This window comes from Oncorhynchus mykiss, chromosome 9 (genome assembly GCF_013265735.2).
Source record: "Oncorhynchus mykiss isolate Arlee chromosome 9, USDA_OmykA_1.1, whole genome shotgun sequence".
In the NCBI taxonomy this organism is placed as follows: Eukaryota; Metazoa; Chordata; class Actinopteri; order Salmoniformes; family Salmonidae; genus Oncorhynchus; species Oncorhynchus mykiss.
In genome coordinates, this window is record NC_048573.1 from 49,981,081 (window position 1) to 50,125,259 (window position 144,179).

General features: G+C 42.3%; 1 protein-coding gene and 1 long non-coding RNA gene across 2 annotated transcripts; both read right to left on the reverse strand.

Moving 5' to 3' along the window:
• Nucleotides 1-1,316: 1,316 nt before the first annotated feature.
• Nucleotides 1,317-4,482, reverse strand: LOC110532301. The gene is made up of 4 exons (XR_002474818.2): nt 4,253-4,482; nt 3,626-3,791; nt 3,345-3,522; nt 1,317-3,053 (listed from the first exon to the last, which is right to left on the reverse strand). It is a non-coding gene; the product is annotated as an uncharacterized LOC110532301 (long non-coding RNA).
• A 14,547-nt stretch (nt 4,483-19,029) lies between these two features.
• On the reverse strand, nt 19,030-91,157 carry kcnd1 (potassium voltage-gated channel, Shal-related subfamily, member 1). The gene is made up of 7 exons (XM_021616066.2): nt 91,016-91,157; nt 88,026-89,906; nt 27,971-28,133; nt 27,609-27,692; nt 22,615-22,710; nt 21,807-22,054; nt 19,030-21,248 (listed from the first exon to the last, which is right to left on the reverse strand). The coding sequence occupies exons 2-7, from the start codon at nt 89,138-89,140 to the stop codon at nt 21,047-21,049; spliced, it is 1,908 nt and encodes a 635-aa protein (XP_021471741.1). The 5' UTR covers nt 89,141-89,906; nt 91,016-91,157; the 3' UTR covers nt 19,030-21,046.
• Between the last annotated feature and the right edge of the window lie 53,022 nt (nt 91,158-144,179).

A 144,179-nucleotide genomic window follows, 5' to 3' on the forward strand; every position in this document is an offset into this window, starting at 1 on the left:
TGTATGTTTCTCCCGTGAAGGGACATTATATCAGTCTTCTCATAAGAAACAGCATATTTGGAAATATTTTTTTGTTGGTGTCCCATAATTATTTTAGTTTGCCTGAGAGAATGTGATGTGATGGTAAATGGCTTTTATGCTGAATATCAAACTATAGACGTTTAAATACATACAGATTAATACACAACACAAAAGAAATCTCCTGTGTCTCGAGCAACTGATCCTGTTTGCAGTCAGTGTGCACAGTAGAAAACAATATAAATCTAACACAGATTCATTTATTGTTATTTTTCACAGTATTGTTAAATTGTATTTATTTTATTTATTAACCTTTATATAACTAGACAAGTCAGTTAAGAACAAATTCTTATTTACAATTATGACCTACAGTGGCCAAACGGATGACGCTGGGCCAATTGTGCGCAGCCCTATGGAACTCCCAATCACAGCCGGTTGTAACACAGCCTGGATTCAAACCAAGGTGTCTGTAGTGACACCTCTAGCACTGAGATACCGTGCCTTAGACCGCTGTGCCACTTAGGAGCTCTTGGGAGCCCTGATTAAAGGTCCAATGCAGCCGTTTTTATCTCAATATTAAAATAATTTCTGGTTAACAATTAATCACCTTACTGTCATTGTTTTCAATTAAGAGAGTCTAAAAGAAGCAAAAATTGATTCTTAGCAGAGAGCAATTTCTCAAGCAAAATTTTGCTCGGACTGTCTGGGAGTGGTCTGAGTGGGGAGGGGAAAACTGAAACCTAGTTGTTATTGGCAGAGGGGTTGGGAACTCTATGTTATTTAAGTGATAATGATAGAGAAGCCAGTGTTTGGAAGATAGATTGGCACAGGTGTTGTTAGGGCTGAGAAAAAGTCAATTTTTCAATTAAAAACTATATTTTGAAATAGTATGAATATTTTATTCATACTATTTCCTCCTGCCACAAGATATAGTCCCGACACAAATCTAGGGTTGCTACGCAAGCCAGCTGGTCGTTTGTTCTATCGGTTCTGTTGCCATGATGGCTGGCAACGTTCTCATCCCTTCTTTGCTAGCTAGCCAACTTTGGCTAACACCGTCACATCAAAGAGTGCAGCCAGAATAACAGCAAAGTAGCTGCATTTGCGTTTGTTTAAGCTCTTTTATAGTGATTGTTTGGGGACACATCCATAACAATAAGCTGTGTGTGATTTCGCCTGGCATAGAACATTTGCCTTCTCGTCAGGACACTGTTGTTCAGAAGAGATAGCCAACTACACAGCTAACACAATCACTTCAAGCTGAAGTTGGAATGACAGCAAACTAGCTGCATTTAGTGTTTTTCTATTGAAATGTCTTTGTATATATCCATAAAATGATGCTGATTCATGATTTCGACAGGCTGAGAAAAGCTGCCAGCCTGTCTGTCTCATCCTGACTCCTGACACGTTCATTACCACATAGGACAGCTGGAGATTGAATGAGAGACAGCAAAGTTATTGCTGTTATGCTGTTGAAAACCAAATGCTAGTCTAAAAGAAATGGGAGAAAAGGTCTAAATGCTTTTCATAGTGTAGATCAAGTTTATAAATTGCCTGGCTGAGCTGATGAGACAATGGATTGCTCAGTCAGATGGAACAGAGTAAATAGGCATTTCAACATCATAGATTTAGCCGGTGGTAACTTGTGGTATAGACAAAGGCTGGAATGCGGTTTTAACCAATCAGCATCCAGGATTAGACCCACCCGTTGTGTAATGATGTCACCATGCTGGCTATAACTCCATCCCACCAAAACAGGCAGACATTTCAGGCAGCTCTTACACTAAAAGGGCATTATCATAATTTTCACTATTTCACAGTATTGTTCCAAACTCAGTGTGAAAATATATATAAAACACAGGAAAATCACATTTTTGATTGCACTGCACTGCATACTGTATGTGCATAGACAGTTTAACCTTCACTGTTTTTACTTGTCTAAAATGTAATATTATTAGGCATTGTAAACCTTCAAAATATGCAGATCAGTATTATTTTTTTTTTAAATTACCATCATTTGAATAATTTCATAATCTAAAATGTTAAATTAACACGACAGCATCAACAGAGCCAATAATTGAGTCTCCTTAGAAAAAACATTACTGACAGCACAGTACATTATTAAAGCAGAATGACATAATAAAGAAAATCTGACACTGTACATCAAATAATCATCGGAAGTATTCTTCATTGTAATTCATTTTATACCTCTCATCATCATCTCAATTTTGTTTCATTTTTCACATTTAAGTTAGTTTTCTAAATTACACTGATTGTTTTCCCCACTATTGACAATATTCTTCAAATTCCAAACACCAAATCTCAAACATGATTTCATAGAGAAAACAAAACTCTAAACAAACGTGTTTAAACAAATAAAATACATAGCTATGAGATAAACCCTGTGAACTACTACTTTCATATTTTCTAAACCGTAAAATCGAATCAATTCAAAAGGTTAAAAAATCTAACGTTGAAATTATTATTGTGTAAAATCGGAATAAGAACTTTCATGAACACATAAATACTGAGAAGTTGAAGAGGAGAATAAAAACAACATAATTTCAGTGCACAATGTTATTGCATTTACAAATAAAAATGTTTCAAATTTGCATTTAGAAATGGTAAAAGTAGCAACAACAAAAAAACACGATAAAAGTCATTGAAAAACAGCTGTTGGCTATGAGCTTTGACGCATAAAGAGCAATTAAGAATGTTCACATGCTGTTCTTTATGGAAGGAACTACCACATAGCAAGATCATGTTTCACTAATACCTGTTGTAAGACAGACACCATTGATTCTGTTCTGCGTCAATCAGTTCTGCTTTATACAGGCCATGGCACAACAAACATGTCAAATGAATCAAAACATTTGAAACAGTATCAAATGTTAGAGACAGAAAAGGGTCAAGTAATTGTAATAATTGGATCCTCACATATGAAAAAGAACCAGCAATATTATAAGTGAACCGATGAAAAGGGAACGTGAGGTTCTTATGCAGATACCCAGATTTTTGACGCCAACTTTGGGATCCTAAAAAGAGATGTCACAAGACATTTGAAATGGCAAGTTTAATGAATACAAAATATTCAAAATAATTTGATGCGATAACATGTTTTCTCTATTTTGTAAAAACCATACCGTACTAATTTTACATGACATGAAAAAAGTGCCAAATTGCTAGGTAATTACTAGATACGGAAAAACGTGTATTTCTCAAATGCGTGAGAACGGTGCAAAGTGCCAACGTAACAACATCATCAAAACACCCCCTCTCATACTTCTGTTTGACAACAGATCATGTCAAGCCTCCATGTTGCTCACCCCTGTCCATTAGGCTCCAGGTCACCCTCCTCATCATCGTGGACATCCAGGTCCATGGGTTTGGGTCTCTCAATGACTTCTGCAACCTCCTCTCTGGTCTCCTCAGCTGGCGTGGTCATCGACACCACATCATCGCAGCTCTCCTGTGGATCTTCCTCCACCTCGTAGGTAGCATGTCCTGCAAAACATTTAGTTCAGAGCAGCACATAAAGGAACAACACATTAATGCATGTACTGTATATACACTGCATGTTTGGAAATGAGCTGGGACTTTATCTTACCGTGGTTAGCAGCAGCTCCTGCCTCTGGGCTTCAGGCTACTGGTTCCATATCTTTCACTGGTTAAGGGTTGAGCTGGGACGCTCTCCTCCTCAGCAATGTCATCGTAGGACAGAGAAGACACACAACATCGCTGGCAATTTTCCTTGTCTCCACCACTCTCTGATCCTGTTGGAACGACGATACAAAGAACGTTGTGATGGTACAGTACAGCAAGACTGCCCTGCACAGTGGCCGGGCTGGTCTAGCAGTAATGCCGCAGCCTCCAGCACACGTCTATGGTGTCAGCGTGAGTCCAGCCTACTACCCTTTGACACTATTTCTCTTTATCTTTCCCCACTGTCGTCCACTATCTATTCAATTAAGTCTGAAAATACCTTTAAAAAAGTGCACTGCACTGACAATTCTTCTCTTCTTATCATTACTATAGTAATCCTTTCTGTCATCTATCTATCTATCTTTTGACAGGGTACTCTCTCTGCTACACTAAGCAGTGAATATAAATACTTGATCATGTTTAATTGATATATATATATATATATCAAGTTTTCTTAATAAAAATGTTGATCATTTCAATGGGTGACATGCACGTTTGTGGTGTTGTTTTAACAAAAAAGGATTGCACTCACTATGTTTATTCAAGTCTCTCGTTTCCGTTGGTCTGAACATTTCATTTCCATTGGTCTCAACATCCTCAGTCTCCACTCTCAAAAGCAGACTCTTTTCTCACTGAGAATCTTGCTGTATCCAAAATATGACTCTACTCAAAACCTTCTCAGTGTCTCTCGTAATGCACACATATTACGAAAACATGAGTGTTTTTTTTCACATATTACGGAACATTTCATTCAATGCCACAGGATGCTACTATTGCTGTCAAAGTGTTCACTGACTGCCCTCTGGTGGCGGCTCAATTGTACAGACACATTTGCCATGTGTTTAGGATCTCCAGGGTATACCACTTTAGGGTAATTTCATATTTTATTTACAAAAAACGTTGTTGCGACATAGACACAGATAATTGCAAGTGTTTACAAAAGTGTCCTTCGATTTGGCTATTGTACCTTAGTGACTTAAGTCCCTACAGTATTATTTGTAGGTGTTGAAATGACATGCGTGCAGTTACTCTTGACCCTGTTTACAAAGTGTCCTCGCAGTAAGAGAAAGAGAGCAACAACCATGAGCTGAAATGAACAGAGACAACGCGCCAAGGGACAGACAAACAATCAAGTTGATGTGATGGGGATCTGAGCAATGGGCTGTTTGACTAGATAACCGGCAATCATATTCAATTATTGGGGAGAAATACACTATATATACAAAAGTATGTGGATTAGTAGATTTGGCTATTTCAGTCACACCCGTTGCTGACAGGTGTACAAAATTGAGCACACGGCCATGCAATCTCCCTAGACAAACATTGGCAGTAGAATTGCCTTATCAAAGATCTCAGTGACTTTCAACATGGCATAGTTTGTCAAATTTCTGCCCCGGTCAACTGTAAGTGCTGTTATTGTGAAGTGGAAACATCTAGGAGCAACAATGACTAGGTCACACAAGCTCATAGAGCGGGACCGCCTAGTGCTGAAGCGCGTAAAAATAGTCTGTCCTCGGATGCAACCCTCACTATCGAGTTCCAAACTGCCTCTGGAAGCAATGTCAGCACAATAACTATTCCTCAGGAGTTTCATGAAAGGAGTTTCCATGGCCGAGCAGCCGCACACAAGCCTAAGATCACCATGCGTAATGCCAAGCGTTGGCTGAAGTGGTGTAAAGCTCGCCGCCATTGGACTCAGGAGCAGTGGAAATGTGTTCTCTGGAGTGATGAATTATGCTTCACCGTCTGGTAGTCCAACAGACAAATCCGGGTTTGATGGATGCCAGGAGGATGCTACCTGCCTGAATGCATAATGCCAACTGTAAAGTTTGGTGGAGCCGGTATATTGGTCTGGGGCTGTTTTTCATGGTTCAGGCTAGGCCCCTTAGTTCCAGTGAAGGGAAATCTTAACACTCTCTGGACACAAACCTCCAAACAAGCTTCAATGCCATACAACACTCCTTCCATGGCCTCTAACTGCTTAAACGCTAGTAAACCTAAATGCATGCTCTTCCACCGATCGCTGACCGCACCCGCCTGCCCGACTAGCATCACTAATCTGGACGGTTCTGACTTAGAATATGTGGACAACTACAAATACCTAGGTGTCTGGATAGACTGTAAACTCTCCTTCCCGACTCATATTAAGCATCTCCAATCCAAAATTAAATCTAGAATCGGCTTCCTATTTGGCAAAACAAAGCCTCCTTCACTCACGCTGCCAAACACACCCTCGTAAAACTGACTATCCTACCGATCCTCAACTTCGGCAATGTCATTTACAAAATAGCATCCAACACTCTATCACAGTGCCATCCATTTTGTGACCAAGTCCCATATACTACCCACCAATGCGACCTTTATGCTCTCGTCGGCTGATCCTCGCTACATGTTCGTCGCCAGACCCACTGGCTCCAGGTCATCTATAGGTCTTTGCTAGGTAAAGCTCCCCCTTATCTCAGCTCACTGGCCACCATAACAACACCCACCCGTAGCATGCGCTCCAGCAGGTACAGTATATCTCACTGGTCATCCCCAAAGCCAACATCTGCTTTGGCCACCATTCCTTCCAGTTCTCTGCTGCCAATGACTGGAACGAATTGCAAAAATCGCTGAAGTTGGAGACTTATATCTCCCTCACTAACTTTAAGCATCAGATATCTGAGCAGTTTACCGATCGCTGCAGCTGTACACTGTCACGCCCTGACCTTAGATAACTTTTTATGTCTCTATTTTTGTTTGGTCAGGGTGTGATTTGGGTGGGCATTCTATGTTATTTTTTCTATGTTTTTGTATTGCTTTGTTTTGGCCGGGTATGGTTCTCAATCAGGGACAGCTGTCTATCGTTGTCTCTGATTGGGAACCATACTTTCCCACATGGTTTTTGTGGGTAGTTGTTTTCTGTTTAGTGTTTTGCACCTGACAGGACTGTTTCAGATTCGATTATTCACTTTGTTATTTTTGTTTAGTTTTCAGTTTAAATAAAAAGTCATGAACACTTACCACGCTGCGCTTTGGTCCGATTTCTCTTCTTCAGACGACGACACCCGTTATATACACAGCACATCTGTAAATAGCACATTCAACTTTTTTGCTCTTTTGCACACCAGTATTTCTACTTGCACATCATCATCTGCACATCTATCATTCCAATGTTAATTTGCTAAATTGTAATTACTTCACTACTATGGCCTATTTATTACCTTATCTCCTTACTACATTTGCACACACTGTATATAGATTTTTCTATTGTGTTATTGACTGCACTTTTGTTTATCACATGTGTAACTCTGTTGTTTTTTGTCGCACTGCTTTGCTTTATCTTGGCCAGGTCGCAGTTGTAAATGAGAACTTGTTCCCAACTGGCCTACCTAGTTAAATAAAGGTGAAATTAATAATAAAATACAGCATATAATGACATTCTAGACGATTCTGTGCTTCCAACTTTGTGGCAACATTTGGAGAAGGCCATTTCCTGTTTCAGCATGAAAATGCCCCCCCCGCATAAAGGTCCATACAGAAATGGTTTGTCCAGATCAACCCCATCGAACACCTTTGGGATGATTTGGAACGCCGACTGTGGGCCAGGCCTAATTGCCCAACATCAGTGCCCGACTAATGCTTTTGTGGCTGAGTTGGAAGTAAGACCCTGCAGCAATGTTCCAACATCTAGTGTAAAGCCTTCCCAGAAGAGTGGAAGCCGTTATAGCAGAAAAGGGGGCACCAACTCCATATTAATGCCCATGATTTTAGAATAAGATGTTTGACTAGCTGGTGTCCACATACTTTTGGTCATGTAGTGTATTATAAGACATTGACAGTACACTATTTAAAGTCCGTAGAAAGATTTCAGAAAGATGACAAAAGCATTTCTGCCAAGTGAGAGAAATCTTTTGCTTTTCAATAGCTAGATAGAGCCCCGCAGTCAGCAACATATCTGAAAACAAGGTTACCTCACACATCCAGCTATAGCTACTTACAACATGAAACATTGGAAATGAGTACTTTTAACAACTACAGTACCTTCACAATAGATTTCACCAGTTTTGGCCTTCTTATGTAAAATGACGGCCTAGGAACAGTGGATTAAGGGCCTTGTTCAGAGACAGAACAACATATTTTTACCCTGTCAGCTCGGGGATTCGATCTAGCAACCTTTCGGTTACTGGCCCAACGATCTCACCACTTGGCTACCTGCCGCCCCCATATCATATTCACTACTGTATTAACAGAATGAACATCTTCAAAGTTAACATTTAACTCTTACCTGCACAGGACACAGAAACCAATCCTCCACAACACATTCCCTTTTGTTATTTTGCACTGCTGAAGTTTCGACTTGGAGCCTATGCGTCTGGCAAAATGTGTGTCATCAGGACTTATTCTGTTGGTTGCTTTCATTGAGATGCTGTTGCTACACTCCTGCTCTTTACATGCTAAAGAAAGTATTCACACACCTCAACTTTTCCCACACTTTGTTGTGGTATAGCTTGAATTTATACGGATTAAACTGAGATGTTTTTTTCACTGGCCTACACACAACATCCCATAATCTCAAAGTGTAATTACGTTTTTCATTAATTTTGGAAATGAGTCAAAAAGGAAGAGCTGAAACATCCTGAGTCAATAAGTTTTCAACCCCTTTGCTGTGACAAGCCTAAATAAGTTCAGGAGTAAAAATGTGCTTAACAAGTTGCTTAATAAGTTGCATAGACTAATAGTGTTTAACAGTTGTTTTTTTTACTACCTCATCTCTGTACCTCACACAAACAATTATCTGTAACGTAACTCTGTCGAGCAGTGAATTTCAAAAACAGATTCAACCACAAAGACGAGGGAGGTTTTCAATTTCCTCGCAAAGAAGGGCACCTATTGGTAGATGGTAAAAATTATGAAAAGCAGACAATGAATTTCCCTTTGAGCATGGTGCAGTTATTAATTACACTTCGGGTTGGTGTATCAATACACCCAGTCACTACAAAGATACAGGCGTCCTTTCTAACTAAGTTGCTGGAGAGGAAGGAAACCGCTCAGGGACTTCACCATGAGGCCAATGGTGACTTTAAAACAGTTACAGAGTTTAATGGATGTGATAGGAGAAAACTGAGGATGAATTAATAACATTGTAGTTACTCCACAATACTAACTTAACTGACAGAGTGAAAAGAAGGAAGCTTGTACAGAATAAATATTCCAAAACATTCATCCTGTTTGCAACAAGGAACTAAAGTAATACTGAAAAAAATGTGGCAAAGCAATTAACGTTTTGTCCTGAATACAAAGTGTTATGCTTGGGTAAAATCCAATATAACACATTACTGAGTACCACTCTCCATATTTTCAAGCATAGTGGTGGCTGCATCATGTTATCGGTATACTTGTACCATTAAGGACTGGAGGGAGGGTACAGGGTAAATCCTAGACAAAATCCTAGACGATCAGTCTGATTTCCACCAGACACTGGGAGATACATTTTCCTTTCAGCAGGACAATAACCTGAAACACAAGGCCACATCTACACTGGAGTTGTTTACCAAGAAGACAATGAATGTTCCTGACTGGCTGAGTTACAGCTTTGACTTAAATCTACTTTAAAATCTATGGCAAGACATGAAAATGGTTGTCTTGCAATGATCAACAATCAATTTGACAGAGCTTGAAGAATTTTTAAAATAATAATAGGTAAGTGTTCCACAATCGAGGTGTGGAAAACAATTAGAGACTTACCCAGGAAGACTCACAGCTGTAATTGCTTCCAAAGCTGCTTCTACAAAGTATTGACTGAACAAAGTCACGTATATATGATTATAGTCAACTAAATCATGGATTGCTGTTATATCTTGTCCATAGACTGCTTACAAGGCAGGGAAACCAATATGTAATTTTGTAATTTGGCTGAACTATCGTTTTAATGTTGGGGAAATTAACTACAATTTTAGCATGACTTTTTTTAATGTATTGGCATTTTGCTCTAGTTAAGGACAAACTTAATTGTTAAAAGCTTCTAGAAACGGGTTAGGATTAGTCCCCAAAACCAAGCTTTGATAACAAAATCCAATACAATAACTCAAGAACTATTAATAACATAACTTTAGAAAAATAGAATGTATTTACAAATTTAGAACTAGACCCAGAGACATTTGTGATATTTACACAAACACATTGTAGGTCTATGAAGGGATATTTATTGTGTGACAATTTACTTCCAGTAATGACTAAAGTTAAACCATGGTTTTCATATGCTCATAAAATCTGTTTTTCATGACTGTTTCATGACTGCAATGTAAGATGTAGTATAGCAAGGTTAATATATTTACAGTAAAGGCACATGTATTAATGTCACATCGCTTGTAGCTACTAAAAGAAGAATTAGAAGAGTACAGGTTATTATCACATTTCGTAAATACCAAATACAACTAATATTATTCTCAATAACTGTTAACACACACTTGACATATACAGTAACAAATGGCAACCTTCAACATGGTATCATATATACACTAAATTAGTTGTACTTAACAACTATGTTTTCCATGAGCAAGAAGTTGTTCTGAGGCCTGCAGCTAGATGACAGTGTTGGCAGTCTGTGGCTGAGATAGGAGATCTGCCAGCTTAGCGGAAAAGTTGAGAGAGCTGTCTGTGGCTTTGTGGTCTGTACACTTACTGAGAAAGATGCAGCATGTTGTCTTATCTCCCACCATCTCAGGAGAGAGAAGGGTAGGGCCACTTATATAAAGTTAATCTTTGCATAGGCATTTTCAGTAGTACACACTATCTGGATTTCTTGGTATCCGACTGCAAGACTCTTCAGGGGGTAATGTGTATGGCCCAGTACATCACTCCCATCACTCCCACTCCCTGCCATCCAGGAACTCTATACCAGGAGGTGTCAGAGAAAGGCCCTAAACATTTTCAAAGACTACACACTCACAAATACTACACTGACACTCCAACACACACACACACACACACACACACACACACACACACACACACACACACACACACACACACACACACTCACTCTGTCACTCACTTTTACTCCTATCTACATGTACATACACTCTGTGTACAAAACATTTGGAACACCCCTTTTGCCCTCAGAACAGCCTCATTTGGTTGAGGCATTTGACTCTCTATAAGGTGTCGAAAGTGTTCCACAGGGTGCTGGCCCACGTTGACTCCAATGCTTACCATATTTGTGTCACGTTGGCTGGATGTCCTTTGGGTGGTGGACCATTCTTGACACACACCGGAAACTGTTGAGCATCAGCGTTGCAGTTCTTGACACACTCAAACCGGTGCGCCTGGTACCTACTACCATACCCCAAAGGCACTTAAATCTTTTGTCTTGCCCATTCACCCTCTGAATGGCACACATGCACAATCCATGTCTCAATTGTCTCAAGGCTTAAAAGTCCTTCTTTAACCCGTCTCCTCCCCTTCATCTACACTGATAGAAGTGGATTTAACAAGTGATATCAATAAGGGATCATAGCTTTCACCTGGATTCACATTGTCAGTCTATGTCATGGAAAGTGCAGGTGTTCCTAATGTTTTATACACTGTGTATTACCTCAATCACCTCAACTACCTCGTACCCCCATCACATTGACTCAGTACCGGTACTCCTTTTATATAGCCTTGTTATTGTTATTTTACTGTGTTACTATTTCCTTTTTTTGCGTGCAAATGTTCTTATTTTTTAACTCTGCATTGTTGGGAAAGTGCTTATAATTTAGAATTTAATGGTAAAGTCTACACCTGTTATGTTTGGCGCATGTGACAAATACAATTTGATTTGATTTGGAAGGGGAAATTTGACCTTTCTGAAGAGGGGCCCACTGGGCACAGATGCCAATTCAATGTCTATTCCATGTTGGTTCAACGTCATTTCATTGAAATGACGTGGAAACCACGTTGATTCAACCAGTGTGTGCCCAGTGGGAGGACACGTCATCAGATTATGGGTAGGCCTATCAGTCATCAAGTGTACTTTTAAAGAACAGATGTACTCTGCAACTTTCCCCTTTTGCAATCAGGTGATTGATGATTTCAATGAATGCATCATGAGTACGTTAATTCATTATTCACTTTTGATGTAACATAGTGGCCAACGTGTGTAAGAGAAATGCTTGGACGTCTACTTGGATGATTATCTTAGTACTCTTGTGCAATGAACAGTTTGCTTACATTTGATGAGAAAATACAGACCACAGAGGGATATCTTTGCTAACAGAAAGCATAGCTTCCATCTTAGTAAGCCGACGTACTGACAGTTTATTTCACATGCGCTATCGTTCAAAATTTTGTGATCACTTAGGAATGTCCTTGTTTTTTGAAAAAAAAAGCAATTTTTTTGTCCATTAAAATAACATCAAATTGATCAAAAATACAGTGTAGACATTGTTAATGTTGTAAATGACTAGTGTAGCTGGAAACGGCAGATTTTTTATGGAGAGGCACATTATCAACAACCTTCACTCCTGTGTTCCAATGGCACGTTGTGTTAGCTAATTGGGGCGGCAGGGTAGCCTAGTGGTTAGAGCGTTGGATTAGTAACTGGAAGGTTGCAAGTTAAACCCCCGAGCTGACAAGGTACAAATCTGTTGTTCTGCCCCTGAACAGGCAGTTAACCCACTGTTCCTAGGCCGTCATTGAAAATAAGAATTTGTTCTTAACTGATTTGCCTAGTTAAATAAAAATCCAAGTTTGTCATTTTAGAAGGCCGATTGATCATTAGAAAACCCTTTTGCAATTAAGTTAGCACAGCTGAAAACTGTTGTTCTGATTAAAGAAGCAATAAAACTGGCCTTCTTTAGACTAGTTGAGTATCTGGAGCATCAGCTTTTGTGGGTTTGTTTACAGGCTCAAAATGGCCAGAAAGAAAGACCTTCTTCTGAAACTCGTCAGTCTATTCTTGTTCTGAGAAAATGCTATACCATGTGAGAAATTGCCAAGAAACTGAAGATCTCATACAACGCTGTGTACAATTCCCTTCACAGAACAGGGCAAACTGGCCCTAACCAGAATAAAAAGAGGAGTGGGAGGCCCCGGTGCACAACTGAACAAGAGGACAAGTAAATTAGAGTGTCTAGTTTGACAAGTCCTCAACTGGCAGCGTCATTAAATAGTACCTACAAAACACCAGTCTCTTTGTCAACAGCGAAGTGTTATGGTGAGTGAATGAGGACCCAAAAGCGAACTAACTTAAACAGAGCTTCTTTAATAACCAAACATAGGTAGGCTCAGATAGACCGGCAGATTCCGACAGGACAGGACAAGGTTACAGCAAACATGACGATAGTCTGGCTCAGGCATGAAACACAAACAAGAATCCGACAAGGACAGGAACAGAAACAGAGAGAGATATAGGGACCTAATCAGAGGGAAAAAGGGAACAGGTGGGAAACGGGGTGAATGGGTAGTTAGAGGAGACAAGGAACAGCTGGGAGAAAAGGTAACCTAACAACGACCAGCAGAGGGAGACAGGGTGAAGGGAAAGGACAGAGACAAGACACAACATGACAGTACCCCCCCACTCACCGAGCGCCTCCTGGCGCACTCGAGGAGGAAACCTGGCGGCAACGGAGGAAATCCTCGATCAGCGCACGGTCCAGCACGTCCCGAGAGGGAACCCAACTCCTCTCCTCAGGACCGTACCCCTCCCAATCGACAAGGTACTGGTGACCACGGCCCCGAGGACGCATGTCCAAAATCCTGCGGACCCTGTAGATGGGTGCGCCCTCGACAAGGATGGGGGGGGGGGGGGGGGGAAGACGAGCGGGGGCGCGAAGAACGGGCTTAATACAGGAGACATGGAAGACCGGGTGGACGCGACGAAGGTATCGCGGAAGAAGAAGTCGAACTGCGACAGGATTAATGACCCGAGAAATACGGAACGGACCAATGAACCGCGGGGTCAACTTGCGAGAAGCCGTCTTAAGGGGAAGGTTCTGAGTGGAGAGCCAAACTCTCTGACCGCGACAATATCTAGGACTCTTAGTTCTACGCTTATTAGCAGCCCTCACAGTCTGCGCCCTATAACGGCAAAGTGCAGACCTGACCCTCTTCCAGGTGCGCTCGCAACGTTGGACAAAAGCCTGAGCGGAGGGGACGCTGGACTCGGCGAACTGAGATGAGAACAGCGGAGGCTGGTACCCGAGGCTACTCTGAAAAGGAGATAGCCCGGTCGCAGACGAAGGAAGCGAGTTGTGGGCGTATTCTGCCCAGGGGAGCTGTTCTGACCAAGACGCAGGGTTGCGAAAAGAAAGACTGCGTAAGATGCGACCAATAGTCTGATTGGCCCGTTCTGCTTGACCGTTAGACTGGGGGTGAAAGCCGGAAGAGAGACTGACGGAAGCCCCAATCAAACGGCAAAACTCCCTCCAAAATTGAGACGTGAATTGCGGACCTCTGTCCGAAACGACGTCTGACGGAAGGCCATGAATTCTGAAAACGTTCTCGATGATGATTTGTGCCGTCTCTTTAGCAGAAGGAAGCTTAGCAAGGGGAATGAAATGAGCCGCCTTAGAGAACCTATCGACAACCGTAAGAATAACAGTCTTCCCCGCTGACGAAGGCAGTCCGGTGACAAAATCTAAGGCGATGTGAGACCACGGTCGAGAGGGAATAGGAAGCGGCCTGAGACGGCCGGCAGGAGGAGAGTTACCGGACTTAGTCTGCGCGCAGACCGAACAAGCAGCCACGAAACGACGCGTGTCATGCTCCCGGGTGGGCCACCAAAAACGCTGGCGAATGGAAGCAAGCGTACCCCGAACGCCAGGGTGGCCGGCTAACTTGGCAGAGTGAGCCCACTGAAGAACGGCCAGACGAGTAGGAACGGGAACGAAAAGAAGGTTCCTAGGACAAGCGCGCGGCGACGGAGTGTGAGTGAGCGCTTGTTTTACCTGCCTCTCAATTCCCCAGACAGTCAACCCGACAACACGCCCCTCAGGGAGAATCCCCTCGGGGTCAGTGGAGGCTACTGAAGAACTGAAGAGACGAGACAAAGCATCAGGCTTGGTGTTCTTAGAGCCCGGACGATAAGAAATCACGAACTCGAAACGAGCGAAAAACAGCGCCCAACGCGCCTGACGCGCATTAAGTCGTTTGGCAGAACGGATGTACTCAAGGTTCCTATGGTCAGTCCAAACGACAAAAGGAACGGTCGCCCCCTCCAACCACTGTCGCCATTCGCCTAGGGCTAACCGGATGGCGAGCAGTTCGCGGTTACCCACATCATAGTTACGTTCCGACGGCGACAGGCGATGAGAAAAATACGCGCATGGGTGGACCTTGTCGTCAGAGAGGGAGCGCTGAGAAAGAATGGCTCCCACGCCCACCTCTGACGCGTCAACCTCGACAACGAACTGTCTAGAGACGTCAGGTGTAACAAGGATAGGAGCGGATGTAAAACGATTCTTGAGGAGATCAAAAGCTCCCTGGGCGGAAACGGACCACTTAAAGCACGTCTTGACAGAAGTAAGGGCTGTGAGAGGAGCTGCCACCTGACCGAAATTACGGATGAAACGACGATAGAAGTTCGCGAAGCCGAGAAAGCGCTGCAGCTCGACGCGTGACTTAGGGACGGGCCAATCAATGACAGCTTGGACCTTAGCGGGATCCATCTTAATGCCTTCAGCGGAAATAACAGAACCGAGAAATGTGACGGAGGAGGCATGAAAAGTGCACTTCTCAGCCTTCACAAAAAGACAATTCTCTAAAAGGCGCTGGAGGACACGTCGAACGTGCTGAACATGAATCTGGAGTGACGGTGAAAAAATCAGGATATCGTCAAGGTAGACGAAAACAAAGATGTTCAGCATGTCTCTCAGGACATCATTGACTAATGCCTGAAAGACAGCTGGAGCGTTAGCGAGGCCGAAAGGAAGAACCCGGTATTCAAAGTGCCCTAACGGAGTGTTAAACGCCGTCTTCCACTCGTCCCCCTCCCTGATGCGCACGAGATGGTAAGCGTTACGAAGGTCCAACTTAGTGAAAAACCTGGCTCCCTGCAGGATCTCGAAGGCTGAAGACATAAGAGGAAGCGGATAACGATTCTTCACTGTTATGTCATTCAGCCCTCGATAATCTATGCAGGGGCGCAGAGACCCGTCCTTCTTCTTGACAAAAAAAAACCCCGCTCCGGCGGGAGAGGAGGAGGGGACTATGGTACCGGCGTCAAGAGCTACAGACAAATAATCTTCGAGAGCCTTACGTTCGGGAGCCGACAGAGAGTATAGTCTACCCCGGGGGGGGGTGGTTCCCGGAAGGAGATCAATACTACAATCATACGACCGGTGTGGAGGAAGAGAGGTGGCCCTGGACCGACTGAACACCGTGCGCAGATCGTGATATTCCTCCGGCACCCCTGTCAAATCACCAGGCTCCTCCTGTGAAGAAGAGACAGAGGAAACAGGAGGGATAGCAGACATTAAACATTTCACATGACAAGAGACGTTCCAGGAGAGGATAGAATTACTAGACCAATTAATGGAAGGATTATGACAAACTAGCCAGGGATGGCCCAAAACAACAGGTGTAAAAGGTGAACGAAAAATTAAAAAATAAATGGTTTCACTATGATTACCAGAAACAGTGAGGGTTAAAGGTAGCGTCTCACGCTGAATCCTGGGGAGAGGACTACCATCCAGGGCGAACAAGGCCGTGGGCTCCTTTAACTGTCTGAGAGGAATGTCATGTTCCCGAGCCCAGGTCTCGTCCATAAAACAGCCCTCCGCCCCAGAGTCTATTAAGGCACTGCAGGAAGCAGACGAACCGGTCCAGCGTAGATGGACCAACAAGGTAGTGCAGGATCTTGAAGGAGAGACAGGAGTAGTAGCGCTCACCAGTAGCCCTCCGCTTACTGACGAGCTCTGGCCTTTTACTGGACATGAAGTGACAAAATGACCAGCGGAACCGCAATAGAGACAGAGGCGGTTGGTGATTCTCCGTTCCCTCTCCTTAGTCGAGATGCGGATACCTCCCAGCTGCATGGGCTCAGCACCCGAGCCGGCAGAGGAAGATGGTAGTGATGCGGAGAGGGGGGCGACGGAGAGCGCGAGCTCCTTTCCACGAGCTCGGTGACGAAGATCAACCCGTCGCTCAATGCGAATAGCGAGTTCAATCAAGGAATCCACGCTGGAAGGAACCTCCCGGGAGAGAATCTCATCCTTTACCTCTGCGCGGAGACCCTCCAGAAGACGAGCGAGCAAGGCCGGCTCGTTCCAGCCACTGGAGACAGCAAGAGTGCGATACTCAATAGAGTAGTCTGTTATGGATCGATTGCCTTGACATAGGGAAGACAGGGCCCTGGAAGCCTCCTCCCCAAAAACAGATCGATCAAAAACCCGTATCATCTCCTCCTTAAAGTCCTGATACTGGTTAGTACACTCAGCCCTTGCCTCCCAGATTGCCGTGCCCCACTCACGAGCCCGTCCAATAAGGAGAGATATGACGTAGGCGACACGAGCAGTGCTCCTGGAGTAAGTGTTGGGCTGGAGAGAAAACACAATATCACACTGGGTGAGGAACGAGCGGCATTCAGTGGGCTCCCCAGAGTAACACGGCGGGTTATTGATTCTGGGCTCCGGAGATTCGAAAGCCCTGGAAGTGGCCGGTGGATCGAGGCGGAGATGGTGAACCTGTTCTGTGAGGTTGGAGACTTGGGTGGCCAGGGTCTCAACGGCATGTCGAGCAGCAGACACTTCCTGCTCGTGTCTGCCTAGCATCGCTCCCTGGATCCCGACGGCTGAGTGGAGAGGATCCGAAGTCGCTGGGTCCATTCTTGGTCGGATTCTTCTGTTATGGTGAGTGAATGAGGACCCAAAAGCGAACTAACTTAAACAGAGCTTCTTTAATAACCAAACATAGGTAGGCTCAGATAGACCGGCAGATTCCGACAGGACAGGACAAGGTTACAGCAAACATGACGATAGTCTGGCTCAGGCATGAAACACAAACAAGAATCCGACAAGGACAGGAACAGAAACAGAGAGAGATATAGGGACCTAATCAGAGGGAAAAAGGGAACAGGTGGGAAACGGGGTGAATGGGTAGTTAGAGGAGACAAGGAACAGCTGGGAGAAAAGGTAACCTAACAACGACCAGCAGAGGGAGACAGGGTGAAGGGAAAGGACAGAGACAAGACACAACATGACACGAAGAGTCAACTCCGGGATGCTAGCCTTCTAGGCAAAGTTCCTCTGTCCAGTGTTTGTGTTCTTTTGCCCATCTTAATCTCTTATTTTTATTGGCCAGTCTGAGATATGGCTTTTTCTTTGCGACTCTGCCTAGACTCTGCCTTTTCACTGTTGACATTGAGACTGGTGTTTTTCTTTTAAAAACAAGGACATTTCTATGTGACCCCAAACTTTTGAACGTTGATGTAAGTATTGTAAGTCCATAAATTGAACTTGTAGTTTAGATGAACTCTTATAATAAATATGTGATACGTCTCGATCTTTCCATGTCTTTTTTTACTTCATTTAAAAGGTTTAGGTGTAATATGAAATATGAGGATATATAAAATAGGCTATACTGACACCACAGTAAATATGGTGGCACTGAGAGTCTAGTTGTTAAGAGCGTTGGGCCAATAATCCTGATTGCTTCAGTAAATCGCTCTGCATCTGCTAAAATGTTTATGTAACGAGGGCTGACTTTAGGGATAAGAACTTGAGGCTTAGACTCTAGCTATTGTGAGGGCTAATACTGTGGAGCAAGTGCAATATGAGTGAAGCCGTAAATCCCATTCAGCCATTCTCTAGCTAGCTACCCTCTGATGTCAATACCACAAATCAGATGAATGATGTCATTTTACACAGGTTAGTGCCACTACAAAGGTCAGATTCAATGTCAGGAGGATTAAGTCAGACAGACATATTAAACATACAGAGACAGAACGCTGTTCCGGTCCATACACGCAGAGATGGACAGGGTTACTCAACACAGGTCATGTAGTGGTCAGATCACACAGTAGGCTAAAACTAAGCATACCGTACTTGAGATTTTCACCGCAATGTATTTATTCTGCACTATCTATGTAAACAGACTGTTGATAATTGAAATGAATCAATTAGAAATAAAAACATTGAGGTAATGTCATCATTGTCTACCGTCATTTGAGTGTAAAGGTGAAAGGGGATATTTTACGTCATATGTTGTAGCCTCCCCTACTGGTGACTTCTCAAATTAAATCTTACCATGGAGGGGATTATGGATAAAATAGAAAAACACCACCATTATTCAGGGGAAGAAGCACCGGAACAAAGCGTCTATCCCTTCTCTTTTTGGGAGACTGAAAATAAAAGGCGACACAATTGTCTGAATTCTAATTGCTTTATTTGTGGAATAGAATATAGACAACTGTGCTTTTGATCTGTTCTGCTCGTCGTCCTCTAGGGAATCAGTGCATCTCTATCGCTGACTGAGTACCGGCTGGCGCCACCTCTCCTGAGCCTACACATCCGGTCACTTATCATTGGGTCAGGTAAACACTTCATTAGGAGTGGTATGTATAAGCTTCTTATAATTACTATATAATCTTCCCATCAAACGTGTGTTGTATTCATACAGCATACACGTATAAAGCATATGACACGACTTTACTCATCTGTTGTCACTTCCATGAGAAAACGACATTGTGTAAATAATGTGAATCATATCGCTATATATGTTTGGAAATGAATGTCAGCAAGTATGTGTGAGGTCGACATAGTGCTCATTCTACTCCTATCTGCATTATATGAATAAATACTAAAGTAACTTTAGAACAGCTGTAGTGCACAGTTACAGAGAAGTCTTTCATTGCAATATTATGCAAATAATAATCATCCGAGAAAAAAAGTAGGATTTGCCAAAGTTTGCGGTAAAATAATTACAACGGTTATTGCAAACACCAGATCTCATAAACAGAACTGGAGCCATGACAACAGTAAAGTCCAATGAAGTACAGTAGCAGCACCGATATGTTAGCATGTTTAACAAAAAACGTTGTTTGTCAATTACACAGCCATCAACGGGCTTGCATACACTTAACCCTGTAACACAATATTACAATAAGAGAAGTCAACGAAAGGTAACTGTGAACTTTTCTTACTGGTAACCTCTTCTCACGAATTTCTTTCTCATTGACAATGGATGCTGTTGAATCCCTCCTCTACATTTTATTTCCCAAAAGAAACAGGTAAAATACCTACAACGGTATCCATGCATATTTGTGATCAATAAACACAAGTCCTCCCAACCTACCACACACAGACCACACAATCATACGCACCCACTTCGCATTCTGGCGAGGAACATGCCTCAATATTTTTATTTCATTCTTTTTTTTTTTTTTAACCTAATGTACACTTCTGGTGCAGCACGTGACATCATTATTACTCCACAATGTTGTCAGGAGAAAGAAATACAACTAACTGTTCTGCGGGAAAGAATAAGGTACCATGCAAAAAACCTATGAGCTCGTCATATCTGACACCACTAATATCAGCAGTTCTATTCTCCACCATCTATTGTACAGGAACATGCATAGCTGTAGTAAGCTCGTCATTACACTGACATTTTTTGGTAAGGTTTGAAGATGCATGTGATTTAGAGACGTATGATACAAAATATGTTACATATGCACTACCATCTAACAATCACTCCTTTATTTTCATCCGAGTTTGTGTGAAGAAATCTATTGCAGAATGCAGAACTAATATTTCTCTCTCTAAAGGTGTATTTATGTATCAATATAATTTTGTCATTATTCATCATCTGTATAATCTCTCCCTGCAATATTTTTTGACACACATTATGTACTGTATATTCGTTTTTCCTGCTTGTTCTAACGTTGCATATCTTGAAAAGTAAAAAGGCCTTCGATGCCACGGTGGGTATATTATTGTTGAAAAACACTCTTACCAACCACACCATCCATATGTGTCCGTTCTCTGAGTCCAAGAGGCATGTAGATTCCTGTTTCACACGCTGTCATCTGTTCCTGCTCAGCTCACAGTCTCCGTGAGTCTCTGTGATACTCACTCAATTTACTAACTCCCCCACCCCCCCGTAACTCCCTGGACCAAAAGATCAACCAGTAACAGTAACTTCCCCAGCACGTCACATGGATGGTTCAAATCAAATGAATGAATAAATGAAAAAGATTCACGCTAGCCCTACCTCTATTCAGTAGACATTACGTTGGTATTGGAGTGAAGCATTTGCAAAGAGTGTGTGGTATCATCCTTGAATGTCCTTCTTTCCCATGTTCTTCTCTGATGGGCCCCCTTCCTCTTCTTTTGTGCAATGGGTCAAGGTCCTGTGCTTCAGGGGGTTATAAAGAGGAGATCTTGACAGTTTCCTGGGTGTTGAAGGTACTGGAGCGAGAGTTGCGTAGGATGCCAGGGATGGCGGGGGAGTTAGGTAGACTCTCATCAGGAGTGTTGGCTGGGGGAGTGGGGATACTGATGATGGCTGCCGTGTAGTCATCACAGTTCAGCTTCAGGTTTTCAGTCCTGGCATTTAGACTGGAGCGACTGCTCAGACACACACACATAGATCAAGTTAGACAATGCACGCCAATATTCATTTTAATAGCCCAACTTGTTAATTTTGTGTGGACTTATGTGTAATCATTGTAAGTAGATCAGTGTATTCTAGACAGGTAATTTGTTCTTCCACTCTCTGTAAAGTGATACATCCATCTACAACAACTATGTATAAAAATGCAAGTGCAATCTCACCATGATCAACTGTTTCTCTAAACAATAAACTATCATTAGTCATGCTACAGTGACAAATGTAAAATATTTTTTTGCATGGTTTTAGGCTTCTGGTACATTTATCATTAAATGAGGTTGTTTTGACAAACATCAACAGCATCAAAATAGTTAGAGGCAACAGAGCTTGAACAACTTTGCCTCAGCTCGTAATTCAGGATCAGCAGAAGGTTATTTTCAATGAATCAGCCAGAGTAAAATATACTAAAACATCAACAGCCTCTACAGGTGATTTAGTGGTGGGGCAAAGATAGAAAGGGAGGGGTGGGCTCCTTGGATCAGGTGGACAGGTGGATGGTGTGTGCGGTACAGTACCTCTGTGGGTACTGGGTACCAGCAGGAGTCTTGGTGACATGCAGCGTGTCCAGCTCCTGCACACTGCCCCGGCTGACAGAGACAGTGGAGTTGGCAAGGCGGAAGGCCCTCCTCTTGGCCCGGCGGGAGCAGCAGGTTGTGGTGGCCCCCTGCTGGCTGGACAGCGAAGTGCTGCGGCTGGTGCGGAAGCCCAATGAGTCGGTCACACACACCTCGCTGTAGGTGACTTCATCGGTGAACTCGTGATTCTGTCGAAACATACAAGAAATAAAAATGTCTATCATGTCCCTCAGTGAGTTTAAAACTCTGGGGCAAAGATGTTCAGGAGGAGTGTAAATGTTTCCTGCAGGCTGGATTGTGTTACTTTGTTGTACATTTTGATAATGTATTGACTACTGCTGCCTTCTTGGCCAGATCACCCTTGTAAAAGAGACTCTGTGTCTCAATGGGATTCTCCTGGTTAAGTAAAGAAAGAAAGAAAGAAAGAAAAGGCCTCTGATCAGCCTCACAGCTTTGAACTCGCTGTAGGTTTCTGCATGCTATAGCTCCAGGATGATGTTCTCCTGATGGTGTTTAATGTCTGTTTTTAAGTGGTGAAGCCCAAAGACAAATTTCCACATTGCGTGGACAATAAAGTTTTTGTAATTCTGTGATCGCTGCTCATAACTGCTGAAAGTGTGAAACATCATGAGTATAACACTGCTGAGTGTGCATAAAGTACATCAAAGTGAGTGATCACCTTGAACAAAAAGTTATATCAGACAAAATGATCCATGAGATAGTTAACAGGCAAAAAAGGAGCACTCACTGTGGTTTTCTCCAAGCAGTGCAATAGGTGATGATGTTGGTGCTCAAAGGCGGACCTGTTCTTCACACAAAGAGGTGTGCTGTCACCATCACCATCCTGAGGGACAGAGCAAGAGAGCAAATCACTTAGCCCAACATGGCACCACATGAAAATATATTGTAAGTGAAAATACAATGACATTAATAGTTGAATTAGTAGCTGGTAATGCATTGCTGTGATAAGCAAACTTAACATTGTAAACACATGTGAGATTTGATTTTGCCCGACAAACAATGTAGAATGAGTTCTTATTGATACAATAATACCATACACAGTACTACTGAGTAGACCGTATGCCTCCACAGGGCTAAGGAAATACATCTGAGTGACTGTCCTTGACTGTCTGATTGTACAGTAAGTGACCGTTCATGGTCTCTCTCTCCAGTGATGTTCACCCGGACACACAGAACCCCAGAGGACCAGTGCCCCCTCTGATGCTTCCTAAAAAGCATTTTTTTGTGGTTTGTTAAACATATGGCTGTGAAGCTGAGATTTCTAGGTCAAGGTGGTTGATCGCTATCATTATTGCAATAGACGGCGAACAGCCTGTCAAAGTCATCTACATTGAGATGATCTTATCTGTGAGACTGAGAGAGAGTGTGTCAGACTGGGAGGGAGGGAGGGAGGGAGGGAGGGAGGGAGGGAGGGAGGGAGGGAGGGAGGGAGGGAGCAGGGAAACAGCTATGTTAGTCACAAAGCCAGTCTGGAGACCTGCTGCAGTGTCAGCGGGCTAAGGGACATCTGTTTGATTCACTACAGACATGTCCGATAAGATCGTCCCTAAGTAGAAACAAAAACAATTAGCTTTGGCCCTTTGGAAGTCGTGCTCTATTGGGTCACTGAATAACAGAGGAGATGGATTAAGTGAGTAGTGTGTTCTTTAGTTCATGGTTTTGCTGTTCTGCACCAGTCTATATGTTGCCGTGTACAACAGCACAAAACACTGCACTGCGGTGACATTGCATGAGTGGTTGAACATTTCATGTTAGCTATTGGAAATCTGAGAGAATGTTTTGCATTACATTACATTACATCACATCAAGTAGAAAACAGACTGCTAGCTATCCCTCATACAGTAGATTAAAATGAATGTTAATCACGGTCATTTGGAATAGGATTATGCAGTCCTCATGATAGAGTTCAATCCTAGGTTATTTGTTTTGCAATATATGACAGAATTGGCTATATTTGTCCTAATTTATCAAAAGAGGAACATACTGTAAATAAAAATACTGTGGGAGATAGCATTGCAAATCATGATTCATAGATTAAGTTTGGTTATGGCTGGAAGCCATGCATTCTTTATGCTAATGTTTTTTTAAAGATCCATATTACGGGAAACAGTGAGGTGTCAAATTGGGGAGATGGTTCTATAGGTGTTTGTGGGGGGGACTCTGGTATAGAGACTATACTGCAGGCAAGACTAAGAGGACCAGGAAAATATACAACGCTGTGATAGACCTGGGAGAAAAAACAACCCCTCTAGGTTTATAAATAGCTCTGCAGTCCTGTTAGTAATGGGTTTATAGATCCGTGCTGAAAAAAATACCCTCTCACTCTGGGATTGTAAATATTGGATTATAGTAGCTTTCAGCTGCTGAGAAGAAATAAAGACTACTCTGGAATCAACCTGGTGCATAGTAAAGATGAGAATTCAATCCCTCCCCATCTGTGCCTCCTCCTCCTCCTCTCCCACCTCTACTCGTTACATCAGCAGAATGGGCATCTTCTTATATCCCTCTCTCCTCCTTTGGTGAAGCAAGATTAGTATACTGAAATATGTCTGGGAGGGAGCCCTTCTTTAATTCCCTGCACTGGCTATGGCTATTAAGGAATGTTACTGGAGATACTTCCAGTTGCATTGCTGTCTTCAATCATATTTGGCATCATAGAGAGTATGATATAACACACAGTTACTAACTACACTAGTCTGCCATGCACATAGTACTGTATGTCAACCTGGTCACAGAGCATTTAGTATTATTCTGTACGTAAATCTGAGACTCTCCATTTAGTATGATATGTTACGTTTCATATGGTATGTATTCATTTGTGGATATCCATTACCCATGATGTATGATATGTATGATATGTTACGAATTACAATTCATATTATATGTTATGAATTGGCAAAACATACTATACAGTATGTTACAAATTTGCAAAGCGTATATTATATGTTACGAATTCTAGTTAATTGGCTAACATTAGCAAGATGGCTAACGTTAGCTAGGCTAGGGGTTAGGGTGAGGGGTTACGGGTTACGGGTTACGGGTTACGGGTTACGGGTTACGGGTTACGGGTTACGGGTTAAGATTAGGGTTAAGTTTAGGAGTTAGATTAAAGGGTTAAGATTATGGTTAGGGGAAGGTTTAGCTAACATGCTACGTAGTTGCAAAAGTAGCTAAAAAAGTAGTAAGTCTTTGAAAAGTGGCTAATTAGCTAAAATGAAAAAATGTCAGTCCAAGTCAAGCACTGATGATTACATGGAGTAAAACCTCTGTGAGGAGGTTATGCATGTTACGTGCAATGATGATAACATTAGAATAGTTACCTAATGCCTAGATTCCCTATAGGACAGGGCGTTTCAAAATAGGATACGGACAATATATATATATATATATATATATATATATATATATATATATATATATATATATATATATATATATATATGAGTGTACAAAACATTAGCAACACCTTCCTAATATTGAGTTGCACCCCTTTTTGGCTCCAAAACAGCCTCAATTCACCGGGGCATGGACTCTACAAGGTGTCGAAAGCATTCAACAGGGATGCTGGCCCATGTTGACTCCAATGCTTCCCACAGCTGTGTCAAGTTGGCCAGATGTCCTTTGGGTGGTGGACCATTCTTGATACACACGGGAAACTGTTGAGTGTGGAAAAACCCAGCAGTGTTGCAGTTCTTGACACACTCAAATCGGTGTGCCTGGCACCTACTACCATACCCCATTCAAAGGCACTTAAAACCTTACAAGAGATACAAAAGTACAAGAAATTGCCAAAATAAAGGAAACACCAACATAAAGTGTCTTAATAGGGTGTTAGGCCACCACAAGCCAGAACAGTTTAAATACACCTTGGCATAGATTCTACAAGTGTCTGGAAATCTATTGAAAGGATGCAACACCATTCTTCAACAAAAAATTCCATAGTTTGGTGTTTTGTTGATGGTGGTGGAAAATGGTGTCTCAGGCGAAGACCAGAATCTCCCATAAGTATTCACTTGTGTTGAGATCTGGTGACTGAGACGGCCATGGCATATGGTTTACATCATTTTAATGCTCATCAAACCATTCAGTGACCACTCGTGCCCTGCTGATGGCAAAATTGCCATCTTATGGGGGCATAGCTATGGTAGCCAAAATAATGCCCTTCCCAGCATTTTTACCCTAAGCATGATGGGATTTTAATTGCTTAATCAACTCAGGAACCACACCTGTGTGGAACCACCTGCTTTGAATATACTTTGTATCCCATATTTACTGAAGTGTTTCCATTATTTTGGCAGTTACCTGTAGATACGCTATGTTAGAATGTTTATTTAGGTGAAGTCTGAGGTAATACAACTGAGGCAAAAAAAAATTCACTGCTTTAAAGATGAACAGCTCAGGATGGATAGTGAATCAGGAGACTAGTGAATTACCTATGTGTGTCCATAAACCGCCTGTCTACAACCTCTGCTTTCTGTTCTCTGACTCCCTGATCTCTCAATACATTCTTAGAAAAAAGGGTTCCAAATGGGTTCTGCGGCTGTCCCCATAGGATAACCCTTTTTGAATGCAGACAGAACTCTTTTGGGTTCCATGTAGAACCCTCTGGGGAAAGGGTTCTACATGGAACCCAAAAGGGTTATACCTGGAACCAAAAGGGGTTATTCAAAGGTTCTCCTATGGGGACAACCGAAGACCCCTTTTTGTTTTTAGATAGCACCTTTTTTTTCTAAGGGTGTAGGATCATTGGTTGAAACAATTTATTTGCATACTGTGAATGAGATTCATTCTGAGGGGAAAATAATAGATATTTGGTGTAGCAAGTCATCCTTCATTATTACAGGACTATTGGTGCTGACTGATAGATTTAATCAAAGGAAAGTTTGGGATTAAATATGAATGACTGTCAACGTGGCATTCGGTTATTTTAAATGTCATTGAAACTGAAGCTGACTGATTCTTACAATGTGCTTGATGTTCCGGGACAGCAGATTAATTCATCTTTCTTTTAAATGTATATATATGTTTTTCAAATTGGCAATCATAATGACATGAGATTATTATGCAGATAAGGCCAGCAGGCTAGTCTCTTTTTATTGGTTTGTAACTGTTATGAAAGTTGTATTGTCAATTTGTTTTGTAATTAAACACCTCTTTAAACGTGTACATGACACTGCAACAACATTTCCCCATGGGGACAATAAAGTCAGTAAAGTAATGTAAAGATTAGGTAGGTGAAACTACAGCAGAAAATGTTGGTGTCGGGGAGGTGTTCCAGAATTGAGAGAGAGAGAGGGGGGGGGGGGGGGGAGAGAAAGAGAGAACAGCAATCTGTCTGATTCTGAAGTAAATCCAGTTATTATTGGCCAAGAATAAGCTACAGTTAAAGGAACAATTAATGATGCCATGGCAACAAAACTATCTCCAGAAAAGAGAAAAGCTTTAGTGCCATTTTGTTTTGTCACAAAGCTGAACTCCAAATGCTTTATCTTATCAGTCCAGAACCTCTGCTAAAAGCATTAAAGTAGGAATTCACCCTTTTGCCATGGACTCTTCCCTACTTTGCTCAGACCCTGATGAGAGTGTGCTACTATATATATTTAGACATACTTTAGGTGAAATACTGTATGCTGTACATGTGAAATCCAAACATACCCCAGTGAAATAACTATGATTCTCCATATGAGCATAAGGAAACATTTGCTCATGTGTATTGCTTACCTGCAATCCCCCATCCTCTTTGTGCTGCAAGAATGCATTGGTGGCCCCTTTTTTAGCCATTCGAATCCTTGCCTGGCGCACTTTCTGGAGAATGGAAAAGAATTGGATAGAAATGCCTGTGTCAGCATTTGCTCCACATACAACCCAGTGAGCAATATCTGGGGAATAAATACAAAACGGACATTTCACAAGACAGTGTGAATTCTTGTAGCTTTCCAATCGGCATTTGCCTGACAAGCACACCTAGTAAGGATAGAACCCTATCATACATAGGATACATTACAGCAAAGGGTCTGTCGACCTTCACAACAAACTGACATGCAGATGATGAGAATGACATCACGCCTCTCTCTCTCTCTTACCTGCTGTGCCCTCATCTTATCTGCCCTTTGGTTCTGGTGGTAGATCCTTGCGAAGTTGGAGACTATAACAGGCACAGGTAGAGCAATCACCAGCACGCCACTGAGGGAGCAGATGGAGCCAAATATCTTGCCCGCTATGGAGTCTGGAACCATGTCTCCATATCTGCAAACAGCAACAACACGCCAGTGGGGGATTAATGTGAGGAACGCTCCTCTCAGGTCATTACTGTGACTAGTGAGACAGAACAGTTATATCTCAGCATCGCAGTGTATACAGGCAGAGACACAAAATAATGGTTGTGAGTGTAAACGTGTCAATCATCCTGTCTTGGACTTTAGAATGGCTCTGAAATCAAAAAAGAAATGTGCCTGAAATAGATGACAGGTCTGACACTCTAACACCTGTGAAAAAACTCATAGGGTGACAAGAAAATGAAATCAACACAATTACTCTCACTTCACTAGTAAGACTTCAATAAATCCATTGTGACAAGTTTTCATTGTGCTTGTGTGAACATTTGATTACATCATACATTACTTGTCAAAACTCAGAAACTCATCTTTGCAACTGAACACCTCATTTAAGAAAGACTGATTGCCATGACTGAGAGGGATCACGCCAGAGCAATTAAGTAGACCATTTGTGTCTCTCTCCTTCACTCTCACTGAACACACACATACTGTACATGCACACATGCACGTGCACAGTCGCGCACATACACGCACATACGCAAGTTGCTGGTGGTTGCCTCATATAGTGTATTACACCATCTCACCTCTGATTGGCCTAGCTTACTCCATAATTCACTGGTGCTGAGCTGAATGACTGTTACAAAGCAATAATAGGGGAGTGATGTCAGAAGCCAGACAGGTGTGGTGGAGCCAACATTTCCCACTTTCATCATGGCCATTGCTGTGCAGTGGAGGAATATGCCGCCTGCCTCCTGATCAGCAAGCTTTCCCATTACAATAAGGCCTACATAGACATGCTGTGTCCCAACATGGCAGGGGGCTACTGTCAGAGATAAACACCACAAACCTGTTAGCATCATTCACTCATGGAACGTTTGTCTTTCAAATCATGTAAAGACCAAAAGGTTTGTTTTGTTTTGCCCATCTGGCTGTCACTGTCACTGGATAGATTTCTTGAAGGGGCTATTTACATAAATGATAAATGCACAACAAACTTCCCTGCTGTAAGACACATACAGTATGGCAGCTGTGGCACTGTCTGCACTTTGGACCACTAACAATACAAGTGCATAGTGGTACTACTGTATGTACTCTATTCACAACGGGTTGCCTTTTTGACGACATTCTGCAGGTACAAAAACAAGCATGAAGATACTGTGATCCGCATGCATTAATAGTCAGTCACTGTTAGAGTAGAATATTGATCGGAGAAACATTGATACGCATATAACCCATAATGGAAAAATATGAATTTTCTGTCTTAAAAACAGATTTGATTTACTGCTTTAATTTGAAGCTACTGATGGACTCCTCAAGCCATACAGTTGAAATTAGTTCTGGATAATTACAGGGGGAAACTGAGAAAGATTACTGTACAGTTGATGGGAAAGCTAATAGAGTTTCTCTGGACTGGGGACATTTGTAAACCACTCAAGTCATTTAGATCAGCACCATTTTGAGCAATTGTTTGTGCCTCATACTGTAGTTACTGCAGCACACCATCATAGTGCTGAGGGAGCATCAGCTAGTTCCAACCATCCGAGCGGCTGCAATAGCTCTGTTAAAGTAGAGCTGTAGTGAAGATGGTGGAGGTGGTGGTTGTAGTAGTGTTTGGTTTAGTATGTTGATACTGTACTTACATACGGTATATCTTCATTCATGACAGAAATTACATGCTCATAATGAGACTCACGTTTATTATTATACAAGTTAAATTATATATCATAAGCAAATGCCTAAGGGACATTTTTTTCCTACCATATCATTCAAATTCATTCTAGGTCTGATCCTAATACATTTTACAGCCAACTGTTTCCCCTTTGAATTTAAAAATAGATTAATGTTAGCAACGTTTTATCCGATTGCAAGTTAGCTAGGAGGCAAGACGGCTATCTCAAACCCGGCAGAATAAGGAGGGGGAACATCAAAAAAAGCACTCATCGAGACCATAAGACAAAGTGTTTGATAAAATACTACCTGCTGCCTTCTTTTTATGTGAAGATGTTGTCTATTGTTGTGTTCCCTACTTCCCTCCGTTCAATAGCCCATAAGGGGCTCTGTGCTCCCTGGACCAATCTACATCAACTCCAGCCTCTAATCTAGTTTCGCATTGGAAAACGTCCAAATGATTGAATGGCAGGATCTCTGCAGATGGCCCTCGGTTCAAAGATAAGCAAGAGAACAAGTTATATACAGTACCAGTCAAAAGTTTGGACACACCTACTCATTCAAGGGTTTTCTTTATTTTTACTATTACTACATTGTAGAATAATGGTAAAGACATCACAACTATGCAATAACACATATGGAATCATGTAGCAACCAAAAAAGTATTAATCAAATCAAAATATATTTTACATTTGAGATTCTTCAAAGTTTGCCTTTTGCCTTGATGACAGCTTTGCACACTCATGGCATTCTCTCAACCAGCTTCACAAGGTAGTCCTGGAATGAATTTCAATTAACAGGTGTGCATTGTTAAAAGTTAATTTGTGGAATTTCTTTCCTTCTTAATGCATTTGAGCCAATCAGTTGGGTTGTGACAAGGTAGGGGTGGTATACAGAAGATAGCTCTATTTGATAAAATACCAATTATATATTATGGCAAGAACAGCTCAAATAAGCAAAGACAAATGACAGTCCATTGTTACTTTAAGACATGAAGGTCAGTCAATGCAGAAAATGTCAAGAACTTTGAAAGTATCTTCAAGTGTAGTCGCAAAAACCATCAAGCGCTATGATGAAAGTGGCTCTCAAGAGGACAGCCACAGGAAAGGAAGACCCAGAGTGTTAAGGTGCGTGAATGAGGACCCAAAAGCGAACTAACGTAAACAGGGCTTCTTTAATTACCAAACATAGGTAGGCTCAGATGGACCGGCAGATTCCGACAGGACAGGACAAAGTTACAGCAAACATGACGACAGTCTGGTTCAGGCATGAAACACAAACAAGAATCCGACAAAGACAGGAGCAGAAACAGAGAGAGATATAGGGACCTAATCAGAGGGAAAAAGGGAACAGGTGGGAAAAGGGGTGACGAGGTAGTTAGGAGGAGACAAGGCACAGCTGGGGGAAAGAGGAGGAGAAAAGGTAACCTAACAACGACCAGCAGAGGGAGACAGGGTGAAGGGAAAGGACAGAAACAAGACACAACATGACAGTACATGACACAGAGTTACCTCTGCTGCAGAGGATGAGTTCATTAGAGTTAACTGCACCTCAGATTGCTTCACAGAGTTCAAGTAACAGACACAACATCAACTGTTCAGAGGAGACTGCAAAAATCAGGCATTCATGGTCGAATTTCTTCAAAGAAACCAATACTAAAGGACACCAATAAGAAGAAGAAACTTGCTTGGTCCAAGAAACACGATAAATGGACATTAGACCGTTAGAAATCTGTCCTTTGGTCTGATGAGTCCAAATTTGAGATTTTTGGTTCCAACAGCTGTGTCTTTGTGAGACGCAGAGTAGGTGAACGGATGATCTCTGCATATGTGGTTCCCATCATGAAGCATGGAGGAGCAGTTGTGATGGTGTGTGAGGTGACACTGTGAGGGATTTATTTAGAATTCAAGGCACAGTTAACCAGCATGGCTACCACAGCATTCTGCAGCGACACGCCATCCCATCTGGTTTGCACTTAGCAGGACCATCATTTGTTTTACATTAGGACAATGACTCAAACCACACCTCCAGGCTGTGTAAGGTCTATTTGACCAAGAAGGAGAGTGATGGAGTATTGCATCAGATAACCTGGCTTCCACAATCACTCGACCTCCACCCAATTGAGATGGTTTGGGATGAGTTGGACCGCAGAGTGAAGGAAAAGTAGCCAACAAGTGCTCAGCATATGTGGGAACTCCTTCAAGACTGTTGGAAAAGCATTCCTCACGAAGCTGGTTGAGAGAATGCCAAGTGTGTGCAAAGCTGTCATCATTGCAAAGGGTGGCTACTTTGAAGAATCTCAAATATAAAATATATGTAGAAAATAGTAAAAATAAAGAAAAACCCTTGAATGAGTAGGTGTGTCCAAACTTTTGACTGGTACTGTATGTTAATGCTCATTGATATCATGCTATGAAAGCTATACTATATAATTATAATTGTTATATATTTTAACAATAACACATTTACAGTAGATTGAACACAGGAATTAATAGAATACAAAAGAAATATTTGAGACAAAAACAGAATACTACTGTGCACAGGTCAGTTCAGTGTCAGTGTCTCCATGTTTTCTTATGCAGTGATATCCATGCATTTCTCATCAGCATTATGAAGAGCTTCCTAGCTCTTTAATTTGCCCATAATAGAATAATGTCTTAGACAGATGCCCGTGGGGGAGAGCGAGAGAGAGGCAGCCTGGCCTAGATGTGGGTACTGAAAGGGGTCAAGGAGGGTTGTCAGTAGTTCACAGGGATATTGAGTAGAGAGAGAATAGTGAACTGAGAAATCGCAGAAAACTGTTAACTCTTCTTTTTTTCCTTTTTTTTTCACAGCCTTCATGGAAAATGCTTCACATGATTAATCAGCTATTATTTATATGGCTACCTTATATTCTTGGCAGTCATGTGAATGCAGTACAATGCTCTTCATATGAATCACCATCAGCACTACAGGCAATGTACCACTTTATTCCGGCCTCTTCACAATTCTGTCTCTACAATCAAGGCTTGATTTTGGCTGCTCACATTTTTGAAAGAGAGGTTTTGTACATGATCCTTGTATCCAGCCCAAAGGCTATGTTTTTGTGTCTAATAAAAGTGCAATATGTTGCACTTCAAGCTTGAGGAAAATGATCAACTGTGTCCAAAAGGTCTGATTCAAACGAGACAAATCATTCCAATCCAGCATTCTCATACTGGAGGATAATCCTCTCTGAAAAAAATGTTCGGGGAAAAGCCAATGAAAATCTTAACACTGACCACAAACAAGCCCATTGGAGAATGGAGCATTTTTGCCAGAGTCACCGAAGGTGAACCAACCATCTCAGATTGAAACTCATTGTGAGTCTTACCTACTCATAGCTAGCAGATTGTAACGGGCTAAGGCGATGCTCCATTAGCCGTTACAGGTTAGGTACTGTTGGAGTAGCAGATCATTTTCTACCAACTTTATTTCTTTATTTTATCTTATTTAACTAGGCAAGTCAGTTAAGAACACATTTTTACTTACAATGTCAGCCTACCCCGGTCAAACCCTAACCCGGACGACGCTGGGCCAATTGTGCGCCGCCCTTTTGGCCTCCCAATCAAGGCCGGTTGTGATACAGCCTGGAATCGAATCAGGGTCTGTAGTGACGCCTCTAGCACTGAGATGCAGTGCCTTAGGCGTCTGCGCCACTCGGAGAGCCCCCAAATTTTCGACCAACCTTAACTTGGTGACATCCTATTTTCCAGACTTGGAAGACAGCCAATGTCTTCTTATTATCAATGTCTAGTTGGAGAGTTTGCTTGAATATTTTAAACACTCCATTATTAAATGTTTTGCTAACCAAGCAATCCAACAATGTGTACGCCGCCATCTTTTTCAAATTAAAAAATATTCTCTAATTTTATCGAGACAGGTGAGTGTCATCATGACATGCGGCACTTTGGGGTGGACACCCACCTGTCTCAATCAATGAGAGAAGATTTGAAATAGACAAGATGGCGGCGAATACATGGAGCAAAACGTTTAATTTAATAACAGAGCATTTTCTAAATTCAAACAAACCCCCTGCAACTAGACATGAACGTTTCAGGAATTGAGAAAGTATTGTTATGTTTGGTCGAAAATTCTATGTGCTACACCAAACAGTATGTATCTAAACACACCTATTAGCCAGCTGGAACAGAGTAATGGTCTGACTAGGCCATAAATTCAAATTGCTAACCTACTCAATACTGACTATCACATAAGGTGTGTAACTGATATTGACTTGTTGTGAGTGGAGTGGTGATTGTGTCCGGCAGCTCTGATTGGTTAAACACTCATTTGCTGTACATGATAAACAGCTGCTAATGCAAAGTGACAGACCCACAAGCACCACTTGACATGCATCCTATTCAAACCTAATGGGGACAATGAGCTCATCAGTGATTGCATCAGGTAATGACTCATTTGGTAATGAACAGGCAAATGTCAAGTGCCTGGGAATTAAACAGAGGAAGGACTTCCCCTTGGTTAGCTGACAATGTTAATGATTACAGGAGCACACCTGGATACCACTAAGAGAATGCTCTCTGTTTAGTTACGGTATGACCAATGATTTATTGACAGAAAGTGTCAGCAACTAATAGACCTGCGGTATTCATAGACATTGAAATTGCTGGGATGGGACAACCACCCCCCTCACTTTGATTACAATTGTACAAATTCTATTTGGGTAAGAGAAAAAAAAAACTGTTTAATAAACATTTTAAAAATTACTTTGACTTTGAAGTGTGGATCATTGTGGACTTGGATTCCTTCAGTGATGTCCACATGCTGTGTAGTTGAGGTGATTTGCCTCGGACAAAATCTGTTAAAATCATATTAATAATTCCCGGATATTAACAATAAGTCTGTGACTTATGACCGTCACTCTGTTAAACTTCCAACAGGACTGAAACACAGAAGGGTGCCCTGACAACAGCATTCAGAACAGCAGCATAACATAAATGTATGTATGAGTGATTCCATAAAGACATTCCATAAAACATTAACTTTATCACAGCATTAACATGGGCGCTGAAACAGGTAAGGACATTCAATCAGTGTTAGCAGTGAGCAGCACTCTGTGTTGCTGGAGCCTCGAAGGTTGCTGTTGAGATCGGTTGTTTTGTGATGCTGGGTAGAGGGAGAGAGAGAGCAGAGCATGTGTCCCATATAGATAACCAGGCTATTTAATGCTGCCTGTCTACAGCCTGTGCAATTTGCTGGACTGATCATGAAAAGCTGACCTGTCACCTTAATACTAACCACAGCCAAGGGTATTAAAGTGTGTTTAGATGTGAATGAGTACATTTGTATTTGTGTTTTCACTGTCTAAAGAAAATTAAAGATTTTATGGCACATTAAATCCCCATAGTGGTCTGGTGGTTGATTAATGAAAAGATCATGCAATGGAGAATCATTATTCATGGTCTATTTAAAATCGTGATTCACTCAAATAAATTAGAAAGTATTTTCCTCTTTCGATAAACAGCTGTAGTCCTATCTTAGGACAGAGTGGTACATTTAAATTTATCAGCCACCATGGGTACCCTAATCATTCGCAGCACTCTGTAGTAGGAATGACAACATGAGTAACATAGGAATTACAACCCCTACGTGGGAAGTGATACTGTTTGAGAATTGTCTGTTATTGAATCTCTGAACCAATTTTTTTGGGGAACATAATACAGAAAAAATGATGACATACAGTACTGGCCTGTTGAGGAGTGACGGACTCCATCCTAGCTGGAGGGGTGCTCTCATCTTATCTACGAACATATAGAGGGCTCGAACTCCCCTAGCTCCACAATGAGATAGGGTCCAGGCCAGGCAGCAGGCTGTTAGCCAGCCTGCCAGCTTAGTGGAGCCTGCCACTAGCACAGTCAGTGTAGTCAGCTCAGATATCCCCATTGAGACCGTGTCTGTGCCTCGACCTAGGTTGGGCAAAACTAAACATGATGGTGTTCGCCTTAGCAATCTCACTGGAATAAAGACCTCCTCCATTCCTGCCATTATTGAAAGAGAATGTGATACCTGCCATCTCAAAATAGGGCTACTTAATGTTAGATCCCTCACTTCCATGGCAGTTATAGTCAATGAACTAATGACTGATCATAATCTTGATGTGATTGGCCTGACTGAAACTCCACTCCAAAAGGCTTTCAGAGCCATCCTCGACTCAGTGGGTTTTGTCCAACATGTCTCCGGACCTACTCACTGCCACAGTCATACTCTGGACCTAGTTTTGTTCCATGGAATAAATGTTGTGGATCTTAATGTTCTTCCTCATAATCCTGGACTATTGGACCACCATTTTATTACGTTTGCAATCGCAACAAATAATCTGCTCAGACCCCAAACAAGGACCATCAAAAGTCGTGCTATAAATTCTCAGACAACACAAAGATTCCTTGATGCCCTTCCAGACTCCCTCTGCCTACCCAGGGACATCAGAGGACAAAAATCAGTTAACCACCTAACTGAGGAACTCAATTTAACCTTGCCCAATACCCTAGATGCAGTTGCATCCCTAAAAACTAAAAACATTTAAGAAGAAACTAGCTCCCAGGTATACAGAAAATACCCGAGCTCTGAAGCAAGCTTCCAGAAAATTGGAACGGAAATGGCGCCACACCAAACTGGAAGTCTTCCGACTAGCTTGGAAAGACAGTACCGTGCAGTATCGAAGAGCCCTCACTGCTGCTCGATCATCCTATTTTTCCAACTTAATTGAGGAAAATAAGAACAATCCAACATTTATTTTTGATTTTTGATCCCATTCCTCTCAAAAAATTTAGAAAAAGCTGTAGCACAGCAAATCACTGCCTTCCTGAAGACAAACAATGTATATGAAATGCTTCAGTCTGGTTTTAGACCCCATCATAGCACTGAGACTGCACTTGTGAAGGTGGTAAATTACCTTTTAATGGCATCAGACCGAGGCTCTGCATCTGTCCTCGTGCTCCTAGACCTTAGTGTTGCTTTTGATACCATCGATCACCACATTCTTTTGGAGAGATTGGAAACCCAAATTGGTCTACACGGACAAGTTCTGGCCTGGTTTAGATTTTATGTAACGGAAAGATACAGGTTGTCTCTGTGGATGGTTTGTCCTCTGACAAATCAACTGTAAATTTCGGTGTTCCTCAAGATTCTGTTTTAGGACCACTATTGATTTCACTATATATTTTACCTCTTGGGGATGTCGTTCAAAAACATAATGTTAACTTTCACTGCTATGTGGATGACACACAGCTGTACATTTCGATGAAACATGGTGAAGCCCCAAAATTGCCCTCGCTGGAAGCCTGTGTTTCAGACATAAGGAAGTGGATGGCTGCAAACGTTCTACTTTTAAACTCGGACAAAACAGAGATGCTTGTTCTAGGTCCCAAGAAACAGAGAGATCTTCTGTTGAATCTGACAATTAATCTTGATGGTTTTACAGTCGTCTCAAATAAAACTGTGAAGGACCTCGTCGTTACTTTATCTTTGTGGGCTATACTCGGCCTTGTCTCAGGATGGTAAGTTGGTGGTTGAAGATATCCCTCAAGTGGTGTGGGGGCTGTGCTTTGGCAAAGTGGGTGGGATTATATCCTGCCTGTTTGGCCCTGTCCGGGGGTATCATCGGATGGGGCCACAGTGTCTCCTGACCCCTCCTGTCTCAGCCTCCAGTATTTATGCTGCAGTAGTTTATGTGTCGGGGGGCTAGGGTTAGTCTGTTATATCTGGAGTATTTATCCTGTCTTATCCAGTGTCCTGTGTGAATTTAAGTATGCTCTCTCTAATTCTCTCTTTCTTTCTTTCTCTCTTCTTTCTTTCTCTCTCTCTCTCAGAGGACCTGAGCCCTAGGACTACCTGGCATGATGACTCATTGCTGTCCCCAGTCCACCTGGCCATGCTGCTGCTCCAGTTTCAACTGTTCTGCCTGCGGCTGTGGAACCCTGACCTGTTCACTGGACGTGCTACCTGTCCCAGACCTGCTGTTTTCAACTCTCTAGAGACTGCAGGAGCGGTAGAGATACTCTCAATGATCGGCTATGAAAAGCCAACTGACATTTACTCCTGAGGTGCTGACCTGTTGCACCCTCGACAACTACTGTGATTATTATTATTATTTAGAGAAGAGGACTGGCCACACCTCATAGCCTGGTTCTTCTCTAGGTTTCTTCCTAGATTTTGGCCTTTCAAGGGAGTTTTTCCTAGCCACCGTGCTACTACACCTGCATTGTTTGCTGTTTGGGGTTTTATGTACAGCACTTTGAGATATCAGCTGATGTAAGAAGGGCTATATAAATACATTTGATTTGATTTACTTTATTGATTGAGATAAGGTGAAGTAAAACCTCTGTTCTCTCAGTGAGAAAGTTGTGGATGCAGACGCAGTACTCCTTTAGGCTCGGATGGCGCTGGAATGGAGAACTGCTGTTTTACAGGCTCTTGACCAATTCAGCTATTTATTGTGTTGTTTTGTGCTGATTGTTACCTATGACCGAAAAGACCTTCTGGACATTAGAACAGCCATCACTCGATTTTGATGAAGATTTCTACTGCAATGAGTCGGTGGCGCAAGACATAGTGCTCATCACGGACTTGGCCCAAATCCAAAGACTCGGAAGAGAAAGAGACGGCGCAAGAGAGGCCGACAGAGGCCCTATTCTATTGTAGACTATCCTATAAACTGAAGAACTGTAATATCCTATGTTTCTCTGAGTCGTGGCTGAACAAGGACATGGATAATATACAGTGGGGAGAACAAATATTTGATACACTGCCGATTTTACAGGTTTTCCTACATACAAAGCATGTAGAGGTCTGTAATTTTTATCATAGGAACACGTCAACTGTGAGAGATGCAATCTAAAACAAAAATCACATTGTATGATTTTTAAGTAATTAATTTGCATTTTATTGAATTACATAAGTATTTGATCACCTACCAACCAGTAAGAATTCCGGCTCTCACAGACCTGTTATTTTTTCTTTAAGTAGCCCTCCTGTTCTCCACTTATTACCTGTATTAACTGCACTTGTTTGAACTCGTTACCTGTATTAAAGACACCTGTTCACACACTCAATCAAACAGACTCCAACCACTCCACAATGGCCAAGACCAGACAGCTGTGTAAGGACATCAGGGATAAAATTGTAGACCTGCACAAGGCTGGGATGGGGCTACAGGACAATAGGCAAGCAGCTTGGTGAGAAGGCAACAACTGTTGGCGCAATTATTAGAAAATGGAAGAAGTTCAAGATGACGGTCAATCACCCTCGGTCTGGGGCTCCATGCAAGATCTCACCTCGTGGGGCATCAATGATCATGAGGAAGGTGAGGGATCAGCCCAGAACTACACGGCAGGACCTGGTCAATGATCTGAAGAGAGCTGGGACCACAGTCTCAAAGAAAACCATTAGTAACACACTACGCCGTCATGGATTAAGCCAGCGCATGTCCAGGCCCGTCTGAAGTTTGCCAATGACCATCTGGATGATCCAGAGGAGGAATGGGAGAAGATGAAGAGGATGCTAAGCTAAAGGACTGTTTTGCTAGCACAGACAGGAAGGAATATGTTCCATGAATCAACCAATGCCATCCAGGACCTCTATACCAGGCGGTGTCAGAGGAAGGCTCTAAAAATGATTAGACTCCAGCCACCAGTCATAGGCTGTTCTCTGTGATACTGCATGGGAAGCAGTATCGATGCAACAAGTCTGGAACCAACACAACGCTGAACAGTTTCTACTCCCAAGCCATAAGACTGCTAAATAGTTAGTTAAATAGTTAACAAAATAGCTACCCAGACTCTCTGCATTGACCATTTTTGCAACTTTTTTTTAGACTTAAGCTGCTGCTACTGTTGTCTAGTCACTTAGTCCTAGTTGTATGTACAGATCTTCCTCAATTACCTTGTACCCCTGCACAGCGACTTGGTAATGGTACCCTGTGTATTTTGCCAAGTTATCGGTGCTCATTGTGTATTTATTATTGTTTTTATTATTAAGTGTTATTACTTTTCTATGATTTATCTATTTTCTTTCTCTCTGCTTTGTTGGGAAGGGCCCGTAAGTAAGCATATCATTGTTAGTTTCCAGGTTGTTTACGAAGCATGTGACGAATAATACAATTTTAAAAGTATTTATTGCCACTGTGGTAAAATACAATAATTCCACACAGGGAGAATTTGTAATTCCTCCCTTGGTAAAATAAAACAATACAGGGAACACCAATGGTGAAGACAGTAATATAAAAAAGCCTCCATTTGATCATCTTAAAATAGAACTGGTCCTCAATGGGTGTGTTCATGTTCAAACAGAGGCAATAATGCATTCACAAGATCTTATCATCACCACTTATCATCCCCCTCCACTTCCTACATCTACTTATCTTGCAGACTGATTCACCATCTTGTTTCGTCTCAAAATATTATAGCAATATCAGTTTTAGGAACAACTAATGCTTGCCCTTTTTTACGATATGCTAGTCCAGGTGTAAAACAGTCTTTAACCTTTCCAACTCTAGAGGGGAATTTCCCCGACTATTGAATCATATCACATGCACTGAAGCTAATATCTGCTCCACCGTGCTTATGAATCAGTGCCTACACCCCATTATGGTTCCAATGATTTTAGTGTGCAGAGCTCCAATGTTAAATAATGGATGACACAATGCAGGCAGTTGTAATATATTTGTATGGCTTTTAGCCTTACCCTACATGGTACCTCTGTTTTAAAAGACAATTCAACCCAAATTCAACCCAACCCAACCCAGTGCACTCTTTGATAAAAAGGGTTCCTGCCTGTCGCCCTCCTATCCTCTCCAGCAGACGGTGTTCCTGCCTGTCGCCCTCCTATCCTCTCCAGCAGACGGTGTTCCTGCCTGCCGCCCTCCTATCCTCTCCAGCAGACTGTGTACCTGCATGCCACCCTACCCTCCTCTCCAGCCTCCTGTTCTCACTCTGCTCTGTTTATCCTCGGCTTGTCGATAGAAGACATCCAAACAGCAGGATGCAAATGAACATTGAAGTCATTATCTGAGTGTGGTATTGAGCCAGAAAGCCATACCATAGTCTAGAGATGGGAGCAGCAAGGGGCAGGGTAGAGAGAGTGAGACAGAGAGAGAGATAGAGAGAGAGAGTACTGAAGGTGAAAAGGAAAGAGGAGAGAGATGGACACCAGGCAAAATTGGAAGGTGCAGTGATAATAGGGGTTACAGACAAAGGTTGGCAAAAATAAGAAAAGAGCTTTGAGTGCTGGCTTGTCAGGGTGCCAAAAGTGGATGAGTGGATAAGGTGGGGTAAGGACAAATATGAGGGAAAAGAAGTGGAAGGACATGAGAGGTCAAGGAAACAAGTGGAGTATGGGGGAACGGGCTGACGATCAAGAGGGTACTCCAGTGAATTAGCTGATAGGAGCAAGGCCTTGAGATAGAACATAAAACCTGTACACAACCCCAGAGTGTCTGGCTGGCTGGCTGGCTGGGACCATAGAAAAGGGCTCAGATGGAATGTTGTGGTTCACTCATCCACTTTTGACATAATAAATGGTGTCGGGAAGAAATGGCAGCCGTTTTACGGGCGCCTAACCAATTGTGCTATTATGTGGGTTTTTTTGCGTAAATTGTAATTGTAATTTCTATCAGCTTTGTTAATGTGCAGCCATAGGAAAAAAACTCTAGACCACCTTTACACCAAACACAGTGACGCATACAAAGCTCTCCCTCGCCCCCCATTTGGCAAATCTGACCATAATTCCATTCTCCTGATTCCTGCTTACAAGCAAAAACTAAAGCAGGAAGCACCAGTGACTCGGTCCACAATAAAGAAGTGGTTAGATGACGCAGATGTTAAACTACAGGACTGTTTTGCTAGCACAGATATGTTCCGGGATTCCTCCAATGGCATTGAGGAGTACACCACATCAGTCACTGGCTTCATCAATAAGTGCATCTATGACGTCGTCCCCACAGTGACTGTACGTACACACCCCAAACAGAAACAATGGATTACAGAAAACATCCGCACTGAGCTAAAGGGTAGAGCTGCCGCCTTCAAGGAGCGGGACTCTAACCCGGATGCTTAAAATAAATCCCGCTATGCCCTCAGACAAACCATCAAACAGGCAAAGCGTCAATACAGGACTAATTGAATTGAATTGAATCATCCTACACCGGCTCCGATGCTCGTTGGATGTGGCAGGGCCTGAAAACTATTACAGACTACAAAGGGAAGCACAGCCGCGAGCTGCCCAGTGACACGAGCCTACCAGACTAGCTAAATCACTTCTTTGCTTGCTTCGAGGCAATCAACACTGAGGCATGCATGAGAGCATCAGCTGTTCTGGACAACTGTGTGAACACGCTCTCCATAGCTGATGTGAGTAAGACCTTTAAACAGCTCAACATTCACAAGGCCACTGGGCCAGACGGATTACCAGGACAGATGCTCTGGGCATGTGCACACCAACTGGCAAGTGTCTTCACTGACATTTTCAACATTGAGTCTGTAATACCAACATGTTTCAAGCAGACCACCATAGTCCCTGTGCCCAAGAGCACTAAGGTAACCTGCCTTAATGACTACAGACCCATAGTACTCATGTCCATAGCCATGAAGTGCTTTGAAGGGCTGCTCAAGGCTCAAATTAACACCATTATGCCAGAAACCCTAGACCCACTACAATTTGCGTACCACTCAAACGGATCCACAGATGATGCAATCTCTATTGCACTCCACACTGCCCTTTCCTACCTGGACAAAAGGAACACCTATGTGAGAATGCTATTCATTGACTACAGCTCAACGTTCAACACCATAGTGCCCTCAAAGCTCATCACTAAGCTAAGGATCCGGGGACTAAACACCTCCCTCTGCAACTGGAACCTGGACTATCTGACGTGCCGCCCCCAGGTGGTAAGGGTAGTTAACAACACATCTGCCACGCTGATCCTCAACACTGGAGCCCCTCAGAGGTGCGTGCTCAGTCCCCTCCTGTACTCCCTGTTTACTCATGACTGCGTGGCCATGCACGACTCCAACACCATGATTACGTTTGTAGACGACACAACATTCAGATCACCTGATCACCGACAACGACGAGACAGCCTATAGGGAGGAGGTCAGAGACCTGGCAGTGTGGTGCCAGAATAAAAACATATCCCTCAACGTAATCAAAACAAAGGAGATGATTGTGGACTACAGGAAAAGGAGTGTGTGTACGGCCCAGTACATTACTGGGGCTAAGCTGCCAACCATCCAGGACCTCTCTATACCAAGCGGTGTCAGAGGAAGGCCCTAAAAATTGTAAAAGACCCAGCCACCCCAGTCATAGACTGTTTTCTCTGCTACCACATGGCAAGCGGTACAGGAGGGCCAAGTCTAGGACCAACAGGCTTCTCAACAGCTTTTACCCCCAAGCAATAAGACTCCTGAACAGCTAATCAAATGGCTACCCGGACAATGCATTGTGTCCCTTTTACGCTCCTGCTACTCTCTGTTTATCATCTATGCATAGTCACTTTATCTAATCCTACATGTACAGTGGGGCAAAAAAAGTATTTAGTCAGCCACCAATTGTGCAAGTTCTCCCACTTAAAAAGCCTGTAATTTTCATAATAGGTACACTTCAACTATGACAGACAAAATGAGAAGAAAAATCCAGAAAATCACATTGTAGGATTTTTAATGAATGTATTTTCAAATTATGGTGGAAATAAGTATTTGACCACCTACAAACAAGCAAGATTTCTGGCTCTCACAGACCTGTAACTTCTTCTTTAAGAGGCTCCTCTGTCCTCCACTCGTTACCTGTATTAATGGCACCTGTTTGAACTTGTTATCAGTATAAAAGACACCTGTCCACAATCTCAAACAGTCACACTCCGAACTCCAATTTGGCCAAGACCAAAGAGCTGTCAAAGGACACCAGAAAAAAAATTGTAGACTTGCATCAGGCTGGGAAGACTGAATCTGCAATAGGTAAGCAGCTTGGTTTGAAGAAATCAACTGTGGGAGCAATTATTAGGAAATGGAAGACATACAAGACCACTGATGATCTCCCTCGATCTGGGGTTCCACGCAAGATCTCACCCCGTGGGGTCAAAATGATCACGAGAACGGTGAGCAAAAATTCCAGAACCACACGGGGGGACCTAGTGAATGACCTGCAGAGAGCTGGGACCCAAGTAACAAAGCCTACCATCAGTAACACACTACGCCGCCAGGGACTCACATCCTGCAGTGCCAGACGTGTCTCCCTGCTTAAGCCAGTACATGTCCAGGCCCGTCTGAAGTTTGCTAGAGAGCATTTGGATGATCCAGAAGAAGATTGGGAGAATGTCATATGGTCAGATGAAACCAAAGTAAAAACTCAACTCGTCCTGTTTGGAGGACAAAGAATGCTGAGTTGCATCCAAAGAACACCATACCTACTGTGAAGCATGGGGGTGGAAACATCATGCTTTGTGGATGTTTTTCTGCAAAGGGACCAGGACGACTGATCCGTGTAAAGGAAAGAATGAATGGGACCATGTATCGTGAGATTTTGAGTGAAAACCTCCTTCCATCAGCAAGGGCATTGAAGATGAAACATGGCTGGGTCTTTCAGCATGACAATGATCCCAAACACACCGCCGGGCAACGAAGGAGTGGCTTCGTAAGAAGCATTTCAAGGTCCTGGAGTGGCCTAGCCAGTCTCCAGATCTCAACCCCATAGAAAATCTTTGGAGGGAGTTGAAAGTCCGTGTTGCCCAGCAACAGCCCCAAAACATCACTGCTCTAGAGGAGATCTGCATGGAGGAATGGGCCAAAATACCAGCAACAGTGTGTGAAAACCTTGTGAAGACTTACAGAAAACGTTTGACCTCTGTCATTACCAACAAAGGGTATATAACAAAGTATTGAGATAAACTTTTGTTATTGACCAAATACTTATTTTCCACCATAATTTGCAAATAAATTAGTTAAAAATCCTACAATGTGATTTTCTGGATTATTTTCCTCATTTTGTCTGTCATAGTTGAAGTGTACCTATGATGAAAATTACAGGCCTCTCTCATCTTTTTAAGTGGGAGAACTTGCACAATTGGTGGCTGACTAAATACTTTTTTGCCCCACTGTACATATTACCTCTAATATTGTTTACCTGATAACTATTTTTTACTTAAAAACTGCACTGTTGGTTAAGGGCTTGTAAGTAAGCAAGTAAGGTCTACTACACCTGTTGTATTCAGCACACGTGAAAAAATCAACTTTGATTTGATTTGTAAGCAGGAAGCACATTTTACATGCCCCTCTGCTATTTAGAGGAGTCAGTGTGCCATGGGATCTGAATGTCCTGGATGTACACAATGTAGACAATGTGTACAATAATTACTCATAGCGGTTTAAGCTAATATTCTGATGTGGATTACAGAAAGTCATTAGGCAAGAATAATAATAACAATGACTTTTATCTTTGCACGGCACTTAAAGCATTCTCTATAAAATGGAAAACAAGGAAAATCCCCAAATAATGTTCAAGATTGGCACCATTTAATTACTTATAATTAGATGTAGCTAATCTTCCATTTTCATTTTGAGTTTGGGATGAACTGGCCCTTTAAGAAATAACCTTATGAAGAGATATTCTGTTAATTATAGGTAAATTAAACCTGATGGACCAGAGACTCTGGGTTCGAGCCCAGGCTCTGTCGCAGCCGGCCGCGACCGGGAGGTCCATGTGGCGACGCACATTTGGCCTAGCGTCGTCCGGGTTAGGGAGGGTTTGGCCGGTAGGGATATCCTTGTCTCATCGCGCACTAGCGACTCCAGTGGCAGGCCGGCGCAGTGCACCCTGACCAGGTCGCTAGGGGCACGGTGTTTCCTCCGACACATTGGTGCGGCTGGCTTCTGGGTTGGATGCTCGCTGTGTTAAGAAGCAGTGCGGCTTGGTTGGGTTGTGTTTCGGAGGACGCTTGACTCTCGAACTTCGTCTCTGCCGAGCCCGTACGGGAGTTGTAGCGATGAGACAAGATAGTAACTACTAAAAACAATTGGATACTATGAAATTGGGGTGAAAAAAGGGGTAAAAAAATAAATAATAATAAATTAAACCTGATGGACTTGATACTAAACAGAGGTCAGTAGGCTATATTGTAAAAACAATGAACATCACAATCAGAATCACAGAAAGATTGTCTGCGAGTGGCCCATCAAGGAAGATGTCAAAGAGAGAATACAGAGAGGATCCTTGGCTGGTTGTGTAGAGCCAGATTGAGCAGATATGCGTCCATTTGTGATGACTAAGGCAGAGAAAGGCATTAGATCGTTATCAACAGTATCTAATCTAAACTGATTTAAGAAGGAGAGGAAGGGCAATTCAACTCAATGTTCACTGCAAATAGAGTGGCTACACTTGGACTGCTGCTAGTCTTTGTCAACCTTTGCGGTTGTTTAATTTAGACTAAATATTTTAGCTAATGCTCATTTCCTAGTTTTCTACAATCTATTTAAAAATAGACAGAGGATATTGGTCTATCCAAATTTTTCAAGTACCCTTGATTTTTGAAAGTTGCTAATTTTTCTGTTGCTAATTTTTGCTCACATTTCTCTAGCTTTATGGCCTAAATATGGTAGTTGCCTAATATTTGTTTGTACTGTACAGTATATGCAATGAACAAGACATTTCGTACACAAAAGTAATTTTTCTTAAGATGAATGATCACGGTTGGCCCATTCAATTTACTTAGGCTTAGTTGCTGGTGCAGTGAAATCCAATTATCATAACCTCAACCAACAATATACTGTGCAATTTATCTCCTTAAAAAACACTATGTTAATTCTCTCCTCTGGGTGGCCATCGGTTCTGCCCTGTGCCCTACAGTAGCTCAATCTTAAGGGGTAATGATATTAATGTAAGATTCTGTACATGTTTAAACATACATTTGGCCTCTGGTTATGTATGAACTGTCTGAGTGCAGGACTTGGCTGGTTAATGGGATTGGGAGGTAAATATTACCCCAGAGAAGAGGTTTCTCTGCAGCATCTGGTTTCTCTAAGAGTAGAATAAAAATGCTATACTACTAGAAGCTACATTGAAATATGCATCTCCCTACAGCCTGGGGCACGGGGAGAAATAAAGAACACAATTAAAAAACAGAGGTTCACTCTATCTCCCCTCCCTCGCATTACTCCACCATGCAATCTAATACCGAGCCTATAACTTAAATTCAATCCAGTGTACCTCGACAAAGCATGTGCACGATACAAAAGGCAACAGTGACAGATCCACAATGAATTGCAATGAACACATCACTGTGCAGGAATGCACGTCTGCTATACACTTTGAATGGGGGCTTATTTGTTTGTCTAAATATAGCCATGTCCATGCAGAGAGGGTTAATGCAATGAACACAAGGATCACCATCAAATGGGGGGACATTGCAAATAATGTCTCTGGCATTTGTAAATCTACTACAGAAAAATACCTCTTAAAGATACCTCTCGGGCAGATATCTAGAGAGCGTATTGAGTCACCCCATGAACACTCTAGTAATGCTAAAGAATTAAAGAATGACTCGTTCAAAGTAAGTCCACATGAACATTTAGAAAGTCTTATAATAACCATTATACTGTAATTTTACGCATGATCAACTACTAACACAATAAAAACACCATTCTATAGGCCGACTATAGGTTCTGGAAAAAGCCTGTATTATATCAGACTACCAGAACAAGATTTTCCAGTCTTCTGTGAGGGAATTGCATTTAAATCAAGTCTCCCTAACAGCAGATTGCTCAAGTAAAACTAAAAATGACCAACCATAACTCTTATCATCAGGTATTATGCTTATACATTACTGTAAAAATGATGTTAATGCACAATGTTTATGCCATGTAGTAATGATTCAACAAACAGTCACTCAATTCCAAAGGACCTCAGTTTCAGACTATAGAAACAGATCACATTCACAATATAGCTTCTGTACATGATTTCTTTAGCTTTAATTTTGCTAACATCTACAGTTGAAGTCGGAGGTTTACATACACTTAGGTTGGAGTCATTAAAACTCGTTTTTCAACCACTCCACAAATTTCTTATTAACAAACTATAGTTTTGGCAAGTCAGTTAGGACATCTACTTTGTGGAGTAATTTTTCCAACAATTGTTTACAGACAGATTATTTCACTTAAAATTCACTGTATCACAATTCCAGTGGGAATTGAAGTTTACATATACTAACTTGACTGTGCCTTTAAACAGCTTGGAAAAATGACATCATTTGAGTCAATTGGAGGTGTACCTGTGGAAGTATTTCAAGGCCTACCTTCAAACTCAGTGCTTCTTTGCCTGACATCATGGGAAAATCAAAATAAATCAGCCAAGACCTCAGAAAAATAATTCTAGACCTCCACAAGTCTGGTTCATCCTTGGGAGCAATTTCCAAATGCCTGAAGGTACCACGTTCATTAATACAAACAATAGTACGCAAGTATAAACACGATGGGACCACACAGCCGTCATACTGCTCATGAAGGAGACGCGTTGTGTCTCCTAGAGGTGAAAGTACTTTGGTGTGAAAAGTGCAAATCAATCCCAAAACAACAGCAAACGACCTTGTGAAGATGCTGGAGGAAACAGGTACAAATGTATCTATATCCACAGTAAAACAAGTCCTATATTGACATAACCTGAAAGGCCGCTCAGCAAGGAAGAAGCCACTGCTCCAAAAACATCATAAAAAAGCCAGGCTGCGGTTTGCAACTGCACATGGGGACAAAGATCGCACTTTGTGGAGAAATGTCCTCTGGTCTGATGAAACAAAAATAGAACTTTGGCCATAATGACCATCGTTATGTTTGGAGGAAAAAGGGAGAGGCTTGTAAGCCGAACAACACCATCCCAACCGTGAAGCACGGGGTGGCAGCATCATGTTGTGGGGGTGCTTTGCTACAGGAGGGACTGTTGCACTTCACAAAATAGATGGCATCATGAGGCAGGACAATTATGTGGATATATTGAAGCAACATCTCAAGACATCAGTCATGAAGTTAAAGCTTGGTCGCAAATGGGTCTTGCAAATGGACAATGACCCCAAGCATACTTCCAAAGTTGTGGCAAAATGGCTTAAGGACAACAAAGTCAAGGTATTGGAGTGGCCATCACAAAGCCCTGACCTCAATCCTATAGAAAATTTGTGGGCAGAACTGAAAAAGCGTGTGTGAGCAAGGAGGCCTACAAACCTGACTCAGTTACACCAGCTCTGTCAGGAGGAATGGGCCAAAATTCACCCAACGTATTGTGGGAAGCTTGTGGAAGGCTACCCGAAATGTTTGACCCAAGTTAAACAATTTAAAGGCAATGTTACCAAATACTAACTGAGTGTATGTAAACTTCTGACTCACTGGGAATGTGATGAAAGAATTAAAAGGATGAATGAATCATTCTCTCTACTATTATTCTGACATTTCACATTCTTAAATTAAAGTGGTGATCCTAACTGACCTAAAACAGATGATTTTACTAGGATTAAATGTCAGGAATTTTGAAAAACTGAGTTTAAATGTAGTTGGCTAAGGTGTATGTAAACTTCCAACATCAACTGTATGTCATTTTTTTGTACTTTTCAGTACCACATACAGTCGATAAAATAACCTAACAATGCAAGCATAGCTTCTCCCCTTCCAACAATTCATCAAAACAGTGTAATATTCTGCAATTACTTATTGATGAGAAGCATATAAAAGTTGCAGGAGGAAGGATTGGTATTTCGTGTTCCTCTGCTAGTCCCTGATATTTAATTGTTTACACCACCTGCCTTCCCCTTCCTTCAACAATCCTGTAGCATGCAGCTAAAATAGAGCAGCATCCTCATACACACCCTAGTGAGACATGAAGTAGCGAGACATGAGAGCCCTGTGCAACGAAGCTGCTTGTGGATCGTTACTCAACATGTTCACTCCATTCTGCTTCACTGACTTAAATATATATATATTTTTATTACAGTATAAACATCAACTTCGTTCACATGTTTAATGGCTTTGATGTGCTCATCTAGGTGGTCTAAAACTTTAAAATGAAGGAGTAATAAAATGGTAATGGTGTGAAGCAGTTTAACCGTATAGGGGTACGAAACCTGCGAAAGGATTGTTGGTAGTATGTGCATTGATTTATCAGAATCAATCAGTAAAATAAACTGTAAGGGGCTTTGGGCAGCAGAGCCTCCAAAATAATGTTTTTAACATAAATTAGTGTGTACCTGAATGAGACTAGATACAGTGAATGAGACTAGATACAGTGCCAGGGTATTAAGAAGTAAGTATTTCCAGACATGTTGTACTACTATTTCCCCCCTAACCTCTCAGTATGCTCCACCAGTCTCAGTGAAACCACTGCCCTGCCCAGCCTCAGTGCTGAGCCCAGCCCAGCCAAGCCTGGCAGGCTGGGTGTAATGGCAGCAAGCGGAGGTTCATCCCAGCGATCTTCTGTGATTATTGTTAGAAGTGACTGTTGACATACACTGAGTATACAAAACATTAGGAACACCTTCCTAATATTGCGTTGCACCCCCATTTGACCTCAGAACAGCCTCAATTCGTTGGGGCATGGACTACAAGGTGTTGAAAGTGTTCCACAGGCATGCTGGCCCATCTTGACTCCAATGCATCCCACAGTTGTGTAAAGTTGGCTAGATGTCCTTTGGGTGGTGGACCATTCTTGATACACACAGGAAACTCTTGAGTGTGAAAAACCCAGCAGCGTTGCAGTTCTTGACATAAACCAGCGTGCCTGGCACCTACTACCATACCCTTTCAATCTTTTGTCTTGCCCATTCACCCTCTGAATGCAATCCATGTCTCAATTGTCTCAAGGCTTAAAAGTCCATCTTTAACATGTCGCCTCCCCTTCAACTATACTGATTGAATTGGATTTAACAGGTGACATCAATAAGGGATCATAGCTTTCACCTGGATTCACCTGGTCAGTCTGTCATGGAAAGAGCAGGTGTTCTTAATGTTTTGTACACTCAGTGTAAATCCCAAACATGGGACGGATGTGATACGGCTAGCTTAGTTAGCGGTGTGCGCTAAATAGCGTTTCAATCAGTGACGTCACTTGCTCTGAGACCTTGAAGTAGTTGTTCCCCTTGCTCTGCAAGGGCCGCGGCTTTTGTGGAGCGATGGGTAACGATGCTTCGAGGGTGACTGTTGATGTGTGCAGAAGGTCCCTGGTTCGCGCCCTGGTATGGGCGAGGGGACGGTCTAAACTTATACTGTTACACATGTTCAATTACTCATTTTCCAAACAAACCAGCCGCATTTAGTCCCACAGAGTGTGTTTGTTGCCCAGAAATAAAGATCACCTGGGCAACAAACAAATATTGTACAGTAAGTTACATGATTTCATGTACAAGACTACAATAGGCATCTTAAACGACTGTATCTAAGGATTAAAGCAAGTTGAGATTCTGTACGGAGATATAAATAAATGTTATTCAAATACAGTTGCACTGGTTATTAGTTAGTTAATAAGCATACAAAATAGTGGAAATTGCAGATTTTTCTTTAAAATGACAAACGCATATAGCATACATAAAAGCTTCATAAGCACTACATAAATGCTTCACACATCTATAAGCGTATGTTATACTCAATAAATGGTGTATAAACATACATAGTATGTTATGTCACATTTGGCAATTCACCCAACAGTGGGAATGGTTGTCACCCTTTATACTGTACACCATTTATAGAGGATGGCATAGGCTTATAGATGATTTGTGAAGCCTTTATGTATGCTATATAAAGCCTTTATAAGTTGTGCTTCTTTAAAAGTGGGACCGAAAAGGGACTTAAAGGCACGGCAAAACTGAGATTTACGCAAAAAGAAGACATCTGGGAGATTATGAAGAAATGATCAGAAGATAGATAGGAGTTACAGAATACACAAGATCAAGCGCACACATTTTGAAAGTCATATGTCATTGACAAGCTACAGTAAAAGTGATTTATTGATGACTAGAGCTGTAAACACATCAGATGGCTTCCACAACATGTGAACAATATCAGAAAAAAAGGGATTGATAGACCTAACAACCAAAATGGGCAGATGTTTTTGAAAGTGGTGTCATGTGTTGTCACGGGACGTTTCCATGTGTCCCTAAACCTCTCCAAAGTGGCGTAAATTAGATCATTCCAGTGCTTTTACATATTTGCAATCCCTAAATGCTATTTGTTTAGTATAAAAACACAATTTCTACCATATCAACTTCACTCAAACATTGTGGTGGTGTTATGGGTTATCCAACGTACATTCAAGTGTCCTTTCAACCTCTCCAAAGTGTCAGAATGTAGTAATTGCACTGTTTTTACACGCTGGATGTGCCTAAAAGTTATTATTCACTATACAAACAACATTTCTACAACACCAGCCTCTCTCAAACATTGTGGTGGTGTCGGGGGACTTGCAGGGGATATCCAAGTGTGTTCTCAACCTCTCCAAAGTGCCTGAACGTTTAGCCTAGGCATATCCAATGTACTGGTCCCACATACAAATGAACTGTTTACAAAAACAATATTAAAGCAAAAGATATATATAAAAATGTAATATCAAACACAAACTTGGTTACACACCTGTCCTTCACTAAAAAAGGTGCAAAAATAGGAATTAGCTGAACTATTTACAAATGGCATTCATGTTGGTTTTACATCCCAGGTGTAGATGATTAGACTTCACTTTCAGCATAGCGTGTGCATGTCATGAAAGTCTTTGAAGCAGTCCCTCTTTGCCAGGGAACAAAAAGCGAACTTGCATTTTGGACAGAAGATCTGGAATTTCCCCCTTTCTTCCCCCTGTGTTTTGTGCAATGCTTGCAGTTCTTCCTTTTGTCTTTTGGAATATGTGTTAGATAGTGGTGCTCACCTTGAGTGGGGGTCTTGTGATGGTTGTGAGGTTGCTTTGGGCCCCCAATTCAGCCATTTCCAACACCAGCTCTTCTAAGAAGGCCAACTGGGTGAGAGGGGTTTGACTTTTGCTTTGGCCATGAGCTTGTGGAGAATAAAAGCATTTACTGTAGCGATGTCCACAAGGTGGTAAAAAAAGTATTATACCACTTCCTGGTCTTGTGGAGGACTGGTAGTAGCCTATCAGAGCATCAGATCAACATCCCCCATGCTGGCATTGTAGTCCTTCACATAAAAAGGAATGGGGACATTCTTCCTCACCCAATGGCATTTTTCACCCATGGTCGTTATTGAATGCCTTCTGCTGTGTGGTAAGTATGCTGTGTGGTAAGTAAAATTGTCCACAAAGAGCTTGTACATGCTGCCAAGTAAGGGAATGCCATCAGCTGCATTCCTAGTGGGTGTGATCTCCTTGCCTTCATAGATGAAAAAGTTCTACATGTGGGCAGAGGCTGAATTGGCTAGCACAAAGAGCTTGTAGCCCCATTTGGTCGGCCTATTTTTCATATATTGCTTCAAGCCAATTCAAGCCTTTGAGGCAACCATGCGCTCATCTATAGATAGATTTTGAGCAGACTGGAAGAAAGTTTTGCATGCCTCCATCATGTCATGATAATGGGGCTTGACTCTTGCAAGACGATCATACCCTGCAGTCCCCTTCTTCTGGTCATTCACCTGATCCTTTTGTGGATCACTCATGTGAAGAGTATGGTTAATGGCCAATAACCTGTTTTCACTCATGATGTAGGTGGGGAACTCGAACCGACAGAGTGGGGACTTGCTCCAGTTGTCAACTAGTCTTGATACCTTCACCAGTCTGATGTAAATCACCAAGGAAATGTAGTTGATCTTGTCACCCTGCTGCTTCTTGACCCATACATGTTAGTATTACAAATTAGTATTACCAGTACAGAAGTGGTAAAGTAGAGCTGAAACAGCTGTAATGTGGTGTATGTTTCATCACTAACCAACTGTTGGCCTTCAGGTTGATTGAGTTTAAACCTAAATTGTTCTGGCTCCCCATCATCTTCAAGGACTGTATGCCACCAGTCCTTAGTTTCATCTCCCACTGTTGTGCTGCTTCCACTGTCTCTCCCTCTTCTCTGTTGAGGCCGGCTGGCCCTCGCTACATATTCGTCGCCAGACCCACTGGCTCCAGGTCATCTACAAGTCCATGCTAGGTAAAGCTCCGCCTTATCTCAGTTCACTGGTTACGATGGCAACACCCATCCGTAGCACGCGCTCCAGCAGGTGTATCTCACTGATCATCCCTAAAGCCAACACCTCATTTGGCCGCCTTTCGTTCCAGTTCTCTGCTGCCTGTGATTGGAACGAATTGCAAAAATCGCTGAAGTTGGAGACTTTTATCTCCCTCACCAACTTCAAACATCTGCTATCTGAGCAGCTAACCGATCGCTGCAGCTGTACATAGTCTATTGGTAAATAGCCCACCCATTTTCACCTACCTCATCCCCATACTGTTTTTATTTATTTATTTTTCTGCTCTTTTGCACACCAATATCTCTATCTCTACCTTTACATAACCATCTGATCATTTATCACTCCAGTGTTAATCTGCATAATTGTAATTATTTGCCTACCTTCTCATGCCTTTTGCACACAATGTATATATAGACTCCCCTTTTTTCTACTGTGTTATTGACTTGTTAATTGTTTACTCCATGTGTAACTCTGTGTTGTCTGTTCACACTGCTATGCCTTATCTTGGCCAGGTCGCAGTTGCAAATGAGAACTTGTTCTCAACTAGCCTACCTGGTTAAATAAAGGTGAAATAAAAAATAAAAAAAAATAAAAAAGGCCTAGATCTCCTCCCTGCCTCTGCACCTCCAGATGAACTTGCAGAGAGGGGAGTGGTGCCAGGGCCTGCAGTGAGAGTGATTGAAGAGGAGTGGGGCCTTTGTCGAATGGTGGATGTAAAACCATCAGATAGGGTGATTGACATAGCAGTGAGGGGTGAAGATCTTGACCGACTGGGTGCTTGCTGGGGAGGGGTGGCTCCAAAATGTCATCATCCAAATCCTCTGCATCCTCCGCTCTGTGGTGAATAAAATAAAGGGATATACTGTATTGTTGTAAGACACACAGAATTACAGTTTAAAACATTTCAAATTACATTACTGTAAAGTAAAAACACCAAGCCTAAACTTTATCAGTACAGTGACTCACATAGAAGGTGTGAAGCACACACACAATGCAAACACTTTGGAGACAAAGGCAGAGGTGAGAACCACAAATAAACAATGGCCATGAGAGTTTAGTGGCCTCTCCAAAGTTACAAGGATGAAACGTAGAACAGCAAACAGTGAACTAGTATGAAACATAGACAATAACTACTTTGTAATTATATAACATTGAAATGACTTGTTACATAGGCATATGTCAATTAAATCCAAAGCACAAAAAGCAGACAACTGAGAAAAAAACAAAATACATGTAGTAAATTAGCTACACAAAGTCATGAAAATAATTTACTTACAGATCTAAAAGTGGATCCAATCCTTCTAGAATGCAATCTTCGTCGGCCAAGTCGAATTCCTTGTTGTCCAAATCGCTCCCCTGATCTGAGTCGGACTCCAGTATTTTATTCAAAGCTTCTATGTTGGTATAATTATTCATAACTACCTTCTTTTTAGGTTCCTGTTCAATATTCTTAGCTTTTACCTTTCTTTTCCACCTTGAGAAGCCATCTTTTATGCTAAAGTGATGAAATTAAAGCGATGAAATCTGTTTACAATGTCATGTAGCGTGCTCGGTGTGTCTTGTCTCTGAGCCAGGTAACAATAGTTTGCATTACGCATAAAAGGTTCTAGGCCTTTGTCCCACCCAGGTCAACTGCATATCCTGTAACGGTTATCTCATTGGCTACAAGACTGTCAAGGTTACATAGTAGCCAATCCCCTGTGTAATGGATGCGCGTAAGCAGGACACATCATATTTTTGATGCTCATAGATATAGTCACTCAGTGGACATCCAATGTTGCCATTAAGTCATAAATCATCAGATAACATGGCAATAGGCTAGATAGGCTTTGTTCCTACCAACCTAAGGATTAATTTTATACCGCCATGTAGCTATAGCTCAAACACAGACCAAATCGAAGCTTACCATGTGGGCGGTTCAGATGTTTTCAGAAGATGGGCAAGGACTCTGCTGTCCTAGCTTCAGGAGGAAGTTGGTTCCACCATTGGGGTACCAGGACAGAGAAGAGCTTGGACTGGGCTGAGTGGGGGAGGGAGGGCCAAGATACCTTAGGAGGCAAAATGGAGTGCTCAGGTTGGGTGTAGGGTTTGAGCATAGCCTGAAGGTAAGGAGGGGCAGTTCCTCTTGCTGTTCTGTAGGTAAGCACCATGGTCTTGCAGTGGATGCAAGCTTCGATTGGAAGCCAGTGGAGTGTGTGGAGGAGCGGAGTGACATGAACACCAGGCAGGCTGCAGCGTTTTGGATAAGTTGCAGGGGTTTGATGGCACAAGAGGGGAGACTGCCAACCGCAAGATGCAGTAGTCCAGACAGGAGAGGACAACTGCCTGGATTAGGATATGCGCCGCTTCCTGTGTGAGGTAGAGTCGTACTCGACGGATGTTTGCAGAGAACGACAGGGTGTTGTCCATGGTCACGCCAAGGTTCTTTGCCCCCTGGGATGGTGACACTGTGGAGCGGGTAGGCCTTCCCCGGGAGGAAGAGCAGTTCCGTCTTGTTGAGCTTGAGCTTGAGATGGTGGGCCGACATTCAAGTTGAGATATCTGCCAGGCACGCAGAGATGCGTGTTGCCACCTGGGTGTCAGAAGGGGGGAAGGAGAAAAGGAGTTGAGTGTCATCCGCATAGCAATGATTGGAGAGACCATGTGAGGATACGGAGCAGAGTGACTTGGTGTATAGAGAGAAGAGGAGAGGGCCTAGAACTGAGCCCTGTGGGACACCAGTAGTGGGAGTATGTAGTGCAGACACAGATCCTCTCCATGTCACCAGGTAGGAGCGGCCTGCCAGGTAGGATGCAATCCAAGAGTGTGCATAGCCTGAGACGCCCAGCCCTGAGAGGGCGGAGAGGAGGATCTGATGGTTCACGGTGTTGAAGGCAGTGGATAGATCAAGAAGGATAAGAACAGTGGAGAGAGAGTCAGCTTTGGCAGTTCGGAGAGCCTCTGTGACACAGAGAAGTGCAGTCTCGGTTGAATGACCCGTCTTGAAGCCTGACTGGTTAGTGTCAAGAAGATCATTCTGAGAGAAATAACGAGAAAGTTGATCAGAGACAGCAAGCTCAAGTGTTTTGGAATGAAAAGAAAGAAGGGATAGTTTTTGACATCAGATGAGTCGAGTGTTGGTTTCTTGAGGAGGGGAGCAACTCAGGCCATTTTGAAGTCAGAGGGGAAGCAGCCAGTGGCCAGGGATGAGTTGATGAGGGAAGTGAGGAATAGGAGAAGGTCTCCCGAGATGTAGGAGGGGATGGGGTTGAGCGATCAAACCTCACTAGTTGCAGGATTTCATCTGGAGAGAGAGGGGAGAAAGAAGTCAAAGCGCAGGGTATTTCTGTATGAGTGAGACCAGTGGACTCAATAGGCTGAGTGAATGAGTAGCAGATGTCTTCCACTTTTTTTTCAAAGTGGTTGACAAAGTTGTCATCAGAGAGGGAGGAGGAAGGAAGAGGGTTGGAGAATTAAGGAGGGAGTAGAAGGTGGAAAATACCAAAATACCAGTGCTGTAGGCTACCTCACCTGTGAGAGTCAGATGGAGAAACACAGGAAGTAATCAGCACCTACGTCACAATGTTGTCCTTTTCTGCACTACACTGTTGTATGCAAGTAAGTTTGTCAAAGAGGATGCCTACTGTAACTGTTGAGAGATATGTCATAACATTCTCTGTTTCCTGTTTGGTTTGCGTGTAGAGAATTGTAAACAGTGTCTCAGACAGAGTCTGTTTGGTTAAATCAACATTGTCCAATAGCTGCAACGTGGGTTGGCAGTATCAGGCATGGTTTAAGGACTGCCAATGTCTTCATCTTATTTACATGAGCAGCAGCGGAAAATAGAGAGGATGATATATGGTGGATTGATCTTGGAAGAAATGTAAAAACATCATCCAATGTGCATATTTCAACTGCCAATTGAGTTACAACTTGACCAATGCCACTGTACTGGCTGCTACACATACTCTTCAATGTCCAGGTCATGGCATAAGTGTTGTATCTGTGTATGGTACTGTTGTAAATAGATGTGTACTTGCTTACATGTACTTGTTCTCTGTGTAAGTGGATATGTGAGTCTGTGACTGAATGGGAGTGCATGCTGAGCGATGCAGAGCTGATCGATTTTCTTCCAGCATATTTGAGAGGAAGGCATCTTCTCGTTAATATGTTTACTGACTCTGTGGAAAAGGCGGGGGCAGGACAGGGAGGGAAACTTGCTCAGGCTATCAGGAACATATTTTGGGCAGTACAAAATCTGTTTAAAATGTGTTAACTTTTCACTGTCATCACAAGGAAAGGTTTTAAAGCTTTAAAATATAAACATTTTATCAAAACTTTGAATTCAAAATGGAACAAGTGGTATAATTTCCTTTGATAGATGTTTCTCAGAAGATATGCATTATACAGTATGATGTTTCAATGTAATTACTATGTAATGACTCAGAAAATACCTAGTAACGAAAAGGAAATACATATTTAGTCCCAAACGTACTTACTAGGAACCAAGCAAGTGTGTACTACATATTTAACTAGTAAATACAAACAACATGTAATTATTACATAGTATATTTTTTGTCTCAAAGGTTAATATTGAGAACCTTATAGTTAAGTACAAGGTATTTACTATGTAAATACCTAGTCACAACATACACTACTGTTCAAAAGTTTGAAGACACTTAGAAATGTCCTTGTTTTGAAAGAAAATCATATTTTTTTGTCCATTAAAATAACATAAACTTGATCAGAAATAGTGTGGACATTGTTAATGTATTAATGACTATTGTACATGGAAACGGCTGATGTTTTATGGAATATCTACATAGTTAAACAGAGGCCCATTAGAACAGCGCAGAACTGGCTCTAACAAGAATCGAAAGAGGAGTGGGAGGCCCCGGTGCACAACTGAGCAAGAGGACAGGTACATTAGAGTGTCTAGTTTGAGAAACAGACACCTCACAAAAGTTATTTCTGTTTTTCAGTCCTCAACTGGTAGCTTCATTAAATAGTACCCTCGAAACACCAGACTCAACGTCAACAGCGAAGAGGCAACTCTGGGATGCTGGCATTCTAGGCAGAGTTGCAAAGAAAAAGCCATATCTCAGACTGGCCAATAAAAAGAAAGAATGCCATCGACTCGGAATTGCCTCTTCAATGTTGAGACTGGTGTTTTGTGGGTACTATTTTTTTTAAAACTCTGTTTATTAAGTTTTGAACATACACACACAGACAAGACAAAGCAATATAAATAATACACTCAACTAGAAAAAAAAAATACAAATAAAAAAAAAAAATTAAGAAAAATAAAAAAAAAAAAAAAAAAAAAAAAGCTTAAAGAAACCATACTTTAGACAAGTTAAACACACCAGGCAGAAGGCTACAGAGGTTAAAGGGCAATCTATAGTACAGGGACAGAGCAAACACCTCACCATTGTTCCTGTAAGCAGTCAAGGGATAAGGGTGGAGAAATGCAACCACTCACAGAGAGTCATGGCCACAGACCGACCATCCACTGGACAAAAAAAAAGTTTACAATGCTTTAAAATAAAAAATGATTATTCATGTAGGCGTGAACAAAATGTAAAAATAACTGGGAAAAACAAGCTCACACTTCAGTCTCTGCCTGGGCAAGATGAACAAGGCATCTGCGGACCACAATCAATAAGCACATGGACCTTAATACCCCCCCAGCAAAAACACAGAGAGAAGCTCCTCCAACCCTTAAGTCACAGACTTATTTTAGTATTAATTGGGATGCCATCAGAGGATGGACTGTTTAAAGTAAGACCGGAATGGAGCCCAAGCCTCATCAAACAGTTTGGGGTTCCCACGTGAATTGAATTTAATTTTTTCTAGTTTCAGAGAGCACAACACATCCCTCACCCAATATTTATACGATGGGGGAGCTGCCATCTTCCAGTTGTGTAGTATTAGCCGTCTAGCTAAAAGAGTTGTATAAGCAACAGTGTCCGACTGGATTCTTGATAGGGGGGTACCCATGGGCAGTACTCCAAAAAGGGCTGTAAGGGGAGACGGATCTATAACAGTGTCATATATATCAGAGAAATATTTAAATATTAATTCCCAGAAACCTGACAGTTTATGACAGCCCCAAAACATATGCAACAGTGTGGCTGGTTCCACCTTACATCTGACACAGGTAGGATCAAAATCAGAGAATATTCTTCCAAGTTTGGCCCCCGACCAGTGGATACGGTGAACCACCTTGAATTGAATGAGGCTGTGTCAAGTGCTAAAAGAGGACGAGTGTACCCTGCGCAGCACAGATTCCCAGGCGTCTTCCCCAAGTTCCTCCCCCAAATCCTTTTCCCATCGAGTCTTTAAAGGCACCAGAGAAGGGTTCTGTAGGTCATGAATGATTGCATATACATCTGAAATTGCGCCTCTAGGAAGCTTGTTCAGCTCCAAGATGCTCTCAATAGCAGTATTCGCAGGCCTATTGGGAAATCCAGGTGTGTTAGCCCTGACAAAGTTTCTAGTCTGGAGATAGCGGAAAAAGTGGGATTGGGGGAGATTGAACTTTTCCTGCAGCTGAGAAAAAGAGGCAAATGTATCATCAAAGAATAATTGGGCTAGCGAGGAAAGGCCTAGTGAGTGCCAAATGCCAAAAGCCCCATCATTCAAAGATGGAGGAAATAAAATGTTCTGATTGATTGGGCCTGATAGAGAAAAGCCTCGGAGGCTAAAGGCTAAACGGAACTGATTCCAAATTTTAAGAGACTGCTTTACAATTGGGTTGGCACACCTTTTGCCTAGGGACACTGGGAGAGACGAGCACAGCACAGAGGAAAGTGCTGCAGGTTTACACGATTCAGACTCCATCTGGGCCCAGAGTGGTCTAGGGCCAGTAGGATCAGTCTGCAGCCAGTACAGAACGGCTCTGAAATTTGCAGCCCAGTAGTATGTCTGAAAATTTGGTAAAGCTAAACCCCCCAATGACCTAGGCTTCTGTAAATGTTTTCTACCAATCCGTGGTACCTTGCCATTCCAAATAAAATGCATGAATGTTTGATCCAGTGAAATAAAAAAAGATTTTGGAATAAAAATGGGTAAACATTGAAATAAATATAAAAATTTGGGCAACACATTCATTTTAATGACATTAATCCTTCCGATAAGAGAAACGGGTAGCGAATTCCAAAAAGTAAAAGATTGTTTCAATCTGTCTGCTAGAGCAACAAAGTTTTCCTGAAACAAATTTGAATATTTCCTTGTCACTTTTACTCCCAAGTAAGTGAATTGATCCCGGACAATCCTAAACTGAGAACTTGTGAAAGAGCACTTTAAAGCAGCCTTGTTTACCGGAAAGAGCTCACTCTTGCCTAGATTCAGCTTGTACCCTGAGATTGATCCAAACTTTTTAAGAACAGATAGGGCACATGGCAATGAGGTATCGGGGTTGGAGATAAACAAAAGGAGGTCGTCAGCATATAGCGAGACTTTCTGCTCCAAGCCCGCCCTGATTATGCCTTGAATGGCATCATTAGAGCGTAGTGCAATGGCGAGAGGCTCGATTGCCAAAGCAAACAACAAGGGGGAGAGTGGGCAACCCTGTCTGGATCCGCGGTGCAAGGGAAAATAGTCAGAGGACAAGTTATTGGTCCGTACCGAAGCCATGGGGGAAAAATAAAGAATCTTTATCCACGCAATGAATTTGGGGCCAAAGCCAAATCTATAAAGGGCAGCTGTTAGGTAATCCCACTCAACGCGGTCAAACGCTTTTTCGGCATCAAGTGAGACCGCCACCTCCGGGTCCTCCGATGCTGGGGAGTACAGTATATTCATAAGGCGCCTAATATTGAAAAATAAATGCCTATTTCTCACAAAGCCAGTCTGGTCAGAGTGTATTACTTGGTGCAGCAAGCCTTCCATACGGATGGCTAAAAGCTTAGCTAGGATTTTGTAATCACAGTTTAAAAGCGAGATTGGGCGATAGGATCCACATTCCAGGGGGTCTTTGTTTTTCTTTAGTAGTAATGAAATTGAAGCCTGATAAAGACTAGGCGGCAGCTTTGAAGTATTGAGGCACTCTGCAAATAGTCGGGACAAGAATGGGCAAAGCAGACCAGAAAACGTCCTGTAAAATTCGGTTGGAAAACCGTCCGGACCCGGTGATTTACCACTTTTCATTGCGGACACTGCTGTTGCAATCTCCTCAAGCGTAAATTCTTCTTCTAGACAGTCATGGGAGTCTGTATCAATTGAAGGCATATTCAAGCCATTAAAGAAGGAGTCAATCAGCGAAGGGTCTTGAGGGGATTCAGAGGTGTATAGCGCAGAGTAAAATTGTTTAAATTGATCATTGATCTCTTTATGTATAACTGTGGTGGCACCAGACGGGGTCCTTATTTGTGGGATTAAACGTGAGGCCTCGGATTTACGGATCTGATGTGCAAGGAGTTTACTGGCCTTGTCGCCTTGTTCATAGACTTTGTATCGAGCTCGCAAGAGTAACTGTTCAGCTTGCCTGGTAGAAAGCTCATCAAATTCAGATTGGAGTAGTTGGCGCTCTTTATGCAGATCAGAGGAAGGATCCGTAGCATACCTCTCATCCAATGTGGCTATGGACTCGCTCAGGTCCCGAAGTCGCTGGGAGCGAACTCTGTTTTGGTTGGCTGTATTAGAAATAATTTGGCCACGTAGGTATGCTTTGAGAGACTCCCATATGGTAGAGCAGGACATACCTGGTGTTGAATTAGTTTCTAGGAATAAGGTAATTTCAGAAGAAATGAAATTAACAAACTCCTTATCTGTGTTATGGTGCGTGAATGAGGACCCAAAAGCGAATTAACAAACAGAGTACTTTAATGACGAACATACGTGGGCTCAGATGGACAGGTAGATTCCGACAGGACAGGACAAGGTTGCAGCACACACGATGATAGTCTGGTTCAGGCATGAGACACATAAACAAACAAACAAGAATCCGACAAGGACAGGAGCAGAAACAGAGACAGATATAGGGACCTAATCAGAGGGAAAAAGGGAACAGGTGGGGAACGGGGTGAATGGGTAATTAGGAGGAGACAAGGCACAGCTGGGGAAAAGAGGGGGAGAAAAGGTAACATAACAACGACCAGCAGAGGGAGACAGGGTGAAGGGAAAGGACAGAGACAAGACAACATGACAGTACCCCCCCACTCACCGAGCGCCTCCTGGCGCACTCGAGGAGGAAGCCTGGCGGCAACGGAGGAAATCATCGATCAGCGCACGGTCCAGCACGTCCCGAGAGGGAACCCAACTCCTCTCCTCAGGACCGTACCCCTCCCAATCTACTAGGTACTGATGACCACGGCCCCGAGGACGCATGTCCAAAATCCTACGGACCCTGTAGATGGGTGCGCCCTCGACAAGGATGGGGGGGGGGGGGGGGAAGACGAGCGGGGGCGCGAAGAACGGGCTTGACACAGGAGACATGGAAGACCGGGTGGACGCGACGAAGATATCGCGGCAGAAGAAGTCGCACTGCGACAGGGTTAATGATTTGAGAGATACGGAATGGACCAATGAACCGCGGGGTCAACTTGCGAGAAGCCGTCTTAAGGGGAAGGTTCTGAGTGGAGAGCCAAACTCTCTGACCGCGACAATATCTAGGGCTCTTCACTCTACGCTTATTAGCAGCTCTCACAGTCTGCGCCCTATAACGGCAAAGTGCAGACCTGACCCTCTTCCAGGTGCGCTCGCAACGTTGGACAAAAGCCTGAGCGGAGGGGACGCTGGACTCGGCGAACTGAGATGAGAACAACGGAGGCTGGTACCCGAGGCTACTCTGAAAAGGAGATAGCCCGGTCGCAGACGAAGGAAGCGAGTTGTGGGCGTATTCTGCCCAGGGGAGCTGTTCTGACCAAGACGCAGGGTTGCGAAAAGAAAGACTGCGTAAGATGCGACCAATAGTCTGATTGGCCCGTTCTGCTTGACCGTTAGACTGGGGGTGAAAGCCGGAAGAGAGACTGACGGAAGCCCCAATCAAACGGCAAAACTCCCTCCAAAATTGAGACGTGAATTGCGGACCTCTGTCCGAAACGACGTCTGACGGAAGGCCATGAATTCTGAAAACATTCTCGATGATGATTTGTGCCGTCTCTTTAGCAGAAGGAAGCTTAGCAAGGGGAATGAAATGAGCCGCCTTAGAGAACCTATCGACAACCGTAAGAATAACAGTCTTCCCCGCTGACGAAGGCAGTCCGGTGACAAAATCTAAGGCGATGTGAGACCACGGTCGAGAGGGAATAGGAAGCGGCCTGAGACGGCCGGCAGGAGGAGAGTTACCGGACTTAGTCTGCGCGCAGACCGAACAAGCAGCCACGAAACGACGCGTGTCATGCTCCCGGGTGGGCCACCAGAAACGCTGGCGAATGGAAGCAAGCGTACCCCGAACGCCAGGGTGACCGGCTAACTTGGCAGAGTGAGCCCACTGAAGAACGGCCAGACGAGTAGGAACGGGAACGAAAAGAAGGTTCCTAGGACAAGCGCGCGGCGACGGAGTTTGAGTGAGTGCTTGCTTTACCTGCCTCTCAATTCCCCAGACAGTCAACCCGACAACACGCCCCTCAGGGAGAATCCCCTCGGGGTCAGTGGAGGCTACTGAAGAACTGAAGAGACGAGACAAAGCATCAGGCTTGGTGTTCTTAGAGCCCGGACGATAAGAAATCACGAACTCGAAACGAGCGAAAAACAGCGCCCAACGCGCCTGACGCGCATTAAGTCGTTTGGCAGAACGGATGTACTCAAGGTTCCTATGGTCAGTCCAAACGACAAAAGGAACGGTCGCCCCCTCCAACCACTGTCGCCATTCGCCTAGGGCTAACCGGATGGCGAGCAGTTCGCGGTTACCCACATCATAGTTACGTTCCGACGGCGACAGGCGATGAGAAAAATACGCGCATGGGTGGACCTTGTCGTCAGAGAGGGAGCGCTGAGAAAGGATGGCTCCCACTCCCACCTCTGACGCGTCAACCTCGACAACGAACTGTCTAGAGACGTCAGGTGTAACAAGGATAGGAGCGGATGTAAAACGATTCTTGAGGAGATCAAAAGCTCCCTGGGCGGAAACGGACCACTTAAAGCACGTCTTGACAGAAGTAAGGGCTGTGAGAGGAGCTGCCACCTGACCGAAATTACGGATGAAACGACGATAGAAGTTCGCGAAGCCGAGAAAGCGCTGCAGCTCGACGCGTGACTTAGGGACGGGCCAATCAATGACAGCTTGGACCTTAGCGGGATCCATCTTAATGCCTTCAGCGGAAATAACAGAACCGAGAAATGTGACGGAGGAGGCATGAAAAGTGCACTTCTCAGCCTTCACAAAAAGACAATTCTCTAAAAGGCGCTGGAGGACACGTCGAACGTGCTGAACATGAATCTGGAGTGACGGTGAAAAAATCAGGATATCGTCAAGGTAAACGAAAACAAAGATGTTCAGCATGTCTCTCAGGACATCATTGACTAATGCCTGAAAGACAGCTGGAGCGTTAGCGAGGCCGAAAGGAAGAACCCGGTATTCAAAGTGCCCTAACGGAGTGTTAAACGCCGTCTTCCACTCGTCCCCCTCCCTGATGCGCACGAGATGGTAAGCGTTACGAAGGTCCAACTTAGTGAAAAACCTGGCTCCCTGCAGGATCTCGAAGGCTGAAGACATAAGAGGAAGCGGATAACGATTCTTCACTGTTATGTCATTCAGCCCTCGATAATCTATGCAGGGGCGCAGAGACCCGTCCTTCTTCTTGACAAAAAAAAACCCCGCTCCGGCGGGAGAGGAGGAGGGGACTATGGTACCGGCGTCAAGAGCTACAGACAAATAATCTTCGAGAGCCTTACGTTCGGGAGCCGACAGAGAGTATAGTCTACCCCGGGGGGGGGTGGTTCCCGGAAGGAGATCAATACTACAATCATACGACCGGTGTGGAGGAAGAGAGGTGGCCCTGGACCGACTGAACACCGTGCGCAGATCGTGATATTCCTCCGGCACCCCTGTCAAATCACCAGGCTCCTCCTGTGAAGAAGAGACAGAGGAAACAGGAGGGATAGCAGACATTAAACATTTCACATGACAAGAGACGTTCCAGGAGAGGATAGAATTACTAGACCAATTAATGGAAGGATTATGACAAACTAGCCAGGGATGGCCCAAAACAACAGGTGTAAAAGGTGAACGAAAAATTAAAAAAGAAATGGTTTCACTATGATTACCAGAAACAGTGAGGGTTAAAGGTAGCGTCTCACGCTGAATCCTGGGGAGAGGACTACCATCCAGGGCGAACAAGGCCGTGGGCTCCTTTAACTGTCTGAGAGGAATGTCATGTTCCCGAGCCCAGGTCTCGTCCATAAAACAGCCCTCCGCCCCAGAGTCTATTAAGGCACTGCAGGAAGCTGACGAACCGGTCCAGCGTAGATGGACCGACAAGGTAGTGCAGGATCTTGAAGGAGAGACAGGAGTAGTAGCGCTCACCAGTAGCCCTCCGCTTACTGACGAGCTCTGGCCTTTTACTGGACATGAAGTGGCAAAATGACCAGCGGAACCGCAATAGAGACAGAGGCGGTTGGTGATTCTCCGTTCCCTCTCCTTAGTCGAGATGCGGATACCTCCCAGCTGCATGGGCTCAGCACCCGAGCCGGCAGAGGAAGATGGTAGTGATGCGGAGAGGGAGGCGACGGAGAGCGCGAGCTCCTTTCCACGAGCTCGGTGACGAAGATCAACCCGTCGCTCAATGCGAATAGCGAGTTCAATCAAGGAATCCACGCTGGAAGGAACCTCCCGGGAGAGAATCTCATCCTTTACCTCTGCGCGGAAACCCTCCAGAAGACGAGCGAGCAAGGCCGGCTCGTTCCAGCCACTGGAGACAGCAAGAGTGCGAAACTCAATAGAGTAGTCTGTTATGGATCGATTGCCTTGACATAGGGAAGACAGGGCCCTGGAAGCCTCCTCCCCAAAAACAGATCGATCAAAAACCCGTATCATCTCCTCCTTAAAGTCTTGATACTGGTTAATACACTCAGCCCTTGCCTCCCAGATTGCCGTGCCCCACTCACGAGCCCGTCCAATAAGGAGAGATATGACGTAGGCGACACGAGCAGTGCTCCTGGAGTAAGTGTTGGGCTGGAGAGAAAACACAATATCACACTGGGTGAGGAACGAGCGGCATTCAGTGGGCTCCCCAGAGTAACACGGCGGGTTATTGATTCTGGGCTCCGGAGATTCGAAAGCCCTGGAAGTGGCCGGTGGATCGAGGCGGAGATGGTGAACCTGTTCTGTGAGGTTGGAGACTTGGGTGGCCAGGGTCTCAACGGCATGTCGAGCAGCAGACAATTCCTGCTTGTGTCTGCCTAGCATCGCTCCCTGGATCTCGACGGCTGAGTGGAGAGGATCCGAAGTCGCTGGGTCCATTCTTGGGTCGGATTCTTCTGTTATGGTGCGTGAATGAGGACCCAAAAGCGAATTAACAAACAGAGTACTTTAATGACGAACATACGTGGGCTCAGATGGACAGGTAGATTCCGACAGGACAGGACAAGGTTGCAGCACACACGATGATAGTCTGGTTCAGGCATGAGACACATAAACAAACAAACAAGAATCCGACAAGGACAGGAGCAGAAACAGAGACAGATATAGGGACCTAATCAGAGGGAAAAAGGGAACAGGTGGGGAACGGGGTGAATGGGTAATTAGGAGGAGACAAGGCACAGCTGGGGAAAAGAGGGGGAGAAAAGGTAACATAACAACGACCAGCAGAGGGAGACAGGGTGAAGGGAAAGGACAGAGACAAGACAACATGACAATCTGAGAGTAAAATGGGGTTGAGACGCCATTGATAACACCTAGGAGGTCGCTGGGGAAACTCTAGTTCAAGCACTAATGGTGAATGGTCAGAGATAACAATACTCTCGTAAGTACACTGCCGAAGGTTAGGCAGAAGTTTTTTGTCCAAAAAGAAGTAATCAATCCGGGAGTATGTTTGATGAACATGAGAATAAAAGGAATACTGTCTATCTGTAGGATGTAGGAAACGCCAGGCCTCAAACATAGCATATTTCTGAAGAAAGGATTGAATAAGTAGGGCACATTTAGATGGGCCTGTATTTGTTTGTGAGGACTTGTCAAGAACTGGGGACATTTTACAGTTGAAATCCCCCCCTAAAATCAACAAATGAGAATCTAAATTGGGAATAGCAGACAGAAAGGAAGAAATTAAACTTGTGTCATCCCAATTGGGAGCATAAACACTAGCCAAAACAAGAGGGGTAGAAAACAGTTCACCGGTTACTATGACGTATCGTCCCTTAGGATCAGCAATAACCTCAGAAGCTACAAAGGGAGTAGCCTTATCAACCAGAATAGCAGCACCTCTTGATTTACTATGAAAGTTTGAGTGGAACACTTGACTTGGAACACCAGTCCTTACGCATCCTAAAATGCTCACCAGTCCTCAAGTGAGTCTCTTGTAGAAATGCAATATTTGCATTCAAACCCTTTAAGTGTGTCAACACCCTCTTACGCTTCAGCGGGTTGTTAACCCCTTTGGTATTCCAAGAAATGTACTTGATCGTATTATTTCGGCCCCTCTGAGCATTCCCGTTATTCAACCCTGTCATCAGAGCATAGAATGGAAAAGCAATGAGCGCCCAAAACCCCCAGAGTAACTTGTCTCAGAGTAATAATGTACGGTGGTAAATGTTTGGAAAAAGTACAGAAAAAAAAACAGAAAAAAAAACTAAAAAGAAAGAATGACAACATTAGAACTGAACAATTCAACCTGCCCCCCCACCCCCTCCCCCCATCCCAGACAATACCTCCCCAAACGAGGTACAAGCCTAAATAGAACATGTTCTCTTCGCACAGTATGTCTGTGAGAGTGCGGTCTTAAACCTAAACCCACAGTCCCGCTCTTTAAAGTCGCGTTTTGTTAGTGGATCAAGCAGCAAAAAGAAAGATTTGTATGTATTTTTTTTTAATAAAAAAAAAGGTGAATCCCCTGTGCAAACGGAATGACAAAAGCACCACTTGTAGATGTATATAATTGTATTCCCCGTCTTATAACAGGCATTGAGAGAAAATAAATAAAATGTATAAAGGCTCTCAGCCAAAAATCTAATTTGAAGTAAGGAAATCGTAGTAAGACAATCAAAAATAATAGTAATTATAATAGTAGTCTAATTGAAGCTGAGACAGCTTACAACCAATCCCAAAAAACTACGTCTGCGCAACGTTGAACGTTTGCTGGGCTTAAATGACGCTCAAAACTTTTAAAATTAAAGTGAGGCCCCAGAAACCGGGTAGCCTCGGGAGACATTTGCTGTTTACTGGGTCAATGCAAACGGATGCAGTAAACAAATAACCAAAAATATTTTGAGTCACTGAGACAATGTGTAAACAAACTAAATAGGTGAGCGAGATAAGGCATGCACCCTAGATGATCAAAACATTAGATCACATCAAATAAGCCTGAATAGTTTCACCAACTATACAAGACTAGCCTGATATATCTGAACATAATTGTACCACAAGTGGGGTACTTACTATCCACAGTTCGCAAGCAACAGTTGCTAAACTGTGAGCATATTCAAGACTTCTTGATATGACGTTGAATGTGAGCCATAGCCTCCTCCGGAGATTCAAACGTGTGGTCTTTACCCTCATGAGATATCCATAAACGGGCCGGGAATCGCAGTCCATACCTCACACTTGGATGGTTCCGAAGTACTCGTTTGGCCTGTCCGAAAGCTGCGCGCTGCCTGGAAACAGTGGGGGAGTAGTCCTGGTATATGGAAAAGCTCTGTCCTTGAAAGCTCAGAGTGGTATTGCGGGCTCGTCGGAGGATCTCCATCTTCTCATGAAAAAAGTGCACTCGAAGAATTATGTCACGGGGCCTCTCCCCATCCCGGGGCTTTGGGCGCAGCGACCGGTGGGCTCGATCAATCAGGGGCTTTTCATCTAAGGCAAGAACATCCTTCAGCAGCTCTGAAACGAAATCCGTGGCGCGATGCATTTCCGCGGACTCTGGGACTGATACAAGCCTCAGATTATTACGGCGAGAGAATCCCTCTAAACTCACACAGCTCTCCCTCACCTTTTTCAAATCCGCAGCTAGGCGTTTAACTTCAGCCTCCAGGGATGTAGTTAAGTCGGAGACATTAGTAGCGGAGGCCTCCAGTGCTGCAATCGTTGTAGTGTGTGACGCAGTTGTTGTTTTGAGTGATGTAATTGCCGGCACAGTCTCGTTCCGCAGGATGGTTAAATCTGCTTTTAAAGTATCAGAAACCTCCTGTATTCTGGCCTCAATCGTAGCAACCACCTGTTTTTTCATTTGAACTATCTCAGAGCGTAGTAGTTTGATGGCCTCGAGAATGTTCATTTCAGCGCCGCCAGTCCAAGCCGCGCCCCCGGGTAAAGTGTGCTTCCCCGGGCCCTCAGACTCAGGAGAGGGCGGTGATGAGAGCGGGTCTTGTAGGCCGGGTTTTCTCAGAGTCATGTTCTTGGCCTTATGTTTGGTCGACATGCTGACATTCGGAAGCAAAGTAGTCTTGGTTTTTACGGAAAGGGATCACCAAATTAATATTTGAAAATAAATACGGTTTTGCTGCAGAATTCACATAAACTTTAAGAATACCACGGGAGCAAACGGAAAACACGTCAGTCGCACATGGCGTCCCCTACCATCCCCCTTGTGGGTACTATTTAATGAAGCTGCCAGTTGAGGACTTGTGAAGCGTCTGTTTGTCAAACTAGACACTCTAATGTACTTATCCTCTTGCTCAGTTGTGCACCGGGGCCTCCCACTCCTCTCTCTATTCTGGTTATAGAGCTAGTTTGCACTGTTCTGTGAAGGGCGTATTACACAGCGCTGTATGAGATCTTCAATTTCTTGGAAATTTCTCGGATGGAATAGCCTTCATTTCTTAGAACAAGAATAGACTGACGAGTTTCAGAAGAAAGGTATTTGTTCCTGTCCATTTTGTGCCTGTAATCAAACCCACAAATGCTGATGCTCCAGATACTCAACTAGTCTAAAGAAGGCCAGTTTTATTGCTTCTTTAATCAGCACAACAGGTTTCAGCTATACATACTGTAATTGCAAAAGGGTTTTCTAATGATCAAAAAGCATTTTAAAATGATAAACTTGGATTAGCTAACACAACGTGCCATTGGAACACAGGAGTGATGGTTGCTGCTAATGGGCCTCTGTACGCCTATGTAGATATTCCATTAAAAATCAGCTGTTGTCATGCCCTGACCATAGAGAGCCCTTGTTTCTCTATGGTGTAGTAGGTCAGGGCGTGACTAGGGGGTATTCTAGTTTATAATTTCTATGTTGGTGTTTTGTATGATTCCCAATTAGAGGCAGCTGGTAATCATTCTCTCTAATTGGGGATCATATTTAAGTAGCTATTTTTCCCACCTGCGTTTGTGGGATATTGTTTTGTGTTTGTGCATGTGCACCACGTAGTCACGTTTAGTTGTTCGTTTATTGATATATTTAGTTTTGTTTAAGTTTCTCTTTGAATTAAATACAGTGGGACAAAAAACTATTTAGTCAGCCACCAATTGTGCAAGTTCTCCCACTTAAAAAGATGAGAGAGGACTGTAATTTTCATTATAGGTACACTTCAACTATGACAGACAAAATGAGAAAAAAAATCCAGAAAATCACATTGTAGGAGTTTTTTATGAATTGATTTGCAAATTATGGTGGAAAATAAGTATTTGGTCACCTACAAACAAGCAATATTTCTGGCTCTCACAGACCTGTAACTTCTTCTTTAAGAGGCTCCTCTGTCCTCCACTCGTTACCTGTATTAATGGCACCTGTTTGAACTTGTTATCAGTATAAAAGACACCTGTCCACAACCTCAAACAGTCAAACTCCACTATAGCAAAGGGTCTGAATGCTTATGTAAATAAGGTATTTCTGTTTTTCATTTTAAATCAATTTGCAAACATTTCTAAAAACCTGTTTTCTCTTTGTTATTATGGGGGATTGTGTGTAGATTGATGAGGAACATTTTTTATTCAATACATTTTCGAATAAGGCTGTAATGTAAAAAAAAATTGGAAATAGTGTGGAAATAGTGAAGGGGTCTGAATACTGTAAGTAGAAACACTTTTGTAGCCATGTACAATCATGTAATCATACAAGCTAGCACAACAAGTAAAGTGAACTGCATTCATTTCTATGTGGAAACCTACCTGGATAGAGAAAATTAATTTGAATGGACGGATAATGTGAACATAGATCTATTAACTCTGGTAAAATAAACTCAATAACAACATGTAAATGTTCACATCATGATAGTCAATATACTGTATGTACTCACAAATGATGTCTCTTTAAAGGCTATAAAGAGAAGGATTGCTTTGGATTGTGGCAGACTTGTACAATCATGGGTAACATTTAAAAGTAGATAGCCTAGTGCAGTGGTTCCCAAACTTTTTATAGTCCCGTACCCCTTCAAACATTCAACCTCCAGCTGCATACCACCTCTAGCACCAGAGTCAGCGAACTCTCAAATGTTGTTTTTTGCCATCATTGTTTCCAGTGGTTTGCAGAAGCGGATGTCTTCCTTAATTGACCGGACATATACCAGGAGCTGTGCCAGGCCTGCTGTAACGCATAGAATTCACTGGCTTGTATGAGAAGCAGTAATTGTTTCAATACATCTCCTGCCATGGCACTGATGTATCGTGAAACAGTGTTGTTTGATGAAGACATTGTCTGTATAGTTTTTTGGGCCTTTTCCTCCAGCATTTCCGAGCCATATCCGCGGCAGCAGGAAGAATTAAGTCCTCCACAAAAGTATGAGGCTTGCCTGTCCTAGCCACTCGGTAGCTCACCATATAAGACGCTTCTAGCACCTTCTTATTAATGGTATCTGTTGCTTTTATACATGTCTTACTACTCAAAAATCTTAATTCTCGCTAAAAAAAGTAATGTGCCTTGTTATTCAAATTGCCATGTTTTGTTTCTAAATGTCTGCGCAGGAGTAAAGGTTTCATAGAATTGTGAGATAGTACTTTTGCACATATAACACGCTGTGGCTGAGGAAAGGCACTACTCCCAGTATAAGTGAACCCCAAATCAATGTAGTTCTCATCATCTTTACGCCTCTTCGATGTCTGTTGTTCGGTGCTTTCCCGGATAAGGGGGCAGTAGCTCTTCGGCTGCATCAGATTCACAACTGTCAGTGTCCATGCTAGCTGGGCTAACAACAAATGTAGAATTACTGATGCTAGCATTGGATGTGCTCGTGGATGCAGAACAACTTGTTTCATCGACAGGTGCAGGTGTAGTACTGCTGGTAGTAGCAGTACTACCAGTAGAGCTGGTATGTGTCTCTATGGATGCGGGCCTTACTTTTTTAACCATTTATAATTTTTTGAGCAAACGGAATGAGCAGCAGCTACATTTGGCTATATACGGACCGTTAGTGGAATTTTTGCGAGAGAGTAACGGTTAATGTGATTGGATGTTAATTAAATGACTAGGCTACCTGTATTTGACATTGTGTTGTTATTTCGCTGAACACTAGATGGTTTCATTTTATTTTTGGCAGTGAAACAAGGCTACTCAGGCGAGAAGAAAACATCACCATATGTATTGTTGGAAAATATAAATGGACTGTTAGAAAATGTGAAGACATTTTTATTTGTCTTCTAAAATATATATATTTTTATATTTAAAAAAAATTGTGAATCACATTTTTATTTGGCATACCCCCAATGGCATTTGAAAATACCTGGTCTAGTGTATTGCTACTGTAGCAACACTAACTAGTCATTTCTGGGTTAAGTAATTTTCTAAATTTGTCATAGTTGAAAAGTGTCGATCACATAACTTGTAGTAATCATGGCCGAATACCGACCATGAACGCAGGGCACGTGCCCAGGCCCTGACCTTCAGGGGACCCCTATTGATTTTTTAAGTAATTCTCACTCAGATATCAATGGGTAGAATTTTAGAAAATTTGCTTTAACGGTCCAATGCAGCTGTTTTATCTCAATATCAAACAATTAATGGTAACAATTAAGTACCTTACTTTGATTGTTTTTAATTAAAATTGTCAAAAAGAAACAAATAGCTTTTTAGCAAAGAGCAATTTCTCAAAGAAGAATTTTGGTAGGACTGTCTGGGAGTGGTCTGAGTGGGGAGGAGTAAACTGAAAAATTGCTGTTATTGGCAGAGAGGTTCGGAACTCTCATTCTTATTGGTCTATTAACTAACTAATTTACCGCATGGTGATGTCACTATGGAAGGCCAAAACTTCATCCCACCAAAACAAGCTGAAATTTCAGAAGGTCTTTTCAAACAGCTCTTACACTTAAAGGGCATTATCATCATTTTCACAATTTCACAGTATTATTCCAACCTCAGTGTGGAAATATCTATAAAACACAAGAAAATCTACTAAAAACTGCAACATTTTCTCTACTCTCCATGTCAAAATGTGTAGAATTGCAGGAAAGGAACTTTAAAACAATAAATATTCTCCCCACTGTCAAGAGGGGGGCCACTAAAATGTTTTGCTGCGAGGTGGGGGCGGGGGGCCCACCCCAAACAAATCACGCCCCAAAAGGTTAGAGTCCTGACTATGAAAGACTGCTTTTAAATTGTTCGTTTGACCTGCTGGCCACAATTAATTCTACAGCAGGATTAATGCACGCTTCTCCGGCTCAGTGGCTCCAGAGACATGCTCTGACCACCACCTGTCTATCATGTGCTCACAGAAAAAAGATCACGCTGCAGGCAGCATAGAGAAGGAAAAGACATGTTTAGAACTGATAAATGATTGCATGGTGCAAGAATGAATGCAATCAATTCATTATTGAATGTTATCGATGGACACAGCTTTGTAGAACCAAAACATACACAGCCTGTCTCTGCTTAACACTCGACCAAAAACGAATCTAGAGAACAAATCGTTTGGGTGGCTGCTGCAGTTAGCAAACGATAGCCTATTGGGCAAATCTCCCTCGAGCCAGTCAAGCAATTGCATTATGCCAAGAGTCATTCAAAATGGTAGGGATAAAAACACAGCAAAGAGAGGAAATAGAAAGCACAGTATGTGGGTATGTGCGGGTGTATTGTGATGGAAGGTTGGGTGTGTGTTTTGTGTTTGGAAAAGTGAGTGATAAAGGAAAATGGCTGCAAATGCCAGAGCCCATGTGTGTCTATGAGCAGGGGTTGTGACAGAGAGCTTTCCATTTTGTGCAAATAAAATACATTCAAAATATAGTTGATTTATTTATCCTATCATGATGGAACGGTCCCCAACCCTATACCCTAGAAACCCACCTGAACAACCCATACACAAAGTAGAAGTCCTTCTCTGTTTTATAGGCCTACTGCAAGTAGTCTATATGCAGCCAAGACAGAAGGATAAATGTGGTCAGAGATCCACTAGAGCAGCACCGCCCCCTCAAGATTCTGAGCCTGCCTGGCAGGGTTGGTCCTACAAAGCCAAAGCCCCCTGATGGGAGAGCATAATATACAAGGAAATTCTCAAAGCTGCTATTGAGAACCTTGATGACCTTGTACCTAGCCGGTGGTGATTCCGGTGGGGTGCCCCCACCCAGGTAGTGGCAGTGCTGGCAACACTAGCTGCAGGAACAAATGGGGAGGGGTCACACTCGGACAATCAGAGAGGGGGGAAATTATTGTGGCTCTGGTGGAACAAAATAATCAAAGGTCTCACTGCACAGAGATGCTTGGGAGAATGGTCACAACAAGGGGACCAGCGTTTGTATGTTTCAGGGGAAGGGGGTGTATCGGAGCTCCACCAGCTAAGACTTGACATTGGTTAAATCAAATCTCCCCATTCTTGCTCAATGTTGCATGCCTTCCTTAACAGTTGTATATGCATTCTCACATCAAGTCTTCTCTTGAGTTGGGCTCGGGGATGGAACAACTTTTGAACGTGGAGGAAGTGTGGGAAGTGTGTATGTGTGTGTGTGTGTGTGTGTGTGTGTGTGTGTGTGTGTGTGTGTGTGTGTGTGTGTGTGTGTGTGTGTGTGTGTGTGTGTGTGTGTGTGTGTGTGTGGATGTGTGTGTGTGTGTATGTATGTATCCCACATCTGTTGCTATGGGGTGATGATGTTAGGGACAATATAGGATGAATGAAAATAAATGTTTTTGTAATGGCAATCCTGGTTATAGGTAACAAACCTGGTTAGAGGTAACAATCCTGGTTATAGGTAACAATCCTGGTTATAGGTAACAATCCTGGTTAGAGGTAACAATCCTGGTTATAGGTAACAATCCTTGTTATAGGTAACAATCCTGGTTAGAGGTAACAATCCTGGTTAGAGGTAACAATCCTGGTTAGAGGTAACAATCCTGGTTAGAGGTAACAATCCTGGTTAGAGGTAACAATCCTGGTTAGAGGTAACAATCCTTCGCTTGAACTGCCTACATTATTACACATATTATTTGTTAATTCTGGAAATAAAGACATGCAAGATTTTTTATGTACATTTTAATATATTTTATACATACATGTATATATATATTTTAAATAACTGTATATAATACAATTGAATTGAGGGAAAGGCTTTTGGCGGATGATCTGCTTCTGTTCTGTTGTGAGTGGCACTGTGTGCTCTTTATGAAGAATGGGTCCCGGTCTCTCGGGGGCCCTGGGATCCGGGGGGACGGCGGGTGGTCTGTCGGTCACTGGGACGACAACCCAACTTCGGATGGGGGTAGGTTTTAGTGGGTGGAATAGTGGAGAACAATTAGAGGTTTACTTAGTAGCAATGCAAATATCATGGTACAGTTATATGGACACTCAATCATTATGGTACTTTTAAATGGTAAGTTTACAAACATATATTATGATAAATAGAATAGAAACTTGTATCTCATTATGCTAAATAGAATAGTGAAATAAGTATAGCCAGTTGTAATTGTAATGGCTTAGCAGATAATATGAAAATACGATCAGTATTTACCTGGCTAAAAGAGAAGGAATATAATATCTATTGTTTACAGGAAACTCCTTCAACTATTTTAGATGAAGTTGTATGGAAAATGGACTGGGGGAGTGAAATATACTTCTCCCATGGGCAAAGAAATTCAAAAGGGGTGATGATATTAATTAACAATAATTTTTATCTTAGTGTGCAAATTGTCCAAACAGATCCGGTAGGTAGAAATATGTTATTGGGCCCTACTAAACAGGCACATTTATCTATACGGTCCAATAATGATGATTCACGCTTCTTTGAAAGTATATTTAATAATTTATCAAACATACAAGCATTACACAACTATATTATTATGGTGGGAGATTATTCTATGGTTTTAAAATACCTCAATGGACCGTAAGGAAATTACACAAAAAATATCACCCTCGTGCACTTAAGGAAATCACGAACATCACAGGTATATTGGAACTAGTGGAACCTTAGCCAAATACATTTAAACTCAGTTTTTCACAATTCCTGACATTTCATCCTAGTAAAAATTCCCTGTTTTAGGTCAGTTAGGATCACTACTTTATTTTAAGAATGTGAAATGTCAGAATAATAGTAGAGAGAATGATTTATTTCAGCTTGTGTTTCTTTCATCACATTCCCTGTGGGTTAGAAGTTTACATACACTCAATTAGTATTTGGGAGCATTGCCTTTAAATTGTTTAACTTGGGTTAAACGTTTCGGGAAGCCTTCCACAAGCTTCACGCAATAAGTTGGGTTAATTTTGGACCATGCCTCCTGACAGAGCTGGTGTAACTGAATCAGGTTTGTAGGCCTCCTTGCTCACACACGCTTTTTCAATTCTGCCCACACATTTTCTATGGGATTGAGGTCAGGGCTTTGTGATGGCCACTCCAATACCTTGACTTTGTTGTCCTTAAGCCATTTTGCCACAACTTTGGAAGTATGCTTGGGGTCATTGTCCATTTGGAAGACCCAAGCTTTGTCTTGAGATGTTGCTTCAACATATCCACATAATTTTCCTTCCTCATGAGGCCATCTATTTTGTGAAGTGCACCAGTCCCTCCTGCAGCAACGCACCCCCACAACATGATGCTGCCACCCCCGTGCTTCATGGTTGGGATGGTGTTCTTCGGCTTGCAAGCCTCCCCCTTTATCCTCAAAACATAATGATGGTCATTAAGGCCAGACAGTTCTATTTTTGTTTCATCAGACCAGAGGACATTTCTACAAAAAATACAATCGTTGTCCCCATGTGCAGCTGCAAACCGTAGTCTGACTTTTTTATGGCGGTTTTGGAGCAGTGGCTTCTTCCTTGCTGGGCGGCCATTCAAGTTATGTCGATACAGGACTCGTTTTACTGTGGATATACATACTTTTGTACCTGTTTCCTCCAGCATCTTTACAAGGTCCTTTGCTGTTGTTCTGGGATTGATTTGAGCTTTCGTCACCAAAGTATGGTAATCTTTAGGAGACAGAAAGCGCCTCCTTCCTGAATAGACATGATTTAGAAAGGCATACATCTGTCTATATCTGTCTATATATAAAACCAAGCAATGACGTTGAAGGAATTGTCCGTAGAGCTCAGAGACAGGATTGTGTCGAGGCACAGATCTGGGGAAGGGTACCCAAAAATGTCTGCAGCATTGAAGGTCCCCAAGAACACAGTGGCCTCCATCACTCTTAAATGGAAGAAGTTAGGAATCACCAAGACTCTTCCTAGAGCTGGCCGCCCGGCCAAATGAGCAATTGGGGGAGAAGGGCCTTGGTCAGGGAGGTGACCAAGAACCCGATAGTCACTCTGACAGAGCTCCAGAGTTCCTCTGTGGAGATGGGAGAACCTTCCAGAAGGACAACCACCTCTGCCGCACTCCACCAATCAGGCCTTTACGGTAGAATGGCCAGACGGAAGACACTCCTCAGTAGAAGGCACATGACAGCCCGCTTGTAGTTTGCCAAAAGGCACCTATAGGACTCTGACCATGAGAAACAAGATGCTCTGGTCTGATGAAACCAAGATTGAACCAAGATTGTCTGGGGGAAACCTGGCACCATCACTACGGTGAAGCAAGGTGGTGGCAGCATCATGCTGTGGGGATGTTTTTCAGTGGCAAGGACTGGGAGAATAGTCAGAATCGAGGGAAAGATATTCGGAGCAAAGTACAGAGAGATCCTTGATGAAAACCAGCTCCAGATCGCTCAGGATCTCAGACTGGGGCGAAGGTTCACCTTCCAACAGGACAAAGACCCTAAGCACACAGCCAAGACAATGCAATAGTGGCTTTGGGACAAGTCTCTAAATGTCCTTGAGAGGCCCAGCCAGAGCCCGAACCCAATTGAACATCTCTGGAGAGACCTGAAAATAGCTGTGCAGCGACACTCCCCATCCAACCTGACAGAGCTTGAGAGCATCTGCAGAGAAGAATGGGAGAAACTCCCTAAATACAGGTGTGCCAAGCTTGTAGCGTCCTACCCAAGAAAACTTGAGGCTGTAATTGCTGCCAAAGGTTCTTCAACAAAGTACTGAGTAAAGGGTCTAAATACTTATGTAAATGTAATATTTCATTTATTTTTGCATGTATTATTTTTTAGCTTTTTTTCTTTGTCATTATGGGGTATTGTGAGAGGGAAAAAAACAATTTAATCAATTTTTTGAAAAATGTTATAACGTAATAAAACTTAGGAAATGTCAAGGGGTCTGAATACTTTCCGAACGCACTGTAATTACATTTGGTTACTTTGTATTTACCAAGTAAGTATGAAGTACTTACTTGCTTTATTCCTAGATAGTACGTTTGGGAGTAAATAGCTACTATACTGTATATTTACTTTTTATTACTAGGTATTTACCTAGTTATTACCGGGCTTTCCCAATCCTTTTCTATCCGATCAAAAAGTTTCAAAATACAACCACTACAATTCCATGGTAGGATAACTAAATTATAGCCTGTGCTAAGATATTTCAGAGTGTTTATTATTGTAAACTGTAGTGCCATGCCTTGGGGACAATAGCTAGATTCATTATTTTTCCTCCATAAATAAATCCTATTTTTAAATACCTTGGCTATTCCCAAATGAATGGTTCGCTCCCTAATTTTCAAGATAAATCAATATACACGTTCAGTGGTTGATATTTTTTCATTGAGGATATTTATATAGTCCAATAATTTGGATTAACATAATTTCAGGTTGTCCTCCAACAATTCAGATTATCCCCTCTGAATACATGATGAGGATAAAGGCTATGTAAAGTCATCGCCTCTGAAAAGAGAACTGCATTTAAACCTAGTCTACAATACACAATATAAGCCATTTATAAACACAGCACACAAAATAAGTAATTTATTGAAATAGCTGTGCAAAAGAAGTCAATGTAAACATTTTGTCATGCAACAAAACCCTCTGAGTAGAGACTAAGAATCTTACTCAAGACGTGATCTCTAGCATCTTCTTACAGTGAAATGGGGTGAAAATGTGGTCTGGGGCTGGTCTGGGGCTGCTGAATAAAGTCATGATTTGAATCCCCTGTATTTACCCCTCAAGACAACAAACAAGCATCATAATAACCATATACATGAAGGATCTTGAACCACAGAATGGGCACAATTAGAGTAAGAGTGTTAAATTGATTAGACACGATCATGGAACTCAACAAGATAAATGGCATGCTTATGCGTCTAATAAACCAGAGCTATCTAGTGTAGTAATATGTGGGTCATATATATTGAACACACAGTAGAGACAGAATGTGAACACTGAACAGAGAATAAAACCATTGCATTGCAGTTTTAGCGTGTTGTGTTATTTATTGGGTACTATGCATAGAGTTAAGAAGCTCCCATTTGAAACAAATTAATATGAATCACTCTATGTGAGGGTCATCCTTGTTATTTTCATCTTAATGTGAAGGTTGAGCTCAGTTATATTCTAATAATAACTCACAATCTCATATTTTGGCTAGGCTACATATGTACTGCATGTGTGCGTGTATGCAAGTGTTATATTCTCAAGTAACACAAAACCATGGAAACAAAAGAATGATAGCTTAGCCAAGTGAGGATTTCAACATACAATATATATACAATATATATACAGTATATAGAGGATTTCAATATTTGAATATACACTTTGAATATACACTGGGGCGCATGACATTCGGAGAGGCACTTAGAATTGCAAGGAAACTTAATGAAAATAATTGATGAGAGTAGTGTATTCGCTGGAGTTTTTTTTTTAGTGGCTGTGTTCTCTGCCTCAGTGAGAGAGATATTCAGAGACAGAGTCTAAGTGGTCCAGCTGTGCAGTGTCTGCCCATTCCTGAGAGTTCCACAGGGAGAGGTGTGGTGTGGACACTATCGAGGCAGATGGGGACTTGGGAAGAAGATAAGTCAGCTTTGTCATCCCACCACATAGCCAGTAAATAGGTCAGCTTGAGAAGGCAGAAGGGCCACAGTGAGAGCCTGTCCAAAATTGTGAGCACCCCAATTACTTAGAGAGGAAGTCAACTCAAAGCTTCATAGAGTACAGGAAGAAGAAAAGGGGAAGAGCAGCATAAGATGTATTTAGTCTACTTAAACAATCCCACATGTGAAGAAGTTGGATGTGGAGGTCCTGGGCTGGCATTGTTACACGTGGTCTACGGTTGTGAGGACAGTTGGACATACTGCCAAATTCTCTAAAATGACATTGGAGGTGGCTTATGGTAGAGAAATGAACATTTAATTATCTGGCAACAGCTCTGTTGGACATTCCTGCAGTCAGCATGCCAATTGCATATTCCCTCAAAACATGAGACATCTGTGTCATTGTGTTGTGTGACAAAACTGCACATTTTAGTGGCCATTTATTGTCCCCAGCACAAGCTGCACCTGTGTAATGACCTTTCTGTTTAATCAGCTTCTTGATATGCCACACCTGTCAGGTGGATGGATTATCTTGGCAAAGGAGAAAATGTTCACAAACATGGATGTAAACAAATTTGTGCACAGCATTTGAGAGAAATAAGCTTTTGTGCGTATGGAACATTTCTGTAATTATATTTTTGTTCAGTACATATAGACAACATAGAGATCACCATTGTGACTGATTTTACAGTATACAGTACCATTAAATAAAATAAGGCCTCAATGGACTATTCAGTTGATACTTTGTTCAGTAGATGCCTACCCCTCCATCTGTTCAGTCACTGTTAAACTCCCTGAGTGCAGAAGTATACCACTTCATGATATGAAATAAGGCAAGGGCCAATACCTTCAGCCTGTTGTGTTTTGCTTATGTTGCCTTCTTTGGAGTAGAATCCCCTACAGAGCCACGTCTCCTCACTATGTGCTTTATTCTCAATGTTCGTCATAGTCCACAAAACAACTTTCATTCTCATTCTATTGCTGTGACCTGAGAATGGTCCCTGAAAGAACTCAACTCAGCTTAGCATTTGCACAGTGCACATGGAATATATTCTACAACAACTGGGTTATAACAAGAGTGTTAACCTAACACCAATTATCCTTTCCATTTCCATTGAGCAATTTTCTAGACCATAGAAAGTAGCATACTGTACAGCAGACCATTTGACTCCCAACTTGCAGTTCAGTGTCAATGGGTGGTGCCTTCATGACACTAATCTGCTCAATGCACCCTGTAGACCTTTACGGGTCAACAAATCCAGTTATCTGGAGAAAATCCAGTTGTCTGCTTTTTCCATAGATTATGAATAGCTTGTTATTGTCAAACTGCAGAGTACTGTCAAAATGGCAGCATAAGCATAAACTATAATGGTATATAAAACGGCTTAGGTATGCCTCCATGAAAAATGAACCCTCTCATGCCCTGACAAACAGTCAACGTCTCAGAAAGTAAAATATATAGTGAATGTTAGATTGCTGCTTTGGCACAGGCCTCTCTTTCTCCCTCTGAGAAGTGTTGGCTCCTAGGAACACTTTTTGTCATGCCATCCAGTGAATGAGAGCAGTTTGGGAACAAAAGGTCAGACCAATATGAAACATCATACAACACATGGCACTTGGATGACATGGTTCAAATCAGATTCTTCAACAAAATAAAATAAAACTAATTTCAAGTCAACTAGAATCATTCTCTTTATGGGTCTCCTCGACCTCCAGCAGCAATGTTAATACCACCAGCAGGTAGACAAGACAGGCCGTCTGGTACAGTACAGTATTTGGCTAGTGGAAGGCAATTTCTAAGTATCACATAATTCAGAAACTAGGATTAAGCCAGGTTACATCACAAGATAATACAATTATTCATAAATACTAAACCCAATCTCATGCACAGGAGCTCATGGTCAAACCTACACATGCATATCCAACAATTTGTCACGAATGATATCTGAAGTCAGTTATAAAACACTTTGAGTTATAAAACAGTTGGTGAGCCGTCAGTCAGCCTACTATTGTTCAAGGACAGCGGTGCTCCCAAAAGGCACTTATGTAATATAATAACAGATGGTGACTGAAGTGTATTGGGAGTGAATTACTCAAGAAAGGGGAAAGTGACGCAACGGGAGTAAAGAGGCTTGTCTTTTAACTGAAATTGAGGATTAGGATCAAAGTCAATAAGGTATTTCACATTTTAAAACGTATTTCACCTGTTCCTGATGGGATTGGACAGTTTTCGCTATCAACAAGGTATGCAAGATCTAGAAATACTGTATCAATATTAACTATTTGTTAATAAGAATATTTGTTGTATTCAAAGTTTAGAAATAATTGCTACATGTTGTGGGCAGGTTTTCACAGCTAGTTATTTCCTCCTACGCTATCTTGAATACTTATTTCCTTTCCTTCTAAACTATTGGCCAATGTGCTGGATGGGAATAGACCAAGGTCAAAATGGGAATGAAAAAAGCTCGATATGAAGTCCCATTAATGAGGAATCAAGTCGGTTGCCCCAGAGACGGGGTCAAGTAATTGCAAATAGAAACGTGTATTTATTGGAGCATCTATAAGTCTCAGAGTCTTTTCCCCTATGCTTGGATCAGCATACATGACTTGCAATCTTTCTGCTAACTAAGAATAAAGTATAACGTTTAACAAGCTATCATCAGTCTAGCCTGAACAGAATACATTACAGGAGATTGAATAACCATGCCAGCATAACACATGAACAATTTCCATTTTTTTTTTTTTATTACCATTGAGAATTACAGTGTACCGTTCTAATCTGAGCAGGAGTGGTTCCTTACACTATTAGGGAATCGTTCCATCTGCCTGTAATTCTGCCAGATCAAACCTCCTTGGCAAGCTGATAACCGTTTTTTGGACCGTATTAAATTCCTCTTCCGTATACACATTCTACTACAGCACAGTGCTGCATTTACATCTGGCTAAGACCAACTAAGGCCAAAATCAGTGTCATTAAGCCACTTCAAAGAAGTCTGAACATCAGTGAGGGATCGATCATCGGTTTGCTCTAACAATGCTAATACCATTATTGGAAACATGTTCCTAAATAGAAGAAAACATGTGTTCTGTAATAGTGTAACAGTCATCATCAGAACACAATTTTCAAATCTTTTTTCTCTTCAATTGAACTAGAATTCAGAGTAAAAACGGCATGAATAAGGGATTTGGGGAAATTATGCATGTTTCCATTTTGGGAGGATAGTGTCATATAACCGTTGACATACTCCAAACCTGAGTGGGTGCAATGATCGGGTTGGCAGAGGCCAATGAAATGTTCTTGTTAAGGTATATTTGGTAAGTAGACTACAGTATAATGGCAAAATGTTAGAATGTATCTTTACTTTCTATATGTTTCAACAATTGCACCAAAAAATGCAGCATATATCATAGAATACCGACAGCACAGTAGTCTCCAATCCTGAGTCCCTTCCCTCTGAAATGGTTAACACTGCACTGCTATTCACTCCATTAATAAAGGGTCCAGCTATATGGTAACATTTGATCAGAAATACCACAGCAAAATTATTTTCATGCAGTAGTTAGCCACAGTTTGGATAGCTTGTTAGCTAGCTGGCTGAAGCCAGCATCAAAGCTGGGCTGCGTTTCAAACTCAGAAAAGACACAACCTCGTCCACTTACCCTTGCCTTATGCCCTTGAGGGAATCCCCGAGGCCATATTTGTCGTCGGTCCAAATGATTAGCCAAGCAAGGGAAGTTTGCAACGTAAGCCCCTCAGCCCTAGTTTTTAATGGAGTTTGCGAGTGTACAATTATGTTCACTTCGGGGCCTGAAACGTCCCATAATTCAATTCACGATGATTATACATCCGCTAAGAAAAGTCAGCCAAAACTTAAAACCTCAACATACATGTGTAAGTAAAAACTAATGTAAATAAGTTAGAAATTGTGCTACTAATGCACAAACACGTCTCGTAAAAGTAATGATGTTTTTGTTTGGTTAGCTTTTGGAAATTGTAGAAATAAAATATGTTCCTTCTTCAGAAGTTTCAGCTAGGCAGGCAAATGTTAGTTAGCTAATTAATTTGCTAGCTATCATACAGTATACATATATTAATAATTATATAGTTAATATAAGTAGACATGCAATCATAATTGACTGTAGCGCATATAATGCTACCAGTGGCAGAAAACACAATCGTCGCAGGACGAATGAGTGACGAATTTCCGGGCAAGGGCGGTCCATTTAAAATTCACTCCTTCCTTCCTCGCCCCTTGACCTGCAAGTGTAAGCTCGTCAGACATCATGATACGTCATCAGAAGTGTCCACTTAATTTGAGGGTTAAGACGAGAGGTTGTGTCTGTTAAGTGTTTAGAATGCAGCCCTAGATTACTTATTGGGAAACAATATTTCTGCTAAATGTATACGTTTATTACGTTAATTAAGACACCTTATGTTGATGTTTACTTTATTTGGCAGTTACCTGTATATGAATGTTAGCTAGCTAGTTGCACATGTGTTGTGTCATTCAACAATTTCTTAACTCAAAAATGTTGCTTGCTAGCTAGTATTAGCTATTTGAATGGCAGCCTCATCACATCGATTGGGAATTCACTGACTGGCTATAGCTAGCGAACTAACTACATCATATCTATCTGCATATGAGTGAACATTTTTGTCATAAATGTTTATTCCCCAGATATACGAGGGCCTTCTCACATCATGTCGGTATCATTTCTGTTGTAATTTCTGATCCAGAAAAGGACTCACAAAAACCATGTCTGTAGCTTGTGTTGCTTGCAGTAAGCCATTGTTCTTTTCTTTTTGACCTGAAATGATGTAATTCATGACATCTTCACAAAAAAGTAGAAATGACAGCCAAAATGTAGCGATATACAAAAATGCTGTTGAGGCTTATTTAATGAAGCCTAAATTAGCATTGGCATTATGTTTTATAGATTGTGTCCTTTGCCTTTCACCTTTAATCAATTCCTGAAAAGAAGAGAAATGTCACTGCCATACATCTACATTGTTACATCTTCTCAGACTGCCTCCACACAATGCCCGGATCCAAAGTTCAAAACATGCCAAAATGACATCACACCTAAATGTGTCAAGTGGATTCGGGGGAAGGAAACAATAGGCCAAGGGAGCACTCCCTTCTCTCCTCTCCTTGGTTCTTATCGTTTACACACTGACACAGAAAAAGGCTCCACCTCCATCAATCAAATGGAAAGATGATGCTGTTGCAGTGATAAACAGAAACCTCGAGCAGTCCCTCCGACAGAGCTTATTTGTCCATTGATGGCAAGGCTGCTACACTGCTCATCAAGCAGCTCTTGCTACATCATTACCTGAGGGTGAAGCTACATTAATAAGCCAGCATTGGATAATGTAATTCAACATGAGATAAGATGGACACACAGATATATGTTACAAATCCACACCACAGGTGCTACATTAAAAGGCCAAAACCACGCATATTATCTATTCTAGCAGTGCCAAATGGCCTATCTGAAATTCAAACAGCCATCTTCAAACGCAGATATTTTCCCCCCGGATGACTGTAATTCTACAGAGGAAATCAAGGAGATTGCATGAAGTTGTATGGCGTCATGGTACATTATCTCTCTACTCTACATGTCAATACATTGGATCGTCTCAGACTCCTGTTGGTTTGAAGTAGAAATTATAAAGGGGCCAAATGTTGTCAGGCAATATGGAGACGGTAGTAAAAGCATCTGTGCTGCGTTTGAGCCCATTTAGTGCTTGGACACATACTGTTTTGAGTTTAATGGCCTGGGAGATTGCCATCAAAACAAGCCGGATTACTCATGGACGTATTGGAGAAAGAGGCCTGGGAAAACACAGGGGCGAGGACCATGGCTCACTGGGGTACTGTTGTTCCTGTGGCCCAGCTGCACTTGAAATAATCCAACAGATGAGTCCTCAATCAACATAACAACATGTAGTCTCTGCCGCAGTGGTAGTCAGATGAAGGACAGTTTGAAACAGGGTGCAGCTCATCTGAGGTCCCTTAAATATCCCTTTTCCTGCACTCATTCTGCCTATTTAACTACCCTTCATCACAGTAAGATACTCATCTGCAAACCACTGCTTTTATTTCAGGAATTATCTTTGTTAGGATTTTGATGAATTAATAATGATTACATGTTTTCAAACCAAATTAAATGATGCGACAGGTTCCCTACATTGGGGAACTGTCATATAAAATTCTGCATCTTTGTACAGCACAAAATACTATTACATAACAGTAAACCTTATGTCAAATTAAATAAGGTTACATGATTTTTGTACTACTCGATCTCAAATACAAACTGAAGACAATATTCTTAAACCCTGGTCGTTCACATCAAGTGCATGGAGTGGGCTGTAAAATCTTCTTAACACCATTAATTTCCCATTCACAGTAAACAAGCCATTACTCTCCCATTCATAACACACCTGCAGGGAGAGTGTTGGAGTGTGTGACACCTGAGAGCAGTGTAAAGATGAGGTGACGACAGGGGATTGAACAACTAAAATGACTCATTCACAGTCCAAGATATTTCTCAATTGATTCCACTGAGATTAGTACCACCATTTCATATTCAAGCAACACTGTATGTGGGTGGTAGAAGTTGCTATGGAACTGGTTATGATACTTTTACAGTTTATAAAGGTTAAGTAGTATAACAACATCCAAACACTTACCCCAGTGTTGTCATGGTGACGATGGTGTACCAGAAGGAGGCAGGGATGCTGGAAAACGTGGTTCCCTTGGTGCCTTTCTCAGCGTAGAACATGACGGTGGCAAAGATGATGACGGCCATGGTGAGGGAGAAGAGGAGGAAGCCCAGCTCCGAGGCGCAGGCTTGCAGCGTGCAGCCCAAGATACGCAGCCCCTGAGAGTGACGGGAGAACTTGAAGATACGGAACACCCGGAAGACTCGCAGGGTGACAAAGGCCCCACTGACTTCCTCATTCTCTGGCATGACAAGGCCAATGTAGAAGGGCAAGATGGCCACCACGTCTATCACGCTCATCACCGAACGCGCAAAATCACAGCGGCTGGGGGCAGCATACAGTCTCATGAGGTACTCAAAGGAGAAGATAAGCACACAGGCCGTGTCCAAACAAGAGAAGGCCACTGAAAACTTCTCACCACATGGCAGGTCCTTTATACTCCCTTTGATTGGTCGGCAGGGAACTGTTTCCACAACGTTGGCAATAACAGACACAGCGATGAAGAAGCCAGTGACATAGTAAAAAACCAAGGCCATGGTGCTTGTGTGAGGGTTCTCAAAGGCCCTCCATAGCCTCTCTCGTAATGTGGCGTCTGGGGGCAGGGGAGCGTCTCCAGCATTCTCTGCCTCGGTGTCCTCAGCCAAACGCTCCTGGTTCTCCTTCTTGCGATCCCGGTACTCTTCCATACAGCAGTCACCTATGATCTCCGGTATTATGCCATAGAAAGCCAGCTCTTCCTCAAAAGCCTGAATGCATTCATGTCGGGGGTAATGTAGCTTGCCTGTTCGAAAAAAGTTTAGTATATGGCGGAACATCTCTGGATCCCTGTCAAAGAAATATTCCTGAGTTTCCTCATTGTAGAAAAACTCCTTTTCTGAGCTGCCTAGAAGGGTGTCTGGGTAACGGTCCAAGGTGTTCTTCCATGTCTGAAAGCGTAGTCCACTCACATTTACAAACAAGATCTCATCACTGCGACTCTTTTTGTCCACAGGAGGCTTGGGCATGGTCTTTTGGGCCAGTGGTAGCCAGCCTACGGCTGCTGCCCGAGCAAAGGGCATCCATGTTGCAACTCCAGCAGCCATTTTTGTTTAGTAGCTTTTGTTTCAGGAGTAAGCCGGGATGGTGTGTAAAGGTACGGAGTGTTGTTTAGGTACTTGAGGGCTATTTCTGGGCCTTTTTCCGGATCAGGAGGAAAAGTATAGGTATATCCGATCTAATCATCCGAACTGAAGGCCTCAACAACCGGGTTGGCTTGCCTCCATTTCCAGTCTGTCAGTTTGTTTGTGCATTGGCTTCAGTAGGAGGGAAATGTAAGGCAGGCAGGGAGATGATAGTGTTTACATCATCAAAGAAAAGGGTCAAGATAAGGCAGTTGGGGACTGAACCTAAAGTTCAGGCCATTGGAATAGCTCAGGAAAACTAGGCCTGATTCATAAAACATCAGACTATTGACAGGGTTTGTATAAATAATAGCACAGTAATATTGTAGAACAATACTGTATATGGCTTTTCAGTAGTGTTAAAAATAAAATAAATAATAAGTCTCCGACCTTCGCTCACTGCCTCCCCTTTCTCAGAAGACAGATTAGTTGCAGCGCTGTGGTTTTTCAAATTCGTATTCAATTGTGATGATGGTCGCCGACGTTGCAAGATAGACACATTGCTTTCTCCCTTTCCCTCTCACTGTTGCTCTCCAGCTTTGATGATGGATGCCTCTCTCTGTCCCTTGGATTCTCTGCACAACCAAACCTTAAGTGTAATCGATTTCTTTGGTGTCAGAGGTCTTGTGAAAGGAAACGTTTGAGTCTTAGGCATTTCTATTCCTTGTATGGTCGTCCCTTTTTATACCTGTCAAGAAACACAACACACACAACTTAGATATTCCGCAGCACAAGCTGTAAAGGCATGCTATGTCTCTTTGTGTCACAGCTTGGGTGAACTTAGCATACAGTTTGCGTCAGTCTGTTTAAAAAGTCTGAGCTTCAATATACAAACAGAGTGGTCCCTCACAAAGAGAACTTTCAAGTTGACCACATTTTAATCGTATTTAGAACCTAGACCAAACATTTGTCCCAATAGAAATACACATGTTCATTTTGCACTGATTCTCAATTTGTACACATCAACCACTCAAAACCATAGGATAATGACATGACAAAATGCTAAAACACAACTGTACCTCTTCAGTATTAATCCACAAAGGGATTATGCTTTAAATGTGCAATAATGTAAACAACGCTAAATTGTATTTCAATATAAAAAGGTTTAACATTAAACGTCGAGATTAAATCAATTCTAAACAAATACAGATGACTGTATGTTCTTGTTCTTTTTATGTCACTCTTCTAAATAAGATATGTGTGAGGGTGTATCTATGAAACATCTCGTCTGTCTTGTGAGGGGAACTGGAATGTGCCCCGACCCTAACCAACAGACAGGTGACCCAACCCAGATGCATTACAGTGCACAACATGCTCACCCAATCAAAAATCAATAAGACTCTATAACACAGCAACGCTGCTGCAGTGGACGCAAATTACATCCAAAACAGCTACTTCAGTATATAAAGAAAAACACAGCAATCTCACATATCAGTCGAGCACTAACGATTAGTTTACAAGTGAAATGAGGCTTTCATGCTGTGTTCACTTAGCCTTCTATGTAAATTGTTACTTCCATGTTCTCGTCATGTTGCTTAAAACCACATGGTCACGCAGTCAATGGAAAATGAAATACGAAATAGTCCTAAGGAAAAGGCATAATTTCAACTACATTATCTTTAGACTTAAATTCAGACAAGGGTCATAAAAAAATGTATGTGTATATGTCAGTGTATAGTAGAGTATGTTATGTGCATGTGTTGACATATGAACAGAAATCTGAATAACTCGTGAAGTTCTGTATTCCATTACTATTAAGGCTTGGGTTGTAGCTAGAGCAATTAAGAGCTTACTTACCATGCATTAAAGCTGCAGACAATGTGGAAGAGAAAGCAAAGGCAATGAGAGAATTATAAGCAGCCCCTCTCCTGGAATCGAACCACATCGCACACCGGAGAGTGAGGGAGTGATTGTCATGCTTAGCCTTAGCTCCTCTCCTGTCCACTCTCTCCTCTCAGTCAGCTCTGTGCCTCCGCTTGCTCACACTTTCTCTAACTCTACCTCTCATTTGCTTGCACGACCCCCCCACCCCCCCACAACCTCTCTCTCTTTCTCTCTTGCTCTCTCTACTGCGCTCTCCCATCACATACACAATCACATACACACACTCCTTACCTCTTGAAAACACAAGAGCATCATACACTGGGAAATAAAGATGATGTTATTTGATACACAGAAATCCCAGACTACTGTTTTTGCATGCACCATGGCTTCAATCTGACTAAGCAATTTTACTGGGGGAATACACTTCACATTTTATACTCAGTCTCAAACCGTTCACAGAGATTATTTTGCGAGCCTGTTTTCCTACAGTTCTTTTAGGGCAGCTTGATTAGGAAGTAGGGGTGGTATTTCAGGCAGTGTTTAAGCTTCAATTACCTACCCAAAAGAGAAAACAACACAGGCCTGCTATTCCCAAAAGCACTTAAAGTAGTGTCACATTTGCCGTTCCACTTAGGATAACAAATAGAGCGTTCAAATAGTTCTCAATACAACCTACCTGGATACTGTGCCTGGACTACATTTTAAAAAAGACAAATGAACGGCTGAGGAGAGAAGCTTGTGATGATGACAGACACAGCCTGAGGAGGAACATAGGATAAACAGCACCTTAAGAAGAACATAAAGAAACAGCATACAAACACAAGCTCTGGTGAATCTATTCCCTCGCTTGAATTATTCATGTGGGCAAAAGCTGCATTCAGCACTCTAACATTCATTCAACCTACCATTTATAACCAGCCAATGGCCATGGACCGAAACAAACATACAGCACAAACCCACGTTTGTGAATGGGATAAACAGTTCATGCAACTGGTTCATTCTGTATGTATGGGTCTAGATTGTCAGCCTCCATAAAATAAATATATACAGTATGATGCACATCACATAGAAAATAATGTTTCGTATCAAAGAAACCTAAAACTGACAAATCTTGTGAAAGAACTGTACTGAACTGTACAGCTATCAGATATTGATCTGTTTGCCTTTGAAACCTTTGATGCAAAGGATCTGGAGCTAGATTAATCATTTTGTGGATCACGTGCTTCGTTTTCAATGCCCACTTGTTTATTTTCAATGAAACCATAGCCATCACAGCGCACATGTGACTCTCTTGCTCAAATTTCATGGTGAAAACCTGGTTTGACTGATACTAAACAAAAGGCCCTAAGACACACAACATGGATTCTTCACTGGCTTAAGCATGGATTTTTATATGGTGTTGGCATTCCTGCATTCAATAGTGAATAAAAACACTACCGATACATTTAACTGCAGTGAAGGGGAAAGCAAGGCAGAGGCGCTTCGTCAAAGGAAGATGGCTGAATTGCATTGAGGTGAATGACTTGATAGTGATAGAGGCTGCATCAAGACTCACTGCTCAAACTAATGTTAATGGTAATCATGGGCATGGCAGTTACTTAAAGGAACAGTTTCTCTCTTCCAATTGGTGAAGTAGTGATATGATATCCAATGGGCTTTGCTTTTCGTTAAAGTCAACTTTGATTGGCTGCTTCTGCAGTATGTATTATCTTATTAATAATTCACCAATCTCAGTGCGGTCAGGTGCAGAGTGGAAGTAATGGGATGGAGAAACATTTCAAGAGTGAATGAATAAATACAATACAATGAATGATGATGGGAAAAGGAGAAGCTCACTGGTTAGTCTCTACTTGCCCCTGCAGCTGTCTGATGTGTGTGTTTGTGTTCCACTTTAACAGTAACTGTATGACCGTTTTACTTGTTCCATGACTTGCTCTGGTTCGATTCGCCTTGTGTGGGAGGGTGGGGTAAATTGAGCCATTATTATTATTATTTTTTTTACATTCAACAAAGATATCTACATATATTTCAGGATGTTGTGTATCCCTGAAAAAATATATATATTTCATGTAAACATTACAGTTTTGAAAACATAGCTTGTGCAAAAAAAAAAGTGGTCTCTTGGCACAACTTACCCCTGGTATTGGGTAGGTTGAGCCGCGGGACAGGGTAAGCTAAGCCGCCTACACATTTCTGTACTGAATTAAATATTACCAATACCTTTGAAAAACCATGTCTATGTTTATTTCCCAAACACAATTAATCACAATCACCATTTAAAAACACAGGCTTAACACCTATCTCATATCCCAGCGATAATGCTTTACATTACGCCTGGAATGAAAACACTTACATTTGCTCAACTTGCTATTGGCTCAACTTAAGGCAAGCATTTTGACTATATTAGCCCACACAGCTACAAAGATGCACTTTCATGCTAGGTTTAGGACCTCATATTGAAGGTTAAAGGACCCCAACTGACGTATAGAACAACCTTACAACTATCTACTTTGGTTTAGATACAAGCATCATGAAACTGACAACACAATAAATTCCTTTGACACATTTATTTGGACCTAACTTGCTCACCACTTTTTCCATGTGTTTTTTCCCATAAAATCATGACCTCTTCCTAAATACGATATTTTGTCAAATGATTATTTTTATATGGTTTTTGTAGAAACAAGGCTGGTTCAACTTACCCTTTTGGCTCAACTTACCCCACTCTCCCATATGGTTCACTGAGTTATTTTCACCTCCTGTTCTCCAGGTACATTTGGTGGCTTTACGTTCCTCTTAATTCAGCTAAGAGCCGTCAGCTCTTATCACATCCAACAACACAATTCCACAAAGCTGATTTGAGAGCTTTACAGTATGCTACACTAGATTTCAAGAGAACTGCTTTCTTTGCTATGCAAACATCATCACTGCCACGGTGTCACCATCAAACTTCACGTGGTTAGTAACACATCTACTACAGTTAAAATAGCTACCTACCTCAAATACACTGACCCCCCTTGGGTTGTGCCGTGGCGGAGATCTTTGTGGGCTATACTCGGCCTTGTTTCAGGATGTTAAGTTGGTGGTTGAAGATATCCCTTTAGTGGTGTGGGGGCTGTGCTTTGGCAAAGTGGGTGGGGTTATATCCTTCCTGTTTGGCCCTGTCTGGGGGTGTCATCGGATGGGGCCACAGTGTCTCCTGACCCCTCCTGTCTCAGCCTCCAGTATTTATGTGTCGGGGGGCTAGGGTCAGTTTGTTATATCTGGAGTACTTCTCCTGTCCTATCCGGTGTCCTGTGTGAATTTAAGTATGCTCTCTCTAATTCTCTCTTTCTCTCTTTCTTTCTCTCTCTTGGAGGACCTGAGCCCTAGGACCATGCCTCAGGACTACCTGACATGATGACTCCTTGCTGTCCCCAGTCCTCCTGGCCGTGCTGCTGCTCCAGTTTCAACTGTTCTGCCTGGGATTATTATTATTTGACCATGCTGGTCATTTATGAACATTTGAACATCTTGGCCATGTTCTGTTATAATCTCCACCCGGCACAGCCAGAAGAGGACTGGCCACCCCAGATAGCCTGGTTCCTCTCTAGGTTTCTTCCTAGGTTTTGGCCTTTCTAGGGAGTTTTTCCTAGCCACCGTGCTTCTACACCTGCATTGCTTGCTGTTTGGGGTTTTAGGCTGGGTTTCTGTACAGCACTTTGAGATATCAGCTGATGTACGAAGGGCTATATAAATAAATTTGATTTGATTTGATGATCTCATCTATACTGAACAAAAATATAAACACAACAATTTCAAAGATTTTACTGACTTAGAGTGCACATTGAAAAATTCATTAGGCCCTAGTCTACAGATTTCACATTATTAGGAATACAGATATGCATCTGTTGGTCACAAATACTGAAAAAAAGGTAGGGTCGTGGATCAGAAAACCAGTCAGTATCTGCTTTGACCACCATTTGCTTCATGCAGCGCGACACATCTCCTTCACATAGAGTTGATCAGGCTGTTGATTGTGGCCTGTGAAAGGTTGTTCAACTCCTCTTTAATTGCTGTGTGAAGTTGCTGGATATTGGCGGGACCTGGAACACGCTGTCGTACCCGTCAATCCAGAGCATGCCAAAATAGCTCAATGGGTGACATGTCTGGTGAGTATGCAGGCGATGGAAGAACTGGGACATTTTCAGTTTCCAGGAAATGTGTACAGATCCTTGTGACATGGGGCTGTGCATTATCATGTTGAAACATTATCATGTTGAAACATGAGGTGATGGCAGAGGATGAATGGCACCACAATGGGCCTCAGGATCTCGTCACGGCATCTCTGTACATTCAAATTGCCATCGATAAAATGCAATTCTGTTTATTGTCTGTAGCTTATGCCTGCCCATACCATAACCCCAACACCATCAAGGGGCACTCTGTTCACAACGTTGACATCAGCAAACCGCTCGCCCACACAATGCCATACACGTGGTCTGCGGTTGAGTGGACCGTTGGACGTACTGCCAAATTCTCTAAAACTATGTTGGAGGCGGCTTATGGTAGAGAAATGACAATTCAATTCTCTGGCAACAGCTCTGGTGGACATTCCTGTAGTCAGCATGCCAAAAAGCATGCTCCCTCAAAACTTGAGATATCTGTGGCATTGTGCTGTGTGACAAAACTGCACATTTGAGAGTGGCCTTTCATTGTCCCCAGTACAAGGCGCACCTGTGTAATGATCATGCAGTTTAATTAGCTTATTGATATGCCACACCTTTCAGGTGGATGGATTATCTTGGCAAAGGAGAAAGGCTCACTAACAGGGATGTAACATTTGTGCACAAAATATGAGAGAAATAAGCTTTTTGTGCGGATAGAACATTTCTGGGAGCTTTTATTTCAGCTCATGAAACATGGGCCCAACACTTTACATTTATATTTGTATATTTTTGTTCAGTGTAGATTACACTTCCTTTAGCAACACCCAAATGGACAATAACAAAAGCCACATAAATCAGAAATCATATATGGACATCAATTGGTGATTTAAACATTACAAAGTTACCATAGTAACTGTATTCCACATTTGGTGAGTTCCTTCCTTCCTACACGCTTAGAAAATAATATGATATCTAGAACCTAAAAGGGTTCTTCAGCTGTCTCCAAAGGAGAACACTTTGAAGAACCCTATTTGGTTCCAGGTAGAAACCTTTTGGTTCCATGTAGAACCCTTTCCACAGAGAGTTCTACATGGAACTCAAAAGGGTTCTACCTGGAACCAAAAAGGGTTCTCCTATGGGGACAGCCAAAGAACCCTTATGGAACACGTTTTTGTAAGTGCACTCCTGATACTCTGAAATGTTAGCAGACTGGCTCACATGAGTCTGGAGAGCAACATCTAACAACCCATTACTGTAATGTGTAGCAACCTGGTTAGAAATAGGAGACTTTACACTTTTACATTTACCATCCAGTGAAACTTTATGTCCACAATTTGACTCTTAGAGCACTACTACGGTACATGAAGAAGAATCATAATACCTACTTGCCATCTGAGCTCCTTGCATGTTGGCCTGTACTATACTTGAGGGCAGTATATGTTTTGTTTAAATTATCGCTACCTTTCTATGAATGATTACAGAGATGTGTAAAAAGGTTAGCACTTCATTCCAACACTTCAGACGCTCGCACAGCTTCATCTGACTGCAGGCCAATGCTTGACTTGTCATTTCTCATAGACCCCTTTCCAATACACGACACACTGACGTCACGCAGAAATGCGTGCGACTCTTGGCAGCAGTAAGAAAGCCATCGCCATCTGCACCCATTCAACATAGCCTGGATTTATGTTTTTATTACTTGTAAACCAAATAACTTTTTGGGGTTCTCAATGATGTTTTGATTCTTGCTTGAACAGCCGTTAAGATTATATTTGGTTGTGATCTTTTCAAAATAACTATTTTGGATGCAGCAGCTCATTGGTATAGGCTGTAGCAAAAGCCAAAGAGCCATTGTACTGGTTGAAGTTTAAGTGTTTTTTAAAGTATAATGCAGTGTATACGCGATGATGACGCACATATTATATTAAGCAGGACATTCATATGAGCCTTAAAATCCCAAAGTATTGTGTAATGCATTCATAAGCAACATGTAAATATAGGCTTTTTTTGCTGCCCTCTTGTTCTGCCAGCAACTGGCACGCATCGCTCTCGTACGGCAAGGTTTGCAAACACAGAAAGGGGTCTATTGGGATGGGCAACTGGCGGCTCTCAGATCAATTCCCCCCAACACACACATTTATTTGTTATAATATTGCGAGTTGCAATAGTAGAACACACAAGGTGCAATTGTGAATTTTGGTTGTGCATCAGCAGTTCTTCTCTTGTATGTCAGTCACTGATAGTCACTCAATTAGCCCATGTCAGCTAACATTTTCAGATTGGTAAGTTAGACTAGCAGCCAGCTACAGTTCCTTCAGAAAGTATTCACACCCCTTGACTAATTCCAAATTTTGTCGTGTTACAGCCTGAACTCAAAATGGATTAAATATATTTCCTCTCTCACCCATCTACATGCAATACCCCATGACAGTGAAAACATGTTTTTAGAAATGTTTGCAGATTGATTGAAAATGAAATACAGAAATATCTAATTTACATAAGTATTCACACCCCTGAGTCAACACATGTTCGAGTGATTACAGCTGAGAGTCTTTCTGGATAAGTCTTTAAGAGCTTTGCACACCTGGATTGTACAATATTTTCAGCTCTGTCAAGTTGGTTGTTGATCATTGCTAGACAGCTATTTTCATGTCTTTCCATAGATTTTCATGCCGATTTAAGTCAAAACTGTAACTAGGCCATTCAGGAATATTCAATGTCATCTTGGTAAGCAAATCCAGTGTATATTTGGCTTGTGTTTTAGGTTTTTGTCTTGCTGAAAGGTGAATTTGTCTCCCAGTGTGTGTTGGAAAGCAGACTGAACCAGGTTTTCCTCTAGGTTTTCCTCCCGTGTTGCTCAGTTGGTAGAGCATGGTGCTTGCAACACCAAGGTTTGGGTTCGATTCCCACGGGGGACCAGTACAAAGAAAAGTTGTAAAAATGATGCCCTCATTACTGTAAGTCGTTCTGGATAAGAGCTTCTGCTAAATGACAAAACATTTAAATGTGTTGCATTTATTTTTATCTCCCACCATCATGCTTGAAAATAATGAAGAGTGGTATTCAGTGATGTGTTGTGTTGGATTGTACCAAACACGACACTTTGTTTTCCGGACATCAAGTTAATTTCTTTGCCACATTGTTTGTAGTATTACTTTAGTGCCTTGTTGCAAACAGGATGAACGTTTTGGAATATGTTTATTCTCTACAGGCTTCCTTCTTTTCACTCTGTCATTTAGGTTAGTATTGTGGAGTAACTACAGTGTTAATCCACCCTCAGTTTTCTCCTATCACAGTCATTAAACTCCGTAAGTATTTTAAAGTCACCATTGGCCTCATGGTGAAATCCCTGAGTGGTTTCCTTCATCTCCGGCAACTGAGTTAGGAAGGACCCCGGTATCTTTTTAGTGACTGGGTGTATTAAAACACCATCCAAAGAGTAATTAATAACTTCACCATACTTAAAGAGATATTCAATGTCTGTTTTTTTGTTTTTTTTACCCATCTACCAATATCTGCCCTTCTTTGCGAGGCATTGAAAAACCTCCCTGGTCTTTGTGGTTGAATCTGTGTTTGAAATTCACTGCTCAACTGAGGGACCTTGCAGATAATTAATTGTATGTTTGGGGTACAGATATGAGGTAGTCATTCAAAAGTCATGTTAAACACTATTACTGCACACAGAGTCCATGCAACTTATTATGTGACAGGTTAAACAAAGTTTAACTCCTGAACATATTTAGGCTTGCCAGAACAAAAGGGTTGAATACTTATTGACTCAAGACATTACAGTTTTTCATTTTTAATTAATTTGTAAAAATTCCACTTTGACATTATGGGTATTGTGTGTAGGCCAGTGACACATGTCAATTTATTCCATTTAAAATTCAGGCTGTAACACAACGAAATGTGGAAAAGGTCAAGGGGTGTGAATACTTTCTGAAGGCATTGTATCTATAAATCTAGTAATCATGGTCAAATTACCGGCCCGGTGGTCCCACATTGATTTTGCTAGTCAGTCTCACTCAGATATCATATTAAAAACTGCAAAAATGTGTAACGTGTACGCTGGGAGTTAGGAAGAAAGTACAGGGAGTGAATAATTTAATAAATAAACGAACATGGAATTATTAGGAAATGGAAGACATACAAGACCATTGATAATCTCCCTCGATCTGGGGCTCCACGCAAGATCTTACCCCGTGGGGTCAAAATGATCACAAGAACGCTGAGCAAAAATCCCAGAACCCAACGGGGAGACCTAGTGAATGGCCTGCAGAGAGCTGTGACCAAAGTAACAAAGCCTACCATCAGTAACACACTACGCCACCAGGGACTCAAATCCTGAAGTGCCAGACATGTCCCCTTGGTTAAGCCAGTACATGTCCAGGCCCGTCTTTTTATTTTTTCAATTTTTTTATTTCACCTTTATTTAACCAGGTAGGCAAGTTGAGAACAAGTTCTCATTTACAATTGCGACCTGGCCAAGATAAAGCAAAGCAGTTTGACCCATACAACGACACAGAGTTACACATGGAGTAAAACAAACATACAGTCAATAATACAGTATAAACAAGTCTATATACGATGTGAGCAAATGAGGTGAGATAAGGGAGGTAAAGGCAAAAAAAGGCCAAGGTGGCAAAGTAAATACAATATAGCAAGTAAAACACTGGAATGGTAGATTTGCAGTGGAAGAATGTGCAAAGTAGAAATAAAAAATTATGGGGTGCAAAGGAGCAAAATAAATAAATAAATAAAATAAATACAGTAGGGAAAGAGGTAGTTGTTTGGGCTAAATTATAGGTGGGCTATGTACAGGTGCAGTAATCTGTGAGCTGCTCTGACAGTTGGTGCTTAAAGCTAGTGAGGGAGATAAGTGTTTCCAGTTTCAGAGATTTTTGTAGTTCGTTCCAGTCATTGGCAGCAGAGAACTGGAAGGAGAGGCGGCTAAAGAAAGAATTGGTTTTGGGGGTGACTAAAGAGATATACCTGCTGGAGTGTGTGCTACAGGTGGGAGATGCTATGGTGACCAGCGAGCTGAGATAAGGGGGGACTTTACCTAGCAGGGTCTTGTAGATGACATAGAGCCAGTGGGTTTGGCGACGAGTATGAAGCGAGGGCCAGTCAACGAGAGCGAACAGGTCACAATGGTGGGTAGTATATGGGGCTTTGGTGACAAAACGGATAGATAGACTGCATCCAATTTGTTGAGTAGGGTATTGGAGGCTATTTTGTAAATGACATCGCCGAAGTCGAGGATTGGTAGGATGGTCAGTTTTACAAGGGTATGTTTGGCAGCATGAGTGAAGGATGCTTTGTTGCGAAATAGAAAGACAATTCTAGATTTAACTTTGGATTGGAGATGTTTGATGTGGGTCTGGAAGGAGAGTTTACAGTCTAACCAGACACCTAGGTATTTCTAGTTGTCCACGTATTCTAAGTCAGAACCGTCCAGAGTAGTGATGTTGGACAGGAGGGCAGGTGCAGGCAGCGATCGGTTGAAGAGCATGCATTTAAGAGCAATTGGAGGCCACGGAAGGAGAGTTGTATGGCATTGAAGCTTGCCTGGAGGGTTGTTAACACAGTGTCCAAAGAAGGGCCAGAAGTATACAGAATGGTGTCGTCTGCGTAGAGGTGGATCAGAGACTCACCAGCAGCAAGAGCGACATCATTGATGTATACAGAGAAGAGAGTCGGTCCAAGAATTGAACCCTGTGGCACCCCCATAGAGACTGCCAGAGGTCCGGACAGCAGACCCTCCGATTTGAAACTCTATCAGAGAAGTAGTTGGTGAACCAGGCGAGGCAATCATTTGAGAAACCAAGGCTGTCGAGTCTGCCGATGAGGATGTGGTGATTGACAGAGTCAAAAGCCTTGGCTAGATCAAGGGTTTGGGGTTTTAGACTGGGTTTCTGTACAGCACTTTGAGATATCAGCTGATGTACGAAGGGCTACATAAATAAATTTGATTTGATTTGATTTGATTTGATTGGGAGAATGTCATATGGTCAGATGAAACCAAAATATAACTTTTTGGTAAAAACTCAACTTGTCGTGTTTGGAGGACAAAGAATGCTGAGTTGCATCCAAAGAACACCATACCTACTGTGAAGCATGGGGGTGGAAACATCATGCTTTGGGGCTGTTTTTCTGCAAATGGACCAGGATGACTGATCCGTGTAAAGGAAAGAATGAATGGGGCCATGTATCGTGAGATTTTGAGTGAAAACCTCCTTCCATCAGCAAGGGCATTGAAGATGAAACGTGGCTGGGTCTTTCAGCATGACAATGATCCCAAACACACCGCCCGGGCAACGAAGGAGTGGCTTCGTAAGAAGCATTTCAAGGTCCTGGAGTGGCCTAGCCAGTCTCCAGATCTCAACCCCATATAAAATCTTTGGAGGGAGTTGAAAGTCCGAGTTGCCCAGCAACAGCCCCAAAACATCACTGCTCTAGAGGAGATCTGCATGGAGGAATGGGCCAAAATACCAGCAACAGTGTGTGAAAACCTTGTGAAGACTTTGACCTCTGTCATTGCCAACAAAGGTTATATAACAAAGTATTGAGATAAACTTTTATTATTGACCAAATACTTATTTTCCACCATAATTTGCAAATAAATTCATTAAAAATCCTACAATGTGATTTTCTGGATTTTTTTTCTCATTTTATCTGTCATAGTTGAAGTGTACCTATGATGAAAATAGGCCTCTCTCATCTTTTTAAATGGGAGAACTTGCACAATTGGTGGCTGACTAAATACTTTTTTGCCCCACTGTACGTGACAAAATGTCTCTACATCCCATGACAAAATGTGTAGAATTGCAGCAAACCTGCGTTTTATTTTTTTCACCCCATGGTGATTTTTTTGTGGCCCCCACCCCCATCAAAGTTGCCCATCCCTGCTCTACACATCCACATTACACTGTATGGCCCGCTATCCAAGAAAGACACAATAGTGAAATATATGCCCACTTGCTTTTCGACCATACAGTTAAATATCCATCACTATCAATCATAGCATTTCCAATTGTTCATAAGTAGGTAGTACAATATGATTTACTATCAAATGAGATTGGCACTTTCCCTTTTATAGGCCCATCTCTATTGCATACTAAACTCAGCAAAAAAATAAACGTTCCTTTTTCAGGACCCTGTCTTTCAAAGATAATTTGTAACAATCCAAATTACTTCACAGATCTTCATTGTAAAGAGTTTAAACACTGTTTACCATGCTTGTTCAATGAACCATAAACAATTAATGAACATGCACCTGTGGAATTAAGACACTAACAGCTTACAGACGGTAGGCAATTAAGGTGACAGTTATGAAAACTTAGGACACTAAAGAGGCCTTTCTACTGACTCTGAAAAACACCAAAAGAAAGATGCCCAGGGTCCCTGCTCACCTGCGTGAACGTGCCTTAGGCATGCTGCAAGGAGGCATGAGTACAGCAGATGTGGCTAGGGCAATAAATTGCAATGTTCCTACTGTGAGATGCCTAAGACAGCTCTACAGGGAGACAAGATGGACAGCTAATTGTCCTCGCAGTGGCAGACCACGTGTAACAACACCTGTACAGGATCGGTACATCTGAACATTACACCTGCGGGACAGGTACAGGATGGCAACAACAACTGCTTGAGTTACACCAGGAATGCACAATCCCTCCATCAGTGCTCAGACTGTCTGCAATAGGCTGAGAGAGGCTGGACTGAGGGCTTGTAGGCCTGTTGTAAGGCAGGTCCTCACTAGACATCACCGGCAACAACATTGCCTATGGGCACAAACCCACCGACGCTGGACCAGACAGGACTGGCAAAAAGTGCTCTTCTGTGACGAGTCGCAGTTTTGTCTCACCAGGGGTGATGGTCAGATTCGCGTTTATCATTGAAGGAATGAGCGTTAGACGGAGGCCTGTACTCTGGAGCAGGATCCATTTGGAGGTGGAGGAGCCATCATGGTCTGGGGCGGTGTGTCACAGCATCATCGGACTGAGCTTGTTGTCATTTCAGGCCATCTCAATGCTGTGTGTTACAGGGAAGACATCCTCCTCCCTCATGTGGTACCCTTCCTGCAGGCTCATCCTGTCATGACCCTCCAGCATGACAATGCCACCAGACATACTGCTCGTTCTGTGCGTGATTTCCTGCAAGACAGGAATGTCAGTGTTCTGCCATGGCCAGCGAAGAGCCAAGATCTCAATCCCATTGAGCACGTCTGGGACCTGTTGGATCGGAGAGTGAGGGCTAGGGCCATTCCCCCCAGAAATGTCCGAGAACTTGCAGGTGCCTTGGTGGAGTGGGGTAACATCTCACAGCAAGAACTGGCAAATCTGGTGCGTGCAGTCCATGAGGAGGAGATGCACTGCAGTACTTAATGGAGCTGGTGGCCACACCAGATACTGACTGTTACTTTTGATTTTGACCCCCCTTTGTTCAGGGACACATTATTCCATTTATGTTAGTCACATGTCTATGGAACTTGTTCAGTTGATGTCTCAGTTGTTGAATCTTATGTTCATACAAATATTTACACATTTTAAGTTTGCTGATAATAAACACAGTTATTTGACAGTGAGAGGACGTTTCTACACAAGGACTAATATTGCAATAGCCACCTGTAATACTAAAACAATGACAGGATGTGTGATGCATACAATGGCAAAGTCAAGGCCTTCGAGCCCTTTATATAACTGTTTTTCCCAGAACATGTTAGTCTAGGTGAAATAGGGACCCATTAATAAAATATGAGGATGAACTCACATGGAATGGGTTTAATTCAGACACAAAGATATGAGTTAAAAGCTATGGAATGGTAATGTGGCTGAAATTGCATTTGACAGCACTCTCCAAAATCCTGAGTGCGACCTCCCAAATGTACTTATCCCTTTTGAGGACATCCAGTGGAACAAAAACATACCATTATTCATAGCAGCCTTCTTTACCTATGCACAGCACAGATCATACCTTACGAAGCATACAGTAGCCTCCAATACAATAACACTATTTTAATTCTGCCTCAAGATTGGTACCACAGAGGTACCAGAGCGACCAGAATAGATAGTGATTTGATCATCAAGATAAGTTAGCAATACAGTTATGCAGTGACTTCTCCATCAAGCCTGACATATCACTTTGATAAGACCAAATCAAATAAGAATGCCTATAATGCTTCCAGAGAAGGCAAGCATTTTAACCACACACATACCACGGTGCAGTATGGTGTACACTTTCCATATGAAAAGAGTATTCTAATGGGACACTGTAGTATTCATTCGAGTTGAATGTTTACCTAACAGGTGGCAGATTTTTTATTAAACCTTTATTTAACCAGGCAAGTCTATTAATAACAAATTGTTATTTATAATGACGGACTGGCAAGAGGCAAAAGGCCTCCTGTGGGGACAGGGTCGGATAAAAAAGAAAACAATGTAAGACAAAACGGACGACACAGATATAAGACTTTGGCAACAGCACAAATACAACAGAAAACAAACAGTGGATGTGTGTGTCCGTTCTATGGAACGTTCTTCCAAGATAGTAATTACCATGCATTTTATTTCAGAGGGATTCAGAACAAACTTCAAATCATGCAGATTCTGTTAAATGATGTTAAAAGCTTTTTGAGCTTTTTCAAAAGCCAAAGTCAAACTGCTGCTGCCACTTGACTAGAGAACAGTGTCATCCGCATAAAAACATGCATCAGCTATCTTAATATGTCTCCCAATGTTGTTGATATAGATAATAAACAGCAGGGGACCTAAAATTGATCGAGGCAGAACTCGGCATAACTCTGCGGTGTCCAACTTACAACCATCTGCCTTAACACTAGGGGTGGAACGGTTCACTAAACCCACAGTTCGGTACGTACTGCGGTTTTGGGGTCACGGTTCAGTTCGGTTTCGGTACAGCAGGAAAATGAAATGCCGTTCACAATGTTCAGCATTCACAATGTTCCTAGCATTGTCTGTTGTGAGAGGATTGTTGGGCCTCTCAAGTTTCCACTCTTATGCTGCTTTTGTAACCATGTGGGAGGTGGGAATTTGCCAGTCGTAAATACCAGTTGGATACATTCATGAGATTTGAACTTGTTTAGAAATGCTGATTGGGGGCCTCCCGAGTGGCACAGCGGTCTAAGGCACTCATTGCAGTGCTTGAGGTGTCACTACAGTCCCATATATGACGGCGCAAAATTGGCCCAGCGTCGTCCGGGTTAGGGGAGGATTTAGCCGGGAGGGCTTTACTTGGCTCATCATGCTCTAGTGACTCCTTGTGGTGAGACGGATGCCTGCAGGCTGACCTCAGTCATCAGTTGAACAATGTTTCCTCCGACACATTGGTGCAGCAAGGTTCTGGGTTAAGCAGGCAGGTGTTAAGAAAAGCGGTTTGGCGGAGGATGCATGACTTGATCTTTGCCTCTCCCGAGCCCGTTGTGGAGTTGCAGCGATGAGGCAAGATCGTAATTGAAATTGGGAGAAAAAATAAAAAATAAAAAAAAACATTTTAAAAAATATTGCTGATTGGCTAATGGCCAACAAGCTGCATCAACCATAAACTAAAAGTACATGCTTGTAAAATAAATTACAGAGTTAAAAAACCACAATAATATATTACTTTTTATAAATAATGCTGTTATAGAGGCCATTTCCTTAGTAGGTGACATTAGAGGTCACCATGTGGGAGAAGTGGGTGCTCAGGATGATGGACGAGTTTCCCACTAGTAATTACCAGTTGGAGGTCCACTCAAGGTGATTTTCCCCGTCTTATGTGGTAAATTCCCACTTCCCATTTGCTTCCCATTTGGTCTCCTTCGGTGCAAAACGCTCACTTGTGACTCTCATAAAGGGGGCTTGTCTGTAGCACGGTACATCTCCCACTCTGGGGTAATGTGATGGGCTGTCACTTAAGTAAACGCAGAGTGTTGGCCGATTAATAAAAAACATCTGCTTTGACTTGGGTAGTTTCCAATTAATTAAACATTTCTGCTTTGACTTAGGTAGCGGGTACTACCTGTTTGCTGAAATGGGTGCAAGAGGGACGTTGTAAACAATGATGGAGGATCCTCCCATTCTGGTTTATCAACCCCACCACCATGATCATACAGAACTAGTTCCCGGCTGCTGCTCACAAAAGGGCAGTTTGAAATGTGGCTCAAATTTACTAAGAGGCATAGCCTACAGATGTAGGATCTTCATTTGATCTGTCTTTTGTTGATGTGAATTTAACTGCACAGCAGGAAATTCAAACTTGTAGTGTATTCCAGGTTTAGAAAGATTCTTTAAACCTTTTACTGCAGTGGACTAAATCACGGGCACAGTGGAATTCTTGGTAGTCAAACAAATCGACTTTGAAACAAAAGTATACACCTCACAACCATGGTTATAGAAGACACCAGCACTATGTAAGATACAGTGCCTTGCGAAAGTATTCGGCCCCCTTGAGCTTTGCGACCTTTTGCCACATTTCAGGCTTCAAACATCAAGATATAAAACTGTATTTTTTTGTGAAGAATCAGCAACAAGTGGGACACAATCATGAAGTGGAACGACATTTATTGGATTTTTCAAAAAAAATTTAACAAATAAAAAACTGAAAAGTTGGGCGTGCAAAATTATTCAGCCCCTTTACTTTCAGTGCAGCAAACTCTCTCCAGAAGTTCAGTGAGGATCTCTGAATGATCCAATGTTGACCTAAATGACTAATGATGATAAATACAATCCACCTGTGTGTAATCAAGTCTCCGAATAAATGCACCTGCACTGTGATAGTCTCAGAGGTCCGTTAAAAGCGCAGAGAGCATCATGAAGAACAAGGAACACACCAGGCAGGTCCGAGATACTGTTGTGAAGAAGTTTAAAGCCGGATTTGGATACAAAAAGATTTCCCAAGCTTTAAACATCCCAAGGAGCACTGTGCAAGCAATAATATTGAAATGGAAGGAGTATCAGACCACTGCAAATCTACCAAGACCTGGCCGTCCTTCTAAACTTTCAGCTCATACAAGGAGAAGACTGATCAGAGATGCAGCCAAGAGGCCCATGATCACTCTGGATGAACTGCAGAGATCTACAGCTGAGGTGGGAGACTCTGTCCATAGGACAACAATCAGTCGTATATTGCACAAATCTGGCCTTTATGGAAGAGTGGCAAGAAGAAACACATTTCTTAAAGATATCCATAAAAAGTGTTGTTTAAAGTTTTCCACAAGCCACCTGGGAGACACACCAAACATGTGGAAGAAGGTGCTCTGGTCAGATGAAACCAAAATTGAACTTTTTGGCAACAATGCAAAACGTTATGTTTGGCGTAAAAGCAACACAGCTCATCACCCTGAACACAACATCCCCACTGTCAAACATGGTGGTGGCAGCATCATGGTTTGGGCCTGCTTTTCTTCAGCAGGGACAGGGAAGATGGTTAAAATTGGTGGGAAGATGGATGGAGCCAAATACAGGACCATTCTGGAAGAAAACCTGATGGAGTCTGCAAAAGACCTGAGACTGGGACGGAGATTTGTCTTCCAACAAGACAATGATCCAAAACATAAAGCAAAATCTACAATGGAATGGTTCAAAAATAAACATATCCAGGTGTTAGAATGGCCAAGTCAAAGTCCAGACCTGAATCCAATCGAGAATCTGTGGAAAGAACTGAAAACTGCTGTTGCACAAATGCTCTCCATCCAACCTCACTGAGCTCGAGCTGTTTTGCAAGGAGGAATGGGAAAAAATTTCAGTCTCTCGATGTGCAAAACTGATAGAGACATACCCCAAGCGACTTACAGCTGTAATCGCAGCAAAAGGTGGCGCTACAAAGTATTAACTTAAGGGGGCTGAATAATTTTGCACGCCCAACTTTTCAGTTTTTGATTTGTTAAAAAAGTTTGAAATATCCAATAAATGTCGTTCCACTTCATGATTGTGTCCCACTTGTTGTTGATTCTTCACAAAAAAATACAGTTTTATATCTTTATGTTTGAAGCCTGAAATGTGGCAAAAGGTCGCAAAGTTCAAGGGGGCCGAATACTTTCGCAAGGCACTGTATACAGTGCCTTCAGAAAGTATTCAGGCTTTTTTTTTACATTTTGTTACGTTACAGCCTTTCTCTAAAATGGATTAAATAAAATACGTCTCTCAGCAATCTACACACAATACCCCATAATGACAAAGCGAAAACAGGTTTTTAGAAATGTTTGCAAATGTATTATAAATAAAAAAACAGAAATACCTTATTTACATAAGTATTCAAACCCTTTGCTATGAGACTCAAAATTAAGCTCAGGTGCATCCTGTTTCCATTGATCATCCTTGAGATGTTTCTACAACTTGATTGGAGTCCACCTGTGGTAAATTCCATTGATTGGACATGATTTGGAAAGGCACACACCTGTCTATATAAGGTCCCACAATTGACAAGCCATGAGGTTGAAGGAATTGTCCGTAGAGCTCTAAGACAGGATTACAGATCTAGGGAAGGGTACTAAAACATTTTTGCATCATTGAAGGTCCCCAAGAACACAGTGGCCTCCATCATTCTTAAATGGAAAAAGTTTGGAACCACCAAGGCTCTTTCTAGACCTGTCCACCAGGCATAACTAAGCAATCGGGGGAAAAGGGCCTTGGTCAGGGAGGTGACCAAGAACCCGATGGTCACTCTGACAGAGCGCCAAAGTTCCTCTGTGGAGATGGGAGAACCATCCAGAAGGACAACCATTTCTGCAGCACTACACCATTCAGGACTTCATGGTAGAATGGCCAGACCGAAGCCACTCCTCAGTAAAAGACACATGACAGCTCACTTGAAGTGAAACAAGAAACAAGATTCTCTTGTCTGATGAGACCAAGATTGAACTCTTTGACCAACAGCACAACAACCCTAAGCACACAGCCAAGACAATGCAGGAGTGGCTTCAGGACAAGTCTCTGAATGTCCTTGAGTGACCCAGCCAGAGCCCGGACTTTAACCCGATCGAACATCTCTGGAGAGACCTGAAAATAGCTGTGCAGCAACGCTCCCCATCCAACCTGAGTGAGCTTGAGAGGATCTGCAGAGAAGAATGGGATAAACTCCTCAAATACCAACCTTGTAGAGTCATCGCTGCCAAAGGTTCTTCAACAAAAGTACTGAGTAAAGGCTCTGAATACTTATGTAAATGTGAAATTGAATTTTTTATCTTTTTTTATTATAAATTAGCAAAAATGTATAAAAACCTGTTTGTGCTTTGTCATTATGGGGTATTGTGTGTAGATTGATGAGGGGAAAAAAACAATTTAATCAATTTTAGAATAAGGCTGTTATGTAACAAAATATGGAAAAAGTCACGGGGTCTGAATACTCTCCGAAGGCACTGTAGAGTTGAAATGTATTCGTTTTTGAGTTTGCATCCCAATAAAACACTTTCTATACATCACAGAAGACTGAAATATAACAAAACTGTTTGACATAGAAACACCGGATTTTCGCTCTGATCATCTGTTTTTTTTCATCTTTATTAATTATGAAATTATGAAAATATGAATAACATTCCACCCATGAGGCCAAAGAGGCACTTTTGGTCAATGACTGCAGAATATATTTTTTTATCAACCCTTAAACAATGTCCATGAATTATTATCCACATAATAATTAACATTTCCTGTTGCTTCAGGATTACTTTCCTTCTGTAGCAAACTGTCTCAAATTAAGATCATACATCTGTGTAGGCCTAGTGCTTAAATTTTGTAAAAAATAAATGGTATTCATTCGGGTTCACCGTGTGGACCAAACCGAGGTCCCTGTACCGAACGGTTCAGTACGAATACGTGTACCGTTACACCCCTTAACACAATGGGTTCAATTTGACAGGTAGTTCACAAACCACTCCAGAACATGACCAGTAATCGCAATACACTTCAATCTCTGCACCAAGACAGTACGGACCACAGTGTTTAACGTATTCGACAAGTCTATGAATACAGATACACAATGCAGCTTCTTATCCAGGGCACAGTGGATATAATTCAAAACCCTCAAAGTTGCTGTGAAACCTGGAACCTGATTGCATACAACTCAAAATATTTTTTCCTGGAGGTATGCCTTAAGCTGCATATTGACTAGGGACTCCATTTTTTTGCCAGAACAGACCATTTAGATATGGGCTGATAGTTATTCAGTAGGGGGATCAACTCCTTTCAAAAGAGGTAGTTTCTCTCACACCCTCCCTTAGCACCCAAGTCCTTGCAATCGCAAAAAATCTCTCCTCACATCTACCCTCAGCACTTAGACGCGTGAGTCTGGGTGTTTATATGCTGACCTCACGCCTCAACAAGCTTCTGATTGGTCATTGTCAATACTCCTGGCCACCATTGATTGGCAGATCTGTGAAGCAAATGCGCGTGCCAACAGAACAGTTTTTAGAGGTCGAGGGAAGGTCTGAGAGAAACATCCACACGAGCTCAGCCATCCACATAAAGAGAATGCAATTACTGAACTGGAAACATTTTCACGCTGGGAGAAATTTTACAGCATGACGTCACAATCAGAACACAATCAGAACGATTGAGAGCTATTTCATGCTGGGAAAATATTTACATGACAGCTGGCAGTGGGAGAAGAAAGATGGATTTTGGCCAACATTCTGCACATTTCTCTTTAATTAAATATTTCATCTCAATACAGTGTTCTGTTCCCAAAACTAGAATCCGTTGTGAACAGAGTGGACAACGTTTTGTAGATTTTACTCTTTGTAAAAGTTGAAAAAATAGCATTGTTTAGAAGGAGTGCAAAGGCAAATTGAGTTATTGCATACGCGCACTTCACAGAGTAGGCGTTACCTAATGGGAATATGCAGATGCATGCCAGAACACGCCAATAGGATCTCGCTAGCTTGTGCTTGGCTCTGCCCACCACCTTTCTAGTTCTGCCCACTATGACTAATTTGTTCCCATTGGAAATGACAGGCTGTGGTCTATCTTGGTTTAGTTATAGTTTGATCCTGTATTATTTCAAACAGCAACTATCAGAAAATAACACTGATCACATTTTACCACACATTTAGAGTGTTCATTTCATCAACTGGTGTACAAATATGATAGAAAACACAGAATTTTTTTTTTTTTGAGTGCACAGGGCTTTTAAAAGTTGCTAAGGCAGAAACGTTCCATCAACTATTTGACTTGTTTCACATTTAACATTTGACATTTGAGTCATTTACCAGACGCTCTTATCCAGGGCAACTTACAGTTAGTGCGTTCATCTAAGTTAGGTATGAGTTCATACCCGCTGACACTAATGTCTTGTCTAAAGCATGAGTTCATTGACTAAACGTTGTTTAGAACAAGGGTTGGAACCAATATTATTTTCCAATCATTTAGTTCTGAGAAAAACAATTCCTTTTTCCATCCCGTTCCACTGTTCTGACCAGTGACGGATTATATCATTCCTTTCTGTTATTTTTCAACCTATGATAATTGAAACATTTTAACATTTAGCTCAACATTAAATTACGTCACCAAGCAGAGCAGCTTGCTATGGAGAGGGCAATACACAGGTGAAGTCGGAAGTTAACATGCACATTTATAAAAAATCTAAAACTAAAATACATAATTTACATAAGTAATTTACATACATACATAATTTACATAACCCTTTACTCAGTACTTTGTTGAGCTTCGCACCCCTGTATTAGGGGAGTTTCTCCCATTCTTCTCTGCAGATCCTCTCAAGCTCTGTCAGGTTGGATGGGAAGCGTTGCTGTTCATCGCACAGGCAGGAATAAGAATATAAAAATAAATGGAGGAGCAATGTCAGAGCAGCATAGAATAAGATACAGTAGAATAGCATAGGATACAGTATAGTCGGAAGTTTACATACACTTAGGTTGGAGTCATTAAAACTCGTTTTTCAACCACCCTACAAATTTCTTGTTAACAAACTATAGTTTTGGCAAGTCGGTTAGGACATCTACTTTGTGCATGACACAATAACTTTTCCAACTATTGTTTACAGACAGATTATTTATAATTCACAATTCCAGTGGGTCAGAAGTTTACATACACTAAGTTGACTGTGCCTTTAAACAGCTTGGAAAATTCCAGAAAATGATGTCATGGCTTTAGAAACTTCTGAATTGGAGGTGGGCCTGTGGATGTATTTCAAGGCCTACCTTCAAACTCAGTGCTTCTTTGCTTGACATCATGGGAAAATCAAAATAAATCTGCCAAGACCTCAGAAAAAAATTGTAGACCTTCACAAGTCTGGTTCACCTTGGGCGCAATTTCCAAACGCCTGAACATACATACCACGTTCATCTATACAAACAATAGTACGCAACTATAAACACCATGGGACCACGCAGCCGTCATACCGCTCAGGAAGGAGACGCGTTCTGTCTCCTAGAGATGAATGTACTGCGAAAAGTGCAAATCACTCCCAGAACAACAGCAAAGGACCTTGTGAAGATGCTGGAAACAGGTACAAAAGTATCTATAGCCACAGTAAAACGAGTCCTATATCGACATAACCTGAAAGGCCGCTCAGCAAGGAAGAAGCCACTGATCCAAAACCGTCATGAAAAAGCCAGCCTACGGTTTGCAACTGCACATGGGGACAAAGATCGTACTTTTTGGAAAAATGTCCTCTGGTCTGATGAAACAAAAATTGAACTGTTTGGGCATAATGACCATCATTATGTTTGGAGGAAAAACGGGGAGGCTTGCAAGCCGAAGAACCCCATCCCAACCGTGAAGAACGGGGGTGGCAGCATCATGCTGGGGGGGTGCTTTGCTGCAGGAGGGACTGGTGCACTTCACAAAATAGATCTCAAGACATCAGTCAGGAAGTTAAAGCTTGGTCGCAAATGGGTCTTCCAAATGGACAATGACCCCAAGCATACTTCCAAAGTTGTGGCAAAATGGCTTAAGGACAACAAAGTCAGGGTATTGGAGTGGCCATCACAAAGCCCTGACCTCAATCCCACAAAAAATGTGTGGGCAGAATTGAAAAAGCGTGTGTGAGCAAGGAGGCCTACAAACCTGATTCAGTTATACCAGCTCTGTCAGGAGGAATGGGCCAAAATTCACCCAACTTATTGTGGGAAGATTGTGGAAGGCTAACCAAAACGTTTGACCCAAGTTAAACAATTTAAAGGCAATGCTACCAAATACTAATTGAGTGTATGTAAACTTTTGACCCACTGGGAATGTGATGAAATCATCATAAATCATTCTCTATGCTATTATTCTGACATTTCACATTCTTAAAGTAAATTGGTGATCCTAACTGACCTAAGACAGGGAATCTTTGATAAACACCATGTGAAGAGTGGCACCAGTTCCCTGAACTGGTTCCAACCCCTGGTGTGAGGGTAGTAGCTGATACGCAGCCTAATGTCTCCTCTCTCTGATGAATGATTGATAGAGTGGTGAGACTGAACTGTAGGTACCCGTCACTCTGTCCTTAATCAGCTCTAGCACTGCAACAAAGTTTCCTGATGAAGAGGTAATTTCAGCTTTTTAGGAGTATCATAGGTGATGTCATCTGACTTATCAATGATCCCCAGGAGCATGGTTAGACCCAGTATTCTCTCCCTTGGCTAAAGTGTGTAGAGAGCTAAGAGATGAGATGAGTCTATGAGATGAATATGTGCACTGACAAGGCTATGCTTTAGCAGGATAAGCACCAACTGTGCTGAGGGGAAAGATTACATTAAACAGTGTCATGAGATGAGAAATTAAATCTAGACCGCACTAATGTGACTTCACTTTTATCATTAATCTGAAGACTGTTATTTATCTAATCAAGTAACTATGTTTAATTGTTACCCAATTAAATTAATCATGTAACAATTAACTCATTAGGATCTGGGGCACCACGAGAGCGTTTCTTTAAAGAGTTGCCATCTTCCAAATTAAACTCTAAAGGTCTTTACCAGTCACATCTATAAACATTAAACTTATTAATCATAACCTTGTATCATATCATCATTCTGAACAGTCGTAACCTCCATGTATCTGCAAAAACCCGGGCCGTACTTATGATTCAGTACTACACGAATTGGTTTCATTATTTATTTACTAGCTAACTAAATGGTAACACAGGATAAACATACACACATAATACATTAAAAACAGTTCCCTAGTGGACTGACAACAATATGGCAGCTTGTTACAAAATTCATGGAGAGGGCAAGAGAGAGAGAGGGACAGGGACACTTAACGTTTTGGGTCTTTTCGCGGCACACTTGTAAGGCTCTGATTGTCCGAAATGGTTCAGACAAGTCTTCTACTGTTGTCCTTTTCTGTAGTTGTCTGGTATCCAGTGACTTGTCATGTAGTCCTGAACAGAGCTACAGAGTTGATTCTCCTTCCATTCACTCTAGAAGACGCCTCTTTGAAGATAGGCTAGCCAGCCGTGTCGATGGTTCCCAGTGGGGTGACGAGATGGTTTGAGCAGAGTTATAGAATGGTCCCACTTAAATTCGCTTTTCTAGATACTTTACTTAGGACAGCTAATCAGCTGTACCTGTGATTGGTCGGGAGGTGAGTTGATTTTCTCTACCTCGTTTTGAGATTCAGAATTCAAACCACTTTAAACATGAGCTGAAGAGCTACGTCTCTCTGGTCTGATATGTTAATTCTTAACCCATCATTTTATACAGTTTGTTAGGAAGGGGCGGTTCCATCAGGCTGACATGCTCTCTGACCTCACTCAAGGGCGTGACTTGCCACTTTTACAAAATTATGTAAAACTATTATCCCTTATGGCTCCTAAAATCATGTCCCTCTCTTATGAAAAACACTTTCCTAATGTTTCATATTTCATTCACAACACATAGGACGGACACTTCGTACATGTGTATGTCCTTTATAACATTTTTTAATGACAACCAGAAAATAACGCACAATATGACATTAGTGTTCTATAGATTGCCTCTGACCGTTCCATGTTAGCAATATTGTTCCAGTATTCGCTTTAGAACATGTTAGAGTTTCGTCGGGAAAAGTCTGTGAAACAAAGGCACATTCCTCTGGTGAACATTGGAGAGGGAGACCTGAATCTTCTCTTCTTGATTTACAACAGGGCGTGACGTGTTATCCCCCACCAGTTCCCTCCTCCCCCCTCTGCAGGTGAGAGGGGGTCTGGTTGAAGTTATTTATTGCAAAGCTGTTCTGGCCTATTTGGATCCTCACAGGACAGTCATGACAGCACATTGCGGATATTGTTTCAGGGAGTCAAAATAGCCTACATTACCTGTAACAATCCAGGTACCCAAATTTAGAAGAGGCCAAGGAAAATAAATCACTTCATTTTAAGGACTGCATTCCCCAGGTTGGGTCCATAAAGTTGCAGCGATGAGATACATTAGACTCCGTGTGTCATAATGACACAGTAGGATATCAACACCACTGCAGGGATGACTGGTGCTGATAGGACAGGCAACAATTCTATACATTGAAAGTCACTTACTGACACATGTAACTTACTGAAAGCTCTACACTCTGAGGTGTTTCCACTGAGGTAGATGCGTGTAGTGAATGATGATCATCTCATAACAATCAGGGTGCTGAAGTTCTAAACCTTCGTATCTCCCTTCCATGCAGACTTGATAAATGACAGTGTGACATGCGTCCAGTTAGTGGGGCGGGGTTTTGCATTTAAATGACCAGTGTTTCCTTGCGTCCAGCAGATCTCTTCTAGGCGTGTACAGGTTGGCGTGCCCTGGGAGGACTAGAGCGGGGACGGTGCGGCAAAGTCCACATTCAGTGGAACCGAATCGTGTAAGTGTGCATGGGCTGTGAGTGCCCATCTCCCTCCAGATCAGCTCTCCTTCTCCCAGGGCACTCCCTCCTTGAATTATTTGCATTTACTGTAGAAAACCTGCTCTAAACTATTTCAAAACTATTTCTATATATGTTTATGCATAGCCTGATGTATGCGCATTAGCGCTGAAGATGATGTTTGAGATGTGCGGAGCGCTCTGATTACTTATTGATGATTGAATGTGATCACATTGCTTTTTATTTACTGCAGCAACGAGAAGCATCTATCTGTCTTATCATTCCCATGGTCCACCCCTGATGTTTAGAAACTGTATTTTGTTCATGTTTAGTTGTATTTAGTTATTTATCAGAGGACCTTAACTCTATAAAAGCTGGGGCATCGGCGACAACCTTCACCTCATCACAATAGGAACTTGTGGGGGACTATGGAATTAGCAATATATCAAATCAAATCAAATTGTATTAGTCTCATGTGCCAAATACAACAGGTATTTCACCTTACAGTGAAATGCTTACTTACGAGCCCCTAACCAACAACTCAGTTTAAAAAAAATATGGATAAGAATAAAAGAGATAAAAGTAACAATAATTAAAGAGCAGCAGTAAAATAACAATAGTGAGACTATATACAGGGGGGTACCAATACAGAGTCAATGTGCCGGGGCACAGGTTAGTTGAGGTAGTACGTACATGTAGGCCATGTTATTATAGTTACTATGCATAGATGACAACAGAGAGTATTTATTTTATTTTATTTTATTTAACTAGGTAGGCTAGTTGAGAACAAGTTCTCATTTGCAACTGCGACCTGGCCAAGATAAAGCATAGCAATTCTACACATACAACAACACAGAGTTACACATGGAATAAACAAAACATACAGTCAATAATACAGTAAAAAAAAAAAAGTAAAAAAAAGGTCTATATACAGTGAGTGCAAAGGGAGTTAAGGCAATAAATAGGCCATGGTGGTGAAGTAATTACAATATAGCAATTAAACACTGGAATGGTAGATGTGCAGAAGATGAATGTGCAAGTAGAGATACTGGGGTGCAAAGGAGCAAGATAAATAAATAAATACAGTATGGGGATGAGGTAGATAGATGGGCTGTTTACAGATGGGCTATGTACAGGTGCAGTGATCTGTGAGCTGCTCTGACAGCTGGTGCTTAAAGCTAGTGAGGGAGATGTGAGTCTCCAGCTTCAGTGATTTTTGCAGTTCGTTGCAGTCATTGGCAGCAGAGAACTGGAAGGAAAGGCGACCAAAGGAGGAATTGGCTTTGGGGGTGACCAGTGAGATATACCTGCTGGAGCACGTGCTACGAGTGGGTGCTGCTATGGTGACCAGTGAGCTGAGATAAGGCGGGGCTTTACCTAGCAGAAACTTGTAGATAACCTGTAGCCAGTGGGTTTGGCGACGATTATGAAGCGAGGGCCAACCAACGAGAGCGTACAAGTCGCAGTGGTGGGAGGCGTATGGGGCTTTGGTGACAAAACGGATGGCACTGTGATAGACTGCATCCAATTTGTTGAGTAGAGTGTTGGAGGCTATTTTATAGATGACATCGCCGAAGTCTAGGATCGGTAGGATGGTCAGTTTTACGAGGGTATGTTTGGCAGCATGAGTGAAGGATGCTTTGTTGCGATATAGAAAGCCGATTCTAGATTTAATTTTGGATTGGAATGGGAGTCTGGAAGGAGAGATTATAGTCTAACCAGACACCTAGGTATTTGTAGTTGTCCACGTATTTTAAGTCAGAGCCATCCAGAGTAGTGATGCTGGACGGGCAGGCAGGTGCGGGCAGTGATCGATTGAATAGCATGCATTTAGTTTTACTTGCATTTAAGAGCAGTTGGAAGCCACAGAAGGAGAGTTGTATGGCATTGAAGCTCGTCTGGAAGTTAGTTAACACAGAGGGTCCAGAAAGAGGGTCCAGAAGTATACAGAATGGTGTCGTCTGCGTAGAGGTGGATCAGAGAATCACCAGCAGCAAGAGCAACATCATTGATGTATACAAAGAAGAGAATCGGCCCGAGAATTGAACCCTGTGGCACCCCCATAGAGACTGCCAGAGGTCCGGACAACAGGCCCTCCAATTTGACAGAATGAACTCTATGAGAAGTAGTTGATAAACCAGGCGAGGAAATCATTTGAGAAACCAAGGCTGTCGAGTCTGCCAATAAGAATGTGGTGATTGACAGAGTCGAAAGCCTTGGCCAGGTCGATGAATACAGCTGCACAGTAATGTCTCTTATTGATGGCGGTTATGATGTCGTTTAGGACCTTGAGCGTGGCTGAGGTGCACCCATAACCAGCTCTGAAACTGGATTGCATAGCGGAGAAGGTACGGTGGGATTCGAAATGGTCGGTAATCTGTTTGTTAACTTGGCTTTCGAAGACCTTAGAAAGACAGGGTAAGATAGATATAGATCTGTAGCAGTTTGGGTCTAGGGTGTCACCCCCTTTGAAGAGGGGGATGACCGCGGCAGCTTTCCAATCTTTGGGAATCTCAGACTACAAGAAAGAGAGGTTGAACAGGCTAGTGATAGGAGTTGCAACAATTTCGGCAGATCATTTTAGAAAGATTGTCTAGACCGGCTGATTTGTAGGGGTCCAGATTTTGCAGCTCTTTCAGAACATCAGCTATCTGGATTTGGATGAAGGAGAAATGGTGGGGGCTTTGGCAGGTTGCTGTGGAGGGTGCCGGGCAGTTGACCAGGGTAGGTGTAGCCAGGTGGAAAGCATGGCCAGCCGTAGAGAAATGCTTATTGAAATTCTCAATTATAGGTGATTTATCAGTGGTAACAGTGTTTCCTAGCCTCAGAGCAGTGGGCAGCTGGGAGGAGGTGCTCTTATTCTCCATGGACTTTACAGTGTCTCAGAACCTTTTTTGAGTTTGTACTACAGGATGCAAATTTATGTTTGAAAAAGCTATCCTTAGCTTTCCTAACTGCCTGTGTACATTTGTTCCAAACTTCCCTGAAAAGTTGCATATCACGGGAATATTCGATGCTAATGCAGAACGCCACAGGATGTTTTTTGTACTGGTCAAGGGCAGACAGGTCTGGAGTGAACCAATGACTATGTCTATTCCTAGTTCAAAATTTTTAAAACACAAGAGGAACAGAGGAGAAGTAGGATAAGGGTACGGCTAAAGGCTATACGAACTGGCTTTCTAGCACGTTCAGAACAGAGCATAAAAGGAGCAGGTTTCTGGGCACGATAGCATAGATTCAAGGCATAGTGTAAAGACAAAGGTAAGGTAGGATGTGAGTACATTGGAGGTAAACCTAGGCATTGAGTAATGATGAGAGAGATATAGTCTCTAGAGACGTTTAAATCTGTTGATGTCATCGCATATGTAGGAGGTGGAACAACATGGTTGGTTAAGGCATATTGAGTAGGGCTAGAGGCTCTACAGTGAAATAAGACAGTAATCACTAACCAGGACAGTAATGGACGAGGATTATTGATATTAGAGAGAGGCATGCGTAGTCAAGTGAACATTTGTGTCCAGTGAGTGGTTGGGCTGGCTGGGGACACGGCGATTCAGACAGTTAGCAGACCAGGGCTAGCAAGCTAGCAGTTAGCAGACCGGGTTAGCATGCAAGCAGTTAGCAGACCGGGGCAAGCAAGCTAGCAGTTAGCAGACCGGGGCAAGCAAGCTAGCAGTTAGCAGACCAGGGAAAGCAAGCTAGCAGAAGGGCCTTTGGGGGACGTCGCGATGGAGGTAAGTCTGTTTTTGCCTCTTCGTGCAGTGACGTCGATAGACCAGTCATGGATTAGCAGCGGTGTAAAGAGAGGGGGGGGGGGGGGGGGGGGGGACAATGCAAATAGTCTGGGTAGCCATTTGACTAGATTTTCAGGAGTCTTATGGCTTGGGGGTAGAAGCTGTTTAGAGGCCTTTTGAACCTAGACTGGCACTCCGGTAACGCTTGCCAAGGCCTTCCTCTGACACCACCTGGTATAGAGGTCCTGGATGGCAGGAAGCTTGGCCCCAGTGATGTACTGGGCCGATCGCACTACCCTCTGTAGTGCATTGCAGTCGAAGGCCGAGCAGCTGCCATACCAGGCAGTGATTCAACCAGTCAGGATGCTCTCGATGGTGCAGCTGTAGAACATTTTGAGGATCTGAGGACCCATGACAAATCTTTTCCGTCTCCTGAGGGGGAATAATTATGTTGTGCCCTCTTCACAAATATCTTGGTGTGCTTGCACCATGTTAGTTTGGTGGTGATGTGGACACAAAGTGACCTGAAGCACTCAAACTGATCCACTGCAGCACCGCCGATGAGTAGGGGGCGTGCTCGGTCCTCTTTCAACTGTAATTGGAGTGGGTCTAGGGTTTCTGGGATGATGGTGTTGATGTGAGCCATGATCAGCCTTTCAAAGCACTTCATGGCTACGGACATGAGTGCTACGGGTCGATAGTCATTTAGCCAGGTTACCTTAGTGTTCTTGGGCACAGGCACTATGGTGCTTAAAACATGTTGGTATTTCAGACTCGGACAGGGAGAGGTTGAAAAAGTCAGTGAAGACACTTGCCAGTTGGTCAGTGCATGCTCGCAGTACACGTCTTGGTAATCTGTCTGGCCCTGCGGCCTTGTGAATGTTGACCTGTTTAAAGGTCTTACTCACATCAGCTCAGGAGAGCGTGATCACACAGTCTTCCGTAACAGCTGGTGCTTTCATGCAGGTTTCAGTGTTATTTGCCTCGAAGCGAGCATAGAAGTAGTTTAGCTCGTCTGGTAGGCTTGTGACATTGGGCAGCTCTCGGCTGTGCTTCCCTTTGTAGTCTGTAATGGTTTGCAAGCCCTGCCACATCCAACGATCGTCAGAGCCGGTGTAGTACGATTCGATTTTAGTCCTGTATTGACGCTTTGCCTATTTGATGGTTTGTCGGAGGGAATAGAGGGATTTCTTATTAGCTTCCGGGTTAGAGTCCGGCTCTTTGAAAGCGGCAGCTCTAGCCCTTAGCTCAGTGTGGATGCTACCTGTAATCCATGGCTTCTGGTTGGGGTATGTATGTACGGTCATTGTGGGGACGACGTGATCGATGCACTTATTAAGCCAAAGACTGATGTGGTGTACTCCTCAATGCCATCGGAGGAATCCCGGAACATATTCCAGTCTGTGCTAGCAAAACAGTCCAGTAGCTTAGCATCTGCTTCATCTGACCACTTTTTTATTGATGTAGTCAATGGTGCTTCCAGCTTTAATGTTTGCTTGTAAGCAGAAATCAGGAGGATAGAATTATGGTCAGATTTTCCAAATGGAGGGCGAGGAAGAGCTTTGTAAGCATCTCTGTGTGTGGAGTATAGGTGGTCTAGAGTTACAGTGGGGCAAAAAAGTATTTAGTCAGCCACCAATTGTGCAAGTTCTCCCACTTAAAAAGATGAGAGAGGCCTGTAATTTTCATCATAGGTACACTTCAACTATGACAGACAAAATGAGAAAAAAAATCCAGAAAATCACATTGTAGGATTTTTTATTTGCAAATTATGGTGGAAAATAAGTATTTGGTCAATAACAAAAGTTTATCTCAATACTTTGTTATATACCCTTTGTTGGTAATGACCGAGGTCAAACATTTCTGTAAGTCTTCACAAGGTTTTCACACACTGTTGCTGGTATTTTGGCCCATTCCTCCATGCAGATCTCCTCTAGAGCAGTGATGTTTTGGGGCTGTTGCTGGGCAACACGGACTTTCAACTCCCTCCAAAGATTTTCTATGGGGTTGAGATCTGGAGACTGGCTAGGCCACTCCAGGACCTTCAAATGCTTCTTACAAAGCCACTCCTTTGTTGCCCGGGCGGTGTGTTTGGGATCATTGTCATGCTGAAAGACCCAGCCATGTTTCATCTTCAATGCCCTTGCTGATGGAAGGAGGTTTTCACTCAAAATCTCATGATACATGGCCCCATTCATTCTTTCCTTTACACGGATCAGTCATCCTGGTCCCTTTGCAGAAAAACAGCCCCAAAGCATGATGTTTCCACCCCCATGCTTCACAGTAGGTATGGTGTTCTTTGGATGCAACTCAGCATTCGTTGTCCTCCAAACACAACGAGATGAGTTTTTACCAAAAAGTTATATTTTGGTTACATCTGACCATATGACATTCTCCCAATCTTCTTCTGGATCATCCAAATGCTCTCTAGCAAACTTCAGACGGTTCTGGACATGTACTGGCTTAAGCAGGGGGACACGTCTGGCACTGCAGGATTTGAGTCCCTGGTGGCGTAGTGTGTTACTGATGGTAGGCTTTGTTACTTTGGTCCCAGCTCTCTTCAGCTCATTCACTAGGTCCCCCCGTGTGGTTCTTGTGATCATTTTGACCCCACTTGGGTGAGATCTTGCACGGAGCCCCAGATCGAGGGAGATTATCAGTGGTCTTGTATGTCTTCCATTTCCTAATAATTGCTCCCACAGTTGATTTCTTCAAACCAAGTTGCTTACCTATTGCAGATTCACTCTTCCCAGCCTGGTGCAGGTCTACAATTTTGTTTCTGGTGTCCTTTGACAGCTCTTTGGTCTTGGCCATAGTGGAGTTTGGAGTGTGACTGTTTGAGGTTGTGGACAGGTGTCTTTTATACTGATAACAAGTTCAAACAGGTGCCATTAATACAGGTAACGAGTGGAGGACAGAGGAGCCTCTTAAAAGAAGAAGTTACAGGTCTGTGAGAGCCAGAAATCTTGCTTGTTTGTAGGTGACCAAATACTTATTTTCCACCATAATTTGCAAATAAATTCATAAAAAATCCTACAATGTGATTTTCTGGATTTGTTTCCCTCATTTTGTCTGTCATAGTTGAAGTGTACCTATGATGAAAAGTACAGGCCTCTCTCATCTTTTTAAGTGGGAGAACTTGCACAGTTGGTGGCTGACTAAATACTTTTTTGCCCCACTGTATTTTTCCTCTGGTTGCACATTTAACATGTGGATAGAAATTTGGTCAAATGGATTTAAGTTTCCCTGCAATTAAAGTCTCCGGCTATTAGGGTTGCCCCCTCTGGGTGAGCGTTTTCTTGTTTGCTTATGGTGGAATACAGCTCATTCAATGCTGTCTTGGTGCCAGCCTCTGACTGTGGTGGTATGTAAACAGCTACGAAGAATACAGATGAAAACTCTCTCGGTTGGTAGTGTGGTCTACAGCTTATCATGAGATACTCTACCTCAGGCACCAGCTGTTATTTACAAAAATACATAGTCCGCCGCCCCTTATCTTACCAGACACTGCTGTTCTGTCCTGCCGGTACATCTTATAACCAGCCAGCTGTATGTTGATATTGTCGTTGTTCAGCCACGACTCCGTGAAGAATAAGATGTTACAGTTTTTAATGTCCCGTTGGTAGTTTAATCTTCCGCTTAACTCGTCAATTTTATTCTCCAAGGATTGTACGTTTGCTAGCAGAATGGAGGGAAGTGGGAGTTTATTTGATCGCCTATGATTTCTCAGAAGGCAGCCCGCCCTTCGTCCCCTCATTTGTCGCCTCCTCTTCACGCAGATCACAGGGATCGGGGCCTGTTCTTAAGGAAGCAGTAAATCCTTTGTGTCCGGCTCGTCAGAGTCGTGAAAGGAAAATAATAATTCTGCTAGTCCGTGGTGAGTAATCGCAGTCCTGATGTCTAGAAGTTATTTTCGGTCATAAGAGACGGTAGTGGCAACATTATGTACAAAATAAGTACAGAAATTTGTTACAAACAATGCAAATAAGCAAACAAATAAATACAATTGGCTGGGGGCAAGTAAAACGTCTGCCTTCTTCTCCGGCGCCATCTTACACTATTAATCAATACCAATCCCTGCTAAAGCAACATGGGAAACATACAAAAAAATCTGTACTGCACTGTACATGCTCTTGAGGGATGTCTAAAACAATTTCAATCTACCTATTACAGAGACATTACACAGACTAATTTACCGATTACAATCTGTCATTCAATGCATTAAGTCTAAACTACAAAACACAATGAACTTCTAACATCTCATCATAATGTATTTACTGAAATATCACTTGGAGCGGATATTATGATAACATATGATTAACTGTCCCAGCCACAGTGATGACTTGAGAAACAGAGATTTCCGGAATGTTGTGGGAATCAGCAACAGTAATCTTAAAAGCCTGGAAAAATACTGTATTATCCATCAATCTTATCTTACTATCATTATAGTACATTCCAGGTCTCTCTTGAAATACAGATTTGTATCTCAATGAGACTAACCTGGTTAAATAAAGGTTAAATAAATAACAATGCCTCTATACTGCTCTGTGTAAGCTTCTTAATGAAATAGGATGCAAGGACCCTTGGAAAGCAAAACTAATAAAGACATGTGACAAGTGTGTGTTTGGTTTTTAATGTGTGTCCTTCACACAGTTGTGGTGCTCTCAGTCAGAGTGCAAATCGTCATTTACCCAGTCTGCTCTTCTTCAAGAATCTCCCTCCCTCCCTCCAGCCATCCAGGATCACACGTCTCCCCAGCTTGCCTCATTGACTCCATTAGATTTCAATTAGGTCTCCCTTTTCCCCCCCTTCTCTTGTAAATTCAGGGAAGTGGAAGAGGAGGAAGAGAAAAGGTGCTGTGTGGGGCATTAATAGAGGACGGGTGAGAGAGAGTAATGTAAAAAGATTGGTGGAGATACAGGGGCAGAAGGAAAGAGGACACATTATTTATTCATGATGCCTCTGTAATGATTTCTATTACCAGATAGATTGCCTTCTGTTAATGGGCACTCTCTTTTATTTCTGTCTATATTTCTTTGTAGTCAGTTTTATGCTCTGGAGTGGAACATCAATGCAGGGCAATGGGGGATCCAAGGCTGTTCTATGTCCTCTGAAGTGGGATCAGTGTGTGAAAAAGGCTGGACTGTGAGTGTCAACTGTGGTTGTACTCTCCCTCACCTCCTGCTTCTAAAGCCAATCTCTTTGTCCCCTGGGTCACATTGTTAGTATTGATGATTGGTGTCCTCTCATAAGCTGTTTCTCTTGACAAAAATAAATAGTTTCACTCCTTCCCATTCATTTTTAATGATCAATGAAACTAGATCATGTGTCCCAATAGAGCTACAAGTAACTGCCAAAATAAAGGAAACACTTGAGTAAACAAAGTATATTGAAAGCAGGTGCTTCCGCACAGGTGTGGTTCCTGAGTTAATTAAGCAATTAACATCCCATGCTTAGGGTCATGTATAAAATGCCCAGTTGCCCATTATTTGGCAGCATTTTCCACCCCCATCAACAAAACACCAAATGATGGGATTTCTCATGGAGGAATGGTGTCGCACCCCTCCAATAGAGTTCCAGACACTTGTAGAATCTATGCCAAGGCACACCGAAGGTGTTCTGGTGGCTCGTGGTGGCCCAACACCCTATTAAATCAAATCAATTTTATTTGTCAGATGCGCCGAATACAACAGGTGTAGGTAAACCTTACCGTGAAATGCTTAATTACAAGTACTTAATCAACAATGCAGTTCAAGAAATAGAATTAGGAAAATATTTACTAAATAAATTAAAGTTTAAAAAAAAGGTTACAATAAAATATAACTATAACGAGGATATATACAGGGGCTGCCGTTACGGAGGTAATTTGTACATGTAGGTACGGGTAAAGTGACTATTCATAGATAATAAACAGCAAGTAATTGTTCAGGAGTCTTATGGCTTGGGGGTAGAAGCTGTTAAGAAGCCTTTTGGACCTAGACTTGGTGCTCCGGTACCGCTTGCCGTGCGGTAGCAAAGAGAACAATCTATGACTACAGTCTTTGACAATTTTATGGGCCTTCCTCTGACACCGCCTAGTATATAGGTCCTGGATGGCAGGAAGCTTGATCCCAGTGATGTACTGGGCCATACGCACTACCTTCTGTAGTGCCTTATGGTCAGATGCCGAGCAGTTGCCATACCAGGCGGTGATGCAACCGGTCAGGATGCTCTCGATGGTGCAGCTGTATAACTTTATGAGGATCTGGGGAACCATGCCAAATCTATTCAGTCTCCTGAGGGGGAAAAAGTGTTGTCGTACCCTTATCACGACTGTCTTGGTGTGTTTAGACCATAATAGTTTGTTGGTGATGTTGACACCAAGTAACTTGAAACTCTCGACCCGCTCCACTACAGCCCCATCGATTATAACGGAGGCCTGTTCAGCCCTCCTTTTCCTGTAGTCCACTGGGAAAGGGCAGTGTGGAGTGCAATAGAGATTGCATCATCTGCGGATCTGTTGGGGCAGGCTGCGTATTGGAGTATGCCTAGGGTTTCCGGGATGATGGTGAGTGCTACGGGGCGGTAGTGATTTAGGAAGGTTACCTTTGCTTTCTTGGGCACAGGGACTGTGGTGGTCTGCTTGAAACATGTAGGTATTACAGACTCGGTCAGGGAGACAGTGAAGACACTTGCCAGTTGGTCTGCGCATGCTCTGAGTACACGTCCTGGTAGTCCGTAGTCCGTTCTGTATTGACTGTTTGCCTGTCAATTAAGACACTATGTTGGAGTTTCCTTTATTTTTGTAGTTACCTGTACTGTACATTAATTTATGGCATATACATTTGAGCATTTTGTCCTATTTATATTAAGAACAGTTTTAATTTCTTTGGTAATACTCAATTCAGAGATCACCAAATGAAGTACCATAAAGCTGTATTGAATTGAATAGATTGTTTTCCCCAGTTCATTTGTCAATAATAATAATGTATATTATACACTACATGACCAAAAGTATGTGGACCCCTGCTCGTCAAATATCCCCTTTGCTGTTATAACACCCTCCACTCTTCTGGGAAGGCGTTCTACTAGCTGTAGGAAGTATTCCTCCTCCACCAAACCTTACAGTTGGCACTATGCAGTCGGGCAGGTAGTGTTCTCCTGGCATCCGCCAAACCAAGATTTATCCATCGGACTGCCAGACGGTGAAGCGTGATTCATCACTCCAGAGAACACGTTTCCACTGCTCCAGAGTCCAATGGCAGCGAGCTTCACACCACTCCAGCCGACACTTGGCATTGTGCATGGTGATCTAAGGCTTGTGCGCGACTGCTCTGCCATGGAAACCCATTTCATGAAGCTCTCAACGAACAGTTATTGTGCTGATGTTGCTTCCAGAGGCAGTTTGGAACTCAGTAGTGAGTGTTGCAACCAAGGACAGACGATTTGTACGCTCTAAGCGCTTCAGCACTCGGCGGTCCCGTTCTATGAGCTTGTGTGGTCTACTACCTTGGAGCTGAGCCGTTGTTGCTCCTAGAAGTTTCCAGCACTTACAGTTGACAGGGGCAGCTCTAGCAGGGCAGAAATGTTATGAACTGACTTGTTGAAAAGGTAGCATCCTATGACGGTGCCACGTTGAAAGTCACTGATCTCTTCAGTAAGGCCATTCAACTGTCAATGTTTGTCTATGGAGATTGCATGGCTGTGTGCTAGATTTTATACACCTTTCAGCAACAAGTGTGGCTGAAATAGCTGAATCCACTAACTTGAATGCGTGTCCACATACTTTTGTATACATGGTGTAGATTGTTTTGTGCAGGGGATTAAGTAGACTATTATATCTCTCTAAATGCCAGATAGATAAGGGGCACCAGTCAGTAAAGGGGAAACCTACTTAGTTCATGTATCATTCGCCTATATCTGTGAGCTCTAGAACTCAGACCTATTGCCCTGCTATAATTGGAGCATAATGTATGACATCATGCAGCAGATACTTTTAGGGCCAATTACTTGATTGTTTGTGACAACTGTTTACAAAATGCCACAGTTGTTTACAAAATGTTCTGTTTAAACCTATAAATAGACTTGTGCAAGTTTCAAAAAGGACAATCCACTTCAAGTTAGCATACCCTAGTTGCCATTATCATTTTCTGTGTAGTTCTACAGTATTGTAGAGTAGTCAGGACATTACTAGAAGGCAATATGATCATGTGCCATTATGCTTCATTGAAATCAATTAGATCAAATTGCACCAATATTATAGTCAGTCAGGGACAAAGCTAGCTGTGTATCATTTTCATGACCATGTCTGGCTGTGGCATATCAATGTTCCTTAAGCATCAGGTAGCCTATGGATAATATTTTGAGCAGCGCACAGTAACCTGGCTGGCACTGAGGCTATGGAACCAGCGGCTGATACAGCAGACAGGTCTGGTGTTCATTCAGTCCAAATGGCCCTGGTGTATTGTCACACAGGTGCACAGTCAGTCCAACCATTATCTCAACAAACAGTGTGTGATGCTGGAGGCCCAAGCCCACAAAGGTAGCCAGGCAGGTGTTGTAGGTTATCGTGATCTGTTAGCTTCAAACCATAGCTAATGGTGAGAAGCTTATGATCGACTGCCAGATAAAGATATCACGACAAGGCAGAGTAAAACACCTCTCCTTTGGTGCTTAAACCACCAGAGAATGACATCCAACTTTCAATCTTCCTGTCCTCTATAACTGATTTATATCAATCACCCTGACTATTGGCAAGAGACCCTCCTATTATAGATAGACTCCTGATGGTCAATTTAATGGACTGTTCCTACCAATATAATCCTGTCTCCAGTGTATCATAATGCTCCAGTTTACAAGTATGTCCGACTAATTAAATGGACAGTTTGGAAAAGCCATGAGTGGACATAGACAGGGAATGTTGGCCCGGAGAAATTGACTATCCACATAATTAACTGTGCCTAGAGAATATAAAACAACGGTACCAATAGTTGTTGCTAATTGGGTTCATCTTAAAAATCCATACACTTCTTGAAAATCCATCCTCTTATTTGACAATAAGGGCTATTTGATCCTAAGAGGTCAAGAACACAAGGGGAAACATCTAAGCTAGCCAAAACATTTCATGTTTCGGTTGAGGATACTCTAGTTTATTGTCCCATTTAGCATATGACTGTTCTGTATATGTTGTATATTCCTCACTGGCCAAGGAGTTCTGTATTTTGGTAAGTAAAGGAGGGTTAATTATTTTACTTGACTCTAGGCACAAATGAATCACATGAATCATGGGGACTGGCACGGGCTGTTCGGTCAGGTCAGACGTGAGCTAAACAAAATATGAAAAATGCTTTACACTCATAGGCGTGGGACGTAGGGGTGCTGGAGGTGCTGCAGCACCCTCTGATAAATTGCAATACATTTGACAAAATGATATAATGATGTAATAAACAGACATCAATTAAATTATTTAGTAAAAGAAATGTATGCAGATGATACAGTGTTGAATTCCATTCCTCCAGCGTTTGACCAAGCCTTTTGACATTTTAAGTCTGATATTCAAGCACTGCAGAGGTCACTATTGGATCTAAAGTTGGTGCTCAATGCAAACAAACCAAAATGCATGCTTTTTCTCTAGGTCCCATAACCCAGATTTAAATGAGTTTGTAATTGCTAGTTTGAACGGTACACAAATTGAGTGAGTTACTTCCTACAAATATCTTGGTATTTGGCTTGATGACAAACTGTCATTTAAAAAACATGTCACTGAGTTGGTGAAGATGTTCAAGTTTGAGGTTGATTTATTTTACAGAAACAAAGCATGTCTGACTTTTGTTAATAGGAAGGAAATTGTCCAGGCCACTTTTATGTCTATTTTAGATTCTGGGGATATTATCTATATGCATGCAGCAGCATCTACACTTAAACCACTAGATGTTGTTTTCTATTGCGCCCTTGGGTTTATTACTGGTTATGGTTCTAGAACTCACCATTGTGTCCTGTATCAGTGGGTTGGGCCTCTTGAATGTAAGGAGAGAGCAGCATTTTTTTGTGTTTATTTACAAAGCACTCATATAGAAACGTCCTATGTATCATCATCATTAATTCAATTTAGACTTCCAAATGACCAAACCTGGTCTCAGGCTTGGATAAAACTGGAGGCCTCTTTGGTCTTCACGGAGTTGGGTAAAACTGATTTTAGTTTTTGTTGCAACGTTTATGTGGAACAACTTCCAGAGCTCTCTGAAATGAGATGTTCATGTCAACCGTGGTCAGACCAGAGTCATGATCGGAGCCCTATATGTTGATAAATGGGTCTGTTTTTCTTAATATGTTTGGTAAATTGTATATTGTATGTGTTCAATGTATTTCTGCAGGGCTCATCTGTAAAAAAGACCCTAGCCTCAGTATGACTTCCCTGTCAAAATAAAGGTTATATACAATTCTAAATACTACACCAGAGAGACGCAATTTGGGCAGCACCCGCGTAAAATCTAAAATAGCTTGTCGAGTTGTGGCCATTGAAATATAATCCATAGAAGGGTATTGGAACCTCTAACCTCAGCAATTTGACTGGTAAACTCATGGGTGCAATGGCTGCCAGGGATGATTTGAATGGGCACGTCCGTTCTATGGTTTATATTTCTATGGTTGCGGCTGTCAGTGAAGATCAGCTACAACAGGCCTTTAGCAAATGTCTAAATACAATCGTGGGAAAAGCATAGTTTGGAAAGCAAATGCCTACTGCCTACTGCTAAAAAAAGGAAAACACATCTGTCTATAGAAGCTACCAAAAACGTTCTCAACAACTCCCAATATTGAGCCAACTTAACTGTTTCAAAGTAGCCTATCTTGAAAGGCTATTGGCAGAATAGCCATTGGGTGAGTCTGTGCCACTGGAAAGTTGATTTATTAGACTATAATGTAGCCTATAATAGCCTATAATAAATATACAGTATATACCTTGGTCAGTTCAGAGTAATGATCGGAAACAGGTAGGTGCCATTTAAGATGAGGGAGGATGATTAAAGAAAGAAATGATGAGCATAGCCTTATTTCTATTACAGCATATTGGATGACTGTCACTCGTTTCCATTCACCCAGCTCAATGTAAATGTTCAAACAGGTTTAGGCTACTACATGATACTCAAATCTTCCCTGTACCCATCATGAGGTTGCTACAACCTAGCCTATGAAGGAAAGTTTACAGCGTAGGTGCACAGGTCGAGAGAATTTTGAGTAATCAAGGTGACAGACAGTGACACATTCAATATCGTCTTGCACACTATTGCCTGCATCAAGCTGATCTAGTATGTAATCATTAGTCCAACAGTTGCAAACGAGACCTAGTATTGGACAAATTCAGGTATGTTTATTCCTGTTTCGTTCCGTTTGCTTCCATTTAAGAACGTTTTTCAACAGAATCGGTGCAATGAATACACCCCTGATCACACGCAAACACAGTTCACTTTCTTAGCAGCCACATACAAACAGCTCGTTGTATGTATATATAATTATTTTCGCATCTCTCTCTCACCTTTTCCCTTCACTTGTAGACTTCATGGCACAACACATCAGCTGTCTATGACCAGGAGAAAAAAACGTTCCAAGCCAAACCTTTATATCATGATCGCTAACCGCTACACACAGCCTATATCGTTGTCACCATATTATCTAACGTTATAGTCAACATAGCTTCTACACTAACACCTTAGTAAACCCGCTACAATCATGCAGCACTGTGTAGTCAGCAGCAAGCAGTTTGGCAGTTGCAGTGTTGGATAGCAATAGGCAGCTAGCATTCCTCTCTATTTGAGACAGGTGTTTGAGTAGGCTAAACTCGCTAGCAGCATTCGATGCTAGCTAAGCAAGTGAAAGTGAAAAAAATATAGCACGAAATCTCTCTCTCCCCCTCAATTTTGGAAGACATTAATTTGTTGAAAACTGTTCAACTATTGTCTTTCTCTTTAAGTAAACTACTCACCACATTTTATACACTGCCATGTTACCTAGCTGTAGCTTATGCTTTCAGTACTAGATTCATTCTCTGATTCTTTGATTGGGTGGACAACATGTCAGTTCATGCTGCAAAAGCTCTGATAGAGTATTTATGACAACCTATAAGTCTATGGAAGGGGGTGAACCTAAGCCTCCTAGGTCAATGTACCAAGAGGGGGACAGATGCGGTCCTCCGGCTACACCAAGGTGCTACCCTACAGAGTGCTGCTGAAGCTACTGTGTGCTTTAATAAATAATTTAGTGACATGTAAATATGTTTTGTATAGTTTTATCTAGAAAAGATAACTTTAATGTTAAATGAAATTCACTGAGGAGGATGGTCCTCACCCTTCCTCCTCTGAGGAGCCTCCACTGATACAGTACATTTCTTCCTAATACTGTAAAGTATGTGTGTCTACCCTCTTTTCATTGGCCTGGGCTATTCTTTGCATTCACAACGAGGTTGTTTTTATTGTTTGACAGTGTCAGAGTACCCACTCATTTCGGTAATTTGAGTGGTGTTAAAAAATATTCTGCTAATGTCTCCAGTCATGTAAATGACATAGAATAGTAGGAAATGCATTTATAAAAAGGCTAATCCTATAAACACCTATGCTCAACTGTATGCAACTACATAAATGCGATGATAGAGGCATGCAATGCTTTATTATAAAAAGGTAGGTTTTTTCTTACCCACCACTCAAAACATCTTCCCTCTGCTATGTTTACACGTTTTTGGTTTGTACAGCATGTCCTACCTATATAGTTGTCAACCATGACCTTTAAGACATGAGCTATGTTAAGTCTTACATTTGTCTTAATACTCCGGATTATTCCATGGGCTTACTGCACAAAGTAGGGGGAAAACCTCCTTCATATCTATTGGGAATTGATAAAGCAACGGATAAAACTACAGGGAGGGCATTTTTTATTATATCAAGGCAATTACTGGATGGATACAACAGCAAAGAGATATTTGGCAAATGATAATTGGACTCCTGTTTTCCCCCCGATAAATGGTTTCTTCAAGATTTAAACCTGAAGCCCTTTTATTCTCAATTAGGAGACTCCCACAAACTCTCGGACAGCCTCCCACACTGCATGGCCCTGTGCGTGCACTGCCACAATGACACACTGCATGGCCCTGTGCGTGCACTGCCACAATGACACACTGCATGGCCCTGTGCGTGCACTGCCACAATGACACACTGCATGGCCCTGTGCGTGCACTGCCACAATGACACACTGCATGGCCCTGTGCGCGCACTGCCACAATGACACACTGCATGGCCCTGTGCGTGCACTGCCACACTGCATGGCCCTGTGCGTGTACTGCCACAATGACACACTGCATGGCCCTGTGCGTGCACTGCCACAATGACACACTGCATGGCCCTGTGCGTGCACTGCCACACTGCATGGCCCTGTGTGTGTACTGCCACAATGACACGGCCCTGTGCGTGTACTGCCACAATGACACACTGCATGACCCTGTGCGTGCACTGCCACAATGACACACTGCATGGCCCTGTGCGTGCACTGCCACAATGACACACTGCCCACCCACTCTGGAGGCAAAAGAAAAGCCCAGGCAGATTCCATTACACAGACACTTAGAACAAGAGAATCAATACAACCTTTGCAAAATGTTAGTTACAGTGCTTTTCAAAACATCTCACATTTGAAGGGCAGGGGATTATCGTCTGCTGGTTGTAAAAGAGGGCCCTGATGGTTTTCCCTCCCTGGCTGGCGTTGAAGGAAGCTGTGAGGTCTACAGGGATGATGGGAGAGGAACATGAAATAAAATTAAAGGACTGAAAGAGGATTCCATTCAACATGGTATAGAAGGGCCTACTGCAAATGTCATTATACAGAGTGTACAAAACATTAGCAACAACTGCTCTTTTCATGACAGACTAACCAGGTGAAAGCTATGATCACTTGTTCACTTGTTAAATCCACTTCAAATCAGTGTAGATGAAGGGGAGGAGACAGGTTAAAGAAGGATTTTTAAGCCTTGAGACAATTGAGACATGGATTGTGTGTGTGCCATTCAGAGGGTGAATGGGCAAGACAAAAAGTTTAAGTGTATGGTAGTAGGTGCCAGGCCCACTTGTTTGAGTGTGTCAAGAACTGCAAGGCTTTTCCTGTGTATCAAGAATGGTCCACCACCCAAAGGACATCCAGCCAACTTGACAGAACAGTGGGAAGCATTGGAGTCAAGATGGGCCCGTATCCATGTGGAACACTTGACCCCTTGTAGAGTTCATGCCCCGACGAATTGAGCCTGTTCTGAGGGCGCGGGAGGGTGGGAGGTTTAAGAGTGCAAGTACAGTGCCTTGCGAAAGTATTCGGCCCCCTTGAACTTTGCGACCTTTTGCCACATTTCAGGCTTCAAACATAAAGATATAAAACGGTATTTTTTTGTGAAGAATCAACAACAAGTGGGACACAATCATGAAGTGGAACGACATTTATTGGATATTTCAAACTTTTTTAACAAATCAAAAACTGAAAAATTGGGCGTGCAAAATTATTCAGCCCCTTTACTTTCAGTGCAGCAAACGCTCTCCAGAAGTTCAGTGAGGATCTCTGAATGATCCAATGTTGACCTAATGATGATAAATACAATCCACCTGTGTGTAATCAAGTCTCCGTATAAATGCACCTGCACTGTGATAGTCTCAGAGGTCCGTTAAAAGCGCAGAGAGCATCATAAAGAACAAGGAACACACCAGGCAGGTCCGAGATACTGTTGTGAAGAAGTTTAAAGCCGGATTTGGATACAAAAAGATTTCCCAAGCTTTAAACATCCCAAGGAGCACTGTGCAAGCGATAATATTGAAATGGAAGGAGTATCAGACCACTGCAAATCTACCAAGACCTGGCCGTCCCTCTAAACTTTCAGCTCATACAAGGAGAAGACTGATCAGAGATGCAGCCAAGAGGCCCATGATCACTCTGGATGAACTGCAGAGATCTACAGCTGAGGTGGGAGACTGTTGTCCTATGGACAATCAGTCGTATATTGCACAAATCTGGCCTTTATGGAAGTGGCAAGAAGAAAGCCATTTCTTAAAGATATCCATAAAAAGTGTTGTTTAAAGTTTGCCACAAGCCACCTGGGAGACACACCAAACATGTGGAAGAAGGTGCTCTGGTCAGATTAAACCAAAATTGAACTTTTTGGCAACAATGCAAAATGTTATGTTTGGCGTAAAAGCAACACAGCTCATCACCCTGAACACACCATCCCCACTGTCAAACATGGTGGTGGCAGCATCATGGTTTGGGCCTGCTTTTCTTCAGCAGGGACAGGGAAGATGGTTAAAATTGATGGGAAGATGGATGGAGCCAAATACAGGACCATTCTGGAAGAAAACCTGATGGAGTCTGCAAAAGACCTGAGACTGGGATGGAGATTTGTCTTCCAACAAGACAATGATCCAAAACATAAAGCAAAATCTACAATGGAATGGTTCAAAAATAAACATATCCAGGTGTTAGAATGGCCAAGTCAAAGTCCAGACCTGAATCCAATCGAGAATCTGTGGAAAGAACTGAAAACTGCTGTTCACAAATGCTCTCCATCCAACCTCACTGAGCTCGAGCTGTTTTGCAAGGAGGAATGGCAAAAAAATTCAGTCTATCAATGTGCAAAACTGATAGAGACATGCCCCAAGCGACTTACAGCTGTAATCGGAGCAAAAGGTGGCGCTACAAAGTATTAACTTAAGGGGGCTGAATAATTTTGCACGCCCAATTTTTCAGTTTTTGATTTGTTAAAAAAGTTTGAAATATCCAATAAATGTCGTTCCACTTCATGATTGTGTCCCACTTGTTGTTGATTCTTCACAAAAAAATACAGTTTTATATCTTTATGTTTGAAGCCTGAAATGTGGCAAAAGGTCGCAAAGTTCAAGGGGGCCGAATACTTTCGCAAGGCACTGTAAATATTAGCCAGGTGTTCCTAATGTTTTGTACACAATGTATATTACTAGTGATAGCCATTAAACCCTGGATTGATGATGCGGTGTATTGGCCAATGAGAGGCTTTAAGGCCACCGGTTGGACATATCGGCACTCCTCAGGAGAAGCAGTCCTCCATAGGAGTTCATGGAATTCTACATTACTTAAATTAAATGTTTCAAGGACAAAATTACATTAATAAATAAAAAAGAACACTGTTTAAAATCAGCCTGAATCTGTGAGTTCTTCTGAAAGATGCAGGACTGACACGCAGCACTGATGCACCAGAATGAACATGCAGTCCTCCTCACAGACATCAGGGGAGGGAGGTTTTATTATTATTATTTTCATCTCATAAAAAAGGACAATCATGTAATTCTGAAAGTTTTTACAGTAGCCTTGAGAAGGCCTTGTTTGAGTGGAAGGATTTTGAATTGCAAAGGAGAGATTATGAAGTAGGAAAAAATAATATATGGTCTGGTGAGAATGGATAGATTGCAGGCAGAGACAGGGAGACAGACAGTGCTCCCGTCTTGGTGGCCCATGTTGTTAGGATAGTTTGCTTCTGCAAAGCTTAGAAAAGCTATTTATAGACAGCCGTGAAGAGGAAAAGGAAAACTGCTACATTTTTTAACTCTGTAACTCAAGATTCCATCTCCAAACCCTGTCTCTTTGCTGGCTGGCCAGGGAAATGCCATAGTGACTTTATGGATTCCCAGCTTTAAAATAGAACAAGGTTATGTCATAGCCAGAAGAAATAGTAACATCACCCTCTTTAAAGTTGAGAAAAGTGTTCTAATGTTATAGCAGACATTGTACTTTTTTGTTGTTGGTCAAAATACTTAAAAATGGATGCATTGGACTAAATAATGTAATGTTACTAATGGGATAAACAGTATAGATATGAAAGTTTAACAATTATATGTATTAACTTTCATTAATTAACATCAATAAAACAACCTGCCTGAAAAAACAACTTCCAACATGCTCAGGTTGTCAGTTTGTTATTGACCTGACCTGAATGACTTGATAGGAAAGAACTAGCTAAGTGACCTGACATTCCAGAAGCGTCTGGGACAGAAACTCAACATCAATCAAAAAGCTGCTGGTTATTGAGTAGTGTGTGTGTGTGTGTGTAACTGGATAAGTATATTAGAGTACAGTCAACATCACAAAGAAATATGATTTTGTGTTACTAAGTAGTAGCTAGGCTATGCCTCTCAGTCTGCCAAGATTATACCCTGGTCGGTTGGTTGGTTGCCATGCACAATTAAGGTTACATCTATAACTTACGAGTCGTACCCACTGTGTGGGAACATTTGATGTGATGCAACGGGACACACGAGAACATGGCAGTAATGTACCAGTGTGTTTCTTACCTCTGATACAGTTGCTGGCTCCTGGAACCCTAGAGTGTATACGGATTGGACTGACAGGGGCACACACAACAACACCGCTAACTTCTAATATTACAAGTCCCCGGGAATGTCAAGATAGTGCACATACAACAACACTGCTAAGGATGTTTAAATGGCCAAGCTTAGGCGATTGTTTGCACCACAGATCAGTTTCTCACAACACTGACACCAAGCCAAGAGGATCCACCAGTCTGTATGTAGCTAGCACATCAGCGGTATACAGTTGAAGTCGGAGGTTTACGTACACCTTTGCCAAATACATTTAAACTCAGTTTTTCACAACTCCTGACATTTCATCCTAGTAAACATTCCCTGTCTTAAGTCAGTTAGGATCACCATTTTATTTTAAGAATGTGAATTGTTAGAATAATAGTAGAGAGGGTGATTTATTTCAGCTTTTGTTTCTTTCATCACATTCCCAGTGGGTCAGAAGTTTACATACACTCAATTAGTATTTGGTAGCATTGCCTTTAAATTATTTAACTTGGGTCAAACATTTCAGGTAGCCTTCCACAAGCTTCCCACAATAAGTTGGGTGCATTTTGGCCCATTCCACCTGCCAGAGCTGGTGTAACTGAGTCAGGTTTGTAGGCCTCCTTGCTCGCACACACTTTTTCAGTTCTGCCCACAAATTTTCTATAGGATTGAGGTCAGGGATTGTGATGGCCACTCCAATACCTTGACTTCGTTGTCCTTAAGCCATTTTGCCACAACTTTGGAACTATGCTTGGGGTCATTGTCCATTTGCAAGACCCATTTGCGACCAAGCTTTAACTTAACTGATGTCTTGAGATGTTGCTTTGTCGGGTTCACCTAGGGGTCATGAAAAGGGCTGTACAAATGTTTGATGTATTAGAATAATTGATAGATTGTTATATTAATAGAAGGGGAGGGGTTACAAGACCCCTCCCTCCTTACATTTATAGGATCCTAGACTACAGATTAACAATGTATGACGAAAGGAACGAACCCTAACAGCTTCAATATATCCACATCATTTCCCCACCTCATGATGCCATCTATTTTGTGACGCGCACCAGTCCCTCCTGCAGCAAAGCACGACATGATGCTTGCCACCCCTGTGCTTCAAGGTTGGGATGGTGTTCTTCGGCTAGCAAGCCTCCCCCTTTTTCCTCAAAACATAACGATAGTCATTATGGCCAAAAATTATATTTTTGTTTCATCAGACCAAATGACATTTCTCCAAAAAGTACGATCTTTGTCCCCATGTGCAGTTGCAAACTGTAACCTGGCTTTTTTATGGCGGTTTTGGAGCAGTGGCTTCTTCCTTGCTGAGCGGCCTTTCAGGTTATGTCGATATAGGACTTGTTTTTACTGTGGATATAGATACTTTTGTACCTGTTTCCTCCAGCATCTTCACAAGGTCCTTTGCTGTTGTTCCGGAATTGATTTGCACTTTTCTCACTAAAGTACGTTCACCTCTAGGAGACAGAACGCATCTCCTTCCTGAGCAGGATGACGGCTGCATGGTCCCATGGTGTTTATAGTTGCGTACTATTGTTTGTACAGAGGAACATGGTACCCTCAGGTGTTTGGAAATTGCTCCCAATGATGAACCAGAATCTGAGGTCTTGGCTGATTCATTTAGATTTTTCCATGATGTCAAGCAAAGAGGCACTGAGTTTGAAGGTAGGCCTTGAAATACATCCACAGGTACACCTCCAATTGACTCAAATTATGTCATATAGCCTGTCAGAAGCTTCTAAAGCCATGACATCATTTTCTGGAATTTTCCAAGCTGTTTATAGGAACAGTCAACATAGTGTATGTAAATTTCTGACCCACTAGAATTGTGATACAGTGAGTTATAACTGAAATAATCTGTCTGTAAACAATTGTTGGAAAAAAATACTTGTGTCATGCACAAAGTAGATGTCCTAACCGACTTGCCAAAATGATAGTTTGTTAACAAGAAATTTGTGGAGTGGTTGAAAAACTAGTTTTAATGACTCCAACCTAAGTGTATGTAAACTCCCGACTTCAACTGTAGGTGTAAAGAGAGCCATGCCATCACGGCTCTAGTCCTCCCTCCAAAAAGGGGTTTTCCTGGGTAACGTCAGGCATCATCTCAATGTCAAGGTTATGATTTAATAATTCAGTCAACTATAATGTTTCCTAAAACTAAGGTTTAATGTAAGTCCATGTCTTTTAGGAACTCCTTCCTCACATTCATGATCCCCAAGAGATGGGCATCCATTTCATAGCTGCTTGATTTGGTCCAGATACACAAACTACAGCAATACATATTCAGTATGGAAGTAATCAATATACCAATGACTGCCTCCCTGCTACAACCTGCATAAAATAATCTGACAAACATGACATATTAAGCAGTGAGTGGTAGCCACCACCAATGCAGAGCTCGACTGCAATACACTATACGTTCGATAAGAATTTTAGGTTACACAGCAAAGTAGATTCCTCATGACATATACCAATACATACAGAGCCAGGGAGAGAAAGACATCACCTTACTCCCATCCTGTCGGAGGATAAACGGCCATGGCAGCTTCAAGACAACGATGTGTGACCCGCTCAAGGTAGCACAGTCATTTCGTTCTGTCTTCTGTCACCTGTCCTCACTTTCACTTTGTTTTTTTTTTTTAACCCAACCGTCAATTAACCCCACAATTGTCCTTGGTTGCACTAATTGCACTGTTAGTCGACATAACCTGGTTCAAGCATTCATGACATTACCCTGAAGGCACAGTAATGCAGAAACGTTGGTGTTTTTTTTACCCAATAAATGACTGGGAGGTTATACACTGTACCACTGTTTTTTTAGCTTACAGTTTATTCATCGTTAGTCAGCACCTCTACACTAAATCATTTTCTCTGGGTGTGTGCCAGCTCATGCTTTTTATTAACACCACTGTCCAGTCACAATTTAATATTTATCCTTTATCGTTTCTGGATAACCCTGAGAGGGGAGATGCTAATACACCGGCTGATGCCAATTCCAGCCCACAACGTTGTCCCTACTGCAGACTGGGGTTTATTTCCTGGTGCAGCATGTCAACGCTCTCTCCAACTTAACATAAAAAATATATATACAATGAGAAAGGGATGAGCTTTAATTTTAAAATGAACAAAATGTATATATACGTTTGTGGCCTTCTGCCTCCCCATTGACTACTCTCACGTCTCACCCCATAAGGACCTTTGTCCTTTAAAGTTTACTCTTCTGGAGGAACATTTCATTAGAGAAGTAACACACAAGCGCTCATAAAGGGATTTTAGATGACACATTCTGAGATCTGAGAAGACAAACACTCAATGAAGTGGTTCTCAGAGTATAGGACAGCAAATTGTTCTTCCAGGGGCAGAAGAGGCTGTGGTGATGCCTCATTGCAGAGTTTAGACCTGGCTTGATGGGCATCAATAGCTTCTTCTTGCTGTACACCGGGCTGGACTCCACAGCAGAGCAACTCCTCCAGTCTGCTGGAGTATGCGGGCACCCAGCCTACGTGAAGAACATTGGCTCTGCTATGGGGGGCTGATCATCTGGTCATCTCCATAATATTGGAACTGGTCCTCCACTCTGCCAAATAAGCCCCAGTGGACATGGGTGATATGCTGCGCCGAGTGTTTTCAGAGGAGAAGGCCTCAAAGGCAAGGGACCTGATGGACGAGTATCTGAAGCGCATGCAGATGCATCTAGAGAACAAACTACTCCAGCTGCAGGACACCAATTGCCTGGAGGCTCAGCTCAGCACTCAGCTGACCAGGCTAAAGAATACCATGCTACGAGACGATCAGATGACCTCCCGCTCCCTCAAGCAGTGGGTCAACGGGGCTGCCTTCCACTCCCAGATACTAATCCACGAGGCTCGACTGAAGCAGTGTGGAGGAGACAAAGCCAGAGTGGCAGTGGACATCTACCTATGAGACCTTCGCCATCACCAATTATAAGACCTACAAAACCTCCAACAAAACACACACATTACCAAGTCTGTGTACCACAGCATCTTAGTTTCCAATACGGTAGATGTAAAAAGGACAAACAGTGTCAAATGATTGACTCAGAAATAAGTCTGAAAGGTAATGTCAACTTCAATGACAATAATGATGAATCTTATTCCTTAAGATTTTTGAAAGGTGGAGGAGTTATACATGGACTACATTTTTGCCCACGATGACAAGCTCACAGGGATAGAGAAGAACTTCTCAGTCACCAAGAGGGATCTTGGTGCTCTAATCCGGCAAGATGGATCTTTCTATACCCATCTGACTAAAAAAGAATGTCTGCATCTGAAGAAACCACCAGAACTTTGAAAAAAGTTAATGGTGTTTGTAATTAAAAAGGCACATTACGCAAAAATCCCTCAGACATCGCCTGTTCTTTTTTTGGTATAATATTATTTAGTTTTTTTTAGACAGTACAGACATTCACATATACAAAGACAATAGATAACATTCCACAAACATACATTCACTAATCTGGGACTTATTGCCCAACCAACCAACATAAAGAAAAAAGACCAACTCAGACGTACACTACCCTTCAAAAGTTCCAAAAAGTTATGCTGGACTTCTAGGCAGAGTTGCAAAGAAAAAGCCATATCTCAGACTGGCCAATAAAAATAAAAGATTAGGATGGGCAAAAGAACATAGACACTGGACAGAGGAACTCCGCCTAGAAGGCCAGCATCCCGGAGTTGTCTCTTCACTGTTGACGTTGATACTGGTGTTTTGCGGGTACTATTTAATGAAGCTGCCAGTTGAGGACTTCCACTCCCAGATACTAATATGTCTGTTTCTCAAACTAGACACACTAATATACTTGTCCTCTTGCTCAGTTGTGCACCGGGGCCTTCCACTCCTCTTTCTATCCTGGTTAGGGCCAGTTTGCGCTGTTCTGTGAAGGGAGTAGTACACAGCTCTGTATGAGATCTTCAGTTTCTTGGCAGTTTCTCACATGGAATAGCCTTCATTTCTCAGAACAAGAATAGACTGATGAGTTTCAGAAGAAACTGGCCATTTTGAGCCTGTAATCGAACCCACAAATGCTGATGCTCCAGATACTCAACTAGTCTAAAGAAGGCCAGTTTTATTGCTTCTTTAATCAGAACAACCATTTTCAGCTGTGCTAACATAATAGCAAAATACTTTTCTAATTATCAATTTAAAAAAATGATGGATTACACAATGTGCCATTGGAACACAGGAGTGATGGTTGCTGATAATGGGCCTCTGTACGCCTATGTAGATATTCCATTAAAAATCATTAACAATGTCTACACTGTATTTCTGATCAATTTGATGTTATTTTAATGGACAACATTTTTTGCTTTACTTTCTAAAACAAGGACATTTCTAAGTGACCCCAAACTTTTGAACGGTAGTGTACATACATTTCAACAAACATTAATGACGTTTGCTCAGAACCACATGCTCCCACCGTATTCATACCCATCCTGTCCTTCCCACAATAATATCCCTTACCAATTCTCTTTTTTTTTTATATCTCCAGTGCTTGTAATACTTTATGCCATACGAGTTCAAATTGCACTATTTTGTTTCTCTCTGTAGCCCACGTTTTTTTCAATACTTAAATAATAATGCATTCGATTCGTCCACTGTCACTAGAACCACCAAAGCGGTCAATCTGATCGTTTTCAGTTTCTTAATTTCAATAAAGACCTTGAACCCACCTGTCCCTGACTTTTCCTGAATACAGTATATGTATTTTACACTCTAGCAGTACTCTCAGACAAATATCATAAAAGACAAAAACTTACTGAGCATTTCATCCTCAAAGCGCCAAGACGGTCAAAATGACCGTATGCATATTCAACAGTAGAATAGCCAGGCCTCGAGGAGAACCAATAGTCAAAGGGGTCTAATAAATCCATTTAACTAGAAAGCCTGACCTCATTCTGCCCCCCGCCTTCGTGCCAATGTTATGTGGTTGTATTTAAGGTGTTTAGTAACAGATGACGACAATTTAATATTTTAAAGAACTTAACATTTCCATTAGTTTGTTACAGTAGGCTATAATGTAAAAAATATATATATTTGAAAGATTTTCTCATTTTAAATCTATTTTATTTGTGGATTGCCGTCGTTACAACTAGAAAACAAAAACATGCGGGTTGAAACACAGTTAAAGCTTATTTTTAAAAGGACAAAACAAAAAAATACCCAAACTTCAAGAAAATTGAGAATCACTGTACCATCTAAACCACTGTGAAATAACATGGATGTGTACAAATAGACCAGCTACAACCTCCGTAAGGCAATCAAAAGGGGAAAATTATAGTACAGGGACAAAGTGGAGTCACAATTCAATGGTTCAGACATGAGACGGATTATAAGGGTAAGCCAGCCACGTCGCGGACACCAACGCCTCGTTCCTGGACGAGCGAAACACCTCCGACCACGTTGATGAAAACAACTTCAAGCCACCAATGCTTACGAGGACTGTGTGATCTCGTTCTCCACCCTCAACGTGAGTAAGTCATGCAAGCATGTTAACCCTCACAAGGCTGCCGGCCAAGCCGCATCCCCTGAGCATGTGCAGAATAGCTGGCTGGACGGACATATTCAATCTCTCCATATCCCAGTCTGTTGTCCCCACTGACTTCAAGACGTCCACTATTGCTCCTGTACCCAAGAGAGCGAAAGTAACTGAACTAAATGACTATCGCCCCATAGATCTCACTTCTGTCATCATGGAGTGCTTTGAGAGGCTAGTAAAGGACCATATCACCTCACCGACACCCTAGACCAGACGACGCAATCGCTATTGCACTGCACACTGCCCTATCCCACCTGGACAAGAGAAATACCTATGTAAGAATGATGTTCAGACAACAACTCAGTCTTCAACACCATAGTGCCCTCCAAACTCATCACTAAGTTCAGGGCCCTGGGTCTGAACACCTCCCTGATCAACTGGGTCTGAACAACTCCCTGATCAACTGGGTCTGAACACCTCCCTGATCAACTGGGTCCTGGACTTCCTGATGGGCCAACCCCAAGTGGTGAAGGTAGGTAACAACACCTCTGTCATGCTGATCCTCAACACGGGGGCCCCACAAGGGTGCGTGATCAGAGGCCTCCTGTACTCCCTCCTCTTCACCAGACAGCGTGGTGAAGAAGGCACAACA

Coding starts and splice junctions, on each gene's coding strand:
- kcnd1 (XM_021616066.2), bottom strand. CDS start 89,140: ATGGCTGCTGGAGTTGCAACATGGATGCCCTTTGCTCGGGCAGCAGCC. Junction 28,134..88,025: donor GTCACCATGACAACACTGGG/GTAAGTGTTTGG, acceptor TGCTGTTTGCAG/ATATGGAGACATGGTTCCAG. Junction 27,693..27,970: donor ATAAGATGAGGGCACAGCAG/GTAAGAGAGAGA, acceptor TCCATTCTCCAG/AAAGTGCGCCAGGCAAGGAT.